General features: G+C 41.3%; 1 protein-coding gene across 2 annotated transcripts; it reads right to left on the bottom strand.

The window, feature by feature from the left end:
• Positions 1-5,696: 5,696 nt before the first annotated feature.
• On the bottom strand, positions 5,697-112,922 carry LOC146316839 (A disintegrin and metalloproteinase with thrombospondin motifs 20). 2 transcript variants are annotated; one of them, XM_084735143.1, is made up of 39 exons: positions 112,722-112,922; positions 112,213-112,577; positions 104,193-104,361; positions 89,957-90,210; positions 87,436-87,519; positions 85,841-85,965; positions 85,702-85,742; positions 85,253-85,358; positions 79,515-79,661; positions 73,895-74,036; positions 73,041-73,145; positions 61,621-61,766; positions 60,665-60,846; positions 59,123-59,259; positions 58,168-58,285; positions 54,803-54,898; positions 51,787-51,953; positions 51,432-51,561; positions 50,064-50,190; positions 49,757-49,967; positions 49,148-49,312; positions 48,125-48,295; positions 47,080-47,199; positions 44,673-44,780; positions 42,076-42,240; positions 40,374-40,643; positions 38,232-38,393; positions 37,669-37,845; positions 22,849-23,016; positions 15,497-15,670; positions 14,435-14,605; positions 13,199-13,417; positions 12,225-12,354; positions 10,786-10,880; positions 10,592-10,686; positions 9,488-9,621; positions 7,463-7,554; positions 6,497-6,601; positions 5,697-6,201 (listed from the first exon to the last, which is right to left on the bottom strand). In XM_084735143.1, exons 1-39 carry the CDS (start codon positions 112,810-112,812, stop codon positions 6,112-6,114), a joined length of 5,754 nt encoding a protein of 1,917 aa, XP_084591269.1. In that variant the 5' UTR covers positions 112,813-112,922; the 3' UTR covers positions 5,697-6,111. The 2 variants fall into 2 exon arrangements, with proteins under 2 accessions (XP_084591269.1, XP_084591268.1); XM_084735142.1 differs by lacking the exons at positions 104,193-104,361; positions 112,213-112,577; positions 112,722-112,922 and having other exon boundaries at positions 89,964-90,097.
• Between the last annotated feature and the right edge of the window lie 12,150 nt (positions 112,923-125,072).

Here is a 125,072-nt window from a genome sequence, read left to right as displayed (position 1 = left end):
TGTAATTAAACTAAAGTTGTAATCTGCCAGCACACACACTTTAGAGCAGTGGTGCCCAACCCTGGTCCTCCACACCTGATTCAAATGATTAGGCTGTTGTCAGGCTTCTGCGGAGGCTTGATGATCATTTGAATCAGGTGTGTTGGAGCAGAGAAACATCTAAAACATGCAGGACAGGCGTCCCTGAGGATCAGGGTTGGGCACCACTGCTTTGAGTTCTCAGTATAACCTAATCTGTTATTTCAAGTTTTACTTTTTTATGGCCCTTTTTCGTCCATCTAAGAACACCCTGATATTTTTATTTTATAATTTATATAAGTGTTCATACGGATGTTTCACATTGTTTGTCTCACTTTTGCTTTTATAAATTGCACACTGCACAATGTAAAATAACATCACAGATGTCTTCAGCAGGGACAGAGAATGTAGGATCTTGTTTAATGCAATAGGGGTCACTGTTTGCTCAGTTTAAGGCCTAATGTTCCTTTTGGTGACTAGTCGGACACCTTTTAGAATATAATTCTCCAGAAATTACACTGAAATTAATGGTGATGTGATAAATGTTATTCAGTTAGCATTATATACTTGTATTTAAGTTGTAATTTTGTTGCAGAAGTTGAATAACAAATACATCTAAACTACTTCTGTAGTTCTTTTAATGCCAGATCTGAACAACAGAGAAAAATATCTAGGATGCAGCTCTGTTAGGTTTTGCTAAACACTCTAAACTTTAGCATTTTTCTGGATACATGCCCTTACAGAGCAGGTTGCAGCTGCAGATTGTACTGGAAAGTCTGTGCTGTTCCCTCAAAGACTGCAGCCTGTGCTTCCTGGTAAACATCAATCATTAGTGTCTTTTATGAGGATTCTCTGCGCAGGTTTGTGTTTTTCGCCTCAGTCATTAAAGATGTCTGGCTTATGCTCACAGCAAGCAGGCCAGAGAAGCTTTTCCCTAACATGTCCATATAGCCCGGAGAGTCTGGAAGTTTCACTGGAAAACTGCTTTTGAGGGGAGTTGTTGTTGCGCTCTAGGACTCGTCCAAATCCTTAGATTAGATTTTAGGAAACTAGGCAGGCTTCTGGCAAGGAATCAAAGCAGCTCTTGAGGGACCGAAGTATCTGTTTTCATTTAATGTACAAAGCTATCTCTGTGCAATGAGGCCTGGAAAAGTGGCTTGCACATAAACAGTTTGCCTTTTGCCGAAGTACCTGCGCCTTTATTACAGAGTCATTTTGGTGACATAATTCCTTGAAAATTGTACTTACGTCTCTTGGTGAAGCTTTCAAAGCTTGCAGGGAACTTACCTCACTCTTTGATTTGACATAACAGTTTGATGAGTCATTGGGCAGTTGACAGCTTCAGCTGTTTCCAGGACTTGACAATATGTGTACTTCAGTGAGAAATGGCTTTAAAGGTATTTGCTCTGTTTATGTGTCTCTTAAGTGGAACTGAACTCTGGAAAGTCGTGTTGTGGAAATGCAACCTGCACCGCTAAGTGAATCCACATGCAGCCACAATCTGGCGAGCGCAAGCACCCACCCAGCGCTGACCTGCTGCCCTTCTACATTAACCACTTGGCCTCTCTGTAGTGGAGAGAAACTTTGCTGTGGTGATAACAAAGACTTGAGTCTTCACAGACAGAATTTTTTTTGTTTTTAGTCATTTTTTATAATCTGTGTAATTAAGCCCCCTTTCCATTTAGAAACGTTTTCCTGCTGTTACGTCACTTGAATGTTTGACCTTCACTGTGCAGAGTGATGTATGTTAAGGGTTTGACACTAGAAAGCTGTTTTCTTCATCCACTCGTAGGGGATATATCTCTGTGGTTATGTTAGAGTAGGTTTATAATAATAAGACATGGACATTACATCATGATTTTATTGTTTTTATTATGACATCACAGCTAATTTGGATGTCAGTTCCAATATGTAACTTACACAAGTGTGATGTGGAGACCTGAAGCCTCCAGTGAGACACTGAGGAAGGTCTTTTCAGTGAAATAGGAGTTAATAGTTCTGCCTAGTAGCCAAGATTTTGAAATAAACAATATGGGTGTATTAATAAATTATGGATTTTTTAAATGAGCAAGATATACATGTAATTTTAAACATTTTACTTAAGAAATTAAACTTTTTTTTTTTCTTACAGTAAGACATGTCCATTACTTTTTAATGTTGTAACCAGACTAAGAGTCCATGCTAGCAGCTGTGTAAGGGTGCACTTACATAAAAAAGTGGAGCTAAATGCAAACATCAGCATCAGTGGCAAAAGTACCACAGTGGCACAACAAGACCAAAAGCCATAACTGATTTTCAGGAATCCTTTTCTGCTGTTCTAGTATGAAGATGTTGTGTGACACAATGATGGATGGTCAAAAGCTATTACTGATTTAAATGAATAGTTCATAATGCATGTAATGTAACTTAATACAATATTAAGTAGAAACAACACAACCCCTTGGCAGTGCCATTGATCCAGCCAACAGTTTAGATATTTAATCAAAAAATAAACTATTGGTCAAACAAACTCTTGGACTATGATTGTCTGGAATACTTCCAAAGTGTTGAACAGCATCAATATTTAAAATGTTTTTTAAAAAGTTTTTTGCTAAAAGTACAATTCATAAGTTTTGCTGCTAGGGATCTCTCTCACATTAAAACATTAAAAAAAACTCAGCTAACTGCAGAGGACTCAGCCTCCACACATGGGGCTGAGCTACCAGGGCGCCCCTGGACTTGTTTTCTTCATAGTTTAAGAACCACCACTGCAGGTGATCCATCTGTCTGACATGGCTCAGACAAAAATCATGTAATTTGTCGCCTTCCTCACTCGCTGATGTATCCTGTGTTTTCACAGAAGTTATAGAAACTAGTGGCTAGCAAGGAAATGCACTGTTATATTGGATAAATTCTGGATTTCTCTTGTCATCATTTGGGATCACGTAAGCACACAACTCAACAAAATATACAACATATGTCTAGCATATCTAGTGTACAGTGTTACACCTTTAAATGTATTATGCATATAAAATAAACAGAAAATCAAATTGTGAGTCAGCTGAAAAGCATCTTTTATTATTATTACTTATTTTTTACAGTGTTAGTACAGTAGCATGACATACAGTATTGGTATGATTAGTAACCATAGCACCAGAATCAATCATTCATTTCTTTTATACAGGCTACATACATACTGTAGGTACATATGATTCTTAAAAACATCTTTGGATAAAGCATGGCAAACAAGCACACTGTTTCTCTATTCAGTACCAATGCCCATTCAATATTTAGCACACTGTTTACAATTCAAGTATGAATATTAAAAATACACATATATCATAAGTTACAAATCTTAACGGTTATTACAAAAAACAAACAGGATTACATTTCTACAAAATTTATGGCACATAGTGCATCAAGTATTCTTTAACTTTCTGATACAGACCTCATAGAACAATTGACCATCATAAAAATGAATGGTGGCCAAAGGTTTTCTAGCTGCTCATTGACTTTATTTATTTTACAGCCGTTCTTTAAATCAAAAGAAGCTGCATTGTCTGAGAAGAACGAAAAAAAAAAAAAATCTGCATCTATCCTCTAACTTTGGTTAAAGCTTAACATCAGCGTACCAGCATGTTAGGTTGCTTGATGGTTGTAGTAGTGGTCACGGCGAAAGTCATTTATGATGAGTTAAGTTCTACTCAAGGGCAGATTTCCTCATGCAGTGGTTTATCTGACATATCTGGCAAAACTTGCCGCCAGATTTTCAGCTACATTAATGAGAGGACCCTTGCATGCATTACAGGCAGATCCCACACCTGCTGAAGAGCCAAAAGCCAGTGTTTTCCTTCTTGAGATCAGAGGTAATTCCAGTAGTTCAAAAGCACCATTCAAAAGATCCTCATTTAAAGTTAGTGGTTATTCACTACAAACAGTAGTAGGCTAATACCTTTTTTTTTTTTTAGCAAAGCAGACAAAAGACAAATAAACATCAGACAATGGCTTCTCCGTCAGTAGTAGTCATTGTACCTTAAACACAGAACATATCTACAGTCATTACAGAATAAATACGGTCAAACATAAATATATTACAACACATATCTCAGTAGAGTATGGATGTTTGTGAGAGGTAGGGGTTGCAGGTACCTACAGTAGGCCCAGTGGAGGGTGTGAGGCGAGACATCACACCTGATACTGTCTCACGGCATAACAGATGAGAACTTGTCTGTGTGGCGTTAATGAAAGAAAAAAAAACACATCCTCATGGTTTAAAAGGCCACAGAGAACTTTTATACTGTACTTAACCGTCCTGTACAGCTATTTCCTCACAGCACAGGAGTTCATTCTGTCTCATCATGTGACAATCACGTGTCAGTCAGCGGACTGTCTATGCAGGTTTAAGTAGTCTTATGAAATACCTGACAGCAGATGACAGCAGACAGACTTTAGAAATACACAACAATGAAAACTAAAATGATCTGTTTTTGTTCTAAAGGCTCCTCAAGTTCTCCTAAAGTTTGACCTCTGACATAAGGCAGGTCTGGAAGAATCAGTAGTTAGTTGCTAGTTTACTATTTCTAGTAATCTTGAGCCCCAGAGGAATAGTTTGACATTTTGAGAAATGCTCTTATCACTTTCTTGCAGAGAGTTAAACGAGAGGATCAGAATCACCGTCATGTCTTTTTTACACTATGTTTGTACAGATTTAACAAATGGGACAGAACATATTAATTAGTGAGCTTTACAGATGAAATACGTGAGGCACGGTTGTGGTGGGACACGTCTACCGCAGTGTGCCTGCAGCGGAGTGCATTCATATAATCTACTGAAGCTGCTGCACTGACCACAGAAGCCACACATACTGCTCATCTTTATTTTTATGGGGCTGGCTGCCATGTAACAGACCGACCTTGTGGGTGTTTTTACATTGCATGTTAAAATAAATCATAATACATGTGTATCCATGTAGTCAAAACAATCTAGTTAATTAATTCAGGACCAATCATATAGCCCACACTGTGAAGCTGATCATTTATTTGGAAAAATATCCTACTTTAAATCTCCTCAGAAAACAGGGTTGGTATGCAGCCACATGCTGCAAACACTGCTAAAAAACCCTGCTCCGCCCCACATAAATCATGCATTGCTTCCGGTGCCCAGGTATTTCAGCCGCTAGAGCTGTTGGTATGCAGATTTTGTCTACCTTCAGACAGAGCTAGGCTCACTGCTTACACTTACTCCCAGCCTTTCTGCTAAGCTAAGATAAGTGGCTGCTGGTCGTAGCTTCATTTTCACCACACACACAAGAGTGGTATCGATCTTCTCATCTAACTCTTGTTAAATAAGTGTAAATGTGAAACTATTCCTTTAAATGTGTGTAAGGGCAAGATGATCTGCAGTGTAGCTCATTAAGGAGTTGCAAAAAAATACTATTCTTTTCTATATCAGCCTAATGGCTGTCATACTGTAAAATACAACACAACCATCCCTCACTTACTATTCCAATGTCTGTAGCACTTCTTGTCACCACATGATAGCAATGACCTTTAGATACAAACAGTATGTTGACTTTTATACTGTCTCACTGATTGCAAGTCAGTCAGAAGTGGTGACTAAATGCTTGAAGTGTAAATGGAAATTATAAATATCTATGTACTGTGGAAGGTAAAGTGGTCCAGGTCTTCATAATCTTTGAGCAGATGGTCTATTTAGGTTTTTCTGTGGTTTGCGTGGTTGCTTTCCCAGTGTTTTGAATTATCCCTTTGTATGATGCTAAAAAATGCATAACAGCGTCAGAAAAAGAAAGCATTTTAGGTTGCAAAGCGCAGACGTGTTTGATTGCAACACTGCTGGCAGGCAAATGTAGGTGGCTCCTCTTCAGAGTTAGCGGTTTGGATGAAGGACCTGACGGCGGCCCGGTAGCGCTGCACAGTACGTCGTGTCTTGTAGCTGCCATTCGGGAACTGGGGCTGTTACTGTAACACAATTACTGTTAAATGTTCCTCCACCACACTCAGCAGATGACTACGAAGTCCAACAAATCACGATTATTGCATGTTCCTGGGTTACTGTCTTCGGGATGGATTTAGGGGTTTGGTCTCTGCACGGCCCTCAGTGGACTTGAAGGAGTAGGCCATTATGAGCCTGGGGAATGCACTTCCCACAGAAACCACCACAGCGACCGTAGATTCTTGTTCCGTCCTACAGACAGAGACAAATGAGAGAGGAAAGAGTGGGCAAAGGGCAGCTGTTTACGCAGAGAATGGAAGCTTCATAAATGTCAGTGGGGATTCCTCCTCAGTGAATCAGACAGAAACACAACATGGTGATTCAGATGACATTTCAGCGCCAACAATCTCATTCCATTACTCCAAGTACCCAACATAAAGCACAATTACATCCCTGCAGATTGACAAGATAATCCATTCCTTAAGAGCCAAATAGCACCAGTCATAAAAGAGAAAACCATTTTATACAACCGCTCTCTGGCTCTTACCTCGGATCTGTGGACTTTGACGGAAACATAGTTGCCCTGAGACGTCCACTTGGTGGCCTCGGACACTTTGAGGCCAGTGCCGATCAGGTTAATGCTGAACTGGCCCTGAGAACACACATGGGACTGAGTTATTTCTGAGCAGTTATTTAAACAGGAAGGTTGAGCTCATTCATATTTGCAGAAAACGTCTGTGGCAATGAGCAGAAGGTGAGCACCTTCAGTGGAGTAATAGAGTAGCTGGCAGTTACTGCCTCGGTCAAGGGCATATTCCCTACAGGCTCTGGGAATTATAGCAACAACTGCATTCATTTATCCCAACACTGCACCAGTCTACCACAGTATTATATATTTTATTTTATAGATTGTATTTTATTCCTATATTTTAACTTATGCACTATTTTATGTCCTATTAGATTCTCAATCTTTTACATGACTGATTTTCTTTTGCACGTTTTTTATGAGCATTGTTGAAGGGAGCCTGAGAACAGGAATTTCATGGCCAGTTACTGCATCGCTGCAACTATTGTGCATATGGAAAATAACCTGAAACTTAAAGGGATAGTTCAGATTATTTGAGGTGGGGTTATATGAGGTACTTATCACTAGTCAGTGTATTAGCCACAGTAGATAGCAGTAGGCACACCCCCAGTTTGGAGAAGCAGGGAGGAGTACCAGCATGGAAGCTAAGCAATGTACTGCTAAGGTATTTTAGCCACTTAAACAAGGCAGTACAAGTGTATAGTATATTTAGAGTGTTTGCCATCAGAAAACGATTGATTTCACCTATGGAGTTTGGTTGGTTAGGAGAGAGCAATATTTAGCTTCACATTAAATCATCCGAACTATTCCTTTAAAAAATTCTTTAGTGTCTTTAGTTGTTTGACTCTCAGACCACTTACAAACACCGGACACAAAAAAACACATGACACATTTCTCTGAGGCCATAATGTACAGTCTTTCACCAACCTGTGGACACTTGGCTGCACTATAACAATCTCCCGCCGTAGCGAAGGGCACGGGTCGACCAAGAAGAGTCTGGGAAAACTGGAGGTCTGTGACTGGTAAACAACAAAGATAGAAATCTAGAGTCACAACATGCAACAGTAGGAGTAAACACAGACTGAAGACAGCTGCTCTAAGGTAAATAGACACAAAGAGCATCAGCAACCACAGTTTATGCTGCTCAGTTTCACTGCAGAGTTGATGTCACTCCACTGTCACATCACCAGATGTTTATACTACATCTAAATAACTTGTCAGAAACAAAAAAACTTGCAGAGAGATCTGAGGTTTGAATTTGAATTCAGTAATGAATCTGCTTATTAATTCTAAACCCTTAAAGAGATATTTCTGGTCATTTGAAGTGGGGTTGTATGAGATACTAGTTTCGAAAGCTAAGCAATGATCAGCAAAAAAGGTATTTACCCACTTAAAAAAGTCCGCCTTAAAAAAATCTGCCTTTTCTGGCAGGAAACTGTTGTTATATAAGCTGAATATCGCTTTCTCAAAACCTACCAAACTCCACTGTCAAAATCAGAAATGTTACCTCTCAGAACACAGGATTTGCTGGTCTACTGCTGCCTCAATCTCTCAGTTCATTTGTGTTATTGTGCAGCTTCAGTGATATTTTCTTTAAAAACACATAGGTCACACAATAACACAAACAAACTAAAAGATCCAGGCAGTGGTAGATCAGCAACACTCGTGTTCTGTGACGTATAATTACTGATTTCACCAGTGAAGTTTGGTTGGTTTGGAGAGAGTGGTATTTGGATTATATAATAGTGGCTCCACTTTAGAAAAGATTGTCTGATGGCAAAGTTAAGTGACGTAAATACTCATAAACTTTAAATGATTATTTTTTTTTAAGGCTTACCTTTTTTAAATAGCTAAAATACCCTTTATTTCTGACCCTGTCCACTGCAGTACATGATTTAGCTTCCGTGCATCTACTGCAGGTTTTACCCTCATTATTGCTAAGTATCACATGCAACCCTCCATCAAATGATCTGAACTATCCCTTTAAAATCCCCAATCAAAACTATCAAATTTTAATATTAAAAAGTCTGGAATATCTTCCAAATCCAAAATTTAAAAACCAACAAATCACTTTGTACCGACCTGGACCTGGTGACTCTCCTTTTTATTCACATTTACCCTGCCTTGACACACATGATAACCATGACCGGTACCTTTTCCTGCCCTTCCTCCGTTCACGTTGCCTGTATAAAATGATGATAACGTTCACGAGATGCTTCCCTTCATCTTGAACTCATTACCCCTCCCCCAACCCCAACCCCAGCTCTCTTCAGGCCGCCTGAAAGCCAAATTAGTACCATGCAGAGGGAGGGTGGGAACATGTGCTGTCAGGACCCAGAGCAGATGAAGAGGATGGGAGGATGACTTTGTACGTTCTAATCCAACTTCCCCTCAGCACACACACACACACACACACACACAGTACACTAATCCACATACTCTAATCAAAGGCATACTTGGACACAACAGGGAAGGTGGAGCCGACTTTAGTAATGAGCAGAGGAATATGGCCTGAAGAAGTGTGCGTACGTGTTTGATATTGATGCTGCATGCATGGGTGTGTGCGCTTGTATTTTTAGGTCTTTTTGCATGTGCTTGCCAAAGACAAGATGTGCGAGGCAGCATCCCATTTTGTCTGTCTGAGCAGGCACGCATGTCTGTACTGTATGTGCACGCACACATTCCTTTATTCCCGTGCTCACGTGTTTGTGCTGAGAGGCCCAGTTTCAAGTCCTCGCCTAGTGATGTGAACACAGAGAGCTGAAAGGTCATTATTTTGATTTCAGAGGAGAGAGTGTGGGGAAAGCGGCTCGTACTGAATTTGGACAGCCCGAGGTTTTGGACGAGGTGATATTAAGCACTACAGGACGAGGCGACTGCGGGTTAAAACAACACTGGTGTGTGGCCTCATTAAAGTAGACAGTGTAAGGCAATCACACTGTAATTACGCACTCATTATCCTCAAGGAGCTCAGGTCCAGACGAACTTTGTGGAAGAGCGTGTATCCTGCTGCTGAGTAGTCATTCCTGCAGTCGCAGTCCTGTCTTCGGCTGCCGTTGTACGGACATTCAAAGGGGTTCAGCAATCTTTGAATGAAGAACAATGAGTGTTAGGATTTATTGTTTGGATTATTTGAAGAGTGGCTGTATGAGGGACTTATCTATATTCAGTGTATTACCTACAGTAGATGCCAGTCAACATGCCAGGGAAAGCAGAGGGGGCACTGGCATGGAAGCTTAACAACATAGTGCTGTGGACAGGGCAATAAAAGGAATTTTAGCCACTTAAAAAAAGGTCCACCAAAAAAAAATCAATATTATTTTAAGTATATGGTAGATTTCTGACAGGAAACCTCCACTATTTAAGCCAAATATGGCTTTTTGCAAACCAACCAAACTCCGTAGGTGAAATTGGTAATTTTACATCGGAGAACATAGGAGTAGTTAGACTACTGCTGCCTCAATCTGTTAGTTTTATTTTGTTATTGTGTGACTTCTGTGCTTTAAAAGCTTGGAATCACCAAAGTCACACAATAGCACAAACAAACTACTATACTGAAGCTGCTGTGAAACAGCAACTCCTGTGTTATGTGGCTTAAAATCAATGATTTCACCTATGGAGTTTGGTTGGATTGCAGATACCGATATTTGGTTCATATAACATCAGAAAAGGCGGTCCGACTGCCAAATAAAGTGGTGAAAATATTCTAAATTTAGGTGGGACATTTATTAAGTGGCTAAAATACCTTCTGTTGCTGACCCTGTTAGGGTGTCATTGCCTAACTTCCATGCTGGTACCCCTCTCTGCTTGGCGGCATGTGAGCTGACATCTACTGTAGCCAATATGCTGACTAACTATAAGTACACTATAAGTATGTCATACAACCCTGCATCATATTATCTGAACTATCCCTTTATGACAAACCATAAATGCTATATTTCATACAAAATGCAATATGCAGCACAGTAAATCTGATTTACACATTACGTAATCCTGTTTGAAGCCACATTGAGTCACAGCTCAAGTGGCCATCAGTCATGGCTGCATTATACACACCTGTGCCCGTATACCTCCGAGTAGTTGTCTGTCTGACCGCTGCGCAAGGTCACATACTCCTTGGGGAAATCAGTCTGCATCTCAGCACAGTAAATCTGAGGCCAAACACATCGAGACAACAGATGAGAGCCTGCGGAGAAGCTGCATGTTGAGTCATGATGTGTGAAGAGGCAGTTCTGACAGGCCAGACGCACCTGTAGGATCCGGGACTTGACTTTGAGATAGTATTCCCCATCTATCTTCACGCCCTGTCTCATCTGGACCTCTCGGCAGGAAGTGAACAACTGGCCTGGGAGAAGAAATATGAGGGGAGAATGAAGATGTTTTAGTGCAGCAGTGAAGAAATGGGGAAACTGTGACACTGACATCTGCCACCAGCCACTGAACGCTGCAGTTTTGTGCAAGCCAGTCCACAAATCTGTCATCAGCAAATGCCAGGCAACAGATATAGAAAGTAACTAAGTACAAATTTAGAGTATTAATTCTTTACTTTTACTCACTACACTCCCTACATCCACATCCATACTTTCTACTCCTTACATCATAAAACAGAAGGCATGTTACTTTAGTTTTCATGCATTCATGACACCTAATTCAACCTAAATGGATGGGACACAGAACATAAAGAAAAGACCATTCCTTGGTCCTCCATCAGTGCATCACACATGACAGACGAACTGTAACATGACAAAAAAAATGATGTAAATTACTAAAAAAAAGATGTATCAAAACGAAAAAGAAGTAATATGAAAAAAAACGATGTTGTCAAAGATGAAACAAGATGATTTACTACATAAAATTTTATTCAAAATGTGATTTGTACACTTGTTCATGCGTCTACTTTTACCAGTTCCTTTTCTTTTTTACACAAGTATCTGTGCTTTTATTTGCACAAAATGTGTCTTTTGGCACCTCTGCCAGACAGATTGCAAAAGCTGATGAATTAAACACTACGATGAGAAAAGACCGTGGCCTGGCTCTCGTCTTATTAAATGTAAATGTTTCATTATTTGCGTTGCCTCCTCTTGTTTTCCCAGAGCGCTGTAGAGCTCATATCACGCTGATTAGCTGATTAGCTGATTAGCATTAATACTTGACCGCAGAACTGGCTGTCACCCGAGCATATCATTTTAATTTCGCCAGTGCCTGACTTGGCAGAAGCCAAGTCAGGAATGAACAGCCCAATGCGCCAGTGAGTGAAACACCAGAAATGTGGGGGGGCGAACCTACAAACTTTGGCCCGCTGCCGACTTTTACAGCAAGCTCACAATGAAGGCTGCCGCGGCCCGGCACACACCCCTGAGGCATTTTGACAGACTGTCCATATCGCAATCTGCAGAAAACTGCTGACTGTCTATTTATTGTTCCACTAAGTAATCACTCCAAGAGGCTTTAAGTGGAGGTCGCTGTTCTGCCTAATGTGTTAAAACAAAGCAAAAAGCTGAGCTTCTATAAACACAATCAGATACGCTGCTGGTTGCCACATATACAGCACAGTCAATTTAATACTCTCGCTCCACACATTCCTGGTTGGCAGTAAGAACTACAGGGATAAGAAACATTGGACTCGATGGAGGAACTCATGACGTATGTACTTCACAGCCAGGAGGCGAGAAGAGAAGAGAAGACTCACATTCTCTGTCTTGACATGCAGCTTGAGACTCGGGTCTCTCTGAGGGACGGCAGTGTTTGGACGGTTGGCCTTTGGAGGTCACACACTCCACTCTGCGCTCCATCACTCCGGCCCCGCAGGTCTGCGAGCACTGTTACACACACACACAAACACACACACACACACACACACACACACACACACACACACACACACACACACACACACACAAAGGCATTCAATCTCACACTGCTACACTCTCAGAAATAAAGATGCTAACTAGAACCATAAAGGGTGCTGCCACACAGGAGAACATTTTTGATTCCCGTTAGAACCTTTTATAAAGGATTCAGCGAACCCTGTCAGAGAGTTCTACCTACAGCCCGACGTTACAGGTTATACCTAGAACCATCTGTGAGAGGTTCTCCCAAGAACCTTGTTATATTCCAGGGATTTTATCAAGTACACATGCTGGGGGATCTGCTGAGAACCCTTTTATATTCCAAGATTTTATTTAGAATACACTGGGTTCTACTGAAAACCTCTTTATAATCCAAGGGTTTTACCTAGAACAAACTCAGGGGGTTCCACTGAGAACCTTTTCATATTTCAAGGGTTTAATCTAGAACACACCCCACACTCCTCTTATATTATGGTACAAAAACCCTTGATGAAACCTTAATAAAAGAGTCCTGGATGGATTCTTAACGGTCTTACAAAGAACACTTGACAAACCCTTTCTGCAAAGACGAGTTCTTTAGAGGGAAATGGGTTCTGGGTAGAACCTTAGTCCATCAGGAAGAACCCTTTTGGGACCCTTATTTGTAAGAGCGTACAAAACAACGAACAAATAAGCTGTGACCAGATCCAAATCTGGTCCAAATGTGATTTATCAGCAGAACTGTAAAAATGCACAAGTCATCAAAATGTTTTGTGAAAACGGCGATTAGCCAGAGAGGATTTCTCACTGCCTAACAAGCGCTTTCTGTTTTCACCTTGCTCCACGGGCCAACTTTCCAGTAGGTTGTGTGCGGGCAGTCCCTGAGGAGGCACGGCCGGGTGCCAGGAGGGTGGGGCTCGGGGCAGCGGGTGTTGGCAGAGGAGGACTGAGCGGTGGCGGCGGCGGCAACGTACGGGCGCAGAGCCTGAGTGGAGGGCATGACGGAGCAGGAGACCATACGCTGCTGGTAGCCCACACCGCAGCTGGCAGAGCACTGAGCCACACACAGATACACACACACACTGACAGTTACTAACAAAGGCATGAGCAAATGTTTACACAGAGCACTAATATTAAACACAGACGTGGATTTCTTCCCTTGGGCCTCAGTGGTACTTATGTAGTATTAATGAGAATCAACCGTGTGACGCATTGTACGTGTCTTCTTCTCCTTATTAAGGTAATCTTTGTTGAAATATAGATTGTGGATGTTTCAACATTCAGTGATGTCCTGTGGAAATAATGTCTCTCCAAATTGGCAACTTTTCTAAGAAGCTAAGTTAAGAACAACAGTCCTGTTTTTAAGTTTGGGACACTGTATTTCCAGCAAATCTCACTGGATTTGAGGGGATCATTCAGATTTTTTGAGGCGGGATAGCACAGTATAAAGTACTTGGTCAGTGTGGATAGGATCACTAGCAAAACATTTTTAGCTACCTAAAAAAAACATCATTGGACGCTATACTAAGACCATTTTTACCACTTTACCTTGCTGTCAGAAAGCCTTTTCTGATAAGAAACTGTTGTTATTTAAGACAAATATCACTTGCTCCAAAGCAACCAGACTGCTTTGGTAAAATCAGTCAATTTTGCTTACAAAACTACTGTTTTGCCAGTGGAGTTGTTTAGAGAGAGTGATGTTTGGCTCATACAAGGTAGTTTTCCATTGAAAAAGGCTGTCTGACTGCGAGGTAAAGCAGTAAAAAGTTTTTTTTTAAATATAGCGTACATTGAAACTGATGTTGATTTTTTCAGGTGGACTTTTTTTGGGTGGCTAAAGTACTTTTTGCTGCTAACCCTGTTCATAGCAGTATATTGCTTCCTGCTGTTTCTCCAAGCAGGGAGAAACATCTACTGCAGGTAATACACTCCCTTTAAATGGTCTCTTGAATGGGTGGGAGGGTAAGACAAGCAATCTGGAGGTGCCACCTTTGGCACTGATAATTTAGGATAAGTATATTTCTCTATTTTTTGCATTTGCAGAAGAACAAAGATCAGCCTTTATTCCTACCTGCGACCACTCCCCTGTAATCCACACGTAATGGCAGGGGGCTGCTTTGCAGGGCTGGTGAGATGGTGGCTGGGACGCTGGTTCACAGTAATCATCCTGGATGGGTGTCATCCCCGGGCCCACGCACCCCACCTTCCTGCTCCTCATGCCTTCTCCACAGGTTGCATTACACTACAAGGAAAACGTAGCACAGGAAGAAATCAGTAAGAGTGAAGAAGAGTTGACAGAGGGGGGGCAGTGTTGTACTTTGAGGAACAGCATCACTGACTCCTCAGACTCCTGCTTGCCTCTTTAGCTCTCCAAAGGGACACTTAAAATGTTAGGTTTCACATAACGTTGTGTGACAAAGACAGCGTTTGCTTTCAAGGACAGCAATCCCAAACATGTGCTCTGGTTACCATAAAAGAAAAAAGTTACACTGGTTTCCCGCAGGACCATGATGGTTTATAGGAGCGCTTAAAAGTAATGATATGGACCAGAATCTTAAAATTAATTTATGTCAAATGTCTGCTGTGTGGATTTTATGACACTTTCTTTGTATTACATAAGAACCAAACAGATTTCAGGGCCAAACTGTGTAAGAAATGAGGCTGCAAGTTCTCGAGGCAACAAAGACAGGAATCTGAACACTGCAAACATTCCTGCAGCGGGAGAACAGAGCACTATGTCCCTACATGGTGCCTCTCTTTTATGCCTGACTTTCGAGGACAAAGCACAGGACATTAAAGAAAGACGAGCAAAAGAAAAAAAAAGCAGTCTGCTAGCGTGACACAGAGCAGTGATATTCAGCGGGACAAAAGCAATGATGGCCATCAGTACTTTGAGGTTTCATATGATAGTGACTGATGGCTATCAACAAAGCCCTCACGACTGACGCAAGAGAGCAAGGGTACCTGCAGGTCGTCCGTTTAATGGCGCAGAGGAAGAGCGGAGATCTCAGCCAATAAAAACCTTAATAAGACGGCTAAACATCTGCTCATCTGTCTCACGATGGGAGACTGAGAGGGAAAGGAAAGTGGGAGGGAGGTTGGGACAAGAGAGAAAGGATGAGTCTGTACTTACTTCCTCCCATTCGCCAGACACCCAAATGTAATGCGTGCACTCTGCAGTTTGGCATGGCCGGACGGTGGCAGGACGCTGGCGAGCATCACACAGATCCTCTCTGACCTGTCCACTGCCTTTGAGTCTGCAGTAAACATCTCGTCTCTGAACTCCGACTCCACAGGTGACAGAACACTAGTGAAACAGACACAGAACACACGTCTGATTGAGGAAATTTCAATTGATCGAAACTCAAATCATGGCGTACATATTTTTTCTTGTGTGTGTCATACAGCACAGTACACAAAAGGAGTAAAGAAGTAAATTTAATGGTATTCCGACCTCAGTTCTCTCATGAAGCAGATCTTAAAAGGAGCATTTTTTTCTTGTGTGATATTACAGAAGAAGCCCAGTTTACTTGTCACGAGGAGCACTACTCAGCCTGTATAAACAGTTTATATGTGTGATGTCCTCTGTAGCTCTGGAGGAAACTTTCTCATGTTTGAAAACATAACCCCAATGACTTGGACTTCAATCTTTTATCAGAAAGTCTGTGTAACAAACTTTAAAAGATGTGAGCATTTAAGTAATTTTTACCAAGGACTGTTGCTTTGATTCTGACTATTATTTTTAAACTTGTCTTTCTTAAGGGAAGTTCAACACTAAACACTAGAGCAACCCTTTAAAGTGAGGCCAGGGAATTACAGGATAACTGCACATTGAACTCCCCTTCATTTTTCCCAGTTTTGTTTAAGGCGTCCTCATTAGGGGATCTGACTCATAGTGAGTGAAATGATTCGCCTCAAACTTCTCATATACTAACACATATGTATGTATTTTGAATGTATTGAATGTATATATATGTATTGCATTTTTATCACATGAAGATGATTTTTCTTGGCAAGGTCTGGAGGGATCAGAGAAAGAGAAATTAATATGTATTTGCACTGGACTGATGTGGAAGAAAACCAAGAGTGTGCTGAGTGAGCATCTGTGATTTCAGTGAGTGGGTGACAATCATGAAGGGACATCAAGCAGAAAAACACAGACATGTCTTCTGGAGAATCTTTGAAATGTTTACTTGTCATAGAACATAGTGGCACATGAGGAAGCCATAAAACTAAGTAATGGTGTTTAAATGGCAAAATCTAATCTAAATTTTTGCTAACACTAATGTAGTACAAGTTCAAAGCATGTGTATATTCACTCGGTCTCAGGTATTTCTACTGGACCGGCAGTGTTATCGGACGAAGGGCCCGTTCAAGCCTGTGTGGGCCAATTGCTTGGCCCCCCAGAGGTGCAGATGCAATGCAGGGTCCTGAGCAATACACCCATCAAATGTGAAGTTGATTGGATAAATGCTTCTCAAGATACGCAGAGGACAATCATACACACAGACATGCATATAGATGGACAGAGATTCCTACTAGATTCCTACTAGTTCTGCTGAAGCATCACATTTTGGCCAAATGGCGCCAAATCTGTTATGGTCACTTGGACATCATATCTATGTTCACCAAATGTGGTTGCAATAGCAAAAAGCGTTCAGGAAATATGACATTTTTGATGAAATATAATATATATAATATAATTTGAGCAAACCTTGAGGGCCAGCAATAGCAAAACTGTATGCAATATCAAAAATCTGAAAAGTTACTTTTTCCAGCTTGGTCCAGAGATGTTCTGTACCAAATTGGTGACAAATGCTCAAAATCTTTAGGAGAAGTAGCGAAAAAAAAAAAAAGATTTGGACAAAATTCAACATGGAGGAAAATCAGCCGGGACACTTGAGACTGAGAGTCATGGTTAAAATATTTCAGGGTAAAATGTGTTTGCTGTTAAAGCGCAACCATCTGGCAAAATTGCACCAAATCTGGCATGGCTTTTCCTTGAGTCATCAGCAATACATCCACCAAGCGTGAAGTCGACTGGATGGACGGTTCTTTAGATATGCAAATTAGATACGTACAGACTGTATGTGTGGAGTGTATTTAATAAAATAAAGGTGTGTGTTTGACTGACTTTAACGTGACAGTGTTTTTGAATGCTTGTTTGGTCTGCAGTGTCACTGTTGTGGCTTTGATGCTCCCGTAATAAATCCAAAGCCAGTTTGTCGTTTCTTTGTGAGACGTACATCTGGGGTCACACAAAGGTCTATCTCTGACATCTCTTTGATGTGCTTTGAGAAGCATACCTGCATACTGAGGAAGCAGTCTGCGAGGCTCAAGCTGATCAGCCTGATTTCTCTCCGACTCTCCTACAGACCTCAAAGAGCAGCGCCAGGCCTCAGTGATTTCACACAGTCAGAAAATCTGCGCATTATACAGCGAGTATCAAATTCCCCAAAAACTTCCAGATGTATTTGTGTTGTTCGTGTCTCTCTGCAGTCGTGTGTTATCGTTGCAGCGAGGTCGAATGTGAACGGTCGAGTCCTTGAGTTTGGAAAGAGAACAAAAAGCACCATGGGAAATCTGACCTTCAGATCAAAAAAATGCTTTTTTTAAAACTTACAAAGCCTGAAAATAGAACCTGCTGTTAAAGTGATTATAGTCACTGTTAACTGCTGCAGCTAAAGAAACCTGATTCTCTATTGTACAAACGATCCGCAGCCCTTTTTATCAGAGACGGTGGAGACATCATAAAACTATAGATGAAAAATGAGGAGACTGTTATATGATTTCATGTTAGTGCTGAGTGAGCCCCGACAGACTTTAAAGGGTAATTTCACCCAAATTACTACTGAAGAGTTTTGTTGCAACACCACAAAAAAGAAAACCGGATCAGTATCATGTCAAAAGTTTATTGTTATAACAAAATGCTTTTCATATTCAAACTCTATATTTTCTTGTTATAAGAAGATAAGTTCATGTCATAACAAAATATTTTTACATGATAATAAAATATTTTCATGTGGTAACAAATATTTTCACGTTATTACGGCACACAAATTAATCACGTGATAACAAGAAACTTTTCTTGCAATAACAATGTAATATTTATCTTGTTATAACATAAAAAGTTTCATGTTATATTTCATGTTATTATATCATTATGACATTGTTATAATGTTACATAACCATGATGTGTTTCACATTACAACAAGATAAACAGCATTGTGTTAGAACAAGAAGTTTGTTGTTACCACATGATATGTTCATATGTGAAAATATTTGGTTATAACAATTCATTTTTCATGTTATAATGTAATGCTGATCAGTTTTTCCTTTTTCTGGTGTGGCAACACACCGCTGTGCATTACAAGACATGTTTTTCATTTACGTTTTGTGATCTAGCCACATAGGTAATTTTGTTTTCTGGTTGTGAGACACCCACCTTTGAGATTTTTTGCTGCCGCTGCAGCACAGTGGATTTTTCTTGAATTTAATTTTTTTTCCTGCTCCCAGCATTTACAAATGACATTTGAAAACTCCAGCAACAATGTGGCTTTTCAAAAACAATGTCTCATTTACTCTGGATAATCCACAAAACACAACTGTTTTCTTTGGAACTACTTTATAAGGACTCCTTTATAAAAACTGTTGACAGGCTGATCTGTGGATTATCCAGTGAAACGGGATCACTGTGTCTGAAAACAGATGTTGCTGATGATTCTTTAATGTATTTTCAATGTTGCATGTCCTACAAACAATGTTTGGTTCATCTCCACTGTATTAGGAGGAATGCAGACATCTCAGAGAAGGACATCTGACAAAATTCAGCAACCAAAGCCAATACTTAAAACTATCCACATAGCTGGATCGCTCTATCTAAAACTAGAATATATGTTTTAAAGCATTTTCAATGAATGTAGCAGCAATTTGCTGTTACATATTGCCCATTAAACCCCCAGTCAGACGTGAGTGAGAGGGCCAGGTAGCTGTGGAATAACTCAAACAGTGGGTGCTGAGGTTTCAAAGTTGTCACATGCATGGATATTAAGATATAAAACATGTCTTTATGCTCTAGTTGAGGATTTCATGGTTGCTGGTGGTATGTGGAGGAAGATGATTGCTTCCAGACACCGGTGAGGGAGAGAGTGAGAGGGGAGGAGGACACCCTCAAAGAGTGGGGAGTGGCAGGAGTCCTGTGGAGGGAGGCAGACGTGGGTCTTCACGGACCTTTAGGATTTAACAGTTACTTTGAAATGGAGGAGGAGGGATGTATTAGATTTTCAAACAGGAGATGGAACCATTTTTGAGAATATCTTGGAATATTTGTAAGGATGGGCAATCAGAAAAAAATGTTCTGCCAAAGGGAGAAAATATGTGTTTAATCAATATTTTTGTCTTAACAATGGATCGCATGAGTACTTGTATGTGAAAGAAGTCACTCACAATGATGAAACCACAAATAATTATTAAAAGATTGTTTGGTTTTCCAGCTTTTGTCACCACACTCACATTTGCTGCATTTATAGCAGGCAGCTGATTTCAGCGAATAAGCTCTACAAACCCACATTATGCTAGCTGCCAAGCACCAGTGCAGACAATGCAAAGGTAAGGACTAGTTGGTGAACATATTGGAGCATTTAGCAAGAGACCCAGATATATTTCTCAGAGGTTAGCAAAGAGCAAATGTGGAGCTAAAAGAAGAGTGAATATTGGATTTGCATTCATCTGATGGACACAAACGCCAATCCAGATGAATGCTAATGTTGCTCCATATTTCTGGAATGTGTAAATAAGCAACTGTTTGCTAACAAATTAGTGATATCAACTTAGTGAAAAATAAAAAAATATTTTGTCTTAACATTGGATTACATGAGTACTTGTGTGTGAAAGGACTCACTCATGGTGACCAACCCACAAATAATTACTGTATCACCACATAATGCGAGTCTTTATCTGCTGGATGAGTCAGTCGCAGAGGTGGGACTAAGTCACTGTTTTACAAGTTACAAGTTAGTCTCAAGTCTTGCACTAAAATCCAAAGTCCAGTCCTAAACCAAGACAGGCAAACCCCAAGTCATAATCCACTCTTCACCAAATCAAATGCCATTCTAACAACAGAACCTCAACTTACCGTTCTTTGTGCAACAATTAGATCAGAAACATAACGCTAGTTCTTCATGATTCTTACCTGCAACTTGGTTGGATGTTGTTGGACTTGTTTAAACAAAGTGGATCTGGAGAATTAAGTGTCGGCTTTCTGACGTTGGTTAATTCAGGAAATCAAGAGAAATTAATTGGTTTGTGGCACACTTTTGAAACTACATTTGAATTTGGGACAAGTTTGACTCCAGACTAAGTCATGTGGTAAATAGGCAGCAGACTGCTAACACATTAGCAATATCAACTTCAAAAATATGATATGTGAGTGTTGTGTTACCAGATGTTTCCCATGATATTGCAAGTTGAGGCAAACAATGCAAGCTCTTTGTACTTACTGTGTGTTTTTGAACACACAGTATGCTTGTTCCTCAGGGTAATCTGACAAAGCATGACAAAGAGCATGACAGTGCATTCCTCCTCTCAGTCTGCTCGATGGCATGTGATAAATTTGGTTGTGGATATTTTCCTCCCTGTGGGAGCTCAACGTGACTTTGAGCCAAAACTGTGTTGCAGCTGCATGTGTCTCCTCTTGGTAGTAGATACCACAGCTGTGTGGTCGGCTCCACGGTGACTGCGACCTCAAACCCCCAGCGACTCCTCTATGCATGGCCTTTGCCCCGCCAGTGTCTGGTTGCACTAATGTACAATGGAACAGAAACCTGCTGTGCTTCAGTACTTGTGTCATTCTTTACATCACACTTTCTTCTTATGTATGGGAGGTCAAGCTCAGCTGCATCAGCTGCAACTCTGGATTTCCATGTTAACTGTGTTTCATTACAGGGCAACTCCACCTGCACTGTTGTGCATGATCATGCTGTAAGAACGGCTGAACAGTGAACTGAACAAAGCAGTTTCAAACTGAATGAATATGAATGCTGTTCACTCCTGTTAACATCGCTCACGTTGTCACCTGATAAAAAGAAGTGCGATGCAGACTCGCAGCAGACAGAGAGACAGACAGAGAGAATATGGGCAGAAGTGTCAACATGATATTAAAATTTTCTCTAATCATGCAGATTGAAGTTTATGACCTACACTGCAGACTGGAGTCTGTTACAGTGAGAAGCTGACAGAAAGATGTGTGTTATATGCACTTGTCTGCCCTATATCGTCTATTCATCTCCTTGCAAGTCTCGTGCATTATGATGTGTTCAATTTGAACTGGGAAGTCGGAAATTCAGAGTTCTATGAGTTTTAGTTCAGCTAAAAGTCATGACTTTGCACTGATCGTAGATATATTATAAGGAACTAGTTAGTGAATGCAAAGATGGTGCCCATTCAGTCCAGTGAGAGATGCTCGCCTTGCAGGTAAGCCGAGAAAGTATCCTGGTGTTACTATCTATTTATACAGTCCACTGAATATTGCAATAGTGTTTCCCCTTTGCTCCCGCCTGTGAGTTCACACTAGACCCACAGATTTGACACTGTGATGACATCACAGATTTTTAAATATCTTTTTTTGGCATGAGGAAAAGAGTCATAATTGACCTTGTTTGCAGTTCGAGGTGTTTCGTCAAACATTTGTTTTATAGACATCTCTTTTATAATGGTGACTTATGGGAGAAACATACTTTTTGGGCCGGTGGGGAATTTTTCGCTGCAATACTGCAAGTGGCCACTGGGAATAATTGGCGGTAAGGCTAAGCAGCAATGCCCTGTCTAGTTCTGTTAAAAGTCTATGGCACTGATGCTCTTGCCTCCGTTAGCTTAGAGGGTTTATATGTGGGAATAACATCATACAGGAGCCTATGCCAAGTCACATGGGAAAATGTTTTTGGAAGGGCATGGGAAAATGCCATTTGACACTATGTACCTTAATTTGAATATTCATAATTGAATACATAAGGAACACTACTGGGAAGATAGAGAATGATATAAAAACCTCCCCTTAAAATGGACCAACCCTTTGAGACACCTAATTTAAATAGATAAATAAATCATTTGTATATAACATGCTGGTCAGTGTGTGGTCTGATGAAAAGCTTCAAAAGAAGAACTCTCTCAGCTGTGAAGCTGTACTAGTACACAAGTATTTGAACACTTTCTGAAGGTTTTAAACCTGACATCTAAATGTCAAGTGCACTACATAAACAGTTATACAAATCCAGCCTGTGGTGTTTGGTTCACACTTGAGGAAATGACACATTACTCTTGAACAAGAATAAACTGAGTGCTGATTGGACAGGTGCTCTGTGTGTACATGTCCTACATCTGCAGCCTCTGGGAAGTGTTTGTGCTTGTCTCTGTTACCGTCAGTACGGTCCCCGAGAGGCCAGACCCATTTTGTGAGCCCGGAGGAGACAGCGAGAAGAGCAAACATACCTCCCTCCACCTGTTGGCCTTCCAACTGGGGCATCCCCGCGCCCGGCAGGCCTTCTGCGTCCGCGGTCGAGGCAGATGACTGCAGTGCTCCTCCTCTATTTTGGTTTGGTTCTGATAAACACAGGCGATCTCCCGTTGCTTGGTCCCTCGACCACAACTCACTGAACACTGCAGAGGGGTAAAGGGGGATGGGTGGAGAATGAGAGAAAAGCAACGCATATTAGCAAACTCCTGTGGAAAATTATAGCTCATACTGACAGCAGTGGTATTATGCTGTAAGGGATCAAAATCTTCAGTGTAGTTTATGGGCTGTAGGCAAATTTCTTAATCACTTTAATAGCATTTTTGTTCAGTTCAAGACTTGTTTAGACCATTATGAAGACAATTTAAAACCTATTTTACAACTACAAAAATGTGTATATGAAAAGTTCATCAGTTCTCAGTGCAGAATAAACCAGTAATGCTAACCAACTAGTAGTGCAGAGAGTATTGGTTCCACATGGTTTTATTTTGTAGTTTTGTTTCAGGAGACAAGTTAAATAAACTTAATAAAAGTAATGTTAACTTTATAACTCTAATCAATTTTCAAAATCCTTTTTAAGGCATATACATACATTTTAAGTCCTAAAATTCAGATTATCTGAAAAGAAACATTGCTGTTGAATATTTAAATCCAGAGAATGTAGACATAATATGCAGCACACATGCAGCATTTAGACCTCCACCCACTGTGCTCCCAACAGCTTCCTTGCTTGAATTTCATGGCCAATTGAACACCCTGCAAACAAATTTAACCAAGCAACTTAACAGAGTTCGCCAAAACCTTTTTGACAAACACTCAAACTGCTGGAATCCAGCCAGCTATTTAACCTGTAAACAGAGGAATTACTTCTAGAGCTGCTGTGAACGGCTGAGGCCGAGGCAAGAGGAAGAAAGGAACGTAACATGGATGCATGTGCATGGCGAGACAATCATCTGGTACAAATAAGGAACCTACAAATACTTCAGGAAAGCTAGAGAGAGAAAAAAAATGCAATGAATAAAAACCAGACACCCTGATGAAAGCTCTGAAAAAGGCCTGAGATTGTAGATGAAAATATTCTAGAGTCTTCGGCCCCGATGAGGCCAGACAGCAATTAGGGTGCCCGCTATTTCTGCTTGACGAGTGAGCGCCCCCATACAAAGCCACTCCAAAAATGGGGTGCTGGAATCGAATACACAAGACGAGAAGAGTTTGTCTTAGCATATTTTCCAGTCCAGATAATAAACATAATATTGCATTGTCCTCTAATTATGATCTCAGAAAGTTGCATAACACCAAACACATGATTTTTTTTTCCTATGGGCTCATCATACAACAGATGATGGAAAGAAAGAACCTGACTTTGCAAATGTCTTCAGGATTTTGTTTTTTTTATTTCTCCAGTTTCCAGGAGCTGGATAGTTAAGAATATCTGCTGTTCAAGGTTTTCAAATCTATTTGAACCCTTCTAACAAAGCCACCTCCAGCCTTTTCTTCTTAAGTGTGGTGCAGGGCTGTGGTTGACACTGCACACACATGCATCATACACGTTGTAATTACCAAGGCATTTTAAACATAGGGCTGGCTCAGCTGACGGAGAACATCAAAGCCGAGGCCAGGGCTGAGTGACTAGTCCCTGAGCATGGCAGATTCACATACCCGCTGCACACACTCACTCAAAAATGATAACAGAACTCCCTCTACCTCAGACGAGAGCAGAGACAGGCAAACATGTTGGGGGGTGGAGGGGGTGAGGATGAGGCGGAGGGCTAGCCCCTCCTTGCTGCTGTAAAAGCAGGAGGGGAAAAAAAAAGAGAAAGAGGAAAAAAAAAGGGAGGAAGAAAGGAAATCGCAGCCATACGGGCTGCGCTCCCCCGGCTGAACTGTATCTGCATTTTTAACGGTGGGAGAAAAAGACGCTATATGAAGAGGTGCTCCTCCCTCCACCCTGCCAACCTCATCTGTCAGCCATTAGTTAATCAGGGCTGGTAACGCAGAGCGCAGAGAGCTGGCACCGCTCGTGGGACCAGAGGACAGCTTCACCTCAGAGAGCAAGAAGAGGGCAAGGACTCAGGGACCTCTGCTTCACCGAGCCACAGCTGGGCTGCTTCACTCAGCAGCACCCACTCAGGTAAGACTGTTCCACTTATCACTTAACTTCAGACGCTACAAGTGTGACAAGTTAATGCCTCTTTAGTTTAAAAAAGTGGCGCATGCACTTGGGGAATGTGAATTTTAAAATGAAAGTTTGATAGCGTGTGTCTGAATATTAAAAAGACAAATCATGATAGCTTTTGTGCTTTATTTGAACTGCTGTATCTGTCATAATAAGTCTAAAAAAGTTATGTTCTGATGTTACTCTAATGTGGTGTTTGAGATTGTTTAAATATATGAAAAAATTGTCAAGTTCACTTTAACTTGAAGGAGAAGACAAACTCCTTGAGGAAAAAAAATGCATAAATCAACAGGTCTCATGGGAAAGGAAACCCTCTTGAGGTACAGATTTGCCCTCCCACGTTGTCCCTGCAATTAATTTCACATGATTAGGTGGGTTAAATCTAGCATAATCCGGTGAGGTTCATCTAGGCATAATGTGGATTACTTTAAAAAGGAATGAGTCACCCCCGCTTTAGATTTGGCACAAAGTTGAAAATCGGCCAAGCAAAACAGCTTTTGTGGTACGAGCAGAACAGAAGAGGCATAATTGATATTTAAAGCCATACGTAATGAACAACCGGCTCTTAATTATTCTACTTAGTGGCTCCAGAGTGGCATTCTTGATTTGATAGTGTTTCACAGTTCTGGAACAAATCACATAATTGAGTGCGAAACCAGACCCAGCTAATTCATGCCTTTTCTGTACACTATAAAACCATAAAACAGCCTTGAGAGGTTTGAACAAAGATATCTGAATTTGATTATATTAACAAAATATGATCTCACACAGACATATTTCTCATTCTAACAGCATAATCAGACTAATCTCAGACGCTTTTTTTGAGCATTTATGTCTTTGCCTTTTTACTGGCAGGCAGCAACTTGGAGCTGACCCCACCCACCGCTCCACTGTGAACAGGTAAGCCAATGAGACACATGGAAACTTTTAGGCATCCAGGAGAAACTCGACTCGAGTTTAAATATCTGTCACTCAGCCAATATGGCAATCAAATCAGCTAATACAGCACAATACCTCACAGAGAGAAGGTAAATTCCACGAAACCAACCAAACCTTTTGGCTGATGATCAAAACTCCTTTGTGTAAAGGTGCATTTATTTGATCACTGATCACTATGGCAACTCAAGCAAAGCAAAACATTTATTACAGTGAGAACTGTAATTATGTTATTAAAGTCTTGTTCTGTGATAAAAGCCGAATTTGAAAAAAAAAGGTTTATCTTTGGGCTTAGAAATCAAAAAGACTCCCATCAGTTTTCAGTGCAAATGTGTTTTTTTCATGTGTGGCAAAGTCAGTTTTTCACTTATCCCTGTACAAACTGTCTCATTCATTAGCAGTTATCAAGTAACAACAAAGACTGCATTTAATTAAATGTTTAAACTAGGGCTCCTACGTGTATACAAATGTCTGAAAACTGTGAAAAATATCCATTCCAGTTCTTCAGAGCCCAAAGCGATGTCCTTAAATGTCTCGTTTTGTCAGTCCCAAACCCAAAGATATTCAGTTTAATATGATAATAAACTTAAAAAAGCAGGAATTCCCTCAAAACTGAAAACTGAAATTTGGGAAATTTGGGAAATTTGAAGCTGGAAAACAAAATTTTCTGCTATTTCTGCATGGAAAAATTACTTTAACAATTAATAGATAATCTAAATAGTTCATCATTTAAATTCTTTTTTTACCACTTGCCCTGTCAGGCAAGTGAGTTGCCAGATTTATTAGCCCGACATGGCATTATACTTGCCCAGGCCATCCTTATCGTTGAGTCCTGCTCATCAACATCATAATGTATTTGCCAAATGTCAGATTTTGCCAGATCAGTGATTACAGCTGCAACGATTAATTGATTAGTTGTCGACTATTAAATTAATCAGCAAGAATATTAAAAATCAGTTTATTGTTTAACTTTTTTAAGAAAAAAAAAGTCTAAATTCTCTGATTCCAGCTTCTTGAACATGAATATTTTCTGGTTTCTTCACCTCCTCCATGACAGTAAACTGAATATCTTTGGGTTGTGGACAAAACAAGACATTTGATGACATCCTGTTGAACTTTGGAAAACACTAACTGACATTTTTCACCATTTTCTGACTAAATAACTAATAATTATTTGAGAAGATAATCAGCAAATTAATTGACAGTGAAAAAACTGTTGCAGCCTAATCGGTAATAAAGATATGTGTGTTTAATATTATTGTCTGACATGCTGGTTTATTACAGTAGAATGAAACCAACTGCATTATGAAACAAAGTCTGCCCATAGAACCACAGCCAAGTTAGTAATACACCATGAAAGTTCAGAAGAAATGATGCATTATTACTAAAAAGCAATTCAGACCACAAAGTGTTTCGTTCCATGTTTCCTATATTTAGCGGTTCTAAGTGAGACCATATCTTAAAATGTGAGAGCCAAGGTCAAATTCCGATCACATTGCAGCACGTTTGCAATGCAAGAGGATAGTAATACCAAGCATATGGTAACTGTAGTTACATCGACTCTTCAAAGGAGCTGAGTGTTGACCCGGAGCAAGAACAAACTTGCAAGTGTAGACTGTGAAGGGTGTGTAGAATTATACCCTGGGCTCCATGTTGTCAAGGCTGTGAGATACAGAGTCTTCAAACAAAAGGAAACTGCTCTACTGGGTCAACCAGACTCATGCAAAATCTCAATTTATCTGCACACAAGCAAGCAGTTAAAGCTGGGAACTGAATGCACTTTAAGATAGTGTCATGTCGTTTGCATCACCATGTTCTCTGATGCGCAGATTAAACTGCAAATCACAAAAAGGAGACAAGAGGGGGGAGGAAGATAAAGTGTCACAGAACATCCAGGCTTCTTTTCTGTTCACTGGTTCTTGTTTTGCAGTGAAGTTTCAAAGACAGAAGTCAAAACAACACATGTTGTCAACATGGGAACAGCTGGTAAGAGCGGCGTCATGGGGCAGAGGAATGTCAAGAGTCATAGATCTTTTATCCATCAGGCCAAAATAGCCACCCAGACTTGTTTGAAACCACACACAGGAGCAGTGTGAAATCTTAACACATCTAACGCTAACCTTTACTAACTTTAGACATTTAGATGCTTTGAACTATTGGAATAACATGATGAATTCAGACAAAGTATATGCAAATATATCCACATGCAAAATCTAGACACAATGATGAATTTCAGATGTGACAAGTTGGTTTTGCTGTATTTTTCATCCAGGGATGGGACTGATTGTAAGATGTGGAAATAATTTCCTGTCCCTGTCAATGCAGTTCCTGACAGCTGCAGGAGCTGCAGCGTATTTCTGATTGGCTAAAACTAAACGGAACTTCATGCCAAAATATGACTTTGCCATCTTAAAAGAGTTAAATAAACAGCCGGTTGAGTAGGCATATACAGTTTCTTCAGCACGGCTTCCTTTTTAAGTCAACACCACTCAGAAAAGATACACCATGCAACCATAAGTCAAAACGAAATGACAAAACAGGCAAGTTTTTCCGTCTGTCTAAACATTCCACTCAGGGCTTTTTCCATTACTATGTTATACTGAGACATCCAGCGCTGCTGCAGATGTGGAAATGAGGAATCACACTAGCAAAGATAGAAAAAAGGAAATTCTTGATGACAGAATTTGAAAAATACAAACAGCAGGCCAGCCGTGAAGTTATAAAGTGGTGACCTTTGACACAGGACATTCACGTCTAACTCCGTCTTCCTGCTAAATGTTACACAGCTGCTTTTCCAATCTGTCATAGCAAACAGCTCGCCACAGCTTGCATATGAGGAAGCATGGAAAAGATCAAAAAAAGTGAGAGATCCTGAGCTTGCACTTACATTTACAAGAAAAAAGCTGCAAATATAAAACGAGTGATCCAAGACAACAATGTTTCTGTAGTGGAAAATCCACACCTGCTATGCATGCATCTCATTATCACATATCCACAGGCAGAACACTATGCACAATATTCATTTTAAAGCTGTGATATAGAAGTGATAGGGAGCTATTTCGAGTGCAATTCTCAGTGTTAATCAAAATAATTGTTTTTTTATACCTTTTCAACCCCAAACCCTTCTTCGAAGTGCTGCTAAATCTGTGTCTGATCTCAGCCATGTCCACAGGTGATACCAAGACTTGATGTGGCACGAATGCCTCCACCACCCTCCAGCTGTTCTCATGTTGAGGCACTGCACTGACATGATGAGTTGATATGAAGCCATACTAAATAATAAGTACATCAAAAAACAAAAATTAGTTTTACATTTTTTGAAAACATTTGTCCATAACATCTCCCAGAGCACACTGAGCTTTACAAAATATAAAATATATAGAGCTGCCAAGGTAAGTCGATTAGTCAATCATTATCTCAGGGGACTTTTCAAATAGAGCAGACTGTACTTTTTAGAATCCAAACTGTTGCCACCAAGAGGAAGCACTGAAGCGACTGTGGTGAGGAAGAAATTGTGAGGAGTTGCTGCTTTAATTGTCTTACATGATAGCCAATTCAATATTGTGGAGTTCTGGAACATGTAGAACATGTCGAACAGCTTTACTGTCAGGTCAACACGTTTTGGCTTTGGCTTTCATCAGGGTCATCAGGGATGAAAGCCAAAACTGAAATGCATTGGTCTGAAAACAAGGTGTTTGACACTGGAGTTTTACTTCTTGATTCCATTCTCCGTGCATCCCTACTCAAGAAAATAACTGTCATCATTTGCAGCACTAAAAATATACAGTGCACAAATACTAAAGGGTTAGGGTTAGGGTTAGTTGCTAGACTGAAGGGACTGACGAAATAAGATGAATAGTGCATCAGGCACTGACTGACATACTGGAATTTCCTCACATCTGTGGACCAGTGTCCCTGCTAACACAGAACGATGAACCATTACATACAGACCTGACAGGCGGCTAACTTGCATGGAGCGTACAGCACACAGTCAAATAATAGGATACGAGTGGTAATGAAAGACTATTAGCTCCCGGCTACTTAAAGTGTTCTAGAACACCCAATCTATCACTGTCTCTCCTACAAGAGGGGAAAAAATCTCTTTGACGAGTGCCACAAACTCCATTTCACTCCATCAACTTGATAGCATCGACAGGCCCAGACAGGACCAGGCCCCATCGAGTCTGACGTGGTCGCCTCATGTGAGAAGAATATATGTTGAAGTGGCGTCTAAGAAGCGACTCCTAGAGGCTTAAAAGCACTTTATGATAACGTGACTGATGAGTTGAGGAAAAGCAGGCGCTCTGTGCCTACGTCAAAGCCAGGACGTGTTCCCTATCATTCGATGAGCCTGGTGTAGACCGACCTAAATGCTTCCAGACTTTCACGCCCTGTCACCTCTCATTTGATCTTACTACATCTGCTCCCAGCTCAGATCACCCACAAAATGCCCTCACTAGATGGGGGTCCTCTCTTAATTTCTTCCCATGCCTTGCACAACTCAGCAAGGCACGGGAAGATGAGGGTTCGCTCCTACAGGTACAACTTTAATGTAATCTTTTAACGGCTCTCTAGGCTACGATAAATTGCGAGGATGTTTGTGCAAGCGCTGGCAAAGAAAATCTATATTACAGTGTGCAATATGTTAAACTTATCAGCATGCTATCCAACTGCTTGACCTTCCATGCCTAATGTGAAATCCATGCTGTGATCCAAATATTTTGAATCTTCAGATAACATCTTGCAGCATCTGGTTTTCTGCCTCCCAGGTCTTAACAGTTTGCCAAAATCTGTGGGCCACAATGTTTGACTTTTAACCAGCAAATCATCAACTCAACTATTTTGCTTTCTCTCAAAGGCCGAAACGAAACATTATCTCCCTGCTCAGATTTAAATTAAAGCCATGACAAGAACCATGCTGCTCGTGGAGGAGGACCAAGCGATGGGGGGGAGGGGAGACCTTCCACTTCCAGCCACCGCTTCGATTGCTCACACTCCACTTGGCATATGGGCAGGATCAGGAAACACAAGCCCAATGATGTCACGACCGACTGACCCTAAGGTGACAGGTTTGGAGAATGTTCATGCCCGCTGGCCCTCAGGCCAAAGTCAAGTATGTCAATGTTGTGCATGTGGGTTTCATTTGAAGCAGCATGATTAGCTCACAGACGCTCGACCGTGATCCCCCTCCATGGGAAAGCCGCTCTCGACAGGAAACGGTATGTTTTTGTTAGCAACAAACAGGCATAAATTACTAAAATGGTGCCTCGGTTTCCAATTCATCACACACAGTCTTATTGTTGCTGCTTGCACATATTTGACATCGACACTGCTTTTTTAAGGTAATCACCATTAGTTAATGATATTTATGTTCCTGTTGAACTATGTGTCTGCAATCCTAAATGTGTGCAATAAATGTGATAATTGTTTTGTGTCTTTTCTTTATTATACGTTGCAAATGTGTTTTGATGACCTATGTTTGGAAAATGAATACACTGTAACTATGACAATCATTAATTTAGAGTTACTGAAGCTGTCACTACAATATTTGAAATGAAGATTGCAGGCGGAGTGTTTTTGAAAGACACACTAAAGTAAGATTTATAATAGGGGACACAGGGGACATAATAAGGGTGTCACGATTCTCCAAATCCACAAATCAATTTGACTTTCGATTTTAAGGTCAAGGTCAATTGAATTCAATTCAATTTTTCAATTTAAACATTTTTTTAAGCACTGACAGTTATGCCATTGTTAGATCATTGAGTCTCACTTTGTAAAGATCAACAGATCATTGGTTTTATGCCCTGTCAACTGACATATACATTTTCAAATTCATCTTTAAGACTGTCTATATATTATCAAGTGTGATATGACAGCTGGTAGCCAACACTGTGTCATCTTTTTTTTTTCTTCGGACATGCACCGGATGCTGCAAGTAGGCGGGGATGGAAAGAAAAAAAATCTGGGACAATTCTAGATGCTACATTTTGATATGACATCCCTTTTTGTAAATACTGTCAAGATGGTAGTATATCATAATTAATAAAGCCATTTCCCTGTTCGCAAATCTTTAGCTTTATTGCCAGGAATGTAGCCTGCCTCTAAAACATTAAATATTGAAAAAATAGCTTGGTTAAATGGCTTACAAGTAATGGTATCAGTGCAATAATAAATGTGTTACTACATAAACTACATTACCAATAGGGGATTAAACAACATACATTAACAAGGGCTTTTGGAGCGAGAATATTGAGCATGGATGAGATACATTTTTGCAAGAATGTATTTGATAAATAAGGTTTCATTCATGAGCTACTGCTGCAAAACTGATGTGATTGATATTGTTTGGTGTTTTTATTTAAATATTTTGGGGACGCCACCGACAGAAAAGGCCATTACATAAGGTAAGATGCCCTCTGAAGCCATGAGAAATATTATGACATGGTTACGTAACACAAGAAGCCCTTCTCTGACCTCTAACAGAGCATCTGCACCTGAACACTTGTCATTTAACTGGGACAATAGTATTCATTTTTGGTTCTATAAAATGATTAAAAAGTTAAAAAACAGTATGAAGGATTCTTGTGTTCTTTGATAGAAGGAGCATGATTCAATAACTGCTGCCAGCCTCTCGTTTAAGTTTAAGCATTTTGATCAACACCTAATGGTGCATGTAGGCTAAACTGTTGCTCTATATAAAGTTATATTTAATGAATGCTTGGTTATTTAAAGATTTTGTATTGCATAATATAGTGATATGCAGCATTATCAAATGTGCACACTCTCTTTTTTCTTTCCTGACATGTACTTTTTTTCAGCACCTTTTAAACTTTTTGCTATTTTGAGTTGAAGCCTGTAGTAACATATTTACTTAAAGTCCTACATTATCTGAATATACTTCCTGATATTATTTCTCATACAGTTGCTTTAAAAAGCCATTTTAATGTGTTTTCCTTCAGTGATTTACAAAAAGCAAGATAATGTCAACTACATAATTCAATCAATTCTGTAAATACTGGCATTCCAGGGCTTTCTTTTGGATCTCCTCAACCAAACAACCCGCGCCAGCATGAATTAATACCAATTATTGTTGTAGTAAAAGTAATACTCCAGCGGTCCCCTGCCAAATGCATTACAGAGAGCTCCATTAATGCAATGGTAAACAGATGTGCCACCCAGCGCCAAAGTTTGATTTGGACTGTGTCTGTTTTCTCCGGGGAGATTACTAAAAAAATGTTTAAAAAAATGCATAAAAGGGGAACGCCTGCAGTGTTTTTACACTACATTATTCAGAGGTATGTAAAGTACTACAGATACTATAGAGGGAGATTTTAAGTACGCCTTGAAAGACTTAATTATTTCAAGGATTACTGAAAAACAGAGTGAAGTCAATTGAGGGTCAAATACCAAAATACCACATAATGACCCACAAGTTAAGTCTTTGCCATGAGCTGTTTACATTAAGTCATCTACACACTATATACTACATAAAACTGCATGTTTATTACTTGTTTATTAGTATACTATGAAGATATTGTATATGAAAGAATAACTGTTGTTTCTAAATGAATACTGTTCCCCTGTTAAAGCAATAAACTATATATTTTTTACTATTTTTCAGTGTGCTGTGTCTTATTTTCACATATTGTGAGGCTGCTCCCTGGAGAGGTGTCTGCAGGATTTATATGTGTTTATAACCTAACAGCAGCATAAATTGTGCTCTTTCTTTAGAGTACAAAGCCATTACTAAAGTGTTAAAAGTACAGTCCTGTGTTTTGTTTGTCAGTCAAATATTGCATTGAGAAACAACACAAATTTCACAGTTATGTTTCTTTAATAATCTTTACAATGGGAAAACGCTAATTCAACATGTTTATGTATTTTTGCACGTGGATGAAATAAATAGCAAAAAGAACAACAACGAACCAAAATATGCAAAATAAAAATAGAGTTGCTCCCTTGAGTTTGGCAACTTTGCACCACAGGCTTTTAAAAACATGAAGGACTGGGAGAGAAACTGCCACGGCTGAGGAGTCTTGGTTGTAGTGGAAGTCTTGGTTGAGAGTGACACATGCACACACACACACGCGCACAAACACACACACAGCGAGAGAAGCAAAGAAACAAAGGAGGAGGCTGCAGACGTTCTCACTGAGAGAACATCGATGTAAATAAAGACCCAACTGCAACACATCACCTGAAATATGTGTCATGATAAGTTTATGTTGCCTTAACCAAAATGTCATTCAGGGTGCTTCACATGTCACATTTTAAAACTGGTCGCTAATTGTTTGTAGGAGTTTGAATCTGCAAAGCTGCACAGCCACTGCAGAGTGCCTGACACATGCTCAGAGTGCATACAGCAAGAGAACTGTGGATCCTGCATTGAGTGAGAGCTGAAAGTTTGGCTGGTGCACACTAGAGGATTTTCAGATTTTTACTCATCTTAAAAATGTGAGGGACCACAGATATAACAACAGCTTTCTTAATTTTTTAAATCATATTTTAATCGTAGGTCTATCTGTGGGAACACAGTACACTGCATGCCCACTACATGAGATACCCCTGAAATAGTCACAAAACTACATGGCACAAAAAACTACTTTGGTAGGTTGAGGACAGAAACTTGCATGATAAAACTAAGACTTCAGAAAAGTGCTACGTTTTGCACCAAAAGAAAAGGAAAGCTGGCTCCAAAGACTCAGAATGGAGAATCAGAATGGTCTATACATTTTGCAGCACAAGCTGGAGATTTTAAAATAATGTTTAAATGTTGGTCTCAGAGAGTCCTAGTGCAAGCTACTGCTGCAACATTTGGTTGGTGGCGCCTCACTCCCATCGCCTATTGCAGGTTTCTGCTGTTCCCTTCACGCAAGTTATAAAAATCAAACATGTTTTGAAATCGGGAGACTTCAATCAGGCTAGTAACATTAAGATTATGTCTACAAACACCTCCCTGATCGTCATGAGGGGTGATTCACACCCAAACTATTCCTAATTTTCCTCTAGTCTGGCCAGCATAAGTTGTCACTTGAAACTCTGAACCGACCTTAAAGAGTAACTTCATACCTGTTGAACCTCAGCCGTATTTCCACTATATGATAAGACTCGACTCGCTTTTGGTACTTCGACTTCATAGTGCTCCCTCAACATAGCCGGGGGTGATCGTCATAGCAACGCTCTTCCAGCAGTGGGGAAACAACACACACAGGTTTGGTCTTGAGAAGCTGCAGCAATTATCCACTGACAAACTGCAACCTATGCTGTACATTTACTATTAAGCTGACAACTTTACTGCTCAACCTTTTCTCTGCTCTGCTGCATTCACTGTCACTCTCCGCTGCTCACTCTTTCTCTCTCCCTCTTTCTCTCAACCCCTCAACCACTGCACACACAAAAAAGAAGCTGCGCCACTCTTTTCAGAGGATATGGAGGGTTTGTGTTCTTGATACGTCTTCGTCAATAAACCATGACGCAATTTAGTTGGCTGGCCTGTTTAAGTGAATGAAAAACTGTGGTTGCTAGCTTGGCTATTTAAAAATGCCCAGTTTGTGCAGGACGTCCCGTGTCATGCACCTTTTAGAATCGGCTCAACCTGCTTGGAACCTTGACTGAAGCGATACCAAATAAAGTACCAGGTACCAGGTATTACCTCCAATAGAACATGTTCTAAAAAACGAGTCAAGTCAAGCTGTATCATGTCGTGGAAATGCAGCTTTGGATGCAGACAGAAGTGTGCCTGGTTGCACCTGTAACCCAAACTCTCAGTGATGTCATGGTATACTGATACACCCTGGAGAAAGCCTCTACATCACTGAAGCAAAGTGAAGGGTTAAACCCCTGAGTGTCAGGTCAACAGTTTCCTGCTAGCCAGGTGATTGCAGACACTGACTGAAGTGGCAAGTGGGCTTTTTTTTTTTTTTGCATATTGTAAAAGGCCTGACCAGTCGTACTCGGGTGACATGTGTGTACAATGACAAATAATTCAAGTTCAGTGTTACATCAGTCTAAACTGAAACAAAACATTAAAGCTGCAACAATTAATAATCTATTGTAAACAAATAAATAAGTTTAATTTGAAAAAAAAAAAAAAAAATCCTTCAGAAATACAAAAACTGGCCAAAAGAAAAAAGAGACACAGCAACAAATGACTTTATAAGGAGGAGGTATCTGTGTGCTTTAGTTTGCTTTACAGACAATGACACAGGATGGAAAGGAACGGCTCAATGAAAACCTCGATTTACTGCACTGGCAGTTTCCAATAAGCTGCACTGATGCTGCCTGCCAGTAACAGAATAAATAAAGTCATTCTAAGCCTGGAAACATGATAAAACTCTGTCTTCATGATACCGACGATGCACCATTAGATAATGTAGAATTTAATAGCACCATATCATAATGACAGGAAAAATATCACAATATTAGGCCTACTATAAATTGCATTTAAAAATTGCCATTTTTGTTTAAATGGCTCTTTGCAGAAAAACTGGATTAAACGTCAGGCTGACTTCCTTTTCTCAAATGTAATTAAGGATTAAGTCCAAAGTGCCCAACATTTAAATGAACACAAGATTATTCATTTTGACAAGTATTGCTTGTGCCCAATGGCTTGATTGTATATAAAGTAAGAACCAGGTGAAGAAAAGTGTACAAACGTGTAATTACAGTGTAGTTAATAAGCATTCATGCCTGTTTTCCTATGTGATATAGACTACATCATATACCGGACAATATGCTTTATTAAAACATAAAATAACTATTTATATTTTAAGAAAAAATCTTTCCTATAATGCATAATTTTAAAGGCACTTATTTTAATTTAGTTTTGGATATGGTTTTAAAGGTTTGTTTAATAGTTTTATTTGTTACTGTGATAGTGTGGGTGGTTTAAGATAGTTTAACCTAATAGAGATGAAGCCATTCTAAATTGCATTTCAACTTAAGTAGAAAACACATTATCAAAAATACAAATGAAACATGTTTTGAAAATATTTTCCTCTGTACAAAGTGTATTTACTCATAGGGAGATACGAGAGGTTTGACCAAGAGCACCAGCAAAAATATTAAATATAATATTCAGTAACGAAAACTAGCTACTTGAAAACAAAATCATACTGTACAAAGATACATATACAACATACACTGACAGTCATTTGTTGCTGTTCAATAAAGATCATAATATTAACTCTTATACACAAATATACACTTGTGTACTTCGGATACAGGGTGAAGACAGCAATAACAACAAAGAACATTTACTTCACGCCTCATATATGAAATAAATATTTTCTAGAGTTACGCCTCTACAAATATATGGCATTGCTGAACAACACTGTCCTGATTTATAGGTTTTAATGTGGAGCTTTGGCTCCAAATGGGATCCATGTGGTTTTAATGATCCCCTAAGTGGAGCAGCATTGTGTTTTGTGTATTTTCTCTTTTTTTTTCTTGATTCTAATCAGCACCATGCCACTGCAGGGCCCATCTGGGTGGGCTAGAGCTGGCTAGCCAACAGTGGCGCAAGATACCCAGCACTCACTTCAGATCTCCTGCAGTTTCAGGCTAAAAACACACTCAGTACACAGGTCTGAAGTCATTTCAGCACACACCATGTCTACTCACAGTGATGCGCCCTCAGTGAGGAAGATAAGTGTCGGAGGAGAACGGGTTAGTACTATCGTACCGGCTTCCATGGTCGGCGGTGCCAGGAGGCGGAGCCTGGGCAGGGCTGCAGGTTGCATTGCTCCATGTCGGGCGGCTTGTCCAGGACGTCGCAGTTGAAGTCGTTGAGCCTCTGGCCATTGGGTCTCTGGCAAACCACCAGCCGAGTCCTCCTTCCTCCACCGCACGTCTGAGTGCACTGAGGTTAGCAAACAAAAAGTGATCTTTAATAATGTTACATAATTATTACAAAATAATGTGTATTATAATGTGCGTATAAGTGTGACGTTATAAAACCATTGTTCTTTGACCTAACTAGCAGTTAATTCAGACTGAGATTAGACAAATGCCCGTGTTTTGGATAATAAATGATAAGAGAGAGACGGGCACACAGACAAGGAAAACACAAAAGACGATAAGAATGAAACTCACACACAAGTTAATGCAACTCTATAAAAATTACTTTAACTTCATAATCAATTTTTAAGACCTGTCAAAATCATATTAAAGACATTTTGCTTACTTCTCTCACAATTATTACATTTAATACTTTTTTTTGGTAAGACAAAAACTGTTTATCCTCACCGCTCCCCAGACGCCGTAGTTCCACAGCGGGCAGGGCCCGGAGTCGCAGCTCTTAGACTCGGCGGGTTTGACTCTCTCGTCACAGTAACTGTTGCTACGTCCATCCGCATCCTGACAGACCACCACCCGCCTCTGGAAACCTCCTGCACAGGTACTGGAACACTGCAGAGCACACACAGTGTGTCAGTGAGGACTAGGAGACACAGAAACATACCTTAACTCACTTTGACTTTTGATTTGTTTGAACTTTTTATTCAAATGAGGCTTTAGTAAAGATAAAACAGATCCTTTTTGCACTGGTAGATTTGCAGGAACTTATTTACCAGTGTTTCATACTTCATTGTTTGATTTTATGGTGAAAATTGCAAAGCCAAAAATAAGCTCATGCTATGGTTACTTTCAAATACTTAAACACTTACTCAAAGGCATTTAACACCTACAAAGTGTAAAAATATTTAAAAGCCTTTGGCCCTTCAGTTCTAATAAAAAAAGAACTGATTATAACATGGTGAAAGATTTTATAGATTCCACTGATCAAACACTGTGTATGCGTTTGTATACACACAAACACATACACAATACACAAACTGAAACTGAATTTACCTGAGTCTAATCAGGACCAAACCCAGCTGCACTTTTCAGAACAATCTTCCAAAGATGGAAAACATCGGTCCATGAAGGACAACCGAACAAGACGGCCTTGAACAGAGCAGTAGGTACACTCTGCATCCAATTAAAATGACACATCCGCACTGTCAATGGGAGTGAGCACACTCAGTGCTCTCTGAATGTGAGGGGAGGACAGCACAGAATGAGCCTGAACAGCAGTGCTCCCAGTCAACTTCATTATGTTGAGAATGAACATTGTACTGGGATGAATGCCTCTGCTGGGGGGGGAGTTAGAAAACAGAACAATGTTCCTCACATGGCTTTGAGATAAAAGGAGATACACAAAACATTTGTGTCTTCAGAACTATAGATGGAGAAACAGCCATTCGTTAACTGACCTGTGCTCACTGGAAATGAAAAATGCCAACATTAGGTGCAAAACTGACCACTTTTGTCAATTATACTTGAGCAGGGAGCGCACTTTCCCTTTGAAACAGCCTCTATTTTTAAAGCGCAAACTCAAGGTGAAAGAGCACATACCATATAGTGGCTACGGGGATTTAATCAACTAAAATGAAGGCCCTCGTGCATCCTACAAGTTGTTGTGGACGAATTAGTAGCAAAAATCACATTACTTCAGAACTATTACCTATTTTCTTGTTGTTAGTGTCTATGCTTCTCCTCCACCATGTAAAGCCAAAAACAGCTCTTTGTACTAGTGTTTGTGATAAGGTCGTTCTGGGTACATGAGAGCAATTTCATGGTAAAATGGATGCTAAAATAGCTGTATGCAAACAAAACTGCATGCAGAAGAACCAAAAAGCAGCTGCACCAATGCACCGACTTGGCATGAGAAGCTTCCATTCAGACGTGAAAATACCAGACATGGTTAGACGTTAAAAAAAGAATGAACTTGAGCCTGGTGCATTTTCCTGCTTTTTTGACTATTTGATTCAAGGCCATGGACTTAAAGCGAATGAAGAGCCTGAACTGCCTGATTTTCTCATGGTTACGGAGCTACAGAGTCCTGTACGCATTGCGATCTGTCCCTTGGTGCTGTTTTTAAAGTCCTTTACCATGTATGGCCCTCTGCCCCGGGAAATGAAAACATCTGCTACCTCTGAGTTAATGTGTTCACAAGACTGTTTACAGACGCACATACACATGCTTTGATGAAAACACCTTATACTCCTGCACTGTGCCGTCCACATATAACAAATATTTAATTCTTCAGTGGCTTTCATGTGAAGGTTAAGTTTCGTGTGCCTATAAGGATCTGAATTTGTTTCCTGTCTATGGGTTATTCCGTGTCAAATCAGGTTTTGTCTGCATCCCTGTGAAATTTCTTGGCTTCAGGAGTTATATTTCTGAAGATATTGACCCCCAAAACAAATATAAAATGTAAACAAAAACTGGCATGGAATAACCCAAATAAATGATGCAAATTCTGACTATCATTTTGAAAAACATTCTACCACAAGACAAAATACTTCTGCACAGCAGTATTTAAGCAGGATCGCATGCTGAACATACTGCGCCCCAGGGTCCGGTCCTCCACTGGTTGTCCGCTGAGGGCACATTCCAGCTGCTGTGGCCTGGGTGGCGTCCCGGGTCCTGGGGGTATCCGTACGGCTGGTCATTGATGCGCTGACGGTGGTAGATGGAGGAGCAGGGCGCAGCGTTACACTCCTGTTCTGTCACAGGCTTCTCATCTGGGTCACAGAAAGACTGGTCCACGGGCAGGTGGTAGTTGGAGCAGATCAACTGCCGGGTGATTCTTCCCACGCCGCAAGTTACTGAACACTGGGGAGACAGGTGAGAGATGAACCAAGGCGTTAAAAACTGAGGTGACGAGTGGAACCATCAATTTCAAAAGAAAAAAAATAACTGAAACAGAAAAATCCTCTAATTCTGGTGATTCACGTGGAGTTCTTGATCTTTCCCAGAGGTCGAAATGTCATTTAAGGGGATTGTTTTGATAATTTCACCACTTTACCTTGCAGTTAGACAGCCTTTTCTGATGAGAAACCGCCATAATATAAGCTAAATATCGCTCTCTCCAAACCAACCAAACTCCATAGGCGAAGTCGGTCATTTTTCCTAACATAACCCAGGAGTTGCTGATCTACTCCTGCCTTAATCTTTTAGTTTATTTGTGTCGTTGTGTGAACTGTGGTTTAAAACACTAAAGTCACACAATAACACAAACAAACTAACAGATTGAGTTTGCAGTAGACCAGCAACTCCTGTTTTTCTGTGAGATAAAATTACTGATTTTGCCTATGGAGTTTGGTTGATATGGAGAGTAGGATAATGGAGGTTTACCACCTGAAAAAGCTGTCTGAGAGCAAAGTAAAGCGATGAAAATATTCTAAATATAGCGCACACTTTATGCGATATTGACTTTTTTAGGTGGACCTTTTTAAGTGGCTAAAATACATTTTGTTGCTGACCTTGTCCACAGACATTCAATGCTCCTCTCTGCTTCACGACATCTACTGTAGATACTACACTAATTATGGATAAGTTCCTCACAAAATCCCACGTCAAAAAAAATTCTGAAATATCCCTTTAAGGCATAAACTCAACTGCACGGCCTCCAATGCCGTGAGAAATATGATGTGATGTAATGATGTGAAATAGTGATTCTATACGTGACAATATCTTGACATTTGATATCTGTTGAAGATTAAAGGTTTGCAGTTTGGATTCCTTTTCCCAAGATTTATTCCTTTTTATTTCTCCAGCGAGATTTCTGCGGGACTTTTTCCAGGTTCTAAATCAGTTTGGGGAGTGTTGTTTTCATTGATTGCTCCCATGTATTGCTTCATGATGAGAAACCGTGTGATGTGAAGCCCCACAAGTCTGTAACTGTCTCTACAACCGGAATAGAAATCAACTTAAAATGACATGAATTTAATGAACTTAAGACTTTTTCCCAAGGGATATTATATTCAGGCTCTTTCATTTCACATGAGCACATGATTAAAAGATCACAACTATAAATCACCCCTGGCTCCTTAACTGCCAGTTAAACAATCCCATCATTGATCTTTTAGTTACATCAACAAGAGTTTTGGCTCTGTTGCCATGCTAACAGTCACAAATCAATAACTGTCCACGATCACAGCAGTACAAAATGTCCACTTTGTTTCAGGGTGATTTTAACATTGTGAGCGGAAAGAGTGGAAAACATCTGTATTGATTGGACACAGCGATGGATGTTTTCACTCACAGGAGACCACTCCCCGGCACGCCACTGGCCACAGGGGCTGAAGCAGGCGGAGGTCTCCGGGGGGCGGGGCAGGTGGGCACAGTGCGATTCGTCGGCCACTCCTCCCTGGGCATCTCTGCAGCTGACATAACGCGCCCGCTTCCCCTTGCCACACGACACGGAGCACTGGAAGACATGTGGGTACAAGCAGAGCTGAGATAAATATTTGTCTTATGTGGAATTTTAAAAATGTTTGTATCATGTGGTTCATTCTACTTTTTCTGACTCGAAATCATCATGAGGTGGACCACGACTGTTTAGAAACTGCACCACAAAATTAACTGGTTTTAAGTGTCATGGAAGCCTTGCCACACATTTTTGCAAACTGGCAGCTCAGAATGGCAATAAGAGCATACTGTATACTGTATACAATATATATCATGTATCTACAGTACTGTATAGCTCTGTGGTACCTGCAGTACACATATAATTATGCAGATATTGTGCAGTATAAATAGACATTGGTGAGCTGCAACTATGTTCAGTTTGAAGTTACTAAATGGCCCCTTGTTTCTTATAAAAGGAAACAAAAACCCTAAAGTTTCTGCGCAGTAAGAAGATTTCACATTTACTTTCTGTATGTTGGGGAGATTTCCCACCATGATGCACAAAAGCACAATTCTAAGATCTTTTTTAGGATGATTAAATAGATTCTTTTAATATCTTATTATCTTTATAAATAACCTTGTCAAGCACAGTTTGCATCAGATTACTATACACTCGGATGATTGGTTGTGTGGGGCTGGGCCATATTTTGTGCACATTTATGTCTGCACGCTCAAGGACTTCCTCTGGTTGCGGTGATTTACAGTGTGATATGTTACGCTCCACTAAAGTTAGACACAATACAAGATAAATAAATCCTTGTTTTGTTAGCTTCACCGCCATCTCTGTTATGACTCTGGCTGGATGTCATACTGGAGCATTTACTGTCAGATTGTACACAAATGAAAGATGCAGACTCCACTGCAAAATCGACTCTAACCTGCTTAATCCTGAACTGACTTTGATAAAATTTGGTGTGTTATAAACCTGAAAAATGGAACATGATAGTGGTCATCTGTTGAAGGTAAGTTCAGTTACTGAGGGCAATCTAATCAGCTTTATGCTGAAACATTAACCTTCTGAATCGCCATTGTTATAAAGCCGCTTGTTTCCTGAAAAAAGCTGTAAATAAATAACAAAATGTTCTAAATAAATAACTGTTTGAATTGAGCAGTTTGGACTCATCAGCCTATTTATTGTTTCCTTATTGAATTTATACAGTTAGGACAAAGGTTATAATACCATTACACTCTTCTATGCTTCTTAAAGAAAACTGAGACCATGCTATACAAAAAAAAAACAGTTTATTAAAAATCTAACATGCATCTAGACAAGAAAACCTATTCAAAACTTTGCAAATCTCTTCTGTTTGCATCTGACAGTTGTGCTGCATTGCAGCAGGTGCTTCGCCATCTGTTGCCTGGTGGAGATCTGCACTCCTTCTAGTTAAACTTGCTTCAGGGTAAATATTCTTCAGCTTTCTTTTATTTTTTTATTTCTCCACCGGAGCTGACAAATAGTCCTGGATTCGATTTTGTTTGTTGTTGCATGTTGTTGATTCTTTTCCTGGTGTGTTAAACAAATGGGTTTATTATTTTCTCTACTGTTGCTTGTGTCCTGAAGTGACTCCCGCCTCAACTTTCACCCACTTAAACTCTATAGCTGTACACCTCAGTGAGACACCACAGTAAACATTTGGAAGGGGATGAATACCTAATGTAATCAAATGGCTCCAGCTCAAATAGGCACGTTAATATCCCTCTCATATCGATGACACTTTAAAGAGGATGGCAGTTCCGCTGCTCAGGGGGGAATGTATGCATGTGTATGTGCGCATGAGGAGTGTGTGTATTACGTGTGCGGTGTCTCTAAGACCACACTGGCGCTGGCCTCTTTGACATGTGAGCTCACAGCGACTTTCAGATTGACAGACGGGGTTCAATCTTAGAAACCGTAGACTCGTGTTTAGATGAAATCTGGTTTTCATTTGCAATGAGCAACAATGCAAAGTATCAGAGAGACAGAGGGGCCTCTTAGCCCAGACAGTGGAGCCTGTGTGTGCGTCTGTGTATGTGTGTGAGTGTGTAGATGCAGCAGGGGGTAAAGGAGACAATGCCAAAGAGGATCACGGTCCTGTACAGTATGTACTATCTGCAGGAATGTTGGGATATACAGTAAAGTTTAATATGTCAAGCTAATATTTGCAAACACTCATACAGGAGGCCCATCATTACCAGAATGTGGTTTTCCTCAATTAAACACACAAAAACACACTCCTATGTATACAAACCTTTGCATCAGCATTCTCATTTTTCATTCTTTGTCAAAGACATATCCAGCAGATCATTTTTCCTCAAACTACATGCACAGGAAGATCAACGAAACAGTGTAAGAATTTGTTTACCACTTAATAAAAACCTCATTTCTTATGTATATTCTCTGGACTCTCTAAGGTAAACCTACCAGCTGTAATGTGTTCTGATAGACCCAATAAACCCTATTTGTTTCCTTACCGCAGTCCAGGATCCGTATCTCCACTGAGTCAGGAGCTGAGCCGAGTTGTCGGGACGAGGTGTGCTCTGCGCTGGAGAGGCCCACGGACACGCCGGCATCTCACAATCCTACATAAACAAGCATGCAAACAGTAAAATTAGCAATCACTGTGAGTGATATATCACTGCATTGAAGTGGTGGGAGTAAATATGCCAAAAATATTTCTAAACACATTTCAGAGGCTCCCTTGACTGCAAAGATCCAATACATATGGTGCTCTGATAACTAAACATGTCCTGAAGGAGTAGGTCATAAAGAAGAACATTCAGTCCAAACAACCAAACAAAATAAAAAGATGCTTATAACAGAAGGTCATTTAGATATTGAGTATGTCTCCAGCTGTAAAAAGCTCTTTTAGGCTGGTTTGCACCAATAAAGATTCAATTTAAACCTCTCTTTCATCTTAATTTTGTTTTTACTCTAAACCTAGATTTCTTTCTGTTATGTCTAAGGATCATTTTGTGCGCTTGACAGAACCTGAGCGTGCTACCTTAATAAATAAGATTGATCAGGCAGCTCAAGCAGCCTCATGCTAACATTAGCTTGGCAGGATATTGTATGAACCATCTGTCTATCACATCTAATACTTGCAAACTTCAACCAATCAGATCAGCGCTTCTGTGGATGCTTTTCGCTGTCGTCACATCTAAAACCACCCCCATAGCTGCCAGTAGTCCCTCCTGGAATGATGATTGGTTGCAGCACTTTTGGACTTGAAGCTTGGCAAGCTGGATTCCCAAGATCACAATGTCACGCGAGAATCCATCTTGTGTTGCAAAGTAAGCAAGCATCTGCATATTGATTCAATAAATAAGCTTGTATTTACTCAACTGAGATTCATTTTTAATTGTGTAACAGTGTTTTGCTTAATTTTAAATCTGGATTTCCTCATTTTTAACGTAGTTTTGCTTTTCTTTGTTGGTGCAGCCCAGTCTCAGCCTCATTGTTTAGTTGAACTTCACAAAGCTTGTAGACTAGCCTGTCCATCTTGCGGTGACCTCAATTCCAACAGCTGAGACAGATCACCTGTCTGGAGACTGAAAGGTCATCAGGTCAACATGCTCAGTGTCCATCAGTGTCTAGGAGGCCTTATACAATACACTTGGAGGACTCAGGTAAGTGTGTGCATGGATTTGGGTCAAAGCAAAGTAGAACAGGCGAACGTGTAAAGAGGCCGGTGATGTTAACAAGGTCACAACTTTTGCATCATTAAAGAGCATCGTCAAAGAGTGAAGATCAAGCCCCGTAGCTCCCATCAACCTGCTTGCAGGCCACAGCAGGCAGATGTTTTCACTAAGAAAAGCTCTGATAAACCCGCTGTGTCCTACCAAGCATAGCAAAGACAGACACACCAAGTTAGCACCTAGCTGGTGAACATAGTGGGGTACTTTGCAGCTTAAAGACCAGATGTTTCCCTCAGGAGTTAGTGAAGACCAAAAATAGAGCTACAAGAAAAGTCAGTATTGGATTTACAGTGAATATATTAGCATTTATGCATCAATGTGGCCAGAAACATGACTCCAAATGAATGCAAATATTGCTCCACATCTGCTGGATGTTTAAATAACAAGCTAGTAGTGTGTTTTTCAGCTTGTTCCACTGACCTCAAAGTGTCCAAAAAATCACGTAAAGCTGCTTCAAGTAGGCTTAGCAGTGGTACTACCTTGCAGGATTGATCTAAAGGTTAAAATAACCCACACAGACTAAATTCTTTGGCTCAACACTGATCTTAAACTTATTGTGAACTGTCCAAGATGGCCCTGCTTATTGTAAACTGCAATTTTTAAACATATTGGAAACATAAAATGAAAATAACTTTTAACCGATATACTCCTTGTAAAAAAATATGGGCAGTGAAATTTCCCTTAAATCAATTATAATGAGCCTTGTGTCTTGTTTGCGTCTCTGATGATGTATATAACATCTGCATTCAATACTGTGCGCAGCGTTTAATGCTTTTTATGTTTTATGCCCTGCATTTTTATTTCTTTACCCCAAGAGCAAACCACCAACTCTGGGACAAATAAGGGTGAACCTTAAATGTCGAACATTTGCTCCGTGACAACAGCAGCACATGCAAATCCTGCAAATTTTGCTGCATTTTTGTTTTAATTTATCTTTTTAAGCTTCATTGCTGAAACCTGACCTATGAAATACGCTTGTAGGCACTGGAAAGGGAAGCATGGGGTTTGGATTAAAGTACAATCAACAATGTATTTATGGGAACTTTTGACCACCCAGTCTGATCAGTTGGAGTGGAAGAGAGGGGCGACAAGAACCATGCTAACCTAGCTTAGACTGATGGCTGCTCCTGCCTGTTGTTTGGTCAGGGAAATAAAACGGGAAAAAAAAGGGTCTTCTTGTTACCTGACTGTCTCTGGGCCTCGCCGCTGCATTGCACTCTCTGTCATCTACTGTGTTGCCGTAAGCCCCCGACACACACCTAACAGCTCTCATCTGGTAGCCATGGCCACAGGTCACCGCACACTGAAAGACAAAATCACACACACACACGCACACAAACACAAGAAGAGAGAAGTCCAGTCAACCGCAAACTATCTCAAACTCTATCTAAGTATGTCAAGGTTGATATCTTAGACGGGGCCTCAGTCAAGGTTCAGCTCAGCAGAGTCTGGGTAAGACTCTGACATGCACACGGACACATGCACATACACACCCACAGTCTCGACTCAACCCTTCACCCAGTTCCTATGAGGAGATCTGACCACATTCAGGTACAACAGAGCAGAGGAAGTGCCACAGGATGGGTTTATTTGAGCAGCAAATTATAATTACACAGGCATTAAGCAGCCAATATATTCCAGCTCTGTAAATACCACTGACTTCATACAAACACACGTGGGAGGGCATTAGATCTACATGTATAAACTAGACTATGAATGGCCAAAGACGCCCATTCTTGAATGTTTAATTCGGTTTGCGCTTTACACTAACTGGGCTAAATATATACACAGTTGGAAACGTAGAAATCTGAATGCATAGTAAGGTGTGTATGCGGGTGTGTGTCACAGGAAGGTGTGTGTGAGTGTGTGTGCACTGTGGGTCAGGTTTAGTCTGACAGGATATGAGGGCAAAGTGAAAGCACCGTGGAGGAAATGGCAGCTGGAGTCAGAGCACACTCCTCCGTAACTTGTCGGTGTATCGGGTTACACACACACACTCACACACACAAACTTGAAATGTACACTCCTACACACCACATTCTCTCTGTGACCACACACACACACGCACACACAAGCACACACACAGAGTAACAGATACAACCCAAACTCCTAGACAGCAAGCCACACGTGAAACCCATTTCCTCAGTCAAACACTGCATCAAGTCACCTCGCCCCACCGTGTCTATGTCTTATCTGTGTGTGCGCGTGTGTGTGTCTGCAGGACTCACCGCTCCCCAGACGCCGACCTGCCAGGACGCACACTCGGGCAGCTCGCAGCTCCCCACAGAAGGAGGTTTGCTGGACGGGTCGCAGAAGTGCTCGCTCAGCTTTTCCTCCCCGGCTCCCGCGCTGCAGGACACTTGTCTGTGCCTCATCCCCTTCCCACAAGTCACCAGGCACTGGGTGAGGAGAAGGTGGGCGTAGAAAGATGGTGGAAAAGGTTGAGAAAAAGTAATTAACATGAAGGTGTGAGTGAGTGTGTGCATGTGGACATTTAAAATCAGACATTCCTCTGTTACAGAATAGTTGACAGCACTCCCATTTCTTTTCATGATGATTTGGCCTCTGGGGATACGCCAGTGTTTTGAGGCTTCCAGTGTAGCCGGAGGATATCCAGGTAACGGATATCTTCTACCACACGCCAGTTAATCTTTCCAGTCCGAACAGCAACTTGAGACACCAGAACTGAGTTGGAGGTGAGTCTCCATAAACAGATATCTGCATGTGAATGTAGATAAATTCAAGAAAGCTAATAAAAAGATAAATCATTGTCGGACGATTGCCAATTGGTTATGATTATTATTTTTCTACTCCACATATATCATGAACCACTGAACATGAAAACAACTAAATGAGATTGGTTACGAAATTTAATGTTACAGTGATTTTTATCCAGAAAAATAGACCAGTTCAATATGGTGGCAATACTGATGTACAATCTAAAGACCAATGCGACATCTATAGATATATATGTCTATGCGTTTACCTGTGTAGGACACAAATTGCATTATATTTCATGGTTTTGGTGTAACCCTTTCATTATATTGCACACCTCTGACTTTACTGTTAACCTCTGTTCATGCCGAGCTGTGCTGAAGGCTTGTTTTCTGCCAGTATATGTCAAAGTTTGTACAGTAGATTTATGCTTTACAGTCCCCTTCTAGCGACCAACAAATTATATTTAAAGCTTCTTGCTGATTTTTGATTGCAAGTGTGTGTGTCTGTATGTGATGTATGTGAGATGTCCCCACCTCACTCCACTCGCTGACAGTCCATTTCGGACACGGCTGCTCGTTGCAGTTCTCAGTGACCACCCTCTGGTATTCGTTACACTCCCTGTCCACCAGCCGTCTGCCCAGGTTGTTCATACAGTAAGACTCTCTGCTGCGGCTCCCACGTCCGCATGTCTTCGAACACTGTGCGCAAGAACACACGGAAAATGTTCAATCATGTATGTTGTACTTTCTCCAATAATGAAATGAGCATAATAATGACAATTTAGTGAAAATCAGAAATAGTTCTTAAAACAATTAAATTTTTTCCATCCAAAAATGATGTATTGATGGTGCAACATATAAAATCCTTTATGCATGGAAACAAAGGTAAATGCATACAATAAACAGACTATATATTTTTTAATTAAAAGTAAATATTGTTAAAAAAATGTACCAAGCTAACTGTGAAAAGTGAAGTAACTAACATAGGGATGAAGCACCAAGTTTGTAGGCAATCCTAATGTTACTATAGTGCTGACAGGAATTAAACAGACACGCAGCATTGGGAAGCAAACTATTATTCCCCTGACTGGACCAGGGTCTTACTTTTCCTTTGTAATTCTACAGGTCTTCCAGTGACTCTACCTGTGACCAGGCACTGTACTGCCAGCTCTTCAGCAGACAGTCTCCATGGCAGGGCTCTCTGGTCTGAGGTTTGGCGGTGTCTGTGCAGGCACTGGCCTCCATCCTCTCACTCTGCCTCTTCGTCAGGCTGTACTTCATACACTGAACATCCAGGCTCCTGTAGCCTGGGCCACATTTAGCAGAACATTCGCTCTTTCCAGCAACATGCCACCTGTGTGAGAGGATATGTGGAAACATGTTGGAGTGTGTGCGCTCCGCAGAGATTTGTTTTGTGGGTGTGCATGTGTGGTTGTGCATTAATGCGCACCTGACTTCACAGTCGGTGTTGCAGGGCTCAGTAACAGCAACGGGACGAGGTAAACGTTCACAGCGTTGGTCCGACACCTCAAGGTGATCACTCTTACGCACGCATACAGCCTTTCGTCTTCGCTCACCTGCACACACACACACACACACACACACACACACACACACACACACACACACACACATACACACACACGTGCACACAGAAGAAAAGCAGGTTTGAATCTACAAACATCTGGTAGACAGTTAACTTGCCAAAATATCACATTTCTTCACCTTTAACAAGTCTGACCAGCTTTCTGACATCCAGTCCTTCATCATACAGCCTCAGGGGTCCATGTCTGTCTCAGACCCCACAAACACATCTCTTTACTGGATCCCACTGTGCACTCTGACCCGCAGGGAGCCTGACTAGTTTGCTTCTAAAAGGGAAATCTGAGGGGCTTAGTCAGGTTAAGGGCCAGGCTAAAGGGAAGGTGTTGGGCGATGTGATTGGCCGGGGTCACACTGAGGTTGCCAGGAGGGGGATTTATGGAAGGGGGGGATGAGTGAGTATGTTTTTAAATCCAGAGGCGTGTGTAATTGATGCAGGAGAAATGCTAATCCTAATGTGCACCGACACTTGGATCCATTTCCAAGTAATAAGAGCTGTAAGACACATTATGGTTCCTATAAATTTCACACTTTTTTTTACAGACATTTTAGTAATAAATATCTGTGGTTTATGCCAAAAGTAGCTGTGAAATTTGCGTGTCAGTTAGACCACACAATGTTCTGAAGAAGAGCCGAAAGCCCAATTTGGAGTCTCCGAGCCATATTTGGCCTGCACTACATTTGTTTTGACAAGATTGTGCTTTTATTCACCTTATTTTGAGAGTGTCGTAAAATCCTCACCATAATGACCTGAGGTTTATTGCCATGTACAGCACAGCGCTGTTGAGCTTCCCATTAAATTCTATTTAAATGATGCATAACTTAACTTTTGCTCAGTGTAAACTTAATATCCGATATTGATTTGTTATTTCCACTCTTGATTACAAAGGTGGACAAAACAGATCATTTTAATTTAAAGCACCTTGTATACACTTTCTGTCAGAAATGTGTAATTTATGTTCCTAAATCAAAGCAGATGGATGTTTTTTATTATTAAGCAGGTTAAAGACTAGTGTTTTGATTTTATTTTAGGGTTAGAAATAAAAAAAAAATTCTATACAATATAATTATTAATTTAATGGAATTTTATATAACATCAGCATTTATTTTGGGTCTGAAGCCCTTCATTCAGATTCATTTTTGGCCCTTTGTAGGAAAGAGTACCTGTGCTCTACAGCAATACACCTTTCTTAACAGATACGTTGTGAGATCTCACCCTGACAGATGCGGTTGCACTCGAGCCAGGAGCCCGAGGGATCCCACACAAACTGCTCCCTGTGCTCCTCGATGGGTATGTTGAAGGAGTAGCGAACATCTGGGTTGTAGAGGTTTCCCACACACAGGACCTGTGGAAAACGTGGTGGGAAAGGCCAGGTCAAAACACTTAACAGAGCTTTTCTTATTTTGTCTAAATCCACAGAGAGATTAGACAGAGATCTGGCTCAGTATCGGTAGCTCAGTGGGTGAAAAGTAGTCCTGGGGGGGTGCAAACTATAGGAAAATACACTATAACTAAAGTAGGAATTTAACTGATAAAGAAAGCATAACCAGAGGGGCGGGCTTCATCCTACCTGCAGAATGAGCTCCTCCTCAATGCGGTCGGTGCAGTTGATTCGCTCCACTTTTGTGTCTGAGCCGCTGTACTCAATGACGGTTCCCTTGAAGGTGATTTCCCTTTTGAACATGGCCACCACAAAGTTCCCATTCAGGAGGGAGTTGGACTGGCTATCAGATAATGCTGCAATAAGAAACGGACAGATAAGAACAACAAATCTGACCGCGAACAACAAACAGCGCAGAACTTGAAATTTGACAGAGTTCGGCGTGACTGAAAGAATGCTTGGTTCCTAGAATGAGTTTGGCTCTTGCAGAATTTAGGTTTTGGAGATGTTTATAAGATCTGGCATTCATCATTTAAGACCTTATATTAAATAAACAGTCTTTTGTTCTATTGTTCTGCAAAGCCACTGTTGCAGGGGAGATATGTCGAAACACTGGTGGCACTAAATTGCAGTCATTTGGAGTTGCGTGACTCTCCGTAATGGCTGACATTGCAATACAAACAAGCTCGAGCTCCACTGACTGCAAACAAGTACATAAACATACAAACAACACACAGGAACACACGAACAGAGACTCACACTTGGCAAACCACACATAAACCCCCAAACGAGCACCGACCACCTCTTTCTGCTCCTCAAACACTATGGTTTCGCGAAACATGCAGCTAATTACAATCTGAGCATGCATGCTGAAACAATGTATGTGATTACGTCTCTAGACGCAACTTTGTTTACATTAAAGCCTGCACAATGTTGGATGCCAGCTAGTATTTAGCCCAAAGACCACTGTGGGGTCTGTGGGGTTTTGACAATGATCTGCAGACATCATCAGTGATGCTTTGCAGAAATGGAAGGAAAAAAAACAACAATGTCTCAGAAAACATGCAGACAGACAACCACACACACACACAAAGAGTAAACTTAACCCTGAATATCTTAAAGTTTAATTCTGTCATTTTTATCCGTATTGAAGTGTTCAATTTTAGGGTTCATTTAAAAAAGACAGAGAACAACTCACTGTTGACACAGACTTCCATCACCACCTAGAGAAGCTGTTTTTAATAAGATCACCACACTCATGACTCAATACTTAGGTACTGAAAAAGAATCTTTTATTTTGTTTTATTTACAGTTTGAAGCCTCATTCATAACGCTGACATTCAAACTCTAAATCAACATTTGAATGCTGCACTTGAATTAATGCTGTTTTGGTATTACATGCGCCGCTGCAGATAAGATCATATTAGCTACACAAATATTATTAACATTATACTTCTTGTAGAATTAGAATCCAGTGGTGGCTGCGTGTGATTGTTTCTGACTGAAACATTTCCAACAACCCCGGAGTGTTGTAAAATTTATTGAAAAAAGATAGTTGTAATAATTTCCAAAATTCATAACATGTGAATATCCTGCTTCAATCCATATTTGTCAGCGTTTAATCTTCCAAAAACATTTTCACTGCGACGAAACTGACAACTTAAAAAAAAAAAGAACTGCCCAAAGTAGGGGGCCAGCGGCCAAAGTTAGCTCTCCATAAGGTTCAATTTCAAGACGTTTCTAGCAAAAAAGAAATTCAAAATTCATTTTTAAAATATATAACAAAACCACTGCTTATCCTGTTTTATTTTTTGTGAGGTAAAAATGCTCTTTAAACGTGTAGCTTCCCTAATTATTGATTATTTTTTATAATCTGAACATGGCAGGCAGAGAGACACTTTGTGCAGGAATTCAGTCAGGTGAGTGAAATGCACTTTCTTCAATACAATACAAAAGATGCTTGCTTTTGGCCTGTGGCCCACTATTAAGTTTCGGTTTTGGCCCTCCAAGGGCAGAAGTTTGGGCATCCTTGGTCTAAAGGAGTGAAAACTTGGCTTTGATTTTGTCATCAAATACTCGCATTGGGCCCTAACTCACTCATTGCACTGGGTAAGGCACCCCGATTTCGATCTGTCCTCCACTGGCAGCGTTTCAGAAGCAGAGCATTGTATCTTTTTAGATAATACTTCACAATGAACAACAAAAGACAGGCATAAAACACAGATTAAAAATAAGTGAATGACACTAAGCAAAGGCAAATCTAACCAGGCGGGTGTTGAGCTGCTTTCTCAAGGTGTCTACAGTGTCCAAGTCCAACAGGAGAGACAGAGCTTCAAAGTAATGGAGCCATGGCTTCAAAGACACAGTCTCCCTTTTTAAGTCACAAGAGCAGTGATCTGCTCAGAACATTTCCTCCATACTGTACCAGCCGGAGTGATAACATGGACAGAGCGTTGCAAATATCGACCACCTTTAATACAGACGCCACTCTGTCAGTGTGCGGCTGTGGCAGCGGGAGTCGAGCCTCTCACAGCAGCATGGCAGCGAGACCCTGCCAGATGTGCTTTCTGACAATCTTAAAACATCTTGAACCTGACTTGAACCATCTGAAAATGTGCACCCGCCCCTATAACACCGGCAAAACTTTTCTCTTTCTGTCTGTCTCTCTCTCACATGCAAACACACACACACACACACACACACACACACACACACACACTGAGCCCAGTGGGTCCATCTAACCCTATACCCCTATATCCACTTTCATGCAGCCTGGGCTCCACATGCCTCTAATTAGCACCTATTGCTGCCTCATTTATCTTTCTTGGGGGCTGACACTCCATTTGCTTTCCCAACCAACCCTCTCTGCCATGACCAGATGGACCAACGCCCCTCCACGTTTCCTCCACACAAACTCTGTACAAATGACAGTTTCCTTTCCTCTATGGAAACTGTTTGACAACAGTTTGGAACATGTCTCCTCGCCCTCCGCCGCTAAAAGCCTGCTGCTACAGCTCAGGGTCACCAAGTCTGGCCGCTTTATGGTCATGTTAGGGGATAATGGCATTGACCTATGAGATGAGGACTGAAGGGGTGTAATATATACGTCTTATTAGGTTGGACTGCTTCCATTTTGGATTGAGTCTTCCAAGAAAACCTGCAATTTGATACAGTGTTGCTTTAAACCGCGTCGGAGCGCACTCACCGAGGTAGTTGTCGTCTTCTGGCTTTCCAGAGTAGCTGACCTGTTTGATGTCGATGTTGGTGGCTCCAGCTGGGATCCGCACCACCGTGTTGTAACCTGAAAATGAAGAAAAGACAGACAAAACAAGTGTGAGAGAGAGAGACAGCAAGGAAAGTTACCCAGTTTTTAAGAAGTCTCCAAGGGGAACAAAGTAGCCACAATAACAGCAGTGAGCGGTCCCACCTTGATTTTCATAATCGCTTCACTATGCTACACCAAACCCCGGTCAGGGAAGTCCGCTTCCAACCGCCAGGGACTTAAATGTCACACTTGGAAAAATACAAAAAAAAAAAAAAAAGGTCCAGTCCTCTCAAATAACCTGCAGGAGGCCTTGTTTTAGTCTCAGAGGCCCGACCGTGAAATGATATGTAATTATTCCCTGGATGTACCTTTGGCCTGTAATTACCACACCGGGCCTGTTGTCCCATGATAAACTAACACAGAAAACGAGTGAGTATGAAGAAGAGCAAGCATGTGAAAACTTTAAGGCGACAACAAATATGTAGGACTGAACGGGGGGGAAGGGTATGAAATAAAATAAATATATAAAGAAAATGGGACCAATTAGAAGTAAAAAGACTCTTCTTGAGAGAATGATGAAACCTGTAGTAAATAGTTTTTTGGTACTGACCGAAATGTATCTGTAACAGCAAGTATCGAAAACTGAAAGCTAGAGCTGCAACAATTATTCAAATCAATTAACTGATCAAAAGAAAATTAATAAGCCAACTATTTTAGTAACCGACTGCTCGTTTCACTCATTCTTCAAGTATTAAGATTATTTTCTTTTTGTGACTGCTTTCTATGTTGATTTATCTCCACTTGCTCTTACGAGTTGTTTTTGTAGAGTTTCTTTGGGAACATAAACTGTGAACTGCATCTCTCCAGCGTACTCGAGAAAGCAGTCGCGCTCTCTTTGAAGTCATTGTAAGCTCAAGGATTCCTCTATATGAAACACTTTCCCTGATAAAGGTCCAGTGAAAGTCCGCTTGAAAATAATCTGCAGATTAACTGACGGTGAAAATAAGTTGCAGCACTACTGTAAACTGTGATGGAATGCTTGCTTTCATTTCAGTTTTGGATTTATATCATCATCACGCCAATTTTAAACTGAACTTTGTTTAGACAAAGTTTTGGTTTCATGACAGACAACACATCATATCAGCATTAGTATCTAAAAATGTCAGTGCAGCCATACAAGGAAGAGAAGATCAAAATAACATTTTAAATTAAATATGGTTGTGTTGCCGAGACGTCCTGGCCTACACATCATATTCTACAGACTTAAAAAGGCAGCTTTGTTTGGTACAGATTCACCAAAATATCACACCGTAATCAGACTTCAGTGAAAATAAGAATAATGATGTTAAAAATATCATTGCCTCTGATATCATAAATCAAAAGTCACAACTCAAAGACGCAGCTGCTTTTAAATCGGTATCTGATTATATGAGTAAGAAGATATTCTTGTTTATAGCAACACAGTGTTCTAGTAAATAGTAAAACCAAGTTTGTACCTTTGTCCACTAAATCCACTAAACCACTGGAGGTTCAAACAGATTATCACAGGTGCATTAATAACTAATGATGGCTGTTAATATTCACTCAGGTCATTTCAGCTTGAGAACTTAAACCTGTTCGGTCAGGTGCCGTCTGGTCTCTACATACTGCTGCCTTCAAAGTAAAATAAAAAGTGAGTGGGATGAGAGGAAAGGTGTGGGCTGGTGTGATCTGATGGTTAGTCTGACACCTTGAGCCACTCGGGGGCAGCACTTGGTTTACATATCTTCCTCTCATCAGCCATGTAGATCTTTTCACGCACACACACAAACACACACACACTGTTCATCACAAGTCATGTTAAACATGACAGAAAAACTTCAGGAAGCTACTTGACATTCATAAACACCACAATGAAAAGAAACTACTTTGCATAGTCCTTCAAAATAAAACCTAAACCTTTAACCGCAACACAAAATTCAGTATTCAGTTCCCCTTTTAACTGTTACGTCAAATTCCCTCCATAAACACTGGGGACAGGATAAGCTCATAAAAAAACAGGGGAGCATGGACTTCAGAAACCGCCAACACGGCCCCCCTCTGAGGAAACACGGTATCCACAAGCCGTCAGAGGCCTCAGAGATCCCCCAGCTTAGCAACTGACCACACACACAATCCCCCGCCACCACAGACTGACCCAGGAATGAAGAGTGAACACACAACCTCGGGGAAAGAAAACACAGCCATGCTGCACTTAGGGAACGCTCGGGTTTACCTCAAACATGCTTCACTCTGCCACTAGCAAGAGCGAAGATGATGTATTAACAGCCTGTAGAGGAAGATGAGAGGGTGTCACAAACTCACCCCGGTGCAAGTAGTCAGAGGATACTGACTGCACTGATGACATGCATTTGCTTGTTTTATAGTTCAAATAAAATAAAACTACGGTTTTCACACTCAGTTTTTCTAGTATGGTGTAAAAGGGAAATGAAGAATGGGATTAAGACAAAGATTAACACAGAAAAAGCAAAGGAAAGAGACAAAGGAAAAGAGAGACTTCAAGCACAAGTAGGACAAAACAGTGACAGACAGAATGACAGGTCTGACCCAGAAGCAGAGGGATATCCCGTCTGGGCTGCACTCCCACTCATGTTCTCTTTCTTAAGGTCAAGCCAGATTTCAAGGGCTGAGGACAGTGCCTAGCTTGGTTCAATACAGTCTTAAACCCTGTACCCTCAGCCAACAGGGTGCAGAAAGAAAGCACCAGGATAGAGACACTAGAGCTCAGCGCCAAACTAATGCGAAGTAAACATGACGCAGACCACACCCAGTGCTTTTATGCGAACGCTCCTGCAGTTTTGCTGCCCAGACGTAAAAAGGATTGGATGCAATCAGCAGTTGGCCCAAACTGAGGCACCGCATTAAGCGGGACAGTTCAAAGGGGTGATGTCAGATGTGTGTTTGCTATCGAAAAAGACCCGACAGTGAGATCGCTGTGTTCATCAGTTTCTAAAGCTTTAAAGAGCATTGGTGGTCTGCGTTTCTCTTAATTCAACTGAAGCACGCATTGTTGCTGAAAATCAAGCTTAAAATGTTTAAACATAACCAGACATGACATCAGCACTTAATATGAGCGTATAACATGTCAGCAATGCAGCCACGTGCAGCTGAGGTCTTTCTTAGCTCATCTATGTTTACTGCGTGTCAGATATAACATAGTTATTCTGCAGAAGCTGCTGACACACCGTATGTTTAATGGCAACACCGTTTTCGCCGGCAGACAGCTATTAGTGCGCTGTACATGTAATCTGAGCATCAGGACTCACCATACTGAGCATCGTTGAATGTCCCGGCCAAGGTTTTACACGACGAGTTGTCCCCGCCACACACTCCGCACTTGTCATTCCTGGCCTTCGAGTTAAGCACGTGGTCGCAGCCTGCTTGCTGAAGAGGCACAGATAACAAGAAGATAGAAATTCAGGATTTATAGTTATTTTAAATTTTAAATGTGCACTATATTTAGAATATTTTCTCTATTTTACTTTGTCTCTTACCACTTACTACTTTAAAATATTGCTCTCTCCAAACCAAACAAACTCCACAGGCAAAATCAGTAATTTTACCTCACAGAAGACACGAGTTGCTGGTCTACCGTTGCCTCGATCTGTTAGTTTGTTTGTGTTATTGTGTGACTCTGGTGTTTTTTTAAAGCATAGTTCAGTTTCACACAACAGTACAAACAAACTAACAGCCTGAGGCAGCGGAAGACCAGCAGCCACCACGTTCTGCGATGTGAAATGACTGATTTTGCCTGAGTTTGGTTGGTTTGGAGAGAGAACTTTTTGGCTGTTGAAACTACAATTTCCCATCAGAAAGGCTGTCTGCTGGCAAAATGATACTAAATAAAATAGTATACACTTAAAGTGATATTGATTTTTTGTTGGACCTGTTTTAAGTGGCTAATACCTTTTGTTGCTGACCCCATCCACAGCTGAAGTACCTACACCGATATTCTTGCTATTTCTCAAAACTGAGGAAATGCTGACCTCCATCTTCTACAGGTGATATATTGACTATCGCTACCTCATACAACCCCACTTTAAATAATCCAAACCATCCCATTAACTTTGACACAGATAAACGTAACGTCATGATAGCATAAGGATAAGTTAAGTCTGCTGTTGAGGCTTGTGTGTGTGTGTGTGTGTGTGTGTGTGTGTGTGCATGTGTTGGCGTGCGTCTGCATGAGTTAATAATGAAAGCAGAAACAGACAGATATACCCTGCAGAGGCCTTGAACACAGATGTCGTAAGTATCTGGCCCACACGGCGTGCCGTCGATGACACGGTCCTTCAGCTGATAATACGCCGTCGTCCCGGCGACCCGGCAGAAGAGCTTGCAGCGGTCCTTCATTAGTACTGGACGGAGAAAGAAAACAAATAATGGAAAAAGTTGGACTGCACCTCATTAAGTTAACGAGATTAATAAAATAAAGATCCTGAAGCATAACACTTCTTGTTTTTGATCTTATACCTATTTACATTTTTTTTTTTAGCAAAGTTCAGCAGACTCTTGCTAGAATTGCCAAATTTTGATCCACTGTTTGGAAAAATCACTTTGTATCTGACAGCATGCTGGCTGCGGGGCTTGGCATGTTTGCTTGTGTAGCATCAATTAAATGAATGAATCACTTGCAGTAACTTAGACATGGTGGGCTTTGCCAGATGGTAATCTCATGTAGCTGGGCAGGCAAGGAATGAGATACGGCTGCAAGAGGGAGGGCTGCCAGGAGGTTCATATGGAGGGGCTGTGTGTTGCTTTTATGTTGTTGTTGTTTAATGTCAACTAGCGGTTTTCCCCAGGCAGCTCTTATCATGGGTTTGCAACGTATGACAAAGAAAAGACACAACAGATGTGAACTGCTATAAATACTTTTGTTTCGCCCTCACTTTTCATAAGTAGAAGTAAAAAAAAACTTTTTATGTGTTTATATTTCTCAAATTATGCTCATAAATTTGTTAAAATCCCTGTTAGAGAGCACTTCTCCTTTGCTAAGATAAAGTGAAGTGTGATCTTAAAAAAAGACATTTATTAGGCACCGAACTATGGCTATTTCACATATGGCTACTGACTTTTTTTCCCAGGAGGGCAAATTTATGAGCCTTGCTCTGACTTTGATTGACTTACCTTCATATTCTTGCCCTAACCACTTAAACCAAAACCTAAACAATCTAATCAACTAAGCTTGGTCATGACTTTCCTTGGGGAAAAAAATGGTTATCTGTATCCAAGATAAAACTGCACATTTTAGAGTGGCCTTTTATTGCGACCATACCACATCTGTGGATGGATTATCTTAGCAAAGGAAACATGCTGACTAACATGGAATTTTAACACATTTGTGAACAAAATAAACCTTTTATGTGCACAGGAAAAAAAACTGGATTTTTTAAATTCAACTCATGAACAATGGGAGCAAAAACAAAAGCGCTGCATTCACATTTTTGTTGACTTTATTATTGTAAAATTGCAGCACATTTGATTCAAATGTAATAGACATCACAGTTTTGCATGTCTTGGCCTCCACATCCTTCATACTCACAAAATCTGGACTTGGATGTCAAATAACCAAATAAATACTGAATAAGTGGTTGCAGACAAAAGCTGATTTTGAAAAACATGAAGCATTTAAATTAAATGCACCAAACATACCAAAATCTCTGGCTTCAAACTACACTGTGTATTATTCATCTTTGATGTTGCAGCTCAACTTACCACCAGACATTCAAATGACATGCTTTAGTGTTACATCAGTGTACTCACTGCCACTGTACTTGGGGACCCAGCGGACGGTGGGAGGTAGACCGTTGATGTTGAAGTGCTTGCCGTCAAACTGAGAGCACTGCTCTTCACGGAAATCTTTCCGTCCTCGTGGACATGGCTCAGTGTTGCAAGAGCGGAACTTCATCCTGCGACCCACACAGAACTTCCCGCCATTTCTGGGCCTATACAAAGAGTGTCGAAATCATTTTAGTTTGTGAGCCACATACCGCCCTATTTGATCTCAAGGGGACTGGACAAGAAAAACAGCTGCTTAATAACCTATAAATAAGAACACCTAAAAGTTTTTCCCATTCATTTCAAGTGTACAGAAGTATAAGTATATTCAATCGTCTACTGTCATTACATGTGCATTGCAATATATAGATCACAGTGGATCTATAAAGGCACAACATGTTAATACATTTAGAGACTGAAGAGCAGCATAGTACTTTACTTATTTATAATTCGAACAACATGGTGAGATCTAGAAAGTTTTTAATTTTCCAGACTTTTCCACTCCTGTAGTAATGCTAGCATCACCACATAACACCAACTAAAGTGGAAGCTAATGACAGAAGTACTGTAAGCTGTTTATTAACAATATTTAGTGGGCCAGACTGGAGCCTCTGGAGGGCTGGTTCTGACCAGCGGGCCATACATTTGACATCCCTGGCCTAGACAAGAAGGATTACAGGAGCACTACACTGTGATCATGTTTGCTCTTGTTTGGCTGCTGCTTTATGGCTTCAAACCTACTTTGTTTACATTTAAATTCACACTAAAGAAACTGTTGCTTAAAATCAGTTTGAGACAAACTGAATCTGACATTTAGATTTGTAATTCACTTTAGTTTGTTTACAACTCTTGTTTAGGCATGACTGCTCTCTTCACAGTCTTACACATAATTCACAGTCTGTATTGACTTAGATTGTCATAACTGTCTGATCCTTTCTTACTCCGGCTTGTTGCAGTCTCTGCTGGTGCTCCGGGTTCCTCCGCCGCAGGACCTGGAGCAAACGCTGTAGGGCCCCCAGGGACCCCACTCTCCATGAACTGGCTGCAGGTCCAACTCCTTGTTTACACACATCCCGTGTCTGCAGTACTGCATGTGAATAGACACAAACACACATATAGATCCTGTTAACAAACCATGACTGCAACTCCTGCAGTCCTGAAGACAAACACAGACTGTTTTGTGCACGGCTCTGCTGCAGAATTAGTGCACGCACAGCTGGGAGTGGTGTTCCTCTTTGAGTTCTTAATCCTCTGTTTTGGATCTCAAGCTATATTTTAAAAGAAATCCTAATTCAGCTATTGTTTACCCTCGAGGAAGGCGTCCAACTCCTCCAGCTGTCCAAAGAGAAATGGGAGAGGGAGGGAGCAACAAGGATACAGACACAAACAGAGAAAGCAGAAGACAGTAGAAGACAAGAGGTGTCATGAGAGAAAGCAGAAACTGAAATGTACAATATGTGCCACAATACTTGATGTCAGGCAAAGCTGTAACATATTTGGGGTTGTTCTTTTTGAAGGGACCCAAATTAATAGTTCAGTTCTAAATCTGTTCTTGTCACATGTCCCTACCCTCAATCTGATTCCAAAACCATACAATGAAAATGAGAGAAATGCACCTCATCAATGCAGTATAGAAGTCCACAGTGAGATTCAGATCTCCTGTGTTCTGTGAGGTAAAATAACTGCTTTTGCCAAAGAAGTCTGGTTGCTTTGGAGGGTAATTTTGACTTAAATGATGGCAGTGTGTTGTCAGAAAAGGCTGTCTGATGGGAATTTAAAGCAGTGAAAACATTCTAAATATGGTACAGCGTAAACTGATATTGATCTTTTTAGGAGGCTAAAATTAATTTTATTGGTGACCCTGTCCCTTCCATGCTGGTGCTTCTCTCTGTTTCTACAATCTACATTAAGTAATAAACTGATTATGTATAAATACCTCATACAACCCCACTTCAAATAATATGAACTATTCAAACTATATTAATGAAGAAAAGGTCACTCTGAAAGTCATACAGGATCCCAAATGTATGTGAAACATTACTCTTTCACAGCAGAAAATTAATTTATCTAGAAACATAACAAAATAAAAGCCATTGAGACAATGGAGGAAATTCTGACTAAAATTATTACGTATAATATCTTCGCCATGGGTTTTAAATACAAAATTACATAATATGGATCTTTCATACCTACTTTGACATAGAGAATAATGTGCCTGGTATCAAACAGTGTGTACCCACTGACCAACCTTTGCCAAGAAGTGCTAACACTGCTTTCATAAGCAAAGCACGGCAGGCCCATTTCCCTTTGTGTGTAACCAAATCCTTTTCTCATTGACTAAGATATCGGAGGGTCCTGTTCACTGAAAGAATGCAGGACAAGACGGCGTCTGTCTGGGTACGTAGCCCGCCGTCCGGGCACACAGGCACGGGGAGCAGTGCCACCATGATAAGGAAACTCTAGAGTTGTGATAACAAGAGGAACAAAGTTCATTACTGGCTTGACATCAGGAGCTCCCTTCTTCTGTTCTGCTCAGGTACACAGCTTTTAACCTGAAAACGAGGATGCTCCACCTCAGTTTGTTCATTTTGTTTCAGAAATTGTCTGCGAGGTTGATGCACAAGTTGTTTCTTCTATTACTGGCTCTTTCCGGATGAGAAATGCAACTACTATCATTTCAACTGGCCACACGCCCATTCCACTACAAGATATTCAATCCCCTACTTCAGATTAAAAAAAACTAAGACCGTCTGTCTAAGACTCTTGAGAGCTGAGAACAGAACCATGTGAGATCCGCTTCAGTGGATTTTCATAATTACTCTAATAAACAAGGGAGGATATCAATCAAAGTCATCTCTTAGACGATGGCTAATCTGGCCAGTTTCTACTTTAGCATAATTTTACAACTTGCAGCCATTACCTCTGGGTGAACACCTGCAAAAGTGCAAAGTCATATACACAAACACATGTAAACACACAGAGAATCTGGCAGCGCTGCCTCTTCTATCCTGGCCTAGTTTGCATGTGTGTTTTACACACTTGCAGCTCTAATGATGGAGTGTAAAGTCTGTGCACAATGACAGACAGGTGTTAACAGCTGCAGGGTATGGACTAAGCAAACCACAAACATTTCCAAAATCCAGACCCGGTTTGAGTCAGGGCCCGGGCCTTTCTTCCTGTCTTGCTCCATTGTAAATGCAATCCAAAGGCACTGATAATGTTGTTGGTGCACTGACAATGGATTTAGAGAACAATTCAAATAAAACGCAGTAAAAGGAATGTGATAAAACGTCCACATGAGTGAAAATGGCTTCTACACCACGCAAGGGCAAACAGGTGCTGGTCCTTGTTGGTTGAGCAACCTCCTGAAGAAAATAGACCTTTACAAGTGGAATTCATGGAAAAAGACATTTTAAGAAGCTTTCTAAGAAGTTTTCTTTTGTCAAAACAAAGAGTTTCCCTCCCCTTATGGCCCTCACATCCCCTTCCCCCACCTCAGCTTAGGGCACTGTCAATCCAGACCTGTGCGTCCCTTCTATACCTCCTCTCCGCAGTCACCCATCCCCCTTATCCCCTTATGGGAAATCGCAAGGGCCACGCAGGGACCACCGCAGTGCAACCAGGCAGCAGGACCCAGGGAACTGTCAAACACAAGGCGGACTGTCTGTCAGAGAGGACCAAAGCCTGTGTAAGCCTCTGAGGCATTCCACTCCCCCCCCCACTGGCACCCTGTGTTTACAACCGTTTTGTTTGGCTTGAAAAGGTGATGTGGGTGAAAAGAAGAAAGAAGGAGAGGGGGGAGTGGAAGGAAAAAAACATCTGTGTAAGATGATGTATGTGTGTGTGTGTGTGTGTGTGTGTGTGTGTGAATGTGTGTCAAGTGTGAGAGTGATCGCTCAGAGTCTGGAGGCATCTGGGGGCCACGCTCAATTCCAATTAGCCTCTCTTTCCGAAGTGTTCAAACACACCCTTGGAAAACGCTGAGGTGAAAGGCAGTCTCGGTGAGGCTCAAACAAGCGAGAGGACACCGGCAGACCCTTTCGTAGAAAGATTGTCAAAATTTGCCCTCAATTGGGAATGTGGTGAGACATTCGAAGGTCTTGTGAGAGAAACCTGTCCAGCTGTGACTAGCATGTGTTTCAAATTAGGAATTTCAGAAAGACACACGCTGACTCACCAGCTCATACCGAGACATGTGCATGTTGCATACACATACAGACAGGGTGACAAATGAAAGGAAAAGAAAAAACATCAGAGTGTTAGTAAGGTTTAGTCCAACAAGAGCCTCTAGAACAGCTTCAGTTCTCTGTGTCAGAGGTTCTCCCAGTGTTTTGAACTTTATTGGAGGGATGGCGGTGGAAAACACTGTCAAACACACTTCCACCTACAAGACCCCTAAAATCCCCTGGAAGTCCATTACAACCTCCTCAATGTCCAATAGAACCTCTGGAACACTTTCAGTGATTAATAGACCATCCTAAAGGACCCCTAGAACTTCATCAATAACCTCTAAATTCTATAAAAGATCTATAAAAAAAAAACAGTTTTGGCCATCAGAACTCCTTAGATAAACAGAACCTCCTCAGTGACCACTAGAACCTCCTTGAATCTCATAGGCATCCTGGCAACCTCCCTCAAGACTTCTAGAACTCTTCAATGACTACTTGAACCTTTAAAACCACTTAAAAGACCCCTAGAACTTTCTCAAACACCATCAAAACTCCTCAGTAACTTAGAATGTCATCAATAACCACTAAAATATATTATATGGTCCTCGAATCTCCTAAAAGAACTCTAGTACCTTCTTAATGATCGCTAGAACCTCCTCACTGACCACAAAAACACCTTAAAGGGCACATTTGGACCTATTTTGGCCATCAAAACTCTTTAAGTACTACAGAACCTCCTAAATAATCAATAGTATTTCCTAAAAAAAAACACACCTAGAACAAACCCGTTTTTATATTCTCAGAGTAACATACTCATGTGAGTGACTTAGGTTCCTCCTTCAATCTGTCACCTGTCTGCATATCACACACATGCATTTTTCCCCATACTGTAAACAGACACACATAAACGCATACAAGGAAACACATATAATATTTCCTCTTTGCTCTCAAATCACACACACCTACAAACTCAATGAAGTTTAACCAACTCAGCACACAGCCACAGAGAGCAGTCACCAGCATGCTAACCCCCACAATGGGAATAGTGTCTAAGGACAGCAGCATCTGCTCGGAGCTCCTCCGCTGGCTGGTTTGGAAGTTAGCGCCCTGTAATTGCCAGGAAACTGTTGCAGAGAGCACCTCATTTCTGAACCCAAGCTATACATCACTGCAAGAATGAGAAGGCAGAGGACTGATTTAAAAAGCCCTTTCATTTTAACGCGACCATTTCCAAAAGGCAACACCTTTCATGTTGCGGTGTCTTTCTCATGGCTCTGGGTTCAGAGTTCACCTTGGCCTTAGCCTGCTGGGGGTTTGTGTCTTTTGTGTCTGATGAGCCCTCTGTCCTCTCCACAATGCACAATTAAAACTGACTGCAATCTCCCCCAAAAAACTGAAACATCTGGAGTCACCTGTCAAAATTGAATGGCACAGACCACCCCTGTTGATTTTTCAATAAGGCCTTACTCACTGTTACATGTCTAATGACTTGACCTGGAGGTGAGACGCGATAGAGAGCCAATAAAGCTATGCAGCAGTGAGGGATTCTTTGTAGCGCTCTCTGAAAATAAGTCAAATGACAGTTGTTTTTATAGACTGTATTTCCACTGACTAATTGTATGCATTTTTTTTCTTGCTTGTTCCAGATTTCCTCTTTCCATTATGTTGAAAAGGTGTGAAGACAAGAGGAAGCGATATGACATGAGGGAGGGGAAAGTGAGAGCTGGAGAGACAACATGATGCAACCGTGACCCCAACCAACCCCTTTGCTTACTCTATCTTCTTACTTTGTTTCCTACCCGCTTTTTCCACTGTCTCTGATCCCTCCTTCCCCCACATCCTTCCAAGAAGTGTCAGGGTTGTCATTAGAGTGAATGAGTAGTTTGCTCCTATCAGCTGTTCCATTCAAGTGCACTTCAGAGACACTTTTACTGTCAGTCTTTCTCACTTATTATCTTTCCTGTACAACTACTGAGACACACACCTCTTGCAATCTTCTGAAACTTGTCTTTATTAATATTTTTATATTACCAAAGGATAGATTGATGATGTGTAAATGTGTCCCCTTAAAAACTGTAAAACTGCGAGTCTTAAAGCCCAAACACTAACTTTAAAAGACAAGAAAAACACACTCAAAACTGAGAAAACTGCAAAGTCAGGCAATCATTCTCTGTGACACTTGAGTGACACCCTTTATATATGCTTCTTTCAACCACTGTTAATACTGATTATAACAACTTTAAATGGATAGATGTGTGGATGTGGTACTTATCGATAGTTGGTGTATTATCTACAGTAAATGGTGGTGGACAAGAAGCAGAAAGGGGCACCAACACTAAAGCAATGTAAAGCTGTGGACAGGGTCAACAGCAAAAGCAACCAGACTCCTTAAGCAAAAACATTAATTTCATCTAATTTCTGGTCTACCACTGCCTCAGTCAGTTCGTTTGTTTGTGTTACTATGCGACTTTGGTGCTTTCAAAGGTTAGTTCAAATTCACCAAAGTCTCACAACAACACAAGCAAACTAACTGATCAAGGCGGTGTTAGACCAGCAACTCTGGTGTTCTGCAGGGTAAAATGACTGTTTTTGCGTAAGGTCTCTAATTGCTTTCGAGAGAGCGATATTAGCTTATATGATGTCAGTTTCCCATTGGAAAAGGCTATCTGACAGCAAGGTAAAGCAGTGAAAATACTCTAAATATAGCATACGCTTAAACTGATATGAATTTTTTTTAGGTGGACCTTTTCTTAGGTAGCTAAAATACTTTCTTAAGTAGCTAAAATGCTTGTTGCTGACTCAGTCCACAGCAGTACACTGTTTAGCTTCTAACACTGGTGCTTCTCCAAACTGGGAGTATGCTGACCACCATCTGCTTGAAGGTAATACACCGACTATGTAAAAATACCTCATACAACCCCACTTCAAAAAATCCAAACTATCCTTTTAAGGTTTGCAAATTCTGCTCTCGTCACCCTTGTTTAGTCACCAGCTGACAGGTGTTCAACAAAAAAGTTCTGGTGAACTCACCACTGGTGAACATGCTATCTAAACAGCAGATAAACAAAGCTAGCTAAACTAAACAAAGATAAATTAACTGTTATCAGTTAGCTAAGCTAGTTTATACTGAAGCTATGGACACAGACATTTTCTCAGGAGTTGATGGAGCTTACAAATATCGGGCTTACATTTGTTGAGTTTTTTGCTAACACATTAGCAACTTTATAAGGTACTGTACATGACAGATTTTGGGTTTTTCAGCAGCTTCTTGCTCTCCTGTTATTTTGTAATTATTTACACCGTCTGCTAGTTTCCAATGAATGCACTGTCACAATAATTTGATTGTATTAACTATGTTTTAGGGTACACATTTTTGCCACATTTTGACGCCACACTATAATCATGTAAATTCTCTTCTTCCTTCCACACAGCCAGCAATGAAAGCACCACTCAGTGGCTACCGGACACAGTAATTCCATCAGCAAACTATGTGAATGCTAAAACAACAATCCTCTTGTTAGCCCAAATCCACAGATATGTCTGTGATGATGGCAAATCAAAGTGGCAACATCCTGCAAATATCCAGAGATTAGCTGAGAGTGACACTGATACCAGTCCTACAATCCCATTGCTCCAGTACAGGCACATGCACACACACATGGACACACATCCACAAACACACACACACACACACTCTGTCCCAGCATCGTACGACAAGTCTGTCAGGATGCCAGGGAGCTCCAGCCAACACTCACCGCCTTCGCCAACAGACTCCATTCTGCCCTGGCTTCACTTTTCAAGACCTCACTATCTCACTCTAATTGGCTGAAACCAGAGCAGGTCGCCATTCTTTTCCGAGAGAATGTTCTGGAAATCAAAAACAACTTCCCGTTTATTCACTTACGCTAAGCACTCAATTACGCCCCTATTAAGAGTATCTGGGAAAGCTTTCTGGGTTTTGCACTTGCTGAGTGAGCTCAGCAAGAAGCATTGAATGAAATCAAAAACACTTGAATATTTTTGCAAAAAAAATCCCCAAAAAATAGCTTTCAAAAGAGCTTTCAGTCAAAACCACATTCAGGTTGAAAATAAAGGGAGCAAAACTGAGAACAATAAGAACTCAGACAACAAAACATCAGAGTTTATTCAAGGTCCGTCACCACTTTTCTCCCTCCGCCACCCACTGAGCAACGATGTGGTGAGAAGCAGCGCAGGCATCTTCAAATGGTCGGGATACGGGGCCAAGCAGTCCCTGGGTTTGGCTTGACAGGCGCTTATTGACCATGCTGGCTAACCTCTAATACACACACATCTGCAAGTGTGCATGCACTTACGCTTACTTCAAATGTAGTATGCAAGGATATAAATGTAACACTACTCAAAGTGCAACAGGCAAGTATGCACAGACAATCAAAACATACACACACACACAAACACAGACGCAAAGGCAGGATCCTTTTGAAGAGTGAGAGGGACCGAAAAGGTGGGGGTGGAGGGTGGGGTGTAAGGGAGAGAGAGCAGGAGAAGAAGAGAGGATGGAGGAGCGGTGGGAGGGTGGTGGCGTATTTATAGACAACAAGTGATGGGATGCCCTCGTTAGTGCACGGCCCACTGAGCCAGATGACAGACGCGCCGCCAAGAGGTCATGTGACCGCATTACTCACTCCGGCACCCTGTGAGAGGGCCCGCTGAGCAACAGAGAGGGAGCAAGGGAGGGAGGAAGAGAGTCAGAGGAGAAGGGAACAGAGGGGGAGAAAACTACCCATGAACCCTGCAGTGCCGGTTGCCCTATTTCAACTAAGCTGTATACAAACAAACTTTTTTTCACTCTTCATTTAGGGGACGTGCCTCTTTCCCACTTTTTTGGGCAGTGACCTCAATTACCCGATGCGGTCACTACTTTGTTTCGTAACCCGATAGAACAAAAACTCTCCCCAGACAACGTGGGCACAGGAGGTGACAGCTAGCCCTTCAGAAAGTGTACTTTTTACGAGACATGACATTTCCCGTGTAATCGCTTAGAATGACATGGCAGGCTTCGGTCTAATGATAGGCTATGGAAGAGGTCTTCAAAGGGGAGCTGTGGTTGCTAAGACAATACCTGCTGCTAGTTTCCCCCCATAGAGGCCTTAACTGTAATCCTCTAGGTCTGACACTCCCCCCTCACACATACACACTCCCCCTCAGGGCTCTGCAGACACCTCAGAGCCAGGAGCTCGACCCAAGACCCCGTAAAGCCTTAGACCTGAACCTCATGACTCCTTTGTAGAAAGAATGAGAAAAGAGTTGGGAGAAGAAATGTGATAGATGCAATATAGTAAGGATGTCAAGAAAAAGATAAAAAAAGAAGACAAATGCAAGAGGGGTACTAAGAAACACAAAGAAAGAGGAACACAATACTGACACAAGAGAATCAAGAAGAATCATCTAAGTTCATAGATTATCAGACTTTTGAGGCTGGCATACGGATGAACACAAACACAACATACCAAAATACCACATAAAAGAGCTCTTGTACGGGCAGGTGAGCATTGGTGGAGGGTCCCCCTCTCTTTCAACTTATGCTACTTCAAACAGCCTCCTGCATGAAGATGAAACTGGGCCATCGGCACTACAAACAAAGGTGGTGCCTCCACTCATACACACAAAGAAATGAAGGGAAACTGTTGATGTGTTTCTTCATATAGAAAACAACCACTAAAGGTCCTTTTCCACCAAACTAGCTCTGGTTCTTCAACCATTTCTATTTGAGGTTCTTGGAACCTTGGTGCTATCGAGCAAACCAACCCACATTTCCGCCAGTTTTGAGTGGAACCATTGTAATCAAGGATGTCATCAATAGAGGGCATTGCACAATGTGTGACAACCTGTAGAATATGACACATCCACTTTGGTTCCCAAACCACTTCATTTTTTACCACTGACAATGCCTTAATAACTATTAGATGGACTGACATTAACATGGGATTTGGTGATCCACTGATCTTTCTTCCAAATAACTGCAAAGCAAACAATATTCCCATCATCCTCAGCTGAACTTTGTATTTAGTGCTATTTAGTGAAACCACCCTGCAGAGCGGCCAGCAGACTCATCTCTCTTTGAGTTCACATTGCAATGTGACTCCACAACATATCTGTCCTTTCACCCTTTGGATGTGAGCTGTGTCCCCCCATATTTGCAATTGATTTGTGCGTCTGACATGCATGGTCAGAAAATATTTAAGTGTTTTAAGTTTTTTCTTACAAAGTTGTCAGTCCAAATGTCAACTTAACATTTGGTCTCCTCCTCCTTACATTACAGTGGGACATTGTGCTTTGTTGTGTTGCTTTTCCTTTTCCCTGTTCTGACCATGGCCTGCCAGAACTTCCTGTAACTGATCTGAAAGACTAAAAAATGTTTTCACACGAGAAATGAACCAAACCATGGTTCAGTTTGGTCCATACCATGACCACCTCTTTTGGGAGGATAAGCTTTCCTGTCTGGACTTCTGTACTTCTGGTTCAGATTGAACTGGAAAGTGTGGAAGTTTGGACCAAACAAGGTAGGTGTGAAATCACCCTTATTTTTGTTAAAATAAGTATCATTTTAATGGTTTGTATAAAAAGCGACTAAACAGATCTAGTCTCATTTACACCTCTCACCATAGTGTGGTTTTACCTTTCATGTTTAGGCTTCTTTGGAGCTTCAAATTAGCAAACAAATGTTTACAAGGTTCCAGTAAAGACCAGACATCTATAGCAATCCAGCTAAGTCAGCTCAAGTTGGGTTAAAGGTTTGTAGCTTATTAAAGCAAACCACTTGGTCTAATTAAACGACACCACAACTCCTCAAACGCCTCTCCCACATTCAGGCTGAGAGCAGTATGAGAGCAGCGATCCCAGGACCATTACTGTTTAGTCGGGTTGTTGTAGTTGGATTAAGATGTTAGCTATCCCCTGTTAACCTCTCCTCACTAGACAGGCCTGATCCAGGACCTAACATGGTGAGGAGGGAGATGAAGCCAGATGAAAGGATATGAGGGATATAAGACTTACATGGGCCCACACTGCAAAAGACTCCTGGAGGGCAGGAGGTTAAGGAGAGAAGAGAACCCTCCCTCTCTCCCTCTCATGCATGTTCCGAATGCTAAACACCAGCCCACCACATCCTCATCCCCCCCTTTACCTCCTCCTCCCTCCTCGCCTCCCTCCTCCTGCACGGCAGAATCACTGATGTGAGGTCTTTTGTGAGAGCGCTGGCTGGCCTCAGCCTGGGCTCTGTTACGGCCTGACCACTGACCCACTCACCCGCCTTTTAAAGAGGTTTTAGGGTCATGGGTTCACAACAAGGTGACTCAACTGTGAACGGCGGGCGGCATCCTCTTTCAAAGGGCCCACGTCTTCACCTTTCTCTCTCAAGACTCTCTCTCCCTCTTTCTTGCCCCCTCTGTCTCTCTTTTCTTTCCTCTTTCTCTCTTTCTCTTTCTGCCCCCCTCCCCTCTAGCCCTTCTTTCCATGTATCCTCAGTGACTGACCCGCCGTCTCAGCCCTAATTAGCATAGCATCCCAGAGCGAGGAGAACATGAAGGCTAATGGGGGTTGGGGCCCCGTAACAACACTGAGGGTAAAGCTTCAAGTTTCTAACTAGGGCCATCACCTGACCACATTTACATGGGTTTCTGCAACCAGAATGTGGGCAGGAGAGTAATGGATGATAAATTATTCCTGTTTCTTTGTAGAGGAAGTGAACTAGAAGGGAAAGGCATCAGGATTCAAAGCAGGACTGCATGGGAGGTTTGGCTTGTGTCGGCTTCAATAACAATGCTGATGAGGGAACAGAGGAAATACATTCGGTGTTTCAATACGGTGATCTGAAATAAATATTCAAATCTAACCCATATTTGGGTTTCAAGCTAGTTCATTCTGGTTTCATGGTGGCTGCAAACATCTTTTCTTCCTCCGCTTTAATTACTTGATGGGTGAGTTACTACATCAGGACAATTTAATGTCCCAATCCAATGGCAAACTGCCTCAGAAATACAGGATAAGGAGTTTCTTGTGAGATGTGGATGCACTTCATCACACTACAAATATAATAATTAATGATTAAGGATATAGCGATCAACCTAAATACCATATAAAGTAAGTCAGTCACTATCAAGTGTGAACCAACCATGATGTCACAACACAGATCCACGTATGGACCGACTTACCATTCCATGTCCACAGTCAGTCCCATCAGCCAGCGGCATGTGCTGTGTTCGACATCCTGTATGATCTCCCTCTGCACTTGTACACCACAGCCTCTTGCACTGTTTCTGTGGGGAAAAAAAATGAGCGCCAGTGATTAACTTGTGCAGCATGGTGGTTAGCTAACTGTGGTCAGACAGCAATTAGATATTCAGTTCAAATACCAACTCGGACGGGGACTTTGTGTGTGGAGTTAGCATGTTCCCACCGTGTTTGAAGGAGGCCCTTCCTCAAAAACATGTATGTTAAGTTAATTCTTAGTGACCTTGACTGCGGCGCTGCCTTGGGAACCTGCAGAGAGGCTGCCCATAAAATGGATTAAATGCAGAGAATATATTTCCCTCCGTAGATCAATAAGGGATAACTAGACTATTAGATAGTCATATGAATGCAAAGGAAAAGAACTTACCCATAGTGTGAGAATATTCTACAACCTTCCAACACATGATTGCAGATTGACACGTTTGTTGGTTTGAATTTTTCATATTCCAGACATGTGCAAGATGCATTTTAAATGACCCGGCATCAGGTTTCAATTAGTGGCTATGCATTCAACAATAGGCTGAGTTAAACTGCCTCTTTGTGTGTATTTTACTGCATATTACATTGAAGAGTCATGCAATTAACTGACTGCAGTTTCATATCTGTTGGCCTCTATATGGCTAACTGCTCTGCTCAAATGTCTGAGGGTTCATAAAAACAAAGCTCCTCTGTATGTCTGAGTCACAACAACCATCTCAGATCTACTTCCACCTGAGTGTTAATTCTTCACTTTTTCAGTGTGGTTTTTGCTTGCTTTGATAGCAAGCCAACTCACCATGTAAGGACAAATTTGGAAACCCGGTCCAAACATCAGTTCACACTGTCTGTTGGCATTGTAGATTTGACCAGGAAGGAGGGTGGGCAGCTCGTACGTCCTGCCTACAGGCTCATCAAGGAGGCACTCCCCATAACCGGTGCTAAAAAACAGTAAGAATGTGTATACAGTCAATGAAAAAGCACAAAACCACACAAGCCTGTGCACAAACAGACAAATGCACAAGCGGTATGGACATTTTCAGGATAATCCAGTATTTTCTGACCCCAAAAAGTATCAACACGTGTCATCATCTTTCATAGGAGAAAAGTAAACATTTCTATGTCATTGTCTGTGATCATCCTCAGATGTGTTTTCCCCTGTGGGTGGTCTGTAAAGTTACCTAACAAAGAGACTGATACCACTTCCCCTCAATGGCCTGTTAGTAAATGCTGTCACTATGAAACTGGAGTCAGGCGCCACAGAGTGAATAAAACAGCATTTTGATACAGACTGAAAAGGATCTGCACACTGACCACATTTTTATCCAAAGTGGATTTCTCTGCAGTGAAGGAAAACAAGAGAATTTGGAATCATAAAGCACCGTGATTAAGTTACATAAATCGGTGCCAGCGCCAGCATTGCACTATAATGACAGATTGTGCTGTATGTCAGCCACACCCTGAGCCACGACACAGTAACACAGACAACAAAAGCACAGCTGGACTGAATGTATGCACCAACAGCCTGCATATAAAACCATCAGCCCTTACGGGTTGTGAAAAGACACAAGTCAAACATGTTAGCAGAGCGAGCCAAGCCTCAAAGGATCCCTTCTTTTTCTGTTTGTTTATGAAAAAGGAAACCGGCGGATGAGACGTGCATAGATGTGTAATTACACAACATGTCTACAACGCTCTGACAAATTTAATCCGGGATTGAGCTGCTAAAACACCTGCTCCATACAGTACCAGCTGATGTGACGAGACAATAATTACACAGGATTATCCTGAGTTACCGTCACTTTGTCTCTTTCCCCTTTCATTTCCAGCCGCAGCGTCAGAAACTGCAGCAAACAGCGCTGGGTGGCAGAGGAATGACAGCATAAGAAGAAGACAGCAGCAGTGGAAGACACTGTGAATGAAAACTGTAGAGCAGCCTGTCAAGGAATCATACAGACAGTCCCATATTACAGCGTCTTTCAGCAGTTGGTCATCTGTCTAATCAGTGTCCTGGAATCTAATGGACTTATTATTAAGACCAAGACAGACAGACAGAGGGAGAAGGGGTCAGTGTGGTCATTTTTTAAATGAGACGTCTGCTTTTTTTAAAAAGAAAAGAATATTGGTGGTGTGGATGCGGGACAGCGAGGCAATTCATCTCTGGCACCACACCCTTCAAAATAAAGGTTCCAAAAGGGGTCTTCCTGAGCTTCTACTCAGAACAACTTGCTTCTTAAGAACCCTTTTTGAAGAAAGTCAAAGTAAGGGTTCCAAAAACCCTTTTCATCCAAAGTACCATTTTAAGAGGAAAGAATTCTTCAAAGATTGATAAAAATCTTTGAAGAACTCCTTCATCGAGGGTTTGCCAAGAGTTCTTTGTACCATTAGTTAAAAGGGTACTTGATAAAACCCCTGAGTGGGTTCTAGATAACATCCTAGGAATATGAAAGGCTTCTCAGTAGAAGTCCCTGGGAGGGTTCTAGATAAAACCCTTGTAATGTAAAAGGCTCTCACTAGAACCTCCTGAGTGGGTTTTTGTTAGTATGCATAGAAGATGGAAAGGTTTCTCTTGATCAATGATTTGTCAATCGTTCCTTATAGCATTAAATAAAAGGATTCTTAATAGAACCCTTAGGGCTGGTTCTCAATAACACCACTGCAATATAAAAACCCAGGGGTGGGTTCTAGATAAAACCCTTGGACTTTAAAAATGTTCTTGGGAAAGCTCCCTACTTGGGTTCCAGATAAAACCCTTGGAATATATAAAAGGTTCTCAGTAGGACCCCCTGAGTGTGTTCTGGATAGAACCATGGTAATGTAAAAAGGTTCCTGGTATAGTCCCCTTGGTGGGTTCTAGATAAAACCCTTGGAATGTGAAAAGATTTTGGTAGAACTCCGTGGGTGGGTTCTTGTTAGCACTCTTAGAAGGTGGAAAGGTTCTAGATAGAATTCCAAGAGAGGGGTCTTGCTGGAATCTCTTGTCTGGGTGAAAGCTTTCACAGATGGTTCTAAGTATAACCCTTTATGTTGGGTTCTAGGTAGAACCCTCTGAAAGGGCACCTTTATTTCTAAGAGTGCACTGATTCCACACCTGGCAGCCATTGGAAAACTTGAAAGTGAGTTTATTTATAAGATGACTTATAGCTGGCTGTTGTATGCTTGTCATAAGAGACTGAGCAATAATAGTTTCCATGTACATCGTACTGGGTTTCCCTCAGCAAACAGTGCAAGAAGTCTACTCGTATGTCAGGCCGATGGCTGTTGCAGAGGCTGGAGTGACACGGAGCATCACTGTACAGTGTTTGATCAAACAGCGGCGAGTAAACTGCAGCAATGTTGTCATGACTCTGACAGCATGTACCGATTACTGTACACAGAGATAAAGCACAAGATAATGACTGAGGTTTGGTTGGATTTGGAGCAACACACGGTACATAAAGATCCATCTTGATTTCATTACAAAAGTGACAAAGAGAAAAGTACTTAAAAATGATTTCACATGGGAGTTTCTAAGAGTGGCTGCTGTTAAGAGTGCTTAGGCTAATTTTCGAGGTGTGTAATGGGAAATGATAGGGTTCGCCCACTACTAATGATTATGTGGTTTCAACACCCAGCGAACACAACAATTAGTGGGTGGCAACAGTCAAAGATTTGCATTTTACTTTTATATTTGGATTTTGAGGCTTAAATCAAACGGCACAATGCCAGAGAGGGAATGAATGGTTGCTTTATGTAGCGGTTGACACATAATAACACTGCACAACAGCGGGACGCTTTTCATCGGCTCTCAGGTGCGGGAGTTCAGTGCACATTATTACAGCGACAGTGAGATAAGGGGGGAGAAGGAGGGGAATCCTTTGCCTTCTGAAAAGGGACGTTTGAGAGGTGGCGCGGCCTTTCGTTTTTTAAACTGGTCGGAGAGTGGTGCAGATTGAATTTGCTCTTCAGGGAGAATGGGCAGTCAAAACACTGACGTACTTGACCAGGTCAGGCCGCTGAGCAGGAGTAGTACTGTAGAAGTGCAAGTTTGAATCAATGCTCCTCATTGTTGGCTGGAGACGGATTTCAAAAGCACTTGGACTGCACTCCTAAGGGCCTTTCCCACCACTGCGGCTCCCACACTGCAATGCCGCTTTCTTCTTTCCATACCTGTATTGTTTGTTATATATCCCACATGGTTTATCACAAATGTTAAAGGGATAGTTCGGATTGTTTGATGTGGGGTTATGTGAGGTACTTGTGGAGAAGCAGAAGGGACAAGCCAAATATCATTCTCTCCAAACCAACCAAATTCTATGTGTAAAATCACTAATTTTATATTGCCAAACATGGCAGTTGCTAGTCTACCATTGCCTCAATCATTTAGTTTATTTGTGTTATTGTATTATTTTATTGTGTTTTCAAAGGATACACACAAACTGTCTACCCAAGCAAAGCAGAGGTACCTTAGCATTTCCTGTGTTTTACAAGTTAAAATGACTTTTGTCACCTATGGAGTTTGGCTGGTTTGGAGAGACTTAGATTTGGCTTATATAACAGCAGCTCATTGGCGGTTTTGCGTTGGAAAAAGCTATCTGATGGCAAGGTAAAGCGATACAAATATTCTAAATATAGCTTAAACTTAAACTGATGTTGATTTTTTTTTTTTTAGGTGGATCTTTATTTAGTTGCCTAAAATAAGTTTTGTTGCTAACCTTGTCCACAACAGTATAGCAGATTAGCTTTCTACAGGGGTCTCCTATCTGAGAGTGTGCCATCTGCCATGTATAGGTAATACACTAATTACAGATAAAAACCTCATGCAACCCTACATCAAATAAACCATTCTAATCCTGAATGTATTTGACATTTACATCATGCACTATCTGGTTTTTGTGCGGTAATCAGCACACAGAAACCAAACACAGCTGACATGGACGGATCCAACTAACAAAGAGATTCATGGAGCTTCTCCTCATCTTCAGCTGAACGTTCCGACCACTTGATGTTGAGGTCATCGCCGGCTGGAAACTATGCGAAGCACAACCTTAAAACTCCATACGAGGCGTCACTCTCGAGATGCATCTGGTCAACAAGGCCATCCTTTGTGAAGGCCTCCACAATTAACAGAGGAAAGGAGGCAAAGATTAAAGGGTCATGTCCAGGGAAGATCTAATTATAACTGACATTTCCCATCTTAAAGGGAAGCCTTTCACCAGGATCGGTGGCCACGGTGCGGGTAGGAGCTGCTGAATGAGCCGTTGCCCCGTGCTACAGGTTTTGGCGTGGAAAGCAGGCTGGTGACTAGATTACTGTTTGCCCAGCATCTTGAGAGAAGGGCTCCGTCTGAGTGGAGAGACAGATGGGGGGCTGCGGAATATCCATCGCTCAGGTCAGCCGAGGAAGACCCCCGGATTCAAACAGGAAATACTCTTTCAACACCAGGCAATAACAACTCTACACAGTTTACATTGCGCTGACCTGTCTAGAGAGCACTGCGAGAGACGTAGAAGCAGAATGTTTAGCTGGCCACGTCACAACAAGTAAAAGTTAATAGCACACTTGGATGTGATAATTCCAGATTGGAAAACAAATGGAAAAGAACGGCTTTCTTTTCACCATGAGAAAAGGAATTTGTTTTGATAACCCCAATTCCAAAAAAGTTCTGTAAAACAAATAAAAACAGAATGCAATGATTTGCAAAACCTTTCCAACCCATATTCAGTTGCATACAGTACAAAGACAAGATAATTTTTATACTGATTAACTTTTTTGTCCAAATATACACTCATTCTGAATTTGCAACATGTTCCAAAAAGGCTGGGACAGGGGCATTTTGTGACAGTCAGCCATGATGCTTTGGGCACTGATACACCCCTGTACTATCACAGATGCTGGTTTTCGAAGGTACTGTTGGTAACAATCTGGATCATCCACTTCATCTTTAGTCTGGCGGTCACAACATCAATGATTTCCAAAAACAAGCTGAAATGTGAACTTTTCAGGGCACAGCACACTTTTCCACTTTTCACCAGTCCATCTCAGATATATATGGCTTTTGCATTGCATGGTAGAGTCTTAACTTACATTTGTAGATGCAGCAACAAACTGTGTTTACTGACAACAGCTTCAGAAAGTGTTCCCAAGCCCATGCAGAATCCTTTATACATTTATGTGAGTTCTTAATGCAGTGCTGCCTGAGGGGTCAAAGGTCACAGGCATTGAATGTTGGTTTTTGGCCCTTACATGCAGAGACTTCTCTGGGCTCTCTGAAACTTTTAAGGATATTATGTATTATAAATTGTGAAATTAAATTCCATGCAGTTTTTCAGAATGTGGTTAACCTCACCCCATCCATGCTCATTAATGGCTGAGCCTTTTGAGGATTTTGTTTTGTATAATAAATCAGTTTAAAACTAAAAAGCACAGCTGGTACCTACTCTAGAAACTCTGTGATGTACTTGCGGCTGCACTTGGACCATGACCAGGGGTTGGTGTCATAGTTGAGGGTGGGAGCCATGACGTGATACTGGTGCTTCATGCCGGCCTCCCGACACTTTGGGTTGTCATCATGAGGCATGTTGAACCTGGTGCACAGAAAGAAAAAAAGGGGGGGTTAGAGATGGAGAGAAGGATATAAGGAACACACACAAAGTGATTATCAGCTGCTTAATGGCTCAGTCGTAGCAAGGAGGATAAATGTCACAAGATTTACATTCAGCCGTTTTTTAACAGGGGATCACCCCACACCATCCCTGTGGGCCACCACACACAGACACAGCCACAGACACATCTGTGAGTAATACCCCACACTCAGCACCTTTCCCTATACTCGTCTGTTTTTTGTTTGTGTCTCTTCTAACATGCACCTCCCTCTTTGCTCTCTCCCAAGTGTTTATACAGTAAAATCCTCGAAAGGCTTCACCAAAACTCCAACTGACTGTGCGAAATATCCCTGAATCTGGGGATATCTTTATTAAATTCTTGGAAGAATCTGGAGCATATCTGAAGAATTTTTAGATATGCTTTTTGCCTAATGTAATATAAGCCTTATATAATATACTGTGCCCAAATACAGCTAATGCTGCATGCACATGAGGCAAAATATAAAAGACTCAGAAGCATAATCTCTGTCAATTACTTATGACCCACTACAAGTGTGCAGTGGTGGCCATATCTGCAGAGACCCTGCCCTCTGCCTGCATTTCTCATTATTTATTGTGCTCGGGATGCATAACCAAACCAAACCATCAGTAACTGACATCTTGAGTTGGCAGAAAAGATGTATTTTTTACCAGAGCCATGATCAGAGCTGCAACTAATGAATAACATTATCTTTTCATCTTGCCATTATATTTTTGTTTTCCTTTGTGGTAAAAATTTGTAAAAAAAAAAAAAAAAAAAATGTCCATTACAAGTTCCCAGAGCGAAAGATGACATCTTTGTATGCTTCTGAAACAGCAAACAAATCCTCACACTTGAGAAGCTAGAACCAACAAATCCTTGATATATAGACTTAAAGGATTATGAAATAGTTGGTAATTAATTTCCTGTTCATCCACTGATCAGTTAAGCAACTGTTTCATCGTCAGTCATAATAAATAATAAAATAAGAGTCCTGAGAAAAGAACAGCTGCATAACGTGGAGTCCACAGCATGGCATCTGCAAATTAATGAATTCATCCAGGCTGTCTGCACTTGGCTGTCTCATAAAGCCAGTTTTCTTGATCATGTCCAGAATAGTGCAGTCCAGTGCGGATGTTTTGTGCCTGTTTTGTGCTGCGGTTTGGCGTTCACCCATAAATACATGTACAGCATGCACACTTGCATATATACACACACAGGAACCCATGCAGCTGTACAATGTCTGAGATGTTTACAACAGGATGTGGGCCAGTGCTGAGCTCTGGACTGTGGCTGAGGGTCAATCCATACAGCCACATAAACAAGACCTAGCATGGCTGGCATGAGGCCCACCCTACAGGGGCCGAGGGCCTGAAGGCAAACATCCAGGGAATAATTACAGTAAGCCTCTGGCACAGTAATGAGCTTGGCACACACAAATCAAGCTGTTGGCTGATGCTGACAAAATCAAATCTGGCTCAAATGGTATTTGCAAACTATTCTTTCTCACTTATGAGGGTGCACAGGTGCAGGAACTTATAGGAAAGTTTGTTAAAAGTAGCGATACTTTTATGCTTATTTGATATCACGTTTAAAATGATACAAAATTCATTCATTCATGACCTCAGTTCAGTTCAGTCTTTCTCGTCCTGACTGAAATTTGGCTTGCAGCATAGCAAAACCACACAGTGTGCAGTGAGGTTTTTTTGTACGAGCATGTGTGCTGGTTGTTCAAGGGGTAGTTCAGATTATTTGAAGCAGGGCTGTATGAGATGCTGATGCATAGTCAGTGTAGATGCTGGTCAGCACACACAGGGGCAGCAGCACAGAACTCAAACAATGTACTGCTGTAGACACGGTCAGAAACAAGAGTTATTTTTGCCTCTCAAAAAAGGTCCACAGAAAAAAAATTAATAGCAGTTTACGTGTAGGCTATATTCAAAATATTTTTACTGCTTTACTTGCCCATCAGACACCCTTTTCAGATGGTCAACCACCATTACTTAAGTCAAATATCACTCTTTTTGCGGCGCCTGGGTAGCTCAGTTGGTAGAGTGCACACCCCATGTATGGAGGCTGTGAGTCCTCTGCAGCGGCCCTTTGCTGCGTGTCATCCCCCGACTCTCTCTCCCCATTTCCTGTCATATTTTCAGCTTTCATATCAATTAAAGGCATTAAAGCCAAAAAACACTCTCTTCAATCAAACCAATCCTATTTTGTCTGCCTAGGACTTTTTTCTTTTTGCCATGGTACTGAAAGAGGTATTGAGTATCATTATTTTGTGCTAGTATTGTAATCCGATACCTCGCCATAACCGTGTAGACTTTCTTATTGTCTTAATGAGGATTTCATGATAGCTTCTAAACAATTTGTAATCTCAACACGTTATGGTGATTAAGCTGACCAAGATCTGAAGGGCACAAATTAGGATATTGGCTTGAAATCCTGAGATAAGAGCCTTTTAGTGTGATTAACTCATAAATCAGCAAGTTTTGTGGCTCTGTTTGGCAACCTCGAGGGACCGATCAATAGAGAGCGAGTACCAACCCAAGCACTTAATTATGGCATCCACTCTAAAATGTGATTACTTAGAGTCCACTCACTTTTTATTCAGAGCTCTTAACAAAACAAACTGCTTTGCACATCACACCCTTAACGCCATTCTGTCACTTGCAGCAAAACAAAAACAGATTTCTGTGCTAAATTGACTGTAAATAACTCTGGTTGTGAATTCCTGCAGATTGCCTGTACAATAAATAAAAGCCAGTGTGCAGGAGCAGCCTCTATCAGCACTTCAACAGACACAGACAGAGCTCAGTGACACCAGAGGGGAAAATAGATTGCTCTGTTGTTAGTGGATTACACATCTTAGTTCCTCCAAATTTACTGCTCTACAAGAGAAAACATCTTTGACACTCCCAGTAATTTCATGCACTTAGCCAACTTGCTATGGTTCTGTGTGATCAGGATAATTCTGAATAAGATTTGTGGTGTAGACTTTCATATTTCTTAAGATGTTAAAAAAAGAAAGCAGGCTGCTAACGTCCTACCAAAATGTCAGGCAACGTATTCATGATCCAAGACGTTTGCAGCCCTGGTATTGTCTAATGACAAACTATGTTATGTGTGTCACCTTTAAACAGCTATCAAGTGACACTGCCTCGCCTGAAAATCCCCACGATGGCTGTTAGTAATCACACGTTCTCGCAGTCATCTGAGAAAGGCCTCCTGTCCATTAGTCTAAGTCTTTCTTTAATCTGCAATACTCTTGAGTGGCTCCCACTACCTGACACTGGCTTTCCCAGAGCGCTAAACACTCTTGAGAGCTCACGCCTGTGAACGCAGCGATTAACCACGCCGAGAGGCAGAGCCAACTGGGCCTCCAGCTGGTTGAACTTTAGCATAAACAGATCCACACGAGAGTCAAGGAGAAGGGGGGCGGTAGACTCATCCATCTGGCTGCTCTGGCTGTCCAATCTCTGGAAGTCTCTCTCTCTCTGAAACTCACTGGAAGAATGTGTGAGCGGGACAGAGGAGGTAGAAGAATATCTTTCATTCTTAAACATGGGCTCACAAGCTTGCATATGACACTGGTCCTTTCTACTATCCTCCACAAATGGACAGGCAGACCGGAAAGAAAGTCTTTCACTCGCTTTCACTTTTGTGGTCTGCGAAGGAAAAGGAAAGGCGGAAGGAAAGAACAGGGACAGAAAAAGACGGATGCTTTGTCTTTATCGAAAAAGAGAGCTCGCTGAGATGGAAAGGAAGATGTTTACATGGAATGAGAACCAATGGCTAGGCTAATAATGCCTTTTAAAGGACCAGTGTGTAGAATTTAGTGACCTAGCAGTGACCTTGCAGATGTGACTCTCTCGCTCCAAGCATGTAGGAACAACCTACAGTGTGTATAAAAAACCTAATGCATATAAGGCTGTATCTAGACCAGGGCTTTGATGGTATGGATTTTTTCTAACTGCAGTGACAAAGCAATACCCTCCTGCAGGATGGTGGTTTATCATGGCTGCCTTAATAATTATGTTTTATTGGATTTTATTCCTTCAAGGACTAGTGCAGTGTGTAAGTGGGTGTAGTGTGCAAGTGAAGGAGAGCGGGTGACTGCTGGTGCTGCTCACAGCGGAGGAGAAACTCAAACTTAGCAGTAAGTTGTCAGTCTGGCAGTAAATTTACAGTCCAGGGTACAGTGTGTCAGTTAATAAAGGCTGAGGCTTCTCAAGACTAAGAAAAGTCTCGTCTGTTTCCCAACTTTTGGAAAAGTGCAGGAGGTTAACCCTGAAGTAAGCCGAGCAGGAAAGGCTAACATTAAGCTAATGCTAACAATAGTGTTGCACATTTACAATGTCGTATCCCTTTCAGAAGCTTTGCAATCCAGCCTTGAACTGCAGCGTCTTTTTTGAGACGTGGAAAAATAAATCCATAATGACAATATATAGAGGTTCCTGACTTGCGTGTGACTCTGAGGTGTATTAATAGATCAATGTGCTGATCTCAACATGAGATTAACCCTTCAAAATAAAATTTGCAGTGATGACAGTAATGAGCTCATCCCCACGGGAGGCATCACATGGTATTGCGGCATTGCGGTTATTGTCACAGCCCTAATCGAGAGCCATTCTGGGCTACAGTGCAACATGGTGGCCCACATGTAAGAGAATATGTGCCCTCTGTAGATATAAATGACTCATTCTTAAGCAACTGTACACAAATGAAAATCTGCTTGGGAATATTATACTCCATTTCAGCCATATCCTGCCAATAAACCTGTGTAAATCTTACACACTGGCCCTTTAAAGAACACCGTATTTAATTAACTGAAGTGGATTAGAAGAAAGAGATGGTAACGAGTGATTTACCGTAATTTTGCCGGATGGTTGTTTGGAATAAACAGGCCCCCATATGAGAGATAAAGCCGCATGTTTTGACTTGGTCACTTGGATAGAGATGATACATGCAAGTCTTTTTTTCGCTTCACACATGTGGCAATATTTGCTTGTTGTGAAAACACTCTCTGGCAGACAGGCGTGTTGTGATAACACCGCCATTACTCGCTAACAGACAAGTTACGTATGACGGCACTGTGACATCGTCAGGCTGTTTATCAGTCTTCGGGGTTGATAAGTGGAGCGTTCAGCCTTGCTGTGTCTGATAAAGTTCTATGTGCCACTTTTTCAAACTCTTTGGATGTACAATCAACAAACATATAAAAGCAACACTTTTGTTTTTTCTCTCATTTTTCATGATTTGACCTGCATTTTATCCGAGCTTGTCATCCTCTCAAGACAAATCTCTGACACATACGGGGTTAACTTCTTGAGCTGTATAGTAAGTTATTATAGGCTGGCATGTTATTAAAAGTCAAGTTTTTCACTTTATTATGTTTTGCACCTGTGTCTGCTGCGCCCTACGTCTCTTGATAAGAGGGCTTTTGTTGGTCAAAGCCGGCTGTGAGGGGTTGAGACAGGGTGTGTGTATGTGTGCCGTATGTGTGTGTGTGTGTGTGTGCGTATGTTGCTACAAGTGCTGTGCTGCAACTTACACATGCCCCAGCTCATGAGCGATGGTGAAGGAGGCACTAATTCCATTTTCCTCACTGATGGAGCAGCTCCGGTACTGGTCGCACATGGTTCCCAGCTCCGCGAGCCCTAAAGGGTCACGTACACACACAGAGAAACACTCAGATGGACATAAACACACACAGACACACAGCTATTTGAAAAAAAAAACTGCTGCATGAGTGTTAAAGGCGATTAAACCATCAAAACTTCTGTTCCATAAGAGCGAGATTAGCACCGCCACCGACTCCCTCCATCCTACCTCCCTCCTCCTGTTTCTACCACTCTGTTCTGTCACTATAATATTATTAGCTGACAGCTTGCCATAAACTCATTACTGCACAGTTCATGAGCTGTGGTTAACAGAGTGGAAAGTTAATTGAAATGGACTTGAGGTGGAGATATTTTTGCAGAGAGAATGGCAGACGTTTACCTAACGTGTCACATTTATCTTTCGCACGGCAGATGTCTTCCCTGAAAAAACAAACACACAACGATGTTACGCGGTTTATGAAGAGGGCAAGGAAACTTGGCTTTATTTCAAAGTGAGGATGAGAGGATACGGCGCGCACCTGGTGATGAGGAGCGCTGTGTCGTGGTGAGACGGATGGCTGTCATCCTGGACGTTTTGGCTCTGCTGCCACACGCAGAAGTTGTGGAGAGTCGTAGCGGCATTGAAGCTCACTGTAGGCCCTTCCTGTTTTGGATGAAACACCACAGGGGATGTGACTGAGAAACAGGAAAATAATACTAATACAGTACATATTGTAACATTGTTAGTTATACAGAGTTGTTGTAGTAAGTACGCCTTAAAATCAGCTTTGTTTAATTTTCAGTTACGGCATTCTGTTATTTTTGAATAGCAGACTGCTGCCATCAATAATAGATCATTGCTATAGACACAGATCTGATCATAGACTCTGGAGGATGTAGTGAAAGCAATAAGACAAATTTTAACTCAATAAAATCATTTTGATCAATATTTTGTGTCACAAGTAACTGAGTAATAAGAAGGAAAATGTAGAGAAAGTGGGTCATTTTTGAGAAATAAATCAATCACCTGGGTTTATCTAATAATGATTCCCTCACTGTACACTATACCTTACATATTAAAGGGATATCCCACATTTGCTTCTTTTTGGGACTACCGGCCATGACCCAGCGCAGGAAGTCATCCATCTTGGACTATTTGCTACATAAAAGATGTATGTGGGCAATTTTGTAGGGTTTGGCCCTGATTGCCACAATTGGAGCTGCCACTTGAAAACTTGCAGAAACTACTACTCTAAACAGAACAGAATTCCTTTACACATCAGTCTATCCTGTTGCCAAACCAAAATCAGCGTGCTGTTAACTGAGATCCGAATACAGAGGATATAATGCGATATGTAGTGTGTCTTTGTCATGTCTGTTTGATGTGTTTTCTATGTTTTTGGAAAGTGTCACATGTATTCTCTTTGTAATATCTGTGTATAATCTCTTAAACAGAGCTGCCCAAGGATGCAAACTAAATTTCATTGGATACAGTACTGTATGATACCATACCGTACTGTACCATCTTATACCACATCATACCATACAGTACCATACCGTGCTGTGCTGTGCCATATCTTATCGTATTGTATCGTGTCATGTCGTATCCTGTCGTATCGCACCGTATCGTAATGTATCAAGTTGGCTGGCTTGAAATTTCCAGGTGACCTCCCTTCATTAGATTTGATTTGACTGTTGATTTTTGAGTTTAAGATGAAGCTTTCTGAACAAGCTGCAAGAGGATCATGCTTTTTACCCTCAATAACTGTTCTCTAACCGAGCAGATGAGCAAAATGTTATTATAATCAACCTACATAATGGAGAAAGGTATGTGAATAATACCCAGGTTAGAAATACTAGAGTTTAGACTAACTGTCTGACAATCAGTCACTATGACAAAGCAAAGCACAGTAAGCCTCTTCAGCCACCCCTAATTTGCAGGTGGCGAGCTGCCTCACCATAGTATCGTTTGTTTTTCAACGAGACCTCTCCTGAGACTTGAGACTGACAAGGCAGGCAGTGTCCTTTCAAATAGGCCCCACAGAGAAAAGGCCAGGCCAGGGACACCTGCACTGACGTAAGCCATTTCGGAGACTTGGATACAGGTAGCATTCAAGACCCTGCCCGCGCTCACCTGTTCATTGTGGATGACGATTAGCTTGACAATCATGATGTTGATGAGGTTTCCTACGCTGGGGTCCCTGTACACTGCTGCTACCTGTAACAAAGACAAAACACACAGACAAAAAATGCAAACCTCCACAAACCTGAACCAGATCAGAGATGGGGACAGTATAAGGCTAGTCTGCTTCTCCTAACTCAATACTTGGAAGGAGAAAGTCTGGTTCCTGGTTAAGCTCCATGGGTTTTAATCAAAACAGCAACAGTTCATTGAAGTCAGAAGAAACAAAAAATGTCTCCTTCAGGGTAAGTTTAATCAACAGGGTATTAAAACCAATTACAATTCCCCCACAGACCTTAGCGAAGAAAAAATAAACTAAAACCTGGACCCGACAAATGTGAAACTTCAGCAAAGCTGCAGCTCAGAGCCCCTCTGTGAGGACAGCAAAACATTCCCTCTGTAGTTTTACCCCTCCGCTTCTCTTGCTTTTTCTCGTGCACCCCAGTCACGGTCGGCCAGCGGTCTCCTGAGGCCGTGCTCGGCCTCCTGACAGGAACTCATTAGTCCACTATAAACATTTAGCTTGTCTTAGCCTGGGGGGGGGGAGGCAAACTTGGTCCAGGCCTGTCCAGAGTGGGCAGAGGGAAGCGGTCTTTGCATGCTCTAAGTCCAACTGTGACACAGGACATTGTTCTGTATGCTCTCGCCCCAATGTATGTTATTGTATGATCAGTGCAAGAAGCAGAAGGGAGGGGGGCTGCAGCCTACACTGGACCATCAGAACAGTATCTCACACAGCCAATGAGCTAAAAACCAAGCTCTGAAAGGACAAAGAAATGTCAGCAGGGCCTTGGCTTTCTTATTGTCTTACACACATATTACACATTTTTTAAGGAAGATTCTGATTTTCCACACAAAATATCAGTTGGTGGCTTGTTAGCTGGGTGGGTTTCTGGGGGACTTTGGTTTCATCTTAATTTATATTTTATTTTGGAAATATTACTAAAAACCAAGCTATAGCCCTGAATGTCAGAAAGAGCGACAATAATACAGACACAAACTATTTTCAGTGGTCACTCTTACAGCCTGACCAATACTGGATTTAAAAAAACAAACTTAAATCAAACTTGTGGCTAAAGTGTAAAAGAGGAGGAAAGAGAAGTGTGTGTGTTTGTGTGTGTCTGCGCCGCTGGTCGGCACACATGAGCGTGGCAGAACTAATGTTTTGACTTCGAACCTGGTAATAAAATGTGCTCTGGCACATTTAACATTGACTCTACCCTCTCTGCCTTACTTTAGCATAACACTCCACTGACAATCATTACTCTTTTATAAGTTAATGAGTGTTGTGAACAGTCCGTCTGTCATAGTGGTGAGACACAGACAGCAGAAGGTACACACAGTTCAGTACAATTGATAACCTATCCTGCTCTGACACACACACAAACACACACACACTCCCACAACACATTTTAGTCCAGTATATACAGAGACAATCACAGTGCTGCTGGTTTGATTAGCAGCCAGCTTGCCCAGTCAGATACGGGACTCATAAAGAGGTCAAGGTGCTGAGTCAGGATTTTACCAATTAACTGGCCCACTTTTGTTGAAGCAGCAGCATGCGAGGGTCACAGCTGGGTTTACAACCGAAATGTCAAACAGTAACATCTGAGGCTAGGAACACACAGACCTGGACTGAGGGATTTTGTTTGACAATTTAAAGGCTTTGTTCACCAAATCACTAAATTCTTCTGACCACTCTTATGCCATGGAGATAGTTTGGGCTTTTTTTTGGCACGGTGTCATTTTCTCAGATTTTTTCATCTGGATGTAGGCGTCTTGAAAACTGTTCACAACGTGACAATGTGACAATGTGTCATTATCCAGAGAAACGGGCCAAATTTTAAAACAAATTTTGTCCTACTTTGTGTGAACTGAAAAAATAAACTCTGCGTGAACATATTTTCCTGTTAGCAACAAAGCTAGGCTGCTTCAGCGGGAAGTTAACTGACAGTTGGCAAGCTAAGCTATAGATACTGTATAACCAAAGCTGTCAGTATGGCTTGAAACCACTACAGGTAGATAGACAAGCTTTCTTTTGCAATTTGGGGGAGTCAACTGTTATGCCCCTTCCTCATGCATGAGAATGACGAAGTAGTGTTCAGCTATCCTTCGATTTTCTCAACAACCGTTCATTCAATCGACTTCACACTTGGTGGGTGTAATGCTGAGGACCCGAGAAAGTACAGCATCGAGTGCGAGCTCGTCAGATAAACAGGACATATTTATTCAGAAGTACACACTGTGCACCGTATTTAGAGGGGATCCCTATTAACTGTCCACCTGGGTCCAGCTTGCTCTCATGCTGCCTTGTCAATAGAAGTGTAATCCTAACCCTAACTGCTAAGTATCACATCTCAATGGGTAGCACACATCTAGAGAACATCAGCAGTACACTAGTAATACTGAACAAGATAAAACACATTCAACATTGAGCCAAAATAGTAATTTTTAGAAACATTATTTTACTTACTACTGACATGATTGTTAGGATGTAGTGTTCTAGGTTGCGTCCATGGTGACGCACCATTTTGGCATCAGCTGTCACCATCAGCTCAACGTAGCGAGGATAGGAGAGGAAACGCTTGCGTCTGCGTGGGGTCCTGGGGTGTGTACTGGTGGAGCTGTTGTCATGCATGTGTTGATCGTCTATCGTGGCTCTGAGAGAGTCCAGCTCCTCTCCCATATTCCCTCTGCTCTCAAACGCAACAGACCTCTTGGAGTCCTCTGTTTTAAGAGAGAAAAATGGTGAGAAGTGATTAGATGGAGAGGAAATGATGTTTGCAACTAAAATCTTGATCACTAATGGAATACAAATGCTCATTTTTTTTGCACCTACAGTTAAAGGGTTTTAGCTTAGCTGAATTCCAATGACATAACAGAGGGCTTCTGCAGAAAAAACCCCGCCATAAATGTGTCATTCCAAGGCTCAGGAAAACCGTTGTACCAAGAGACACGGGGTCAGTGGTGAGCTTTGGGAATAAGTTTTCAGGTCAGGCAGTGTGCACTCCCTCTGCACAAAGAGCAAAAAACCCATGATGACATATCAAGTCAAAGAGGGACTAGCCTCCGTCTGCAGTCTGCAAGGGGATAAAAAAAGTCCACAAGTGATCCCACCTCTCTGATCCCTGCCTGTATATAATCTGAGCATTAAGTGAAATGAGGACAATCGTGCTGAAAGGCAACAAATCAAATGTATATGATGCCAGATTGAAACGATCCCATTTATAGGTTCAACAGACCAGGACGTCAGCCATATACTGTGCATACTGAAGCGGTGTTCCCTCAGCTGAACTGCACGTGTTGAGCTGGCTATGAACGATAGATTCCTTCACCATGACAGAGTGGAGTTAAAAGAGGGAGACAGAGGCAGAGACAGTGCGAAGAGCTTGTTTCATTGGAGGAAAGAAAAAGAAAAACCTGCTAAGGTTAAGGTCAAAGCAGATTTGATTACACATACATGTATGACTCTCCATGTCCACAGGGACGTTTCCTAAGACTGGAGCAGGGGAAGAAGAGAGGGCGCAGGGTTTCTAGTAGGGCTGTCCCCCTAATAGTTGACAAAACTGTGTCGGGACAAGATTCTAAGTCAACCACATTTTCATTTATTCATTATTTGATGATTGTTGCAGTACGGACCGTTTCTCTTGTAATACTTTAGCTCATTTGGCAGTCCTAACAGACTGGGACACAGCCTCCGAGACTGACGGAGGCCAGCTTGATGACCAGGAATACAGCACCAGGGGTGAATTTCACGTTACAGTGGCTCCAACCATGACTTTGGTTCCAGGGACGAGTTAATTTTTACAAGTATTCACCATGAATCATATTGACAGGACTGCAAGTATTTGTTTTTGTGAAGCTGTCAGTTTTTTTGAACAACAAGGCAATAATCTGTTGAAACAAATTAACAAAATGTTCAGTCTTTTGTTGGTTGTTGCAACATTTTCAGAGTCATCAACTTTTTTGCTGTTAGTATTTAACAGACAGACAGTGCCCAAAAAATATATATTTAAATAATTAAATTAACAACAGGAACGTGCATGACTAGTCAACTAAAGTTCTGTGTCCACATTGGGAACAACTGAAAAAAGACGCTGCTGCTCAGGAAAAAAAAAAACGTTATGTGGACACGGGCCCTAATTGCCCGAACTAACGACCAGAAAATCTTAAGTCAGGCACATCCCTGCTTTCTAATTTCAACACAGGCAAGCTCCAAATCACTCAAAAAGGGTCATGTTGTTTTGAACACACAGCTAAAGTATATTTCTGTTACAGACCAGCTAACTGCCCCATACTGAAAAGTAAGTGATGGATCTTTGTCAAGAAAATCTCTTCAACGTCATCAATCAAGTTAATGTTGAACACATCAAAGATCGCCTGTATAGTCTGAATGTCAAAATGTTTCAGCCAAGATGAAGAATTTATCAGCATTGGACGGGTTTCCACAGTCTTTGTGCGCTGAAGCAGGCCATCTGAGGCCTGAGTATATGCACACAGGCCATTGTGCTGTCCAGATTTGCAGTGATGCATAACCACACTGCAAGAAAGATTGCTTACAGTAGTTTCTGCCATCTTTCAGCTGGGGGGAGATGGATTTAAGCAGCAGCCACCAGACAAAAGTGCCACAAAAATGTAGCAGCAGTGAGTAGCGCAGTAAATCATGCAAACACAGAATATAAGATTTCTTACAGCATCATAACTCAGAAGTATTTTGCAGTGGTTGCACACATGACAAATGATGTAACTTAATTAAAATTCAGTCCATATGGTCTCAATACTTTCATGAAAGATAATATTTAGGAGTTAAAATACACCATTTTTCCTGTTTTCTGCAGCCTTAAGGACAAAATGCAAAAATAAAAATGAAGTAGGATCCACTGGCATATAAATTAAACATGGAATGACATTCAATGAACATTATGTGACTGTTAGTGTTTACGAGCCAAGCATAGTTTGGAGTCCGTCATCCTAAACAACCTCCTCAACTTTGGATAACCCGATTATAGTGAAGAGTTTCATTGTCTTCTCAGCACTCAATCTTTCCAGACACTCAGACAGAGAGAGACTGTGTATAACTGTCAGAGAAAAGCAAAAAAAAAAGAGGAAAGAAAACTCGTTGAGCACTTTGAGATTATTCAAGCGATGCCCCCAGTGGGCACACGAGGTGGAGCGTGACTCCCTGGCACAATGGCACACAGCTCTTGCCGCCGTGAGGCCCAGCCCCATGCCAGCGCCAGCGTCCAAGTCAGCGCCAAGCCCGTCTGTGCCCGCGCTCACAGCCTGGGCAGCTGGGCCAGAACAGAGCTTTGTATTTTCCAGGAAAAAAATCTCTCCAAGGCCAAACCCACTACGCTAAACCCCTTAAACAGACTCATCACTGCAGACAGTCTGACATCAAAGGGATTATCAAAGCACAAAAGAGCATATACATCTACAGAAATTGGGTTTAAGTCTCAGTGCAAGTGAGTGTGAGATGAAAAAAGAGAAGAAGAGGAGGAGGAGGAGGTGAAAATATGGTCTCTGTTATAATAGCCTTTGAATCAGTGCAGATTAGCCACACACAACCTTTCCCAAATCTCCTTAGGTTCAAATCCCCCCTCTCACTAGGTAGTGAGCTGCTACTTACACCATGAGAAGACAGGGGTGACCGCCCTGACCCACCCGACACCAAGCAAAATATAAAAGAAGGAAGAGTCATTACATCATAAACAAACCTTCTACAATCTGCTCTGTGCCTGTTCTATTGAAGTCTGTGGGAAATACATGGAGAAGCACAATAAAACCCACTATATCAATATTGTATGATCTGTGATGAAGAAATGTCACTGTGACTGACTGATTTTTCCAAATATGCACATTAATTTATTTGCTGTTAGATGATTGCAGGCACACAAGCTAGTTTTCTGGGAATATCACATATTCAAACAAAACTTTTACAAGCCTCTGTTGATTATTACCAAGAGAGGATCAAGATATTTGGATGCTGAAATGACAATGCATCTCTGTATAATGTAGCCAAGTGGGAGCATATAGAGTGAGAATAAAGTTGGTCCCAATATTGACCCCTGAGGGACTCCACACTTCACGAAGAAGAAGAGGGACACATGCTCATCAATAGAAACGAAGAATTCCCTGTTAGGCATATAGGCATACTGTACATTGTATAAAACAGTTGCTATTATTAGCCCTGTTAATCAATGCAAAGCATCCTCCAAATCAGATTTACAGCTCTGTTTACTTCTGCGCTAACTGCCACTTTTCCAGCAGCTGAAAAATAACAGTCAAGACTTATTTTGGTCTTTAGAACCTGAAGCATTTATTAACTGACAAACTGTAACCTGTACTGTACATTTACTGCCAGGTTGACAACTTCCTGCTAAGTTCAAGTTTCTGCTCTGCTATGAGCAGCACCAGCATTCTGCTGCTCGCTCTCCTTCACTTGCATGCCATGCATCCTTACGCACTGCCCTATTACTTAAAGGAGCTATGCTACTCTTAACACAGTGTGCTTCAATTAAGTCCAATAACTTGCAGTAAACCGCCATCCAGCAGGAATATGTTGTTTTGCCACCATACTAAGAAAAATTTCACACTGTCACAGCCCTTTATGTTGGGTTTTAGTATGCATCTCAAGCTTCAACAGAACTGGCAACAGAGTTTGGCACCAAGCAGAGAATTAGAGCATTGGTTTATGATGCAATGACCCTTCCAGCTTTTTTAATTTCCTTACCTGACACACCCTCACACATGTACATCTCAGGATTTTACATGTTGGAATTTATTTCCAAACATCAAAATGTGATAGATTCCATTTCTTTTTCTTACACTATCAAAAATTTCATGAGCTTGAAGCTATAAAAGTTCAGAGGTTTTTCATAACAGAGAACAATAAAATGAGCCCTGCACGGCATGGGTGCAAGCATTTATAAATGTTGTAATTTGGCTGGCTCCAGTACGTGCAAAGCTGAAACAGACCCTCACTTTTCTGCTCTGACACCTTCTCAACTTGTAAACTCGCAAGAATCTTTTATCATCGTGCCAAAAGATAATCAAACACAACAACTATTACAAACAATGTTTGTCTATTCACTCAGTGTTTAATTGCACACCGAATGCTGCGTGTGCATAATGACTGGACCGTTTCATACGTGTTTCAGATTTCAGGTGACTCTGAATGCTCCATATGTTTACACTCATTCATAAACATGAAAGGATGGAAGCATTTTGATGCTTGTTCGTGCACATTTTGTTGGAGCCCATTCATGTACATCCAGCCTGTCCAAAAGGATCTCATTGAGGTTTCAATCTGGATCAAAGAGCTGCTCTTTGACTCTCCTTCAGTTCTCGGTCAAAAGTATCAGTGCCAAGAGCCCAACAATGGGGAACACACATTTCATTGTTGAACTAATTAACATTCTTTTACTGTGGTTCGCTGAGAGTTAAAGCGCCCTGTTCCCCGGGTGCCAATTAAATAGACACTATACGTTACAGTGAGCATAGGTAGTGCCCTGCTTCTATATGAGGTCACACACTCTGGTTACTGCAGTTTAACTGACAGTACGACTCAAGAGGGAAAAATGTTGGAGCTCCCGCAGACAGAGGCACAATTAAGTGCAATTCTGTGGCTAGACAGAGAGAAGAAAAGGCAGCTAATTGTTGCTGCTGCTAAAGAAGGCTTTTAAAAGTGAAGTGGCATGGCTTTTGACCTCACTGGAAGACGGTGAGCTTTGTACACTTACAGTGCTCTGAGAGTTCAGTTGTTATTTTCAGTTCAGAGACGTGCTTAAGACAGCATGGTGGTCAGCTGAAGAATGTGTTTGGAGTAGCAGACCTCCTCTGAGGAGACAAACACCACTTATGGATCTGGGCTCCTAATGATGGGCAGGGGCCTGGACTGTTTTCTTTTGTCAGAATCAAACTGAGAGTTTCTGAGCATCAGATGTAAAGAAATTCATCCTTACACGCTGTAGATTAAATGATCGCCAGAAGAAGTTGTTAAAACTGGAAAATAGTCAGGAAGTACATCCACCAAACGCCTCCTGAACACTGCACTTTTTAAAAATGTGTTGTTTTAGTAATAGAAAAGTTTAAAAATCTACATCTGGGTCTGGAACACCAGCTGTAAAAAGATAAAATGTGATCAAATTTTAAAGGATTGAGCGGATTTAAAATGTGAAAGTGGCACTGAAATTTGGTTGCATCTGCATAATTCATTTAGGAACTGTGAATGTTTAAGTCAAACAGCCCTTGTCTCCAAATAGTAGTTAAAGGGGAAAAAAAATCATACTGGTGCCATCAGATCCAGACTCACAAAAAAGCCTTAATTAGAACCGTCTTGGCTCTTGGTTGCACTTTCCATCAAGGGTCAAAAAAGCACTTCTTGATGAAGGTAACTAACGGAATTGCATTTAAAATGGCACTTTCTATGGAAACTTGACCACCACTGTGATTTCAGATTGCTTTGAAAACAGAGCTCCTCATTTCCAGTCTTTACTATAGCAAGTTCTGTTCTCTATTGCATAACAAATCTACTTTGTAGAGTTAAGGTGAGAGGCTTTTGAAAACCACTGCATCATAAAACCAACAATTAGACTGTGGTGTCTAACAAGAACATGAAGAGAGGCACTTAAAGGATAATTCTGCTTTATTACAATTTGGATCTCATTTTCATAGTTTTGGCAACCGTTCCTATTTGTAATAATAACACTGAACTCACCAACTTCTGAGAACCGTAGCAGATAAATGGAGTTTTTAGAAGCAATGTCACCATGCTCCCAGATTTCAGAAATTCTGGTGAGTAAGTTATCATCGAAAGGATGAACAAAACTATGAAATTAGCTGGAATTAACCCAAAATCGTACATTAAAAATTTACGATTATCACAATTGTGAATACAGTTTGTTAGCAAATCAATTGTGACTATAGGTTTGAGCATCGCAGTGTTGTGTTTTGTGAAACTGTATCAATTCTCAAAAATCCTTCATTTTTAATTAGCAGTTTACATGCAAAGATACTTGGCAGGGTTGTCTTTGTGTCTTCATGCAACCATCCATTTGACTCTTCCACTCTAACTCCTAAAAATGTAAACTGCGACAGAAAGAAGTAAGCACACATTTTTGCACATTCCACAAAAAGTAGTGCTGTAATGTTGCATGTTACAGGGACTTATAAATAATAATGTACACTGCAATGTTCTGATTGCAGATTTTACTGTACAGTACTGCGAACGTTTCCTAAAATTAGATTTTAAACAATTGCAAAATTTTGCTTTTCTTTAAGCCTAATTACACAAACACTGCTGATGTGTGCTTATGACGTATGCCTGTAGTTTTCCACCTATTACTTCTCCCTTCAGCTCTGGCAAATCAGTCATTGCTGCTTGATGTAAAACACATTATGGCACATACACATCACATACACCAGTGTGGAAATGGCCACAAACAACAGATTTAAAACTCTGGTGTACTGAAAACACAGAAAGATTTACTTGGCAGTGATAGGCTTAATCATCACAGTGCAAACTCACTGGGCAAGAGCTTGAATGTAACAGATGTTTATTTATACTGCAGGTTTAAGGAGTAATGCCCTTCCAACACACATCGTAGGGATGAAGTGATTACATTTTTCATATTTTCAAATACACCAAAAACATACTTAAGACCCTGAAACAAATCGTTTTGCCTTGACTAAACCCAATCAGTCAAACTTCAACCAGCCTTGTACTTTTAGGATTTCCCTGCCAGATTTCGGATTTCCCTTCCCTAAGAGGTTTCACCCTGGATTTCCCCCATCTGACAAGAGTACCAGGGGCTCCAATGCCCAATTTTGACTGCACAAATGGTTGTCGATTGGTTAAATCTCAACCACCTCTGACATAAACAAAGCAGATCTGCACTTTTGAGTGATGTCTGGCCTCTCCGATGATAAACAGCCATAGCTGCGGGTGATGACACTGATGTTTCGCTGGCCACCTCTCAACACTGTCTCTCCCCTGTCCACCTCAGTGGGAAACTGTCGCTCACCTGTCACCCCCTCTCACCTCCGGCTGTCCCCCATGCCACCATGCAGTCAGTCACTGTCACTCAAGTTGCTCTAACCATTCCAAACAGCCCCCATCTGTTAAGAATGCCCAGACAGTAGACAGTGGCAGAAAATAGCCCCAGCTGGAATCTGTCACGGGAACTCCCGAGACAACACAACACGTTGGGTTCAATAGGGCTGAGGCCTGAGGGCGGGCAGACACATGGCAGCTATTAAAGTTATTGACTGTCTGTAGCTGCCCAGCCCTGTTCAGCCCTGTCCAGAGTATCTGTTATCTTTAAATCAGACAACAGTAAGTGCAATGGACCATATTATCTGTCATGAAGTGTTCTGAAATTTGAGGCAATGATGGGTTGAAGCATCATGCCTGAGGGGAAAACTTGCACAACGCAAAACAAATATACATGTTGGCTCAAGATTCGCAGTGAGTGCATGGCAAAACACATTTTTCAGCACTTCTGACTATTAATCTATTCCAAAGAAAACAGTATGTCCATCAAAATAACAATCAATCAATCAAGAGATTCTGTTTTATATATACAGTAGGCCAAAAGCAAGGCAGTGGGTGAGAATGCTACTTTAGAGCAGCAGGTGTAAAAGAAGAAAGGCGGGCGGTGGGAGCTTGGGAAAAAGCTGGGGCCTCTGCCAAGCTCTGGAGCAAAACCGACAAGCACATGCAGCGCAGGCCAGAACTGCTCAAACAAATGAAGAAAGGAGCTCCTTTCTCCATTCCCCTGCACTGCTTGCTCAGCAATTCCCAATACTCAGCGGGACACTTCGTCTACTGACAGGCCCTGGAGGATGACATGCAAACACCCACTCACAAGCAATCCAAATCTATGCATGCACACAAAAGGCCAAAAACAAACTTTTTTACCTAATAACAATAGGTACTTCCTGGAATGGGGGGAGGTTTGGTCAGTCCAGGGGGCATGAGGCCACAAAGTAAGCTTAAGCCTTTTGGAGCCATCTGACATTCAGAAGTTCCACACCAGCTAAAGCCAGACCCTAAAGGTGAAAGAGGTTGTCTGAGTGATCAGCGCCTGTCCATCACACCCTGGCCGGCCACCTTTCCCGACCCCTGTCAAGAGCCGGAATTAAGCTGAAAACAAAGGGCTTAATGCATATATAGTTCCAGCTGAGGCCCAGCAAACAAGCCAGCGAGCCCAGTAACCACGCACCTCTAGAAAGGGGAAAAACTCAAGGTCACATCCACCCGTCCAGTGAGTGACTCCAAACAAAGAGGGAAGTGAGGTCACAATCAACAAGTGCTTCCATTCACATACATGAAAGCGCAAAGGGAGAGCGGGCAGCGATTCAAGTCGGCTAGTTCAAACCCCAGGCGGGGGAGGGCATTTTTCCATGTAAATGAACCCATTGACCAAAAACCTGATGCTAGCATTTGAACTACCATGTATACACAGTGGGCACCAAGGGGGGAATCCTATACAATGATTGTGTTGAGGGTCAAGGGGCACAGATGCCATGTGTGCCAAGTATTGCTGCATCAAAGCCAGTCACTCCACTGTCCCAGCTGCCCTCAGTTGGCCATCAAGAAACTGGGTGAAACGCTTGGGAGCCGACACTGGAACACTGGTGTTTGGGTTTACAGCTGGTTTGCTGTCAAGCTGTCTGCATTCAATTCAACTGTTTCTAATTCAGACCAAATATGACACCCCGCAGCCTTAGACATGCAGCCAACGACGTGAGAAAGAGATACTGCACAGCTCCCCTTCCCTCCGTCTCTCGCTTGTCTTCACATGGATTTCAGAAAGCAAAGGGAAGAGAGAAGGAACAATCTGCCCCTATCTGCAGCCACCCTCATCCTTGCAGCTATCTCTATCGAAGGACGACGCTGGGATTCACATGCAAGCTCAGAGACAGATACCCCGTAGAATGTGTCATTAAAGGTCGGGGCTGTGTTGTGATTTGAGCCCGGTAAGCTTCTCTCCCTGAGGCTTTTAAAAGCCAGAACCAGGCACAACAAGGCACTCTTGTGACGTTAAAACATTAATCACCCACTCAACAGCTACCTACACTGGAGGTATTCTAAACAGCAGGGCAGCCACCCAGGTTGACTGATACAGACAGAGGACTGATACATTTGTGGGCAATGTCAGTCAGTGAGACCAAAGCCCATGGTCATCTTGTTCAGATTTGATTCACTTATATTTCTGTGTTAAGCTGTTGTGGTTTCTAGAGTAACCTTTCCTTGGATTGGTTGGTTGGTTTGAAGTTTTTTTTCACTGAGTACTTGAAGACATTGATTGAACCATATTTCACTGGGATTTGCACATTTTTTATCCTCTCAAATGCGCAAATAATAGCCTATAATCACTCTGGACTTGCACTACATTGACATCTCTTAGTTGAAAGGCAGAAGAAAGATCTTGAACCCCATTGATCAGAGTGAAAGTCTTGTACTGAATGTAATTGTGCATGCACACAGTAGTTCCAACATTTTCTTGATAATCCATTGATGTTGTAAGTGCATTTTAGCCATTTGAAAGGAGGGTGAAAAGACATTCAGACTGAATATCAACCAGTTTTCAACCAGAAATCAATGTTAAAATTCTGGTTAGTGCATACTGGGATATATTTTAAACTCACATCCATTCAGCATTACATATAATGATGCCGTGGTGCTTTATCAACAGCTCATGGACACACACAGTGTAGAAAAGCAGCTGAGGACAGGTATATAGCCATGTCATGACTGCTGAAATAACAAAACATGCTTCCCCATCAAGGTAACACTTTAAAAGCCCTTATCATTGCTCTTCTACTGCTGACACTTCACAGGTAGTGACAGCACACGTACAAAAAAGTCAAGTATTTGTACGTGTCAGAGATGACAAGTTTCAGACAAGAGTTCATCTTTGTTAAATTCATGTGGAAACATAGTCTTCCTTTCCTTTCAACACTTTTTTCCCAGAGGTGTTCAGGGACTGTTCAAACTCTGGAAACTCTTACTGCCTCAGTAGATACAGAAGTCCCAGTTGTTGTTCAGGCACTGTCTATAGCGTACCAAGGCAGAACTGAGACGTCATATCTGAGGGAAAAGCTTATCTCACCAGAGGTATCTTTCTGCTGATACACATTTTGTTTCCTCCCGATAAAGCACAGCTTGTTTCATCTTTGTCATTTTCAAAAAGATGTTTTCTTTTGGCACACAGCAAAGAAAAAGGCGGATGAAGATGAAGAATCACTGCTTTACAGAGGGGAAAAGGCTTCTTGGCTGGCAGATTGGAGGCATTGTTGGCCATGCAGCATTCCCATGTGTTGGCATGTTTCAGACCTGCAAGCCCTCTGAAGCTTCAAACCTCCTAAAAGTCCCTTACCTGCCACACCCAACACTCAAGCTCCAAATTTTGATTTAAGTCAATGGAGAGGGCTGACTGACATGATAGTGTTTTTATAGCTCTTCAAAAATGGAGACACTGGGAAAGGAATCTGCTCAAAATTCTGTTTCTTAACTTACAATGACAGTTGCTTTTGGGTGGTTATACTGTAGACAGACATGCACTAAACTGAAATACTGTTAAATAACCTTGTCAACAAAAGCATATTTTCTAATAACCCCTGACTTACAAGTTCCTAGTCTTCCCCAAACCTGTTCAAAGACTCAACTCATGTGCAGGAAAGCGGAAAGAAAGGCGTCTTTAAAAGTCTCTGTGTGCTCAGCTCTCAGTACTTTTGTAGCCTCTAACTGAGTCTCTGTGGTTTAAAGTATAGTTTCTCTCCTGCATTTGTACTTTCAAATGTTACTTGTCGTGTTAAATTACCACCAATGAAAAGCAAACATTTTCCAATTTTGCTGCTTCATTATAAAAGCTAACAAATTAACAGGAGTTTATTGTGAGGAATTTAAGAGAAATTAAACATGTTTATTCATCTGCTGCTGTTCTACTCAGGAAAAGTGCAAACTGGTTAAAAGGCAGAACTGACGCCAGAATTTCTGTATGGAAAAGGGGTAACGGACAGGAGCAGAGACCACTGTCACTGACTATTTCATCCCAAACCTTAGGGGAGGGTCAAACTTCTGCTCATCACAGCCCCATGCTTGCGGGACTGCATTTGTGGAGCAGAAATGCTCTCTAGTGAAGAGGATACAGTTCTGTGCAATTGTCTCACCTCATGCACCTGATTTTTATGTGCACAAGTTTTGAGACTAATTAAGCACCATAGAAGAGCTCAGTTTCTTGCTCTTTATCCATCTTTTGTCAGTTTTTCAGCACAGCCAACGCAACATCTCTTTCCTCTTTTCAAAAAAACAAAAAAAACAAAACAAAAACACCCGTCTAATTCTGATTTAGACGTTGATAACCATGACAACAGCAGAAGCTTCAAAGCTTTGAAACATTCAGGTCAGCCTTAATTATAATGAAAGGCATTTTTAGCTAGCAGCGTTGTATGTATCCACCTGTGAAAATGGTATATTTAGTGGGTTACACTCACTCTCCATAGTCTGCCACTGAGAAACATTAATCAGCTCTGTGTAGCCAGTTAGACTGTCACAGAAATCCAATGATCTATGATCTCTGCTGTAACATACAGTAAGGTACACATTTCAGTTTTAAGGGCACAGTCCTAAACTGCTGCTTAGAAACCCAGCTAACAAATATTCGACTCGCTGGTTCTATTTTTCTCAACACTTTTTTTCTCTCTCAGCGTGTAGACTGTGGTTAAGAACCCCATATTTAGACACTGATTCAGTCTAATGAGGAACATAAGGAAAAGAAAGACAGACAAACAGTACAGTGAGACGGGAAGAGATATAGGAACTTAGTGCACATTTAAAAGTCCAAAGCTGAGAGGAAAACATCCAAATCCAAGAACAGGAGAAGCCACTATGAGTGTTTAGCAAGCAGAACAGCACGCGCCAAGCCGGTGTTTATATCTAACCTGCTAGTAGCAGCGTGTACTGCACTCCTTCCCATAAAAAGACAGGACAGGCCTGTTAGTCTTGGCTCAGTAAAGCCTTCAAAGAGCCCATTTATCGCTGCATCTGGAAAGGGGCCTATCTGATAACGCTGAGGAGCCGCAGCCTGGGACACCTCACAGTCCTAATCCAGCCCCACTGGTTCTTTTAATCCTGCTGCTCATTGTTTACCTGCTGCCCTTTGATGAAGCGCTACATGTGTCTCATTCATATGCCCATCTTCCCCCCTACTATTTCCTGCTGTACACTGAATATCATGTCTAGAAGGAGGATATCTGCCAATAAATGAGATTATGAGATAAAAAAAGTAGATATTAAAGGGATAGTTTGGACTATTTGACATGGGGTTTTATGAAGAACTAACTGTCGACACAGCCCCAGTTTGGAGAAGCGGACAAGAATACCAGGCTAAAAAAATGTTCTGCTGATTCAGCAGGAAAACATATTTTAGGGCCAATCTAAAAACATTCATATTAGTTTGAGTGTGTCGTTTATTTAGAATATTTTCACTGCTTTAGATTGCTGTCAGACAGCCGTTTCCAACAGGAAACCGCTGTTATACAACCCAAATATTTCACTCTTTCACACACAAAGCTGCTGCTCTACCACTGCCTCGATCTGTTTGTTAGTGTTACTGTGGCAAATCTGAACTATCCCTATCCCTTAAAAAGACTGAAGTCACAAAATAACACAAACAAACAAACAGATTGAGGCAGCGGTTGACGAGAAACTCCTGTGTCCTGAGAGGTAAAATTAAACGGTAGCTAATTCACTGACTATGAGTAAGTATCCCATACAACCCTACTTAAAAATATCCAAACTATCCCTTTAAAGGATGACAGGCTAGGACTTAAAACGACGAGTGAAAGATGACAATGGATGTTCCTGGGACTTCAGAAGTCAGGGGTCGCTCACCAAGCTTTCACCTCACCGGCTCTTAAGGGAGAGTATATTTAAAAGTGCCTCAGAGTGGGGGCTGAGAGACCCTCCAGATTTCTCAGTCTGTTTACCACACACAGACTGAGAATGAAAGGGCAAAGCATATTAAGGAGGTATTGGCCTGGCCCATCAGGTCAGTCCAAGTTCTTTAAACCGCCGCCACACACAATGGCCGCCACCAGGCGACAATGGGCGGCTTCAGACAACAAGCAAATCAAGCGGCCTGCACATTAAAGATTTATTGCAAGGCACAACAAAGGCCGCCCACGGAGCTCCCCACGAGGACGACTCTGAGGCCTTCCAGCACAGTGAACTCCTCTCGGTCACCCCGCTTTCTCTCGAGGGCCTCTCCACCACCCAAAGACCTCAACCATAAAAATTCAAATGAAACTGGGGGAACTTTCAAGCAGCCTCCCAAGCGGAAAACCTCTCCAGCTCTTTTCATCGCGACTGCAAACTAAAAACTAATTATTCCTTCCCTCTGAGCTCCCGCCACAGACCTGGGATCGAATGCTCCGGCAGAACGCAAGTGAGGAAGGGCTGGAGCGCATTCTGCTTAATTAAGCTGAGGAGGTTTCAGCAACACCCCTTAATCAAGGTTGAAATCTCTTGGGTACCCTGAAAGCCAAAAGATCGTGACTGAGTGTAATTTACATTTTAGGGCAGCGTTTATTGCCGTGGTTCAGAAAGTGAATGCAGGTCATCAGAAGGTAAGAGTTTGCGGGCAGAAGTCAGACAGACAGTGGTTACAGGCAGTGTAGTTAGGCAGTCTGTAGTCTGTTACCTGAGGCAGCGCATGGCTCTGTGTTGTTGTCAGTTTTCGAGATGCTCTTATTCCTCTCTTGTCGATAGACGAGATGAGGTTTGTTGTGTTCTTCATCATATTCCTCCCCCGCAGCACTTAATAGAGGCTCCAAGAAGTATTCACCATGCTGCGTCGTAAAAGTTCCAATCTAAAGCAGAAAAAAAGAGACGTCATTGATGGCTTTGGTATGAAGCATGCACTTGCATGTGTGCATACTGTACTGTTCTGTGAGTAGGTTCATTTAAAGATTAGGACATAGTTTCATTTGAAGGAGGTTGTGGTCTAGTCACAGTCGTTCTCTGCTGCCCCTGGGCACCACTGTGCATTTTGTTTCCACGCTTTTGATCAAGATATCTTTGACAGGTGCACATGGAAAGAACATGCTGACTCAGAAAGGTCAGAGAACAACTAAAGTTCACTGTCAGTTGGTTGATAATCTTTACACAGAATATACATTATATACATGACCAAACAGATTTTGCAAATATCTGTCAAAAGTGGCTAACATTTGTGACAAAGTGTGAATATTTTATACTTTAAGATGGTTCAAAATTATATAAAGGCAGTGTAAAAAGAAAGCTGGAGTTCCTCAAGCAGGTCGTTCCACAGCCGAGGAGCTCTGACAGAAAATCTCTGTCCCCTTTCGTTTTAAAGCGCGAGCAGGTTCCTGCCTGAGGATCTGAGGATACAGACTGGTTCGTGGGAGAACAGCAGTTCAGATATATATTCTGGGGCCAGACCATGAACGGCTTTAAAAGTAAAATCTTAAAATCTGTCCTTAAAGAAACTGGTAGCCAATTCACTCCTTCATGCAGAGGCCTTTAAGAATGCTTGTCCTGAGTGCGAAAACTTATTTCCCCTCACAAACTGACACTGGGAGAAGTGACATCATCATATATGGACAGATCTGCTGCTGACAGAGGAATGCTAATATTGATTTGGCAGCTCAGTCTCTCACAAAGCTTCTTAGCTCACTCAGCCATGAGGCACAATGGTGTTTGTATGGTAATTTCATGTGCACACTTAAACAGGATATTGGACACTGGAATGTTATCTTTAAGGCAGCATTATTCCATAACCGCCCCCACAGGTGATGGACGTTTGACAATGGAAAACACACAAATCGGATATGGAAAACGTGTACAAGCTGTATGTGTACCTTTCCTCTCCGCCTTCCAAGGGGCGAAGGATTAGTTGGCCTGCACGTATGCACCGCACTTCCTCTAAAGTGCTACAGGCCCTAAGTGCTACATGTGTTCAGTGTAATAATGAGCCTGTGAAAACATGACACAGGATAGGACACTGAAAGAACAATCTCTCAGCCGTAGTGTTTATCGCGGCGCTCTACTTCGACTGCTGTCCTGCAGTATTAGCCTTTCTTCGGCTCTGACAAGCCAGTGTGAATGAATTAAACCGCTTCTGCCATGCAGGAATGAATCCAAGTTTAGAATCTTGTTACAGTGTGGGATCGTGAGGCATGGCTGAGTTTTTGTACAAACACACAAAATGCTTTCTGGACTATATAAACATCATAAAGGATTATAGATGTGACTCAGTGCAGTATGCAGTATAATAAGTCATCATTGTATGTATAAAGTAAAGTGAAGAACATATTGATGCAGCTCTTACAGTGGCTGCGCACAGTTATTTAATTTTTGACGCCCCAACTGAGTGCTTTCGTCCCATGGTGAAAATAAAGTTTTTGTCTATACTTTTCTGACTTTGAAAATATCTTAGAGGTTGTATACCATAAGATGCCATTCTTAAAGCAGACAAAGTTAAATAAGAATCACAATGCAGCTGAATGCATGAGAACGAATTATACTTTACATACCACCAACAATGAAACATTTCAATTAAACATTATTATAGATCCATCAATATGTACCTCACTTTACCCAGTACATTCAACAATAACTTATACTGCATGGACTATTATAGCAGCTATGGTTGATTGTTGAGGTGAGTATCGGTAGTCATAAGTATACTTTGCTATCTATGGTGTAGAACCCAAAATAGTGCCACTCACTGCTTCTCAGATGCCGCTGGGGATGGCTTTTCTTGCTAATGTCATCCATTTTTGTACCAAACAACATTACCAGCTTCATTTACTGATAGGTCAATAGGGCACACGATACGTCAAGGTGACTTTTAGAGCGCCCTCTGCTGGATCTCAAGACAAACTACCTCAAAGGGTCTGTTGCGCTTAGAATGTAAATTTTGAATTGAAACAGCGAACAGATCATTGCAATTTGAATATAAACTTTTCCCGCCACGTTTAAATGAACATTCGAATTTCGAATACAAACTGACAGCCCTAAACTACAATGCTAACCAAATCACCACACAGAAGGAGGTGTGCATCTACTCATGGAAATCCTGCACTCTTAGGAGCACAAGCCTCTCATCCGTGAATAGATGCACTTTATTCTGTGCGGTGATAAGGTTGGCATTTGCTAGAAAGGAAGTTTAATAGAGGCTCCAAGAAGTATTCGCCATGCTTCGTCATAAAAGTTCCAAACTAAAGCAGAAAAACAGAGAAGTCATTGATGGCTTTGGTATGAAGCATGCACTTGCATGTGTGCATACTGTACTGCACTGCATGTCAGTAGGATTCATTTACAGATTAGGACAGGTTTCATTTGAAAAGGTTGTGATTGAACCACAGTCATTCTGCGCTGCCCCTGGGCACCACTTCTGCACTATTTCCATAATTTTGAAGATGATTTTTGACATTTGCACATGAAAAGAATATGCTGACTCAGATAGGTCAGATATTAACTGTAATAGTTCACAATCAGTCACTGCTGAAATTATAACCATCAAAATTACAAACAATCGTGAGACCTTTTAACCCTTTTATACATTTAGCAATGTAGAAGTAAGTCATCATGATTTGGTTAACCATTTAATAGCAATAATAATAAAAGTTTATTTGTATGGCACTTATCAAAACCAGTGTTTCAAAGTGCTTTACACATGAAAAGACAACAATAAATTTAGGGCCCAGCCAAATAAGCAATATATATATGTAAAGACAAATTTCTTTGCAGTGATCCCTCAAAACACTTGTGACAAAGACAGGTAATGTCCAATATCGGGCTGACAATATCAGTTGACCCATATGTCAGTCATAATCTAAATAAAATGCGTAAGTAAGCAGGCATAAGGAATAAAAGAGGAATGAAACTTGGGTGATTAAAAACCAGAAATAAAATAAAGAGGATAAAATATAAAAACAATTTGTGCAATTAAACTTAAAATACTTAAAGCAGTGAGTGCAACGTCAAGAATAAAGCACGGTTTAACTCAATAGTTAAGAAATGAAATTTAAAAAAAAAAATACAAGAAAGCCTTGATGTAAATAAGTCTTCAAAAGAGATTTAAAAGGAGATACTGGTTTAGTGAGCCTGAGTTCCTCTGGCAGGTTGCTCCACAGCTGAGGAGCTCTCACAGCAAACACGCTGTGTCCCTGCGTGAAATTGCTCACAACAAGGTCCGTGGATTATCTTGAGTAACCGGGTCATGATTTCAGGAAAGAGATATTACTGTTGAGTTCTTCAGATGTCTTTTTGGTGCTTTGAGCACCACAAGCTGAGAAACAGCCAGTTATATCATATTTGAGAGACAGCAGAAATCCCTGCAGCCGATATCTCAAAAACTCACACCAAAATGAGCTAAATCCATAAACAGCACGACGGGTAAGAGGAAAATTAGATATTTTTGATTTTGGGATGAACGGCCCCCTTTTGTGGAGAACTCCCAGCATTTAAAACATTCAGCTTAGTCTCATCTAATTGTGAGATGCCAAACGTTTGTCTAATTACTCCTGCACAAAGATTTAGGTACCTTTTAATTAAGTATGAGAATGTAGCAGCCTAACTAGAACTACTGTTGTAGTGATCTAAACGTAATGAATGATTTATACAACGTAACAACTGGTTGATGTTTACCTGTATCTTGTAAATGACTATCTACAGTGAGTTAACGTTAATTAGATGATTATGGTTGAGCCCTTCTAAAGTTCTCATGTGGTGTTAACGGAAGGCTGAACAGACAAATGCCGTGTTTAGTCAATGGAGGGGGCAGAGTTTCAGGGTTTCCCAGCATTAGCTCAGCAGCAACTCTGGCAAAAGTTTGGACAGACACAATGGTTGCTGTTCAGCAGTGGGTGCTGAACTGGACCTTACAGCTGAGGGACTCCTATTTGAAGTGAGGTCACACTCGTGACACGGATGGAATGACTGTTGGCACACATCTGTTTTATCAAATCCCACAGAGACACTTTGAAACCCTGCTGCTGAGTCATGCAAACGTGACGTGCAGTCGCAGTCAATCTCTGAGGTTAAACAGCACATAAAGGTGTTGTGAGCCTGATCTTTGCACAGAGCTGCATCGTTCGGTGCTGGAATGAAGATCGTTTCATTTCTCAGGACAAAGTGACTCACCACACACTTCTATTGTGCTCCTTCAGGAACTAACATTTCCCACGCTGTGAGCAATCCTTAAGTTCCACACAACCTTCATTGGCAGTTGTGTCCTCCTCACAAGCATTTCTCCTCTTTCCTGCCCGTCACAGCTCAGTCTGAAAAGGCCAAAAGCTTCTCAACCCCGCCCCCCCCGATTCCCCCCTGGGGACGGCTTTGAGCAACTCTGGACGAAAGGGGAACCTGCTTTTTCTAGAATGACCCCCTTTGTTTTAGAGCTTAATTATTCCTTAATGACCTCATCCCAGCAAAATGTGCCTGGCCATTAAGCCCCAGTGATCAGATATGGACACATTTATGACCCAATAGCCTCTGGTGCTGTCTCCATTGTCCTGTCATTCTCAATGAGTGATGATGCCGATAAGCAACAGGGATTCCTTGAAAAGGATGCAAACATGTTTGGATAAGTGAGTCATACATCAAAGTTGGGCAGAGGGACAATTAAAGGCTTATTACCCTGATAATTCCAGCATACCTCATGTCTTAAATTACAATACACTAGAGCTAGGCAATATGTCAATATTAGGCTGTATCAATATTGTGACATGAGACTTAATATAGTCTCAGATTTTGGATATTTTTATGTGGTGATATGGCATGAGATGTTGTCTTTTCCTGGTTTTATAGGCTGCATAACGAAATGATGTAATTGAATGATGTAAGCTGTCCTATAGGTTGCATTTACCCACTCATATCGAGTAATTTTTTAAATGAAAAATATCCAAATCCTGTGGATCTTAAATGTGGATGTTGTCTAGTTTCTTCACTCCTCTATGACAGCAAACTGAATATTTTTGGGTTGTGGACAAAACATAGGACGTCATCCTGGGCTTTGGAAATCAATAATCATCATTTTTCACCATTTACTGACCTTTTATGGACCAAACAACTCACTGGTTAATTGAGAATAATCGACAGATTAATCAATAAAGGCAGTAATCGTTAGTTGCACCTTTAATATCGAGCCCTTCTATGCACACACAAAAAACACTTTATTTGGTGGTGTCTTTTCTGCAAACATACACTGAATGGGAGTTAATCCCAACAAAGTGATAATATACAGCGATGTGTTTTTATCATTATGTCAGGTTTCATTAAGAGTACAATCACTACATGCGTTGTGAATGTACTATCCTCAAAGTGCAGCTGACATGCTATCCTGGTACTGTACACAGTGCACCTATCTAAAATAAAGATTATGTCACTGATAGGGGGTTGTAACGGGGAGGTAGACTCCAAGGCCGTGGTACTCCTGTCTGTGTCCCTGTGGTCGGCCAAACACCCCCACCAGCACCACCAGGCAGAGTCCACGGCAGAATCCGGCTGGCGCGACTGAGGTCAACCCCCTGCCCCCGGACCGCTAACCTTATGTGACCCATGAAGTCATCCCCTTCAACACTTATCAGATTCTCCCACACAGGAGTCAGCAAACAAAATAACTCAGGCATCAGGATCCTTGTGTGGTATAACGGGGCTGTAAACTCATTATTACCCAATAACTCTGTTACAGCACCATCAGATCTAACAGATATGGTGTAGGGCAATCAAACAGCAAACAGCTGCTTTAGACTGAATGATGATATCTGTCGCTTGAGGCTGCAACTAATGATTACCTTCATTAATGACTTATCTGATAATTATTTTAATTATTTTCCTCATAAGTCAATTAAACTATAGAGAAAAAAACTCCCAGAACCCCGAGGTGACATCTTAAAGTAGCTGTTTTCGTCCAGCCAACAGTGCCATATACAAGAGTGTGCAAGTCATCACATTTTATTAGCTGGAACCAGCAAATATTCAGCATTTGTGAAGGTTACACTTTGGTTTGTAAAGATTTAGATGTGTCCTGTAGCAGCAAAGAAGTGGTTGATAAAGTAAAAGCACAGGCATGACACCAGATACCAACACATGCTGTAAGCTTAGATGGGTTAAATCTGCCTTTTTGTTTGGGCCCCAACCAAAGAGCGGAGACCTTAGCTAGATCTGATCAGGACTTTAAGGTTGTGGTAGTACTCGATTTGGATTCATTGCTCAGATCTTATTTTTTGGTTGGTTGTTCACATTATTTTCTAAATGTGGGCCAGTAGATGATTCCAGTGAGAACTGGTCACTGTCCTGAAATGACCCGCACTCGCAGCACGTTTACAAAAGTAAACATGGAGGCCATTGAGGTCAGTGTTTACGGTTTCTTTTATAAGTTGCTGTGTAGTGAGCAGATCATAATGAGGGAGAAGGAGACAGAGAGCCAAATTTTTAATTATGGCTTTTTTGTGGAGCAATGGCTGCTATTTCTGTGTGTGTGTGTGTGTGTGTGTGTGTGTGTGTGTGTGTGTGTGTGTGTGTGTGTGTGTGTGTGTGTGTGTGTGGACGCAGAGTCGGGGGCCAGAAGTGGTGACTCGAATTGCTTCATGGAAACAAAATTTCAAGATGTCAAGAGCTAGTTTTAACTACATCTGTATTGAATGGCTACATTCACACTGCAGGCAAGTGGCCCAAATCTCTTTTTTCTTGCACAGAAGTGTGTTCAGTGTGAACAATTTACCTAAAATTTTGGATGAAATCTGTTTCTGCAAATACGTCACATACCTCACATCATTATCCCACCACTCCACATCCACACACACCTCTGTGCAGAAGATAAAGTCACTGCTCCACAAAAAGCCATCATAAAGAATTTGTCTGCCTTCCATCTCATCCTCATTATCATCTGATCACTAATAAGTGACTTTGATGGCCTCCATGTTTACTTTCATATAACAGCGTGCCATGAGCGATGTCTTTATTGTTGTTCTTTGGTGCATGCAAGTCATTTCAGGACCCTGACCACTGGAATCTGGTATAGGCCACATAAAAAAATCATATGAACAGCCAAACAAAAAAAAAAAAAAAAGATCTGAACAATAAAGAAAAAAAAAGATTATATATGAGCAAAATAATCAGATTTGGGCCATTTTTGCTTGCAGTGTGAACGCAGCCTTAGTGCCTTGCTCAATAGCACTTCAGCAGGTTGGATTGCTTGTTGTCACACCCACCCATGTCTATAATCAGTACACCAGTGCTTTTCCAGCTGGGGTCCAGGGAACAACAGGGGTTGTAGGGGGGACCAGCAAAAAAAAAAAGGAATGCAATATTTCAACTTTTGTCACTTTGTTTGGAAGTTAGTAAAAATTAATTTTAAAGAAATACTCAGAGGGGATTCCTTAAGATAAAACAATCTCTCAAATTACGGTCTAATGTGCATAAATTGTGGGGTCCTTGACATGAAAAAGTTTGGGAAACTCCTCCACTACTGCACCCTGATGCACAGACTGCACTGTGCAACAGTAGCATCACACCACAGGCAGAGACACAGGCAGCTCTGCAGGCTCTCCTCCTCAGTGACATTAGTGCAGTAACACTTCTACACACTCCACTTCAGCTGCGGGTTATGGGGGACATGCATGGATGAAAACGGGAGAAAGCGTGCAGGTCTGTCAGCATTGAAACCTTTGAGAAGTAGAGGTGCTACTCACAAGTCCAGTGCACAGGCTGAAGACGGCGGGGTAGTCGCTCCTGGCGTTGACGTGTCCGCGGAAAAAGCAGTGGCGCATATCGCTCGGGTCAGTGAAGAAGTGGGAGTCCGTGGCGTTGCTCCGCTCCGCTCCCAAGTGTGTCACTGCGTAAGAGGGGGCGATGAAGTCGGAGTTTGCGCTCAGATTGAGATGAAAGCGTTCCCCGAATGCATCAATCCTGTAGTGAACCCGTAAGCCCGACAGGTCATCATTCAGACTCCTGCGTCTCCTCCTGTAGTGCAATTTGTGGGGGAATGATTCTCCGAAGTCATTCACACGGAGCGGGGTGATGATTTCATACGATGACAGCTGCTTGATGAAGCTTTCTGGGGAGGGAAAAAAGTCAGAGAAAGTTCAGAGAGAAAGCAGTGGCAGCGGAATAAATGCAGCTGCAGCCGGGCATCATCTAAAACGGCGCAGATTACAGTTAAAACACCTTCAACGGGATCATAAATCAAAGCAAACTCTACCTTGTTTCGGATGCAATCGATGTTGCAAAGTGTCCCGGACAAGTGCTGACAGATGACACATTAGTCCAACCAGCCAGATTGCAAACTGCATGATTTCCTCCGCGAAGAAAGCCGGGCTGTCGTCTCCAAGGCAGTACCCTACCCTACCCTCAGTCTGTCCCGTCCTGAGCGGCTCCCCCTCCCCGTCTCCCTCTGCTTCTCTCCGCGGCTTGTCAGCAACAGGTCGTGGGATCCGCGGAGGCTCTCTGCAGCGCAAGTCTTGCAAAGTGCACTGGCCTCATCGCATTGCTAAACATGCATCCACTGCCCCTCTATAAACGCCAACTCTTTATGACACATTCATCCCCCTGACAGACAGGGCAAAAAAAAAAAATGCTGCCTAATGTAAACTGTAGTCTATACTGAAAGGAGGGATCAGTGCCAAGTACGCTTTCCCTTAGCCATCCCTAGAACACCCCGTGCACCCTAAGCACTCACCAACTGCGAAGCTACGCCCCTATAGGCTGCCGAGCCAATGGTGAGTGCGCGTCGACCACCACACATGGGGCAGGCTTCAGTGCTGCAATGTTAAAAAAAAAAAAAGGCTGGAAATAAAATGAACCAGTCAGAGTGAGAAAATCAACCAAAACGTTTGTGCACAGTAGTACTGAAAATGTGAATGACACAGACTAAAGTACTGCTGTGCAGTACTAAACTGACCTTATTTTATGTCAGAATCTCCTCTGATAAAATAATAATAATACAATGAAGCAAATATTATAGACTTGGGAGTGTCTGGGGTGTTAAATAGTGAGTTCAGCCTATTTGTTTCACTCAACATACTGCAGAGCTATAGGCTGACATATTGGCCAGGCCGATATAACGGTCAACATTAGCTTATCATTGATAATATCTGCCAGTAAGTAACAAGAAACTGAAGCACAGATATTTATATTTTTCATGTCTCCATTAGTTTGCCCACAAGAGAGCAGTGAGAAGCAGTATTAAAGGTTCAGTGTGTAAGATTATTGGCTGAACATTGCAGAAATTCAATATAACATTCAGAAGTATGTTTTCATTATTGCATAATCACCTAAAAATAAGAATTATTTTTGTTATGTTAGAACACTATGAAAGTGCAGTTCATGGGCCAGTGGTCGCCCTCAGAAACATTTTGTGTAGCCCTCGAAATATGACGTGAAAAGCATGGCTTGTACTTTAATTCATTTTTAATACACTACATCTCTACTGCATTATACTGCGCTCCCCTTAACAACCTTCTGTCAGAACATATTACAAGCTGCTGGTTGCAAGAGTAACTATTGGGAGCAATTCGTCAATGTTAAATGCCATTATGAGACCAGTCACAAATCCTAAGACATGTTTGTGGATTTTTATGTGCAGCCCTCAGGTGCAGGTCTTCCTCCATGGAGGCTTTTATACAAACCAAACACTGGCTCTAATATGGCATTTTGGATGTTGCACAAGTTTCGCAGGTGCACTAGTTTCTCCGACAGCCTTGGAGGGCAGAGTGAGACAAGGTGTTTGCGATTTGTAAGCTCACCACTAGATGCAACCAAATCCTTCACGCTGGTCCTTAAAGTAAAGCTCTGTAACTCTGACATTTTGGAGGTTGGTTTGTTTGCTGTCGTACCCGTTTGATGGAGGGATGATATCAGTTTTAACCCTCTTTGTTCGGTGGACAGACCGGTTAAGTCGTCTTAGCTTGGTGGAGGTGTGGGGAGGTGTTTAGCGTCCACTGCAGGAGGAGAATCCTGGTGCCTCCAGAGTTTAAATATTGAATTTTAATAACTTTTTCAAAAAATCAGTATCAGCCAGAGTAGATCATATTTTTGGAGACTATCATAATAAGCTTTTGTTAAAACTGTCAGGGGAGTATGTATTCAAGGGGACGATCACTTTGTCCACGGGCAGGACACATTAGAAAAATAAATGTGCGTACCCAATGGGTGGATAAATATAAATATAGAAGCACCTTTCATATCGGTGTATGGGTGGTGTCACTGTGTTATTGTAAGCACTGTTTGTGTATGAAGAAATCCTAAGGGGTTGAAGTAATACCTAATGTAAAGAGCTTTATAAAGGAAAGATTTATTGTAGGGTGGATGTATTGAACTGCAGAGCATGCAGCTACATAGATGAACTTAATAACCTGTACTGACACTGTGGCAGCCTCTTACATCCTTATTTCCAGTGGTGTAATATTCTCAGTAATGGCTACAATGGCTTGATAATGGCTAAGGCCTTATGATAATACAACATGAGTGCAATTGTACGAATGTATATATATATATTTTTTTATATATTTTTCTGCAGGTCTACATTGCGGTTATGCACACAATGTGCACTGACAATTTGAAGTAGTATGTATAACTCGTGGGAAAATATTAAGCAATCAAAGCACAAAATAATTAGCACAGAGGGCATTATGAGCCATTCTTCACTGTCATCTATTGGAGGAAGTGGACTTCCTTGGCCATGATGTGGTCAGCTTCTCGTTAATCATTTGGGCACGTAAAGTCTTACACAAAGTTGATGGACGTGTGAAAGGAGTCTTGTTTTTCACATCCTTTGAAGACTGATGTCACAGCATTGTGAGTAATTAGACTCGGTTGGCTCACCGGAAACACTTTTGGATCCTGTAAGCTCTTTCTTTGATACAAAACATCTCGTCTCCAAGTCATGGCTATTACTTTTTAAAGGTCCCTCTCTCACTCATCTCTTTCCCTCTTTCTCTTTCCCTGAACTTAGTGGTTTCGTGGACGCATTTCAGCTAAAATCACAGTGTGGTCTGTGGTAGATCAAACTTTTTTATTGTGCTTTTGCTGAATATCAGACATGGCTCTGTAATCATGGAGTGGAGTACGAGAGAAACTCTAAAAACTCACTTATATGTTGTTTATTTTAATATTTTACACATTTGATCACATGGATAAATTCTTATGTAGAGAGATGATCAGTTTTAAATGTGTAAATATCTGCAAAATAAACTCTTAGGAAGCAAACTAGCACTGAAACAAAAGGGGGGGAAAGGAGAGGCACATCTGGAAACTGTTCAAACTTGCTAATAAAAAACAAGATTCACACACTGAGTTTTCTTAAAGTTGAAAACTTTCAGAAAAGAATGGATACCGTCCATTCAAATGCACTGTCAAACGCAAGTCAGGCTGGCTAAGCTGCATCTGGACTTCAGCACTCCTGAGATGAAGTTATTGTTATTTTGATCAAAATCTCTCCACTGTAACTCCTCTGATGCCTCCCTGATGTGTTATTCATCCGGTCTCCAAACCTCCTGTGAGGCTATTCATCCCACTAAACCACTGTCACTGCTCTTTCATCATCAGGAGCCAAGTGAGAATACCCCAAAATAATTGAAGTGGACAAACGGAAACCAGTTGTGACAAAAAGGCATATTTATAGATAACTTATAGAAAATGTGTAAATGATAAAGTTGTGCGTAAAAACCTAGAAACAAATATTGTTCTACTGCATTGTTGTCAGTCCTAAAGCAGGTTAAAGTTCACCTTAAGTCAAAATCAATGTTTAAGTGGTTGTATTCAACTATATTCACCTTTATACCAAATATCTGGTGCAACAATGACAAAAAAGTTGTTTTTTTAGGTATTTGCTGAAATGTTTTATGGTATCTCAGTTTGTCTTTTTTTGAAAAAAAAGATTAAAACACTCAAATTTACTAAATTTGCATCCAATAAAATGCTTTCTTGCTTATAACGCAGCAGAACATGAAAGGAGAATACATTTGTTCACCAGAGCAGGCTGCAGTGTTTCTGAGGACAAGGTGTCAGTGTACAAAAGCACAACTTTACAACTTTATTCACTGATTTGGGTGGAACTGGATCATATGTTATGGGGAAAATATTTTCCGGTTTCCCCTGTGATGTCCTCCAGCTGCTCAGCTTTAACTCTCAATTATTCAAAGAGTTTTCCTTTTATACACATTATACATATGTGATGGCCACGGCCACACAAAGGGACAGTTGAGGGGTGAAACCGTGCACACACTCACCTCACTTCTTTGTTCAGTACACAGGTTAATTTATTTTGCAGTCAGCCACACCCCAAACAATTCAGGTCCACACTACAGTTTATTTGATGTATAATTTCTTTATTTTTCTTTAGCTTTACACTGTTTAAATGGAGTGCACACATTTTCACACTGTAAGGTTAAATTTTTAGCAATTTTCTGCTATATTAATTCTTTTTCTTTGTCTTCTTTTGAGTTAGCATGCTGGTGGGGGAGTATCATCCTGGACAGGCAAAAGGTGTGGCCATGGGGTGGAACCTGTTAAATCCTGTGGCCAGCTCATCAGGCCATACCATCTCCAGCCATGTCAGAGGGGGGTTTGGGTTTAGTTAGTTTTTCTTTTGTATTAGTTTTAGTAGATGTCCATTTTGTTTCCCCCTTTTGTGTTAGTTGGTTTGGCCAAGCCAGTATATATGTTCCCTCATTTTGTTAGGTCAGTTTGTTCAGTTAACACCCTGATTTGTTGCTGTTATTTTGTGTATTATTATATTTTGTTGACCTCTTTTATAGGCCTAGATATTAAGTTCTTGGTTTATATTGTTTTGCATCTTTTGGGTAAATCAAACCCTTGTTTTCAACAAACTCCTCTTCTCCTCATTGCCTCACTACTTGGTCTCTGACAACATATTTGAAAATAGTTGCTGGAAATGTGAAAAGTCTGACAACTATGTGGTACTGAACTGTAGAGCCATAAGCAACTAAGTCCCGCAAACCCACTCATGAACAACACCCCCACCCTCCCCAAAGGTCAGTTACGAATGTATCATCAGTCCAGCAGTTCACTTCAGCTCACTTCAGTTCCAACAACCTGAAGGAAGAAAGAAGAAGAAGAAAAATTCCACCTTGTCACCGTCCTTGGGCTCTGGTGACTCAAACATGTCTGGACAAGTCCAGTAAGACTGCTAGATAGACCGTCCATGTTTCAGGTCATAGCCATGTTTGACACTTGAGACAGCAGAGCGGACAAGACTCCAGCATTTCAAAGCAGAGAAAACCGCTCATGCTTTTAGACCTAATTTTATATACTTAGCATGTGAGCACCAAGTAGCCTGTAAGACTGTTTTGTAGGAAACACTTGAGCAACAATCAGTCCGCTACCTGTTTCATGGGAACTTAAATGCATGATTTGATCACTGAACTTCATTTCCAAAATATAATAATAATTCATTCTAGGACCAGAAAAATGTCCCACCTTAAGAAATGGTGATCTTAAAGATATGCTTTTCCTTTTTATGAAAAAAGAGAATCAGGGCAAAATAATCATAAAACCCAGATGTGCAGCTTTCTCAGACTATAACAACCACTGCAGGGAGTTTATCTGTACTGTATGGCACACATCACTTTAACTTCACTTCACCCACACAGCCACTAAGTAGCTTTTATCACCTACGGCACATTTTAAAGTTGGATAGATCATTTAGGGTTCAGTGTAGTTACCCACACACTCATTAATTCTCCACAGATGCCATCATTAATGGATGAAACATCCTTAATTTCTGCCAGATGTTCAGAGTCAGGCCTCTGTGCATGAGTCAGTTTCTGCCTCAGGCAGAATCCTTAAATTTGGTGTCCAACTTATCTTTTTCATATGGATGTGTTAAGGGTTGTAAAAAGCACTAACATATATTAGCGAGCCAATTAAGCCGTGACGCTGGCTTTTCTTACATGTCTCGAACAAAATCCAGCAGGAAGTTATGCACTCGGTAGCTCCTAATTGTGCACACACTGAGGCCATTGCTTTGCAAAATTAAATGACAATGTGTGCACAACAAAATGTCGGTTGGCTTCCACATGTTAACCATCTCATTGCTTCAAATTTGCAAACGATCCTCTTCAAAGACCGAGGATTGTGAAATATTTATGACATGTCTGTAATATTTCTACACCAAGCACACAACATTCAGCAGCCCCAGTTCACTGCCAGTACTATCGCACACATCACATCTTGCTGCTGAATACTTTTGCACCTTTGTTACTTGTACTACTTTTCTATCACAAATCCTAATCATTTCTCTATTTATTTTTTACAAATATGTATGAATCTTAATACGGTGCACTATTTGAGGATGACACAGTTGCAGTTTCATTGTGCTGCACAACGACAGTAAAGTTCTTGAATCTTCTTGTTTGCGTGGCCCTTGTGGCCACAGATGACCCTGTGGGGTCAGGGAAAGGGTTTTGGTGAAAAGAGAGCTAATGACCTGACTGTTTCCTGTTCATAAGCATTATAACATTATGTTGTTGATTAAAAAACCATCTACATTACATATCTGTTTTATCTGCGTGCACTTGTTGGTTTTAGACAGACAACTGGCTAAAAGAAGAAGTTGTACTTGAAGAACACTCCAGCCATGTGTGCGTGTGTGGCCGAGGGTTTGTCTCCTTATGGTAGCAATCAATTGTGGTGAACCACCACACATCAATAGAAATCATGTATCAACTATGGTACATTTCTTTTTATGGCGTGTCTTGGTTTGTGACGCTGACCACAAAACATTTAATGACATTTCTGGCCTTATCCTCCATTAATATTTTTTATTTAGTGGCATGTGGCTAATTTCTTTGGTGGTTTGCTTTCCTTTTATGTTTGTATGGCTTTTATTTTGTTTTGTTTTTTACAATAAGGCAGTTGTTTTCTTCTTTATTTCCCTTCTAACTTTCATTGTTTGGTCTTCCTGTACTCGCTCAGTCATTTACTTTTCTAGATATGTTGTTTTGACACTGATTTATGCCATAATAGCAACAGTGCTGTTACCTCATTTTAGCATACAGTTATGAGACTTTACTGTTTTCATTCAAGGAAATACTTGAAATAATTTGATGTGTCACAGGATTAGAAAAAGGCGGCTGACCTATATGAATACAGCTGAAACAAAAATAATGTCATCACATTAACACATCATATTACACTGAATAAACATTAAGGAAATCAGTACCAGAATTTCCTGCCAGATACATTTGGCGCTCTCCAAGAATCACAGTACAAAGTGCCGCTCAGTCATTCCTACTGTATAGTCTAACTAAAGGCAGCAGTGGAAGCTCTTCCTCTGACATGTCAGGTGATTTATCATCCAGGGCGCAACCCCTCCCCTCCTTCTGCTTTACCCCAAAGTTGAGCAAAGTGCAGGCCTGAGAGCTCGAGCAGCTCCAGAGCCGCTCTCCCTCTCGTGGTTCAGTGCGTTTGAACTCCCCAGTCATAACAGTGATCTATACCTCCTGATGGACACCAGGGTCTTTCCTTTCCTTTTCTCCTCGCAGTGTTGCAACTTTCTTTTACGCGTATTTGCATCGTGTTGTGCGGAGATTGCAACACGACCACAGTGTGTAACCAAAAACTGCCATATATCACCGCATGTTGTGATTGTGTTTGACAAGTTCATCATGACAGTGTACAAGGCTAAGGGCAATACTATACAGAGTGCGTATTGTGTTGCAACAAGATAAATATTTATATTAAAGTTAAGTTATACCTTATTGTCAATGTACACAAAGGAGCTGAAATGTGTCTTTCTGCATATTGCACCTAGTTACATACCTGCAGTCCACCACACATATGCATTTCATCAGAGAGGTCAGAGCGCAGGGTCACTGCAGTGCAGCGCTCCTGCAGCAGATTTTGGGGTTTAGTGCTTGGCTCAAGGTGACTTCGGCAAAGATGGTGGGCACAGTGCATGTGATCAAAGACTGTGTATTAAATGACGGAGCTTCCAGGTGCCCAGAGGTGCCTTTAACCTGCCAGCAGGGGCCAATTACCAGTTTCAAAATGAACTTACTTCTCACAAGATTTATTACCTCAGTAAACAGTTACTTAATGATACTTCGTATTTGTTAATTATGGTTAATTATAGAGTAAAACAAATGATAAAGCAGGGTATGTTTGCTTTGTGACTGACAAGTGAATCACAAAGGGCTCACGAAACTCAGATCAAACTGTCAAACTAGACAGTGCTGATCAAAAATGAGTCAAGATTCTCTTCCTGCACTGCATATTTGTCACATAAAATGGCTTGAGATGCATGTCTGTGAAGATCCTCAGTCATCCAGGATGGTATTCTGAGGAACGTTTTAGGGTACAGTTAAACTCTAATATGAAAAAGGTCGCAACCAGCCGGCTACCATTGTGTGTCCAGTTTCCAACAGAGTGTTCTAAAACTCAGATCAAACTGTCCAACTAGGAAAATGTTGATCAAATATAGATCAAAATTCTGTTACTACATTACATCTGTCTTGCCTAAAATGTTGTCAGAAATATATCTGAGCGTACTGTTTATCTGTAATATAACAAACTTGGTAGCCAGGCAAGCCACCATTACTTCCAGCTAAACTGAAGAGTCAAAACCAAGCACTACCAACTCCACACTCTCATGCTCTCGAGCTCCTGCTCTCATGGTTTTGTGCTCTCATGCTCTGGTTGCAAAAAAAAAAAACCCAGATGGCAACCCCCATAATTCTAAAATCCAAAGCCCCAAAATGGTAAGCCACAAACCAAAGAGTGACATCATGATTGGTTCACACGTGGAAATGAAACCAGCAACCCTTCTGTGATTCCGTCTACCCATCGTCTTATTGAACTCTTCCTGTGGTATAATCTGCATGGCGCACTGACTATGACTGATCTGAGGATAAATGAAAAAGTCAGGTTACTGTGTCACTGAAGGAGTTACCATAACATACGGGCCACACCTCCCTCTTTATCCTACCTCTGCTCCCACCCCAGCCCATCTCTGACCGTTCAGGTGGTTCTCATGGTGCAGTGATCAAGGAGCTCGGCCACCTGAGACTTGTGTTGGCTTGCACTGCAGATTAAGGCCCCCCCTAAAGAGGCTTCCACCCCCAATTGCTGCAACGAAGCTTCATAAGCCGCTGAATTCCTAGTGCCCTTTAAACACAGTGGTCTGTCAACCTCTTTCCTGCTCCCATTGAGTGAGGCATTGTCTGTCTGAGCCCAGCAGACAGCTGTAAAACAATGTCAAAGCAGCTCTCTCATCACTCCCCTGAGCACTGTCTCATTGGTGATTCATCATATTATGGCAAAATAACAAAAAAAAAAAGTTGACAGAAAACAAGAAGAGTCCTGTCCTCTGGAAGAAACAAAATAGTGAGGTTTTTGATTTTACATTGTGATGACTAAAGTAAAGGCATTTGTATAAATACATGATGGGGTCTTGCTGCTTTCACAAACACAGACCTTGTATTTTGACTCCCCCTTTTCATGATCAGTGTTTATTATTGCAAAAACCTGCTGAGTGACCTTCCTACTTAGGAAGGCTTGTACAAGGCAATTATCAGTTACAGTCACAGAATTTTGTGTATTTAACAAGGAACAAAAGCTCTTCGGCTCAGTTTGGTCATCTTTTGCTTGCCAGATGTTCTGATGGGTTCACCATCTAGTTGATAATTTTGTCAGTCCGCCAAATATACAGTAAAAGTTTAATGATGAAATATGCTGGGGTTTTTTCTGTCCCCCAGAACGACACAAATAAGTACTTTGCTCATGTCTGTCTATGGCAACTAGTGGTCTCCGTCACATGACCATAAATACATATCACTTTTTGGCCTTTGCTGAAAATTGATGCTGTTGTTTTTCTTTGGAGGACCATCTTTAAGTTTCACTCACACCAGGTAGTCACTAACTTTGTGCCATGCTGCCAAATGCTCCAGTTTTTTGTATCTATCTCTCACCCACTTGTATACATGAATTTTCTGGTGGTTATTTTGACTTGTCTTTGTTCAGTTTTGCTGTCCTTGTTTTAGCTGTATGTGTATTTCTATCTCCCTTCTTGTTCTGTGTGAGTACAGAGAGATACTCTAGTTAGAAGTTTTGAACTGTTTATAATATTGTCTCAGTTTAAAACAGATATAACTATATTTGAGCTGCAACAATAGATCAGTTATCAAGCAATTATTTCGGTTTGAGTGATTTTTTTAAGAAAAAAGTCAAAATTCTCTGATTTGGCTTCTTAACTGTGAATATTTTTTGTTTTCTTCACAGACAGCACAACTGTTAACTGTACCAAATTAAACATAAATATAATTAGTTGCAGACCTATTCTGTATGACCTGCATAAGCAAACAAGTCCATCTGTGAGAAGGCTATTTCTGTATAGTTATGCTTAACTCCTGCCACCAGGTTGGATTCTCCTTTAAATCGGTTGAAACAAGGCTGTAGTATGTTAAACAGTTAAAAGTAAGAAGGGAAGTTTTTAATTTTATTTTTGACGTTATGTTTTGTGGTTATTACACTGGAAACACTACCACTTTTGTCCATGGAGGCCTCCTAAATCAACAAAATATGTAAGTTCCTTGTAGTAGCTTTTAAACCTGGGGTCAGATTCCTTAAAGGTGGATACATACTGAGCCAATAGAGCTGATTCTCATTTACCACCTGGTCGCTTATTTTGTCTGTCAGTTGTTTGCTTATTCTCTGAAAACAGATGCCTGCTGAGGGCAAAATGAATCCTGTGAAAGTGGTGAAAGGAGCAGCAAAGTTTTCCCTAGAAAACCAAAAAGAGCTGAGAGTCAGATAATGATTTTCTGTAGGTCTGTCACTATGAGTGACTTATTTCACATTGCACATTGCCATAAAATGGTAAGAAATAGTAGAGTAATTAAGGAAAAAGTTAAGATTTAAGTGCTCATGGCTATGGCACCACTTTACTTTAGAGTTAGTCAGGAATGACTCATTTAAAAAGTGCTTGCTGTGTAGATTCGGATATCTAGAGACAAATTACAGTCTTTTATTAACACAGTGTCTTGAGAAGTTTGTTCTTACCTTACTACTCATCATGTGTACCGTGTTTTCCCTGATTCAGAGTTATTCAGGAACTACTGACTCAATAATTAACAGTTTGTTCCTGCTGGCAGTTGATCATCATTTTGTGCACCATATGGTTAAGCCATCTTTGTTAGTATCAAAGTGTTTTCTACCATTTCAAAATAGCGTTTAACAACCACAGAGGTGTTTAATGGCCTCCTTTTTGGTCTCTGTTCTTTCTTTTTCCAGCCCAGATTTGCACCATATGTGAGCTCTATCAGTCAATAAATAGAATGCACTGTTACAAACACTCTTGTCTGTACTTTTTGTCTCCTCTGCTTTACCCCTCAAGAGCCAAACACTTAGACTCTGTTTTCCACACGAGGAGGTGTATACATTTCCACTGCTAACAGGGACCGTAGAGATACAGAAGTTAGGGGTCTGTGTGTGTTTGTGTTAGGGGAAGGGTGTGAAGGGGAAAGGTCTGGTGTCATAAAAACCAAATTTAATGAATCACATGATTGTATCAATTACTCTAAAATGGGAAGACAAATAATACAGTCAAGCGAAGTGAGATCATGTTTAATGCTGAAACTGACTTTAAAAAGATCACCAGGAGGGGAGTCATGAACTGTAATAAGACATCACACTCATAAACGTTGCGCAGAGGGGACGATGATCTAAACAGAAGCTATGCAAGCACTTCACGCCAAGGATGTACCCACTGTGACTCCACTCACAACATGACGCCTGCTACACAGGTCATGTGACCGTCTCTGAGCGATTCGGTTTCACTGAGAAATGTATTCCCCCTTCAGCAGTTGTCTGCAGGCAATCATGCATCCATCCCTATGATAGAAATAGTGGGTGCTGATTTCTTCTGACATTTTTCTCACATTCCTCACCAGCAAGTGATTTTTTCCTCCTGGTAAATGTCTTATCTTCTCAAGGAGGTGGAAATAAACTAAAAATATTTGTGTCAGCACGGCATTCCTTACCGATGTAGGCAGACGTAGGGGAGACTGGAGATGGTAGTTAGCAACTGGACAGAAGTAACTAAATACAAACCTACTAAATGGACAATAACACAGAAAGATTAGTCCTTAGTGTATCTATCAGTGCATATCATGCACAATAGATGCAACAAAATGCAAATGATGAAAATGACATAAAAAGAAGACAAGGATGTAACAAGACAAAAAACACTATTCATTTTATGAAAGAACTTTAATGAAGAATAAAGAATTGATGGTTTTGAATAAAATGACAAAAACACTTAATGCATGTGTGTTGATTGTATTCCTGGATGTGCATGTGTCACATAAGGGTTCAATCACTGTCACAGCCGTGGTAAATCTAAATGGCTGCCCCTGGCGTGCAGACTTTGTGCACCCAGAACTGATAGAGTACAAACTTGACCCAGTCTTCTTGCTGACTTGAGTTTGAAAAGTGTTTCATGCACACAATGCAGAAATTCCTGTAAGTTTGATTACATAGCTAACTGTTTTAGCACGTGAGCTAAAACAGTTAGCAAAGTAGAAAAACGATATTG

This window comes from Lutjanus erythropterus, chromosome 13 (assembly GCF_056507025.1).
Source record: "Lutjanus erythropterus isolate fLutEry1 chromosome 13, fLutEry1.hap2, whole genome shotgun sequence".
Classification (NCBI taxonomy): Eukaryota; Metazoa; Chordata; class Actinopteri; order Lutjaniformes; family Lutjanidae; genus Lutjanus; species Lutjanus erythropterus.
The sequence above is the reverse complement of the archived record's forward strand: the minus strand, read 5'-3'. Positions and strand labels throughout refer to the sequence as shown.

Coding starts and splice junctions, on each gene's coding strand:
- LOC146316839 (XM_084735143.1), bottom strand. CDS start 112,812: ATGCAGTTTGCAATCTGGCTGGTTGGACTAATGTGTCATCTGTCAGCA. Junction 85,966..87,435: donor TCGTCATCCACAATGAACAG/GTGAGCGCGGGC, acceptor CATCCAAAACAG/GAAGGGCCTACAGTGAGCTT. Junction 15,671..22,848: donor AGGCCAACAGGTGGAGGGAG/GTATGTTTGCTC, acceptor CTGTTTCACTAG/TGTTCTGTCACCTGTGGAGT.